Source organism: Gracilinanus agilis, chromosome 2 (assembly GCF_016433145.1).
Source record: "Gracilinanus agilis isolate LMUSP501 chromosome 2, AgileGrace, whole genome shotgun sequence".
In the NCBI taxonomy this organism is placed as follows: domain Eukaryota; kingdom Metazoa; phylum Chordata; class Mammalia; order Didelphimorphia; family Didelphidae; genus Gracilinanus; species Gracilinanus agilis.
The window spans coordinates 622,513,208-622,650,594 of NC_058131.1; the positions used below are offsets into that span (position 1 = coordinate 622,513,208).

Genomic DNA, 137,387 nt, shown 5'->3' on the forward strand with positions numbered 1-137,387 from the left:
ATACAATGAGTAGGATACAATACAATGAAACTTCAAAAAGATTTGCCTTAAAAACAGACTGACAGATGAGCATTTCCTTTCCTTTGGCCCCCTGTTTGCCCATCGCTGATTTAGACTATTTTTATATGATTATTGATGGCTTCTTTATCTGAAAATTGCTTGTTCATACCCTTTGACCATTTGTCAATTGGGGAATGCCTTGAATTCTTGTATATTTGACTTGATTCTCTATAAATTTGAGAAATTAGACCTTTATCAGAGACATTTGTTAGAAAAATGTATCCTAGTTTGTTGTTTCCCTGCTAATCTTTGGTTACATTAGTCTTGTTTGTACAAAACCTTTTTAATTACATGTAATCAAAATTATTCATTTTTATCTCATAATATTCTCTATCTCTTCCAACATATATTTATTAAGTACCTACAGTTTGCAAGGATAGTTCTAGGTGTTGTGGATGCAAAGAAAATTAAAAAGATTCTCTGGCCTCATGAATTTATATTCAACTTGGGTAGATGTAAACAGAGTAAATACATACAGGTTTCCCTTCCACATTATTACTACTTTCTCCATTGTGGTTTGGATTTATTGTGAGGCAGCATAAGAAATTAAATGGGAATTTTGGAGGAGTTTTGCATAGGCTGCAGATGACACACAAAGGCCAGCAGATGACACACAAAGCCTAGAAATGTAAAGATACAATTTTAGTAACTCAACAAATTCATGAAATATACGTACTTATGTATAATTTTATAATATATAATTATATGCATTATATTAGTATGTAAATACAGGTATCCCTTTGACATCTCAGGTTAAAAGGTGTGATGTCTCTGTGATTTGGAAAGTTCACATAAAATTTTTCAGTCTTCTCTTCATACCAGACAGAAGTTTGATTTTTAATGGAGTTTTTATGATACCTTTTATGCATTTTGAAGTTACTAAAACTTTTAAAGGTATCTCTACATTTTTTACTTGTGTATGACATCTGCTAGATTTCATGTTCTTTTCACAATCCTTAATGTTTTACTTATTTTAGCTTTTAAAAATTATGTATATTTATTGTAGTAAAAGATAGAATATATTGATATTTCACAAAATTATATGTACACAAAAATTATAAATTTTTTAGTTTCTAACTTTTTATGTGTCATCTATTGGCCTTCTCAAGTAGTCTGCAGCTTCTGTAAAATGCCCCCCAAATTCCTATTTTCCTATGCCAAACTGTAATATATGGAAACTGCAATTGGTAAAGTTGCAATGTGGAAAGAATACCTGTACATACTTTACTATGTAAATATAATTCATTATTATTATTTAAACCCTGACCTTTTAAACCCTTTTTGAAGCTGTATTAGTATCATTTCTAAGACAGAAGGCTAGGCAATCAATGTTAAGTGACTTGCCCAGGGTCAACCTTGCCCAGGTTAGAAGTGTCTGAGGTTAGATATCCACTATGCTAAAATCTAGCTGCGCCTAATTTCATTTATTTTTAATCAATGGAGGAAAATGCCTGGAATTCATTGCCCAATCTATCTCTCAAACCTTATATCCTACCACTCCTTCACATAAAATTCTGTATCCCCAAAACAGTGGACTGGGACATCCTAAAGGCTAGGCTAGTGAAGCACAAGTTCTGCTTAGTCTATCAAATTGAAAATACTTTAAATAGGAACCTGGAAACAATGCAGTGTTTATAATAAAAGAATTAGACTGACAAATTCACAGAATCTCAACTCTAGATTGTATAAGACTTAATGAATTCTTCAGCTACTGCATCTTTCAAGGACTTCCGATCAAATCATAGATGTATTGTGACATTCCCTTATAGAAGAACTACCCACATCAATAAAATAACAAGTCACTGTAATAATTAGAATACTCCTTTGTGTGTGTGTATGTATGTGTTTGTGTGTGTGTTAAATCTGAAGTGACTTCAACAAAAATTCCATTTCTTTCTCGAAAAGCTCCTCTCAACACAATAATAAAATTTTGAATCATATCTGAAAGTTCATAAATCATAATCACAGGGATTTTTTCCCATAGTTAATATTCTCCCTTTCAGTTATCACCAATCCTTTTACAGAACTGAATCTTTATTGTCCAATTTAAAAACAAATCTGGCAATAATATATTATGGATTTTGAATTCCAGATTTAAACAAAGACCTTGTAAATATCAGTGGATCAAAAGCTTAAAGGGTCTTATTTTCTTTGACCATGTGATGTGAGTAAGTAAATAATTAATAGGCCCGCTTAGGCTTTCTACACATTCACTGCTACATCACCTATCTTCTATCCTAAATTACCTTTTAACTATTTCCAAAAATGAGTGATCTAAACCAATCAGAATCAGGACTACCTATTTGTCTGATATACTGTTAGATGTTTGATTATGTGGATGGGAAAAGAAAAATAATTTCCTTTGGAATAAAGGTTCAAAAAATAGCTCTTACTTTTATACCATATATAGCAATACATAAACTTCCCACTGAATGATTCCCCTTTTGTTCTTCCCTGCTATTTCTTTCAGGAAAAACAACCACCACCACAGCAACACCAATAGGGAAGGGATAATATAATTTTCCCAATGTCGATCAAGTGTGCTCCAGGTGATTTTTAAGAAATTGTGATATTGGTGTTATCTCAAATAGAAGTCAGGATTTCCATTGAATTGATTATGAAAAAAAAGTCCTAATAATATGAAGTGTAATATGTTGGATATTCTTCAGTGGTGCTAGAAGGAACCATAAAAATTAATCTATTCCCAGAATTTGAGTTAGAAGGGATAACAGTGACCATCTACAGCCTTTTCTTTAACCCATTAATTACTATTCAGTCCAGTTATTCAATATGTTTCAAATCCACCTACCTATACAATTGTTTAACTGACATCTTTCCATCTTGTCCACCAGATTGCATGAAAATACCAAATACTTTGCTAAAATTGAGAAATTGGGGAGCAAATTATAACAATATAGCATGGCCTGCTCTCCATGTAGTCCTATTGCTTTTTGTGGTCATCACTTCTTCCTGAGGGTTCACAAAACACTTCTTTGACTCATATACTTAAGCCTTTTTCACATTAAAGTTTCACTAGTCTTTGGACTATTTTTAATGAAAATCATGAATTTTTCTCATGAATGTTCTCTTTTTTTCTGGTCTTATAAGTATCAAAGACAGTGGCCAACAATATTTCTCTTTTTTTAATTTAATTTAATTTTTTATTTTATTTTATTTCTCTCTTTTTTTTAGTACTTTGGTATATCGTTCATCTGTATCTGATAACTCAAACTCACTGAAAATAGCTAATTGCTTTCTTTTTACTTATTTTGGTGTTTAACTCCTCTTACCTATTTTTGTCCTGTCATTCAGAATCTAAATATCATTCTTTTTGGAAAGAGAAAAAATAATCAAGAAAAAAGTGTCATTGTTCCATGAGAAAAAAATGTCATTTTCATCATCCTTTCCATATCAAACATTAGATTCATCCCAAATTTAATTCTCTTTTCCATTAAATGCTAAAAATGTTCTTTTTTTCCCTTTATAATTCATCTTCTTTTTTGGCTCATTCTGAGTCAAGACCATACTACTCTTTCTTTTTAATACATGACCTTACCTTCCTCCTATTTTCTCTACGTGTTATTTGAAAAATCTTAGTTAGTGGAGGAGTAATGTGTATATCAATATTAATCTCCTTGGATAGCTTCTCATTTTCTTCCTCATTGGAATAATTTTTGTTTCTTCAGAATTTCATTTCTTAAAAGTTCCAATCTTGCTTGAACTGACTTCACCTATTAAATATTCATCCATGGAATAATACTCATCCTGTGTCTGCTTTTCTCAAATCTAAATCATCAATCTTTGTTCAGATTTCTACTCTTTTTGATGGATTCATAAAGAAAGTGGTAATTTCTGCTCATTTCCCTTGATCCTTAAAACAATTTTTCCTTGTTGGCCATTTCAAGTCCAGATTAGCAACTCCCCCACCCCTACCCCCAGAAGAAAAATGAAATTATTAAGCCAAGCCAAGAATTTTTAACTTACTCTTTTTTGGACAAAGAAAAAGCAATCTAACAGAAGTCCAAATAGTTGAAGTTCCCATCACTACTATTGTTCATTCATTTTTGAAAAGGACCAGTGACATCAAGAGGATGATATATTGTGTTGCACAAGTTGGATTTAAGTGAAGCAGAGTTGTTCAGAGTCATTAAAGTCCAGGAGCATAACAAAACTCAAGATGGCTGGCAATGGCTTAGGATGCAGTGCATGATCCTGGCATCTTCAATACCTGATAAGGCTCTAGGTGCTTGATAGAATTGGCTTTATCTACCTTCATGGCCACTGGAAAAATGTTCTCATCTGCCTATTCTATCCAGAGAAGTCTTTACATGCTTGGAGTAGACATCCCACTAATTCACTAATAAGCTTAAGGCCTGCCAATTACTTTCAACCTGGTTTAGCCCATCTGCCAAAATCCTTTACTGGAGTGTGGCTGCTATGCATGCTATGGCTTTTTGGAACCACAGATAAATGTTAGATGAGAAGTAGACAGCAAAGGTGGATGAGAAGCCCTGAAAAATGATCTTCCTAAAGTGCTAAACCTCCCTGAACACCCCATCCAACCTTTATACAATGTGTACTTTGTTTCCTGAAGTATTCATCTTTTTCTTTCTTCTCTCTGCATGTTTTATGGCAGATTTCCACTACAGTTTATAGTTTTTCTTCCACTAATGAGGAAAGAATTAGAGTGGTGATGGGGAACTTTTAGAGATGGAGTGCTGGGCCTTGCCCCTATCTTCACCCCACCTCCCAGACTGAGTGCTGTGCCTTCCCCCTCCCCACCAGAGACTGAGTGCCATGCCCTACTCCTCACTTACCCACTTTGGCTTCCCAGCCCCCCTCTTACCCAGACATGGGAGGGAGGAAGCACTCCCATTGAGTTGCTGGGCAGAGGGGTGGGTGATTAGAGGCACCTATGGAGAGTGGGGGAGGAGATTGACCCCAGTGCTCTACTCCTCTCCAGCTCTGCTCCCCTCCAGCTAGGTGTCACATTGTAAGCTATTCTCTCCTCAAACCTAGGTCCTCTCCAACCTCACCTTAGGAATCACCTTCACCACAGACTCAACAAGCTACCGTATGTGCCATATCCCCCTGCCCAAAACACCTTACCCTAGAGAGAGGAGGGAGGAAGCACTCCCATTGGTTTGCTGGGCAGAGGTTCAGGTGAAGTGAGGAATATCTTCAGGCACCTGGAGAGGAAGAGGGGAATAGTTCCTCCTCAAGTCCCTCTGCTTTTCTATTAATGAACTCTGGCTGGCAACTTCAAGCATGCCCTCAGAGAGGGATCTGTGTGCCATCTTTGGTACATGTGCCATAGATTAGCCATCACTGTCTTACAGGATTGGAGGGATATTCACTAATGATCATGCCAATATGATAGGAAAAATAGCACTTTAATTTATAGATTTAGTGTTATACCAATCAAACTAAAAAGATTATTTTTTGGAGCTGACAAAATGCTAAGAAAATTCATTTAGAGGAACAAAAAATTTGGGGGAATTTCTAGGGAATTATTAAAAAAGTAGAAATAAATCAATCATAATGATAGTAGCAAAGTGACCTCAAATTATATTACAAAGTTATTTTTTATTAAGCCAGACATTAGAAAGGTTTGCAGAAAATGTAAAACTGTGATTCTTTTCACTCTTTTTCTGTTTTGAAAAATATAGTAATTTTTATCAAAATATTATTTTGTTAACATGTCATTATTTGTCATTGCTATTTATATTTTAAAATCAATTAACTATTTTTAAATTATAAGTTTAATTGCTAAAATAGTAAATGCCAACATATATAATGCACATAAACAAAACCTCTTTGGAATCATGAATAATTCTAAGCATTTAAAGGAGTTAGGGGTCCATAGGTAGCACAATGGAAAGAGTATCACCCCAGGAGTGGAAAGGTGTGAGTTCAAATCTGACCTCAAGACACTTCCAGGCTGTGTGACCCCAGGAAAATCACTTAACCCAAATTCCCTAGTCTTTACCACTCTTCTATGTTAGAGTTGATATTAAGATATAAGGCAAAGGTTCTTATTTGTAAAGATGTGTATACCCCTTCATACAGCTGCCTTACCTATATCCATGAATGATTAACACATGATCCTTGTAAAGCTCCTCTGATCCTGCTTAGTGACTATGCATTTATGGGAGAATGAGTTAATTGTTTGAGGGGCTTGGGGATGTTAAATTATTACTTTATTTATGTTGCTATTTAATTAAATTGCCTTTGATATAAATCTAGTGTGGTATATACCTGATAAAAATTTAAGCTTATTTATGGGAGCTTGTGAGATGTGGTTTTGAGAGGATTCTAACTCTTAAAATCCTAAAAATTTGTAGTAACTAACTGGGGGGTCCAGAGCAGGGAAGGTGATGAACTACACAAGGCTGATGTATTACTGATTTTCTCATTCTTTTTAGCAATCAGTGCCTGGGGCTGGGTCACTGGCAATTGAAGCTTGCAGTGTTGTTGATTTACTTAGTTTCCTCAGTGAGGGTCTGGTATGGATCAGGATCCTAATGACAAGAAGCCTAGTGTATGAGTTCTGATTGATAGAACTTAAGCTTTTCTAATTTTTTCCCTTTCTCACACACAAGGGCAGCTTGGCACTAATACCTTTCTGTGGCAAGTAATTAAAGAATGAATTTGGGTTTAAAAAGAAATTTAATTCATCTGACTTACTTCATGTGTCTTCAGTAATCTGGCCCAGAGACAGAACTTCTTATAATTCTTTAAAACAACACATCCCTAAAAGTCCCTTTAAATGGGGCCCAGAAGACCCTACTCTTCCAAGGTGAAATCCATAGAGTCCCATCACTGACTGTCACTAATTCCTATCATTTAGGTGTTGGGTTACCAGAAGAAGTCATTAATTTATCCTCAATACACTCCTCTTAAGATCCCCTATAGGGAAATATAAAGTATTCCAAAGGCAGAGCATACAGAGTTACACTTTTCTAATCCTGACTAAAGGTAGAATACAGTTGCTGACCACCCTAGAAAGAGGGATATCTTTTGAGTCATGAATCTCTCACAAGAGAATTTCTACTAAAACTCTTTCTTCCCTCACAATGAGATTTAGAGAAGAAGGGTGTGCTTTCTCTCCATCTCTTGAGAGCCTGGGGCATTGCTCATAAAGGAACAGGATTCCAGATTCTTAAATCCTAAAAGGATAAGAACTAGGACAGAACTAGGAAGAAGGGAGCAAATGGTTGAATCCTATCAAGAGATCAAGGAAGTATATTTTAAGCCTAGGGGCCATGTGGAGGGATTTGGTTTAATTTTATTTGAATGAAATAGAAATGTCACAAAACCCATTTCCTTTATTGTATCCATTCATTTTGTTGTTGTTCATTAATTTCAGTCATGTTTGACTCTTTGTGACACCATGTGGTGTTTTTTTGGGCAAAGATATTAAAGTGGTTTGCTATTTCCTTCTTGAGCTCATTTTACAGCTGAGGAACTGAAGGAAACAGGGTTAACTGACTTTCTCAGAGTCATACAGCTAGTAATTGTCTGAAGACAGATTTGAACTCAGGAAGATCAGTCTTCCTGACTGTAGGTCTGGCAGTTATTGCACTACCTAGCTGCCTCATCCATTCATTTAGCCAGTGAATATTTCTTAGACACCTACATATGTATCTTTCACTGTGGAAAATTAAAAAATGGACAAAGATGGTTACAATTAAAATTCTTTGGAGACTGTATATTTATAATTATTTATTAGATAGTAAAGGTTTCAGTGAAAGAGAAAGGTATAGTCACATAATCTCCTGGCTATGCCTAACTAATCTGAGTTTGTCACATTTGTCCCTGTTCACTAGTCAAAAGCCTTTGTGCCAGGAAAAGTTTCCAGACTCCAAAGCCAAGAACCAAAAATCTCAAAAAAGCTTCCTCAGTCCCCTCTCTTATAAAGCCATTGACATGACTCCTTCTGGATCTCTCTGGGTAGATAGATTTGATCTCAGTTTAGGTCAGAGGCTAGTCCTCTGGATTCCCCAAGTCACAGAGACAAAACACAAGCCTCTTCTGAAATGCCAGGGAACCACAAGGCCTTTGGCTTCCTTCCATGGTATTATCAATCAAAGGGTGGGGTTGATACCAAAATAAGTTTTCAAAGGGAAAAGGGGTCCAATTTATATTAAATTCACAAAAGAAAAACTTTGCTATAAAAGAACTTAAGAGTCTGGTAGGGAAAACAGGCTATGTAAACAAAGAGCTGACATATAAGTATTATATCAGAAGTTTAAAATATGTTATGAGAGTTTAGAGGGAAGAGAAAGTAGACCAAATTGGAAATATCAGAAAGGATTCACAGAGGAAGTGGGGCTTGAGCTAGGCCTTTGCAGATGAAGTGTGTCAAGAAATGGTGATTAGGGAAGGGAGGATATTTAAGATATATAGAATAATATGGAAAAAAACACAGGAGCTGGAAAGTATCGGATATATAGGGATAAATTTTTAGTTCTTTCAGTTAATCAATGAATATCGGTTGATAAATGATTTAATACACAAGGCCCTGTGCTAGGTTCTACATAGATACAATAAGAGCAAGATATTGCCTTTGTCCTCGATCTTCAAATATTCAATTAAAATAAAGCAAAGGACTATAGTATGTCAGGTGAATTCAGTACCCTCCACACAAGCAAATAAGATCTTCCTAGAAAACATGATAAATCAAACTATCAAGCAAGCAAAAGACAAATTTTGTTTTGTCTGAAGGATTTAGAGGGTAGTCTCAAATTTGTAGGAGGATAAATTCAAAGCTATACTTTAGAAAGCATCTGCTAACACTCTTTTTTTAAATGAGGAAATTGAGGCCTAGAGAAATTGTTGACCCAAGAATCCATAGGGTATTTTGCCTTAGTTGTTTGAGCATAATATTCTCACGACTCCCCCTAACACCAACAAAAAAAAAGCTAAAGAGTCAAAGTAAAAGGACTTTGAAGTCATCTATTATTTCTACTATTTGGCTAAAAGTCCAAATTCTTTCCAGGCTATTTTCACAAGCAAGGGATGAACACTGCCTAGAGGCTGATCCATACAAATGGTTAGAATGTCTGATTCTTTGGGGATTAAATCTTCCAGTTTTCATTGTGGAAATATTTAGTCAGCTAATGACTTCCTTTTCTTGATCATTAACATTGGCAGGGGCTACACTCATCCTTTCTCAAGAAACATGGAGAGTTTTCCAGGCATCATTAGGGAAAGGGAAAATGCACATTTATCTGAAGTTCAGATTGGGAATGAGGATGAGCACATGCAATGCTGTGGTGTAATTTCAAAGGCCTACTATATGATACTCTCCCAGTAAGACCAAAAGCCTAGAAAACTCACAGAGAACCAAGATGGAAATCCACACTCTGAATTCATGGAATTGAAGCAAATCATGCATTGGGTCCCCAAAAGACTAGTTGGGAATCTTTTAAAATGTATTCCATAATTAGTCATCTCTGGCACCTTTTAAATGAATTCCCACTTGGGGTCAGTATTAAGAAGAAAAAAAAAAGAGCAGGCATTCGTTCGTGGAATATGAGTTCTGGTGACCCAAATTATCTCCATTCCACACATCATCTTTTAAGGTATCTGGGATTCTCCTGTTATAGATGCTTTCCTTTGACTTTTAAAGGGTTTTCAGCATTTAAGAGTCTGGTATTAAAATACTTGAATCGCTGGGAGCTATAGCACATATAGTTGTCACCAATTAGGGGTGGCTAATTTTTTTTCTTACTATATCATTTAATTTGTATCTTTGTAGTCAGAGTTGATTTCCTTCATGCCTAAGAGATTGAGATTGTTACTCTTAAATTCTAAGTAATTAAATGTTAGAGAAGTCTCTTAGATTCATGAATCAGATGAATAGCTCCCATGAGTATGTCATGAAAAGTAAGAGTGCTTTTCTTACAATAACATGAGCAATGACTAGGGCAAGTATTTTTCAGTTTGACTCAAACTTTGATTAAGCACTTACTGTGTGAAAGGATACTATGCTGAGGTACTGGGGATATAAAGATTAAAAATAATAATCATTTCCCTTCAAGGAATTTATAATCTACTTGGAGAAATAACATGAAAAAAACAGTCTAAGGCAGAGCTCCATAGGGGCCAAAAGAGGGTTCTAGGAAAATTTGAAAAGGGAGAATATCCCTTTCAGCTGAGAAGAGCACAGAAAGTTCCACAAAGGTTGTGCTGAGCTTTGAAGGGAGGGAAGAATGATGAAAGACAAAGAGAACATTAGGGACCTGAAGCTGGAAGCCATCTAAATGAATGCCTAAAGGGCAGAGGGTAGAATATTGGGTTCAGGAAACAATTAGGAATCTAGGTTGGCTGGAACAGAGAGTGAGTTGCCTGAAGGAGAGGAATGTAAAACAAGACTGGAAAGATAAATTCTTTCCAGATTACAGAGACCTTTAAATGCCAAGTTTAGGAGTTTATAATTTATCTGAAAGGTAATTGGAAGCCCCCAAATACTTCTAAGCAGTGGAGTGATATGGGTTTAAGAAGATTGTTTTCATAGCTGTGTAATGGCTGAAGTGTACATGGAAAAGAATGGAGGTAGAGATAGGTGTTAGGAAGTTGTTAAAATAAGCAAGGCAATGAGAGTGTAACTAGGCAGCATTTTCCCTTTTAAGAGATGTGATTCTTCTTTTGCAGGTGATAATGCTGCGGTTTATAGAGGTTAAATGACTTGTCCAAGGGCACACAGTTAGAATATAGCAGAGTTGAATCTTGAACCCAGAAATGGGTGGTAGTTTTACTCTCCTTCATACATACAGCCTAGAGGCAATGATGGCACAGTGATATGAGCTGTGGGTTTGGAGACAAGAAGACATGAGTTCAGGTTTGCTCTCAGAAACATACTATTTGTGTGACCTGGGCAAGTCATTTCTTCTTTAATTTCCTTGACTATAAAATGAGATAATAATTAAACCTTCTTCCCAGGATTTTTACAAAAATAAAATATGATGAAATTTATAAAGCTTTTAGCATATTGCCTGTCGTATATGAGGCACTCAATAACTATTTGTTTCCTTCCTTATTTGAGGTATTTAGATCAAGTCTGGATAACCAATTGTTGGGGAAGTTATGCAGGGACTTCTTCATTGGACTGGTTGGACTATGAAGTCCCTTCAAACTTTGATTTTCTGTCATTTTCTGATCCTCAATTCCAATGTTCTTGTCACTCTGTGAAATTAGCACTTTAAAGGAATAGAGGTCATTTATTCGAATAATTTTATTTTATAGTTAAAGAAACTGATAATATACACAAGGGAATTTACACAAGATCAACCAGCTAATTAAATGTCCATTACCTAGAATGTAGGCCTTCTTATTCCCAGTGTTATGGTCTTGTATCTCAGCCACATCCACAAGAATAAATAAAATTTAAAAATGTAAGAACCACTAGCTAAATTCAAACAGAAGCAAAGGTACTCTTGCCAATAAAATGAAGAAACACTATATTTTCCCAGAAAGAAACACATTATGATTGGAATAAAACAAAACAGCAACTTCATATCAATGTTTGTTTCTTGAAAAACACAGTAAGAGTTTTGTCAAGAAACTGTTTCCAAATTCTAAAAATCATCCCTGAATTGAAATTGCCTATTTTCAATTCCAAGCTGTCATTTGCTAGACCAGAGTTTCCATTATCCACATTAAGGAAGAACATCCATCTTCATAGTGGGAAGAATCCGGGATCTGACTCCTCATATTTCCAGGAAGTGATCTGAGACCATGGAAATGCCAGAAGCATAATTAGTACTACAAAAGACCCTTGGCATCAACAAGAATAAATAAGCATAGAATTCAGAATCAGGCTGGCATAGAGCTTTCCCTTTTGTCCTGAAAATTTCAATTTTGCTAAGATGAGTTTGACATGGATGAAGACTGAAGTCTTTAGAATGTTACATTAACAGTATCACAGGACAGAAAAACAAATAATTGACTTGAAGCAAAGTACAACAGATTAGAACATCCCTTGCTCTGATAATAAATAGCATAAATCTTTGTGAGTGCATCTTTGCGCATTGATAGATTTTCTCTCTGGCACTTTGAAAGTGCACATAAAGACATGCAATCATATTATTTATGAGCTAAAATGAACTTCTAGTCTCATCTAGTCTAAATCCCTTATTTTGCAAATAAGGAAATTGAATCGCAGAGAGGAAATAACTTGTTCAGGATCACGCAAGAAAATGAGTGATAGATTCGAGACCACGACCCAGATCTTCTGACTCACAGTCTTGGCTTGTATCATGAAAGCGTTTTGTAGGGAAATCTCAAAACACTGTCAAAACAAGAGGTATAATAGAAAGGACAGTGAGACTGACAAATTCCTGGCCAAATTCTACCATGTATTATTAAGGAGATAAGTGAACATCTTAAAAAAGCAGTGATCAGAACCAGCTTGACTTCTTTAAGAATAAGTCATACATTTTGACACTGTGACTAAACGGATTTGTTGTAAATCTTGGAACAATGCTGTGGATACAACTTATCTATATTTGAACAACGCTTTCAACAAGGCAGCTAATACTTCTGTGGAGCCTATGGAGAAATGTTGGCTAGATAATACTTTAACTAGATAGATTCAGAATTGAATGAATAGCCATTGAAAATATTGTAATTAATAGTTTGATGTCAACTTGGAAGGAGGTGTCCAGAGGATTTCTACTTGGGCCTGTGTTGTTTAATACTTTTATTAATGACATCAATAAATATAAATTTGCATATGACACAAAACTAGAAAGGAGCTAACACACTGGAAGAACAATTTGAATCCAAAAAAGTCTTGATAGGCTAGAGAATTGTACTGAACCTAGTAAAATAAAATTTAGCAGAGAAAGATATAAAACATTGCTTTTGAGCTCAAAGAAGTGACATTCTCATGGAGGAAATGAAATGAAGAATGGTATGCTTCAATCTGCATTCAAACTCCATCAGTTCCTTCTGTGGTGACAACTTTTTTTTTAAAATCATGAGTCCTTTGGAGTTATCTTCTATGTATTTCTTAGCTCTTTCTCTGGAGGTGGACATACACAAGTTGTTTTTCAAAGAACATTTCTGTTGCTGCATATAATGTTCTCTTGGTTCTGCTCCCTTTTCTATGGTCACCTTAGAAAATAAACCTAGTAGTGGTATTGCTGGGCCAAATATATATATATATATATATTCATATATTCATAACTATATATATATGTGTGTGTGTATATATATATATATATAGTGTTTTATAACTCTTTGAATATATTTCCAAATTGCTCTCTAAAATGGTTGTCACTTTGTCCTTTTATCTTTTTAGCCCAACTTGGTAAGTGTGAGATGATATCACAGAGTTGTTTTGACATTCATTTCTCTAATCCATAATGTGTTTGGAGAAAAATTTTAATACCATTACATATAGCTTTGATTTCTTAATCAAAAAAAATCTGATCATATTTTTGACCATTTATTAATTGAAAAATGGATTACGTTCTTATATATTTGGCAAAATTATCAAAATATTTTAGATTACCTTTATCCAAGAAACTGTCTATAAATTCTCCTTCCCCCAGCATATGGCTTTCCTTCTAATCTTGGCTACATTAGTTTTATTTGTAAAAAAAACAAAAACTTTTCAATTTAATGTATTCAAAATTATCCATTTTACAATGCATAATGCTTTCTATCTCTTATTTACTAATATATTCTTCCCTTATTCATAAATCTGATAGGTAAAATGTTCTTTGCTTTTTCTAAATTACTTATAATATCTCCTTATATAGCCAGATCATGCATCCATTTAGATCTTATCTTAGATGTACATGGTATAAGATATTGGTCTATATCTAGTTTCTGCAAAACTGCTTTTTAGTTTTTCCAAGTCTTTTTACTAAAAAAGTGAATTCCTATTCCAAAAACTTAGATCTTTACTTTTTCCCAACCCAAAGTTATTTTAGTCTTTTGTAATTGTTGTTTTATATCTATTGTATTCCATTGATCTACTTTTATACTTTTAGTAGCACCAGATAGTGTTAATAATTACTACTTTATAATATAGTTTGAAATCTGGTATTGCTAGAACTCTTCCTTAATATATTTTTTCACTGTTTCCTTTGGTATCCATGATCTTTTGTTTTTCCAAATAAATTTTGTTATAATTTTTTCTCTTTCAATGTTTTTTTTTTGTGATTTAATTGGATGGCATTGAATAAATAGATTAGTTTAGGTAGGATTGTCATTTTAGTTGTAGTGGCCTTATCTACTCATGAACAATAAATAATTTCCCAATTATTTCATCTGACTATTTGTAGAAAAAGTGTTTTTGTGATTACTTTCATATAATTTTTGAATTTTGTGGGGAAGATATATTCCTAAGGCATTTTATTCTATCTATGATTAATTTAAATGGGTTATCTCTTGCTATTTCCTATTAATGGGCATTATTAGTGATATATGGAAATGCTAATGATGACTTATTTGGATTGATTTTATATCCTACTACTTTGCTAAAATTATTGATAATTTTTATTATTTTTGTAGAATCTCTAAGAGTTTCTAGCTAGATCATCATATTGTCCAGTTTTATTACCTCTTTCACCTTTCTGATTACTTCAATTTTTTCTTCTCTTATTGCTATTGCTTGCATTCCTAGTATAATATTAAATAACATTTGTGATAATCATCATCCTTGTTTCACTTGATCTTAGAGGAAAGGTTTCTAATATATCCCCAATAAGAAATAATGTTTGCTGATGGTTTTAAATTTATATACTTCTTATTGATCTAAGGAAAAATTCATTTATCTCTATGTTTTCAAGTGTTTTTTAATAGGAATGAGTATTGTATTCTGTTGAAAGCTTTTTTCTGTATCTATTAATATCCTATGATTTTTATTACTTTTTATTGATAGTTTTCTTTATATTAAAGAATTATAAAATATTTCCTGGCATAAATCCTCTTTGATCATAATGTATACTTTTTGGGATACATTATTTTAGTCTTCAGGATAACATTTTATTTATAATTTTTGTATCTATATATTTGTTAATGAAATTGGCCTATAGATTTCTTTCTCTGTTTTTGCTCTTCCTGGTTTAGGTATCAGCACAAAATTTGTTTCATAAAAGCTGTTTGGCAAGAAGTTCATTCATAGTCTATTCAATTTCTTCTTCTGAAACGGGTTTATTTAAATATTATGTTTCTTCTTCCATTAGACTAGGCAACTTATATTTTTATAAGTATTCATCCATTTCACTTGTTATTAAATTTGTTGGCATATGATTGGGTGAAATAACTTCTAATAATTACTTTGATTTCATCATTTTTTGATTTCATTTATTTATTTATGGCAATTGAAGTATATAACTTAAAAGTATATATCACAAATTAAGCAGAAAACCCCCACAAAAAACAACAGTTAAATGATGATTTTAGAATAGAACATTTTGAAGGCATTGTAGTGAAAAGCTGCCTCTTTTAGCAATTCATTCTTTTTACTTTTGATTCTGGTGATATGTTTTTTTTTCTTCTTTTTTAAAAAATCATGTTAACTAATGGTTTATTTTTTCATAAAAGCAACTTCATTTTATTTATTAATTCAATAGTTTTATTACTTTCAATTTTGTTAATCTCACCTTTAATTTTTATGATTTCCAACTTACTATTTAATTCAGATTTTGTGTTTGGTCTTCTAATTTTTAATTGTATTCCAAATTCATTGATCTGTTCTTTCTCTATTTTATTGAGATACCGATTTTCCTCCAATTACTGCTTTTGCTATATCTCATAAGTTTCAGTATGTTGCCTCATTACATTTCTTTTTAAAGTCCAAGTTGGTTTGTGAATTCCATGTTAGGCTATGTCATTCTCTTAAAAAAATTCTATTTTAAAATTTTCATTGAATTTTTTGCTCCTTTTTGTCTTCAGAATTTCATTCTTGAACATTTATTTTTCTTCCTGGTTATATTTCCCTTAATCATTTTAGTCCATGGAATCCCATCTATCTTTTCTCTGAACCTTTTGAAATCTTCTTTTCTGATATCTAGGGCACATGTCTGACCTTCCCAAAATTCCATCCCCTCTATCATTAGTGATAGGATGGAATGGTTACTCCCTGTATCCCCCTCCTATACACACAAAAAGTTCTTATAATTTCTATTCCTATAACCAGTTTCTTCCTTTTAATGAGAATTGCCTCTTGATGATTCCAATGCCTTATAAGTATTACTGAACCTTTGTGGGAAGATAACCATGTACAAATAAAATTTCAATTATTGTATTAAGATATCAATTTCCAGTTGCTTGTTTCCTAAGATTATTGTGTACTGAAGTGGCATAATTAAACTTGTGTTTTAAGAATATTTCTCTTGGCAATAGATTACTCAATTATAGATGTATAGATCTCCAATAAAATGGAGAGGGGAGGGATATGGATAAAGGAGACCAATGAGAGGGCTAACCATAGTAATGGTGTAAGTGAAAAGTGATAAGGAACTAAGGCACTGGCCATGATAGTGTTTTCTTTCACAATATGGCTAATATGGAAATATGTTTTACATGACTGTACATGGTTTAACCTTTATCAGATTGCTTGATTTCTCAATGAGGTAGGAGGGGAAAGAAGAAGGAATCAAATCTGGAATTAAATATTTTTTTTATCTAAAGATATTTTATTTTCCCAATTACATGGAATAATAATTATCAAATTACATTTTCTGGAATTATAAGATCCATATTGTCTTCCTCCATCTACCCCTCATCCCAGAGATGGTAAGCAATTTGATCTAGGTTATACATGTATAAAACAATCCTCCAATTTGGTTACTGTTGTAAGAGAGTACATATATAAAACCCTAACCCAAAATAAAATTATAAATAAACTAATGTGAAGGATAGTATACTTTAATCTGCATCTGACTCCAGTAGTTTTTTTCTCTGATGAGGTGGATAGCATTGTTTGTCGTTCAGAATTGACCCAGATCATTGCATTGCCCAAAGAAGCTAAGTCTTTCACAGCTGATCATCGTACAACATTGCTGTTACTCTGTACAATGTTATTTGCAGCTACATATCAGTTCATGTAGATCTTTCCAGCTTTTTCAGAAATAATCCTGCTTATCATTTCTTATAGCACAATAGTATTCTATCACAATATACACCACAATTTGTTCAGCCATTACCCAACTGATGGGCATCCCTTGGTTTTCTTTTGCTTTTGCTTCCACAAAAAGAGCTGCTATAAATGTTTTTGTACAAGTAGGTCCTTTCCCTATTTTTAATTATCTTGTTGCTATTGCAGACCCAGTAGTGGTATTACCAGCTCCAAGAGTATGCACAGTTTTTTTTAATCTTTTGGGCAAAGTTGCAAATTGACCTCCAGAATGGTGTGATCATGGAACTAAAAAAAATTTTTTTAAGTTTAAATTTTCTTACTTGAAATTGGAAAACATATTTATTTTAAAAGAATAATGGATGTATAAAAGAACTTAAATTTTATTGCATGTTTATGTCATTTCTTGTCATTTCATAGAGGAAGAAATTGAGACCTAATAATGCGGCTTGTCTAGCATTACCTAACTAATTACTAGTAAAGTCAGGACTAGAACCCAGGGGTCCCAAGTCCCAGTTCAGTAAGTTTCCCCTTATACTGTATTGATTTGATAGGTCATAGCATCATAGTTTGAGACATGGAAGAAATCTTACAGGTCATCTAATCTTCCCATTGCAACCTATTTAACAAATGAGGAAAATGCGGCCCAAGGTCTCATAGATAATTAGTGACAGAGTTAGAATTTGAACAAACAGCTCTTTCCAAAGTTACCAATGAACTCTAAATTGACAAATATAATTGCCTTTTCTCAATCCTCATTCTTCTTGGCTTCTCTTCAACCTCCGACTCCTTAATTCTCTCATCTCTTTAGATTTCTGTGATATTGCTGTATTTGGATCCTCCTTCTGCTTGGTCAGACCACTCCCCAGTTTCCTTAGTTGTAGCTTTTCCAGATCACACCCACTAATGGTGAATGTCTCCTAAGGCTCTATCTTGGGTCATCTTTTCTTTTCCCTCTCTACTATGTCACTTGGTAATCTCAACAGCTATTATGGCTTCAATTTTCATTGCTAAAATGATGATTCTTAGTTCTACTCATCCAACCCTAACCTCTCTCCTAACCTTTAGACTCTCATTTCCAAATGCTTATTAAAAATCCCCAAATTGATGTCTCATAGACATTTTAAACTCATCATGGACGAAACTGAATTCATTATCTTTTCCCCGACCCTTTGCCCCTTCTTCCTGTCTGTCTTATTATTATGGAAAGCACTACCACTCTCCAAATTACCAAGGTTCATAACTTAGGCATCTTTCTCAATTTCTCACTTTCTATCACCTCCCTCCTATGTCTAATTTGTTGCCAAGTCCTCTAGATTCTACATTTGCAAAAGTTCTTTCATATGTCTCCTCACTTCATGCCTAGACTATTGAAATAGTGTGCTGATGGAACTTCCTATCTTGAGTCTCTCCTTACTCTGATCCATTCCTTACTCAGCTGTGAAACTGAGATCTAAAACTGATCCACCTACAGTGCAGGTCTGTATCACCTGCATATTAAACTCTAGGGGCTTCATATAGTTTCCAAGATCAAATATGATATTTTCTGTGTGACACTCAAAGTACTTTATAGCCTATCCCACTTTTAATCTTTCTTGTCTTCATATAGCTTAGTCATGCTTTGTATTCTGTGTCCAAGTGACAACTAGCCTAATACAAAATACTCTATCTCTAAAATCTAGGCATTTTCACTGATTGTACCCCATGTCCCCCATGTCTTTAGCTCTCAGGTATTCTCTATTTCCAGCTAAAATTCTACCTTCTGCAAAACAAAACAAAACTATATATATATATATATATATATATATATATGTACATATATATATGCATATATATAATCCCTTTAATGTTGACAACTTTCCTTTATTATCTCCAATTTATCTATCATATATATATATATATATACATACATACATACATACATACTTACTTACTTGAATGCTATCTCCTTTGTTAGACTCTGATCCCTTTGAAAGTAAGAACTCTATTTTGCAAATCTTTAAGTCTCCAGTGCTCAGCACAGTGCCTCATATGTGCTTAATCAATGTTTCTTGACTTAATGTGACTTGAACCCAGGTATTTAAAATCCAAGTCCAGTATTCTTACTGCACAACTTTTGAGTCATCTTGCTTTCTTCATCACCTCAGATAAACCAGTTTGGGGTTTGCAGAGAAATCATGATAGAAGCAGCCATTAAGGGTTAACATTTAAAATCTATGAGGATAGTCTGAAATACCAACTATGACTCTCAGGGGGAAAAACTGTCACAGAATATTCATCATGTAAAGGATCATAAAGATCTTTGCCCTTTATTTTGGTTCAACATCAAAAATTTTAAAGTTATAAAATATAGGATGCTGGAAGAAGCAAGTCATTTACATAGTTTGAGGAGGAGAGCTAAAAGCAAAAAAAAAGGATCCCTTATAAAAAAAAAACAGTGCTTTCATAATACTGGAAAGTAACACCAGAGTCAGTTTGTGAAAGGTAAGGATAGTTCACTATTGAAGGAAAACTAAACATGTTAATTAATAAACAAAAAGATAGATGTAAAACAAAGACAGACATTGAACTTTCACTTAAAACAATACTTCAGAAGCTAGCTGGGTTTAAAACACAAAATAGCTGAGCTCTAACATAAAAAGGGTTATATATATATATATATATATATATATATATATATATATAATGGTGGATAGAGTGGTGGGCCTGGAGTCAAGAAGATCTGAGTTCAAATATGGTTCCTTTGTTGAATCCTCTTACAGATTACTCCTACCATAGGAGTCCCTGACTGCTTTGTCTTGCGCCCTCTTATCTTTTCCCTTATACTACTTCACTTTGTGATCTCATCAGCTATCTATATTTAGTTACCATCTATCTGTTTTAGCTGATGATTCTCAAATCTACTTTTTCTGCTCCAATCTCTCTGCCATCTCCTATATCAAATAAATTGCCTTTCAGACATCTCAAACAGAATGAATATTCCAAGCCATAACTCATTGCTTTTCCCCCTAAACCTTCTTTCTCCTCTTACCTTCTGTTTTACTGTATAGAACACAGATTATCCCAGTCCCTCAGGGCCGATACCAAGGAGTCATCCTGGATTCCTTACTATCACTCTCATATCCAAACTGTTGCCAAGGCTTCTCAATTTCAACTTTTTAACATCTCTCAAATATGTGCCTTTCTTTCCTATGAAATTGTCACCTGTACTTTAGTGTTGGTCCTCTATCACCTTGATTATTGCAATAACCTGTTAGTAGGTCTGCCTGCCTCAAGTCCCTTGCTACTCCAATCCATCCTGAATTCAGCTCCTAAGATTTTCCCAAAATGCAAGTTTGATCATGTCACCTCCCTACTCAACAAACTTCAGTAGCTCCCTATAAACCTTAGGATTAAATATAAGATGTTTTATTTGGCATTCAAAGCCCTTCATAACCTAGCCCCTTCCTACCTTTCTAGTCTTCTTCCTCTTTACTTCCTGATATACTTATTGACCCAGTAACACTGACATACAAGCTATTCCAACTCAACTAAAAGCATTTTCTATGATTGTTTCCCATGCCTGGAATGCTCTCTCTTTCTCCATTCTGACCACTAACATCCCTGGTTTCAAGTCTGATCTAAAATCCCATCTTTTATAGGAAGCTTTCCTCAACCCTTCTTAATTTTAGTAGAATCTGTCTTTTAATTATTTCCTATTTACTCCTATTTATTATATGTAGCTTGCTTTTTATATTTTTTGGTTGCGTGTTGCCTCTCCCATTAGACTGTAAACTCCTTGAAGGCAAGGATTATCTTTTGCCTCTTTTTGTATCTTCAGCATTTAGTATGATGTCTAGCACTTAGTAGGTACTTAATAATTGACTAATTGACTGTAACAAGTCATAACCTCTCTCTGCCTCAGGTTCCTCACCTGTAAAATGGAGATAATAATTATACCTCCCTCCCTTGGTTGTTGTGAAGTAAAATGAGATAATATTTTAAAGCATCTTGGAAAAATGTAAGTACTCTAAAAATACTAACAATGATTGTCATCATGGAAATCATCATCCTCATGATTTCAGGAAAAGACTTCCACTGTTGCTGTAAAACATCATACTATGCAAAACACTTAAATGATCTTGGAAGGCATGTAAACATATTGGGATAAGAGGTGAGAATGGAGGAAAATCACCACTGACCCTTTCATTAGGCAAGGGGGAAAGATCAATCATAGTGGAAAGAAAAGTCAGTGAAAATGTTACCTACAAGGGTGGACCAGTACATTTTCTCTATAAGCCTAAGTTACAAGGTAACAAGGAAGGCTATTCGTCCTCCTTTTTGATTTATGACAGGGTAGTAACAGTATTGGAATATTTTGAAGGGTGACTAGTTGAGTGAATTTGACAGGATTGCTAAAGTAAGGTTTGTCTCAGGGAGATCAGGTCCTCTAGCTATATAAAATTGCTACCTCTGTATATTTACCCGTTTCATTTTCTGAGTCAATATGATGCAAAATTCTGGATTCTCAACCAACTGCTTTTCCATTGGAATGATTTTTTTCTTTTATATGCAAAAGGGCTTAATGACAATTTAGTCCAATTTCCCCATTGAAAGAGGAAGAAATAGGCCCAGAGAAAGGAAATGACTTGCCCAAGTCTCTAGAGTAAATTGGTGGTATAGCATCTGGCCAGAACCCAAGCCTCCTGATTTGTTCTCTTTTCGATAACTGACCAAATTCTTAAGCATGTTATTTCTGCCCCCAATCACCTCATGAAAAATAGCATCTTCTTCTTTGTCCACACTTGCTACCCATGCATGTGTGAAAGTAGGTTGTCCTTCCACCTGGAGAAAAATGCAACTTCTATTATAATAGAAAGACAAGACCTTATTTTTGGCAAGGACTCATTTAATCATAAACAAAAAAAAAAGTCTTAATCACAAACACCTCTCCAAAAAGTCAGTCCCTTAGTAATGTGTAATTAGAATGTTCTCCACAGGACTCCAATTCCCAGCATCCCACCTTCCTTCTCATGTTGCATCCTTATGTTTCAGAGATAAAGTTTGTGTGTAACCCTGCCTCTCTCTCTTTTCTCACAAACGTGGCTGGGATTACTTCTCTTTACTCAGTTTTTACTTTTTATCTTTTATTTCCTCTACTTCAAGTGACTATTAATAAATCTTATAAAATATAATATTTGGAGTTATTGGATATTAATTTTAATCTTACATTGTTGGCGAGCCAAGTAGGAGAATTTACTCATGTGGTCTTATTTTTTGTTAGATAATTAGGTTTTTATTCCTTCATCTTCAAATGATTATTAATAAACTTTATAAATATAGTACTTGGAGTTATTAATATTAATTTAAATCTTACTGTACCTAGGATAGAAAACCTCTCAAAGGCTTCCTTATAACCAAAGATATTTGGGCAAATACTTTAGATTCTATATTAACTATATATTTTTCTAGTTGTTCTAGTCTCCATCCTTTTTTTTCCAGAAAGCAAAGTAGGAGAACTGTGTTATTTCATCTTACCCTACTCTCCATCCAGCTCTCACTCTTTCTCTCCCAATAAATATCTTTATGGAGTTATACTAATGTCAAGCCCTCAGCCTTTAAAGAAGTTAATACAGTAGTTGTCCATTGCAACTGCATTCACATCTCTCTTGCAAATCCATTGTTGAAGACATAGGCCCCTGTGTCAGCTATTATCCTTCATAAAAAATCCACATAATAAATTTTTCCTTCAGTTTAGTTCCAGAAAAATTAGACCATTTCTGCAAACTCATGTAGGTTTTCTTCAGTCAGACAATGAAAACTCTGTAGAGCAATACATTTTTCCTTTTGCCTTAGAAACTCAGAGCCAAGCTCAGTGTCCAACTGAGAAGGTTCACTCTTCTCTTGTGCCTAACAATATGCATCCCCCTCTGCTCTTCTTTGATGGTCTTGGTTGTGTATTGATCATAAGTTGCCCTTTCTAACATTATGTTAATTTTGCAAGCTGCCTCATATCCTTTGGGAAGCAGGTCAGAAAGTGTGAGTCCTAAATAAATGAATTAAGAGGACATATCTCCTTTTTGTTCCTTCCTACATTAAGAATCAATCCTATGAAGGTCCCATAGTGGGACAATATCTCCTTGAGAGTCCATGCAAATGCTGCTTGGCATTCATTGGGAAAATCTGTGTTTCACTTTCTTGGAGATGCAGCAAATGAGAACACTTGCCAAAACATCAATAACAATTAGAGCTTAATTATAAATATGTGCTCTGTGCTGCATTCTGTTCCAAAACAAATTGGTCTGGGTAATCCTGGCACTGTGAGCACTCTGTCATTTGCATCAGAGTTACTATGGGGCTTCAAGGTGTAAAGGAGGTAGGGGTATGCAGTCAGAATTTGTGATATAAATGGCTTACATGATAATTTTTGAAGGTTCCTTGCATTTGATTAGGATCAAAACTCCAAAACAGGAAAATGTCAGCTGTTTTGAAAGCTCACAAAGGAGAAAGATAGGAGCTGAGCTTCTAATTGCAATAAATTTTCCTTAAATCCAATTGTAATGGAATGCCTTTGTAAACAGGGTTTTGGGAGGCACAGCTAACAATCACTTATAGGCTAACAACATTACAGTGTCCTTTTATCACATACAATGGAGGTCAGAATGTGACTCATGATAAAGGGGCCATATATGAATCTGGTACTAATAAGCAATGCATGAGTAATGGAATTTTCCTGTAAATATAAATGAACATAGTGTGGCCATGGAAATAAAAGTATTGGCCTATAGGCCCAGGGTTAGAAGAAACACTGCTAATGGAAATAGAGAAATTGGCCTAAATGAGCTTCGGTAATTTAGAAAAATGTAGCCAACTTTTCCTGGGGAATCTGTTTTGTAGGATGGTAAAAGGAAGTTGTATAATAGAAATATACAATCCAGAATGAAGAAGGTAGTTGATATCTAAGGTATTACATTTAGTTCTGATTACCATAATCTGGAGCTTGTAGAGAAGATGAATGGGATGAGAAGTGGGCAAGCCAGAGGCCATGCTATTGTTGTGTGCAGATGCAAAGCATGGAATCCCTGCAAAGGTACAACCGCTATGTAAATAGTTTTGCAAGAAGCCATCTTTGGCTAGAACAGTTGTCAGTTGCTAGTTTGAATTGTAGAATCCAGGAGTTTGCATGACCTGACATGAGACCAAGGAGACTGTTAAGAGCACCCTATAAATAGGAGCTGGATCCTAATCTCAGGGTCTGAATTATGAGAATTTGGTGGGTGGATAGACTCTTCAGAATTGTCTCATAGCTATTTCTCAAGCTAGGTTAACTTATACCTGTTAGGGATAGTTACCTAGGGTCATTCCAGTGACATCTACATCCATTGCCAAATATCATCACCAATCTACAAGCTTCTCAATATCAACAAGAAGACATTCATAGAATAACAATCTTATTAAGAGTAGCAAACTTGATTTGAGCTAAACCATCTAGCAGCTTGACTAGGCCCAGTGGCCTGGCTGAGGCTTATTAGTCTGATAGGGTCAGTGTATTAACATCATCTGATATCTCCTGAAATATTATCAGTTTTATTAGTTAAACAAGGTTTTAAGATTTGTTACCAATCCCTCTTCCCTTTTCACCTTAACCCATCTTTTACCCATCCTTGTGTTACTTTTATTAACTAAGTTTAAAAGAGAAATTTGTACTGCTGTCAAGATTCTTAAGTGATAAGGGGTCAGCTGAAGCTTAGCTTCTTCTACTTAAAGGTTTATCCAAGTGATCCATTAATCTATTACCATCAAGATTAAAATAATCCAATCACTGTCAGATTACAATTGTCTTCAATAATTTAATCCAGTGGTTTCCAAACTTTTTTGGCCTACTGTCCCCTTTCCAGAAAAAAATATTACTTAGGCCCCTGGAAATTAATTTTTAAAAATTTTAATAGCAACTGATAGGAAAGATAAATGCATCTGTGGCCATCACTGCCCTCCCCAATCGCTACAGCATCCACCAGGGGGCAGTAGCACCCACTTTGGGAATCACTGATTTAATCTAGAAAATACTTGTAACATCCAAGAGTACTGGCAGTTGAGTAAGATTATCTACTTCATCTTTGGTCAGCTGTGGAAGGTAGACCAATCAAGTGTTGAGTTCCATCAACTGGTTCATTACTGACTTTATTCAGCAATAGGGTTTCTCAATCCTGTATTCAACAACAACACTTGATTGGGTTATTCTATTTGGGAAATAAGTCCTTAAACCATCCTTCTTTTTACAGAGAGAGAGAGAGAGAGAGAGAGAGAGAGAGAGGAGAGAGAGAGAGAATGAAAGAAATAATGGTATTTATATAATACCTGATATGTGCCAGGTCCTCTGCTAAGTGCTTTTTATAAATATCATCTCTTTTGATTTTTATACCAACCTTGCAAACTGGTGCTATTATATTCCCATTTTACAGTTGAGGAAAAAGAGGCAAATGGAAGTTAAGTAGGTTACTCAGGGTCACATACCTAGATGTGTCTGGGGCAGGATGTGAAATAAGGTCTTTCTTACACTATGTCTACTTTCTCACTCTACAGTCTATTTACTGTTCCACCAGCTGATTCTATATGTATATGTGTAAAGATAGATAGATAGATAGATAGATAGATAGATAGATAGATAGATAGATAGATAGATAGATAGATAGATAGATAGATAGATGATAGATAGATAGACAGACCAACCATTTATTTAGCACTTTTGCATCAAATACCCAAACTGAACACCAGGGATTCAAATGTAAGCAAAGCAAGACTAAGTGGAGTGGCTAGGTGGTACAGTAGGTACTGTGCTGGACCTGGAATTGGGAAGATTCATCTTCATGAGCTTAAATCTGTTCTCAGACACTTAGTAGCAATGTGATCTTGAACAAGTCACTTAATCCTGTTTGCTTCAGTTTCTTCATCTGTAAAATCACCTGGAAAAGGAAATGGCAGACCACTCCAGTATCCTGCAAAGAAAACCCTAAGTTAGGGTCAAGAAGAATTTGACATTATAGAAGTGACTGAAAAAATTATGGCTATTTCTTTACCAAAGTATGGGCAAGTATATCTTTATTTGAATTGAGAGGGGTGATACTATTGGTCAAAAAATAATTGGTCAAACTTGTGAGAGCCCATTAAAAGTTAAAGCTTATTCATACTTACGTGAGCCAAAGCAGGACTTGGGAGTTGAAGAATCTAGTGACTAAGCAGGAATCATTTATTCTATCTTTGAATTGAAGAATAGATTTTTCTTAACTAAATCCATAAGCCATGACACCTAGCAACAGATACATTAGACAAATAGAAAACACTCTATCTAGTAGTTCAATAATTTGTTGGTTCAAGAGAGTTTGAGGCACAATTAAGTAAGCCTAGATAAACTCTCCAGTTAGACATGAAAACAGAAAAACAATCATGCAGTGGAGGAAGAAGTTTCAAAAATTGTGATTCTTAGCAGCAGAAAAAGAGCTTAGAATGTATTTTAGGTTAAAATATTCCAAGCAATTGAGAGATGAGATATGTGAAGAAGTAAATCATGCTAGCCTATCAGATGAATCCAGCAGCAGAGATGCTGCTCGTTGATGGTTATTATGTGAAGGTTTAGGGGTGAAGGCTTAAGAGCTATTGTTTTAAAAAAGAAGACTCATTAAGAATCACAAAACTTGGGCAGGAATAGTAACTACTGGGACGTAAGCCACAAGTACAAGTTAGGGAAGGATTCCAAAGGAGATCCTACACATAGCTATTTCATAGAAAATTTCAGGCTTATTTGTTGATTATACACAATATTCTTTTCTTTTGAAAAAGCATATGTGCTAGTATTCTAATGAAAAAAAGAATAGTAATCATTTTTAAAATTTAGAAATGATTTTTCTTAAATTGCATAAGGAGTTAGGATAAGAAAAATAGTGTTATTTCACAGCTCAGAATGGTTAATGGTTATATGCATAATGATACCACATAAGGTATAAGACTGAACTAAAATTTAAACATACAAATCATAGAACAAAATGACTCAAACTGGCTTTTAACTTAAAGCTGATTTCAGAATTGCAGAATCTCAAAGTTGGAAGGACTTCAGAAACAATTTATTCTAACTTTACAATGCAAAACATGGTCATTCAGATTTTGCTTAAAGACTTTGAGGAGGAAGAATTCACCATGTCCAAAAGACAACTATTCTACTTTTGGATAACTCCGTTTTTTAGTTGGGGCAGCTATATGGTACAATAGAAAGAGTTCTAGGCTTAGAGTCAGGAAGAGACAATGAATTAATGTCTATACTCAATATATATGTGCCAAGTGGAATAATATACAAATTTTTAAAGGAGAAGTTAAATCAATTACTGGAGGAAACAGAAAGTAAAACTATGCTAGGTGGGGGCAGTTGGGTAGCTCAGTGGATTGAGAGTGAAGCCTAGAGACGGGAGGTCCAAGATTCAAATCTGGCCTCAAAAACTTCTCAGCTGTATTTCCCTGGGCAAGTCACTTCACCCCTATTGCCCACCCTTACCACTCTTCCACCTATGAGCCAATACACAGAAGTTAAGGGTTAAAAAAAACTATGCTAAGGTGTGATCTCAATATCCTCTCAGAACTAGATAAATATAACCAAAAATAAGCAAGAAAGAAGTTACAGAGATGAATAGAATTTTTAAAAAGTTAGGTATGATAGATCTTTTGAGAAAGTTAAATGGGAATAGAAAAGAATATACCTTTTTTTATAAGTGCATGGCATCTTCACAAAAATTGACTATATATTAAGGAATAAAAATCTCACAGTCAAATGTGGGAAAACAGAAGTATTAAACACATCATCTTCATATGATAATGGACTAAAATTATATTCAGTAAAGGTCCAAGGAAAGAGAAATAAAGAACTAACTGAAACTCAATAATCAACTCCTCAAGAATAATTGAGTCAAAAAATGAATCATAGAAACAATCATTTTACTCAAGAAAATAACAACAATGAGAAAGCATACTAAAGTTCATGAGATATAGCTAAGGCAATGCTTAGAGGAAAATTTATATCTCTATTTGCTTACATTAATCAAGCAGAAAAAGAACAGAAAAAATGAATTGGGCATATAACTAAATAAAAGAAATAGAAAAAGAACAAGTTAAAAATTCCCAATTAAAAACCAAATTGGAAATGTTGAATATCAAAGATGAAATTGACAAAACTGAAAGTAAGGAAACATTTAATTATTAAAACTAGGATCTTTTTTTATTAAAAAGCAATAAAATAACTTCCCGGCCTCAGCCACTTCCCAGCTGTGTGACCCTGGGCAAGTCACTTGACCCCCATTGCCCACCCTTACCAATCTTCCACCTATGAGACAATACACCAAAGTACAAGGGTTTAAAAAAAAAGCAATAAAATAAATGAAGTATTGGTCAATTTGATTAAAAAAGGAAATAAACCAAACTACTGGCATAAAAAAGAAAAGGGCAAATATACCAAGAGTGAAGAGAAAATTAAAGTAATTGAAAGGAGCTATTTTATATAATTATATGAGAACAAATCTGATCATCTAAGTGAGACGTATGAATATTTACAAAAGTATAAATTGCCTCAATTAACAGAAAAGGAAATAGAAAATTTAAACAATCTCATCTCAGAAAAAGAAATTGAAGAAACCATCAATGAACTCTCTAAAAAAACATTGCCAGGGCCCGATGGATTCATGAATGAATTCTACTAAACATTTGAAGAAGAATTAATCTCAATAATACAAACCTTTTGGAAAAATAGCTGAAGAAAGCATCTTACCAAACTCTTCAATAACACAAATATGACACTGAGGTCAAGAAGAACAAAAAAAGAAAGAAAACCAACCTCGCTAATGAATATTGATGCAAAACTTTTAAACAAAATAATAGCAAGGAGATTACAACAATATATTACAAAGAGCTTCCACTATGATCAGGTGGGATTTATGCCAAGAATGCAGGGCTGATTCAATATTAGGAAAATCATCAGCATAATTGACTACATCAATAACTAAACCAACAGAACTCTTAAGATTATTTTGATAGAAACAGAAAAAACCTTTGACAAGATACATCAATTCCTATTAAAAACATCAGAAAGCATAAGAATTAATGGAGTTTTCTTTAAAATTATAAATAGTATGTATCTAAAACCATCAGCAAGCATTATCTGTAATGGAAATAAACTAAATACCTTGCCAATAATATGAGGGGTGAGGCAAAGATGCCTATTAGAGCCACTATTATTGAACATTGAACTAGAAATGCTAGCTAGAGCAATAAAAGAAGAAAAGGGAATTAAAGAAATTACAATAGGCAATAAAGAAACACAATTATCAATGTTTGCAGATGACATAATGATATACTTACAGAATCCTAAAGATTCTATTAAAAACTAATTTGAATAATTAATAGCTTTAACAAAGATGTAGGACATAAAATAAATCCATTTAAAATATCAGTATTTCTTTATATGACCAATAAATCCCTACAACAAGAGATAGAAAAAGAAATTCCATTTAAGTATAGATAATATAAAATACTTGGCAGTCTACCTTCTAAGATAAACCAAGGAATTATACAAATACAATTACAAAACACTTTGTGTAAAAATAAAGTCATATCTAAACAATTAGAAAAATATTAATTGCTCATGGGTTGGCTAAGTCAATAAAATAAAAATAAATTAATCTACTTATTCAGTGTCATACCAATCAAATTGCCCAAAAATATTTTGCAGAACTAAAAATTATAATAAAATTCATTTGGAAAAACAAATGATCAAAAATATCAAGGGAATCGAAAAAAAATGTGAAAGAAGTTGGTCTAGGATTACTAGATTGCAAACTGTACTGCAAAGCTGTGGTCATTAAAACAATCTGGTACTGGCTAAGAAATAGAGCATAGGTCAGTGAAATAGATTAGCCTCACAATACATAGTAGCAAATGACTACAATTTTTACTCTTTGATAAACCCAAAGATCCAAGCTTTTGGGACAAGAAGTCACTATGTGACTAAGACAGTACGGCAGAGACTGGGTATTGTTGAACATCTTCTATCCTATATCAATATATGGTCTGATTTACATATAAAAGGTGCTACTATTAGCAAATTGGGGAAGCCTCAAATACTTTATCTGCTATATCTATGGATAAGGAAAGAATAATCCCACAAGAGATAGCAAGCATTATAGGATATAAAATATATAAATTTAATTACATTAAACTAAAAAAGTTTTGCAGAAACAAAATCAATGCAACAAAGACTAAAATTAAAAGAGAAAGCTAGGGAAAAATTTTATAACAAGTATCTCTGATAAAGGCCTTTTTTTCTCAAATATATAGACAGCTGAATAAAATTTATAAGAATATAAATCATTCCCCAAATGATAAATGATCAAAGGATATGAATGTACAGTTTTCATAAAAAGAAATCAAGCCTACATATAATTACATGAAAAATACTCTAAATCGCTCTTGATTAGAGAAATGCAAATTAAGTGACTCTGTAGCACTATAACATAACCTTTTGGGTTGGTTAATATGACAGAAAAGGAAAGTAATAAATGCTTGAGGGTATTTTTTGGAAAATTGGTATGATAATATAATGCTAGTGGATCCGTGAACTGATTTATCCTTTCTAGAGAATGATTATGCCCAAAGGGCCTTAAAACTGTGCTTATCCTCTGATCCACTAATAAATCTATTGGATCAGTATTGAAAAAGATTTTTTGAAAGGGAGAAAGGACCTGTTTATACAAAAAAAAATATGGCAGCTTTTCCGTGGTGGCAAAGAATTGGAAACTATGGGCATGTTCATCAATTGGGTAATGACTAAGTTAAATATGGTTTATGACTAAAATGGAATACTACTGTGCCATAAGAAATTATGAGAAGCATGATTTAAGAAAAAACTAGAAAGACCTTCGCAAACTGACGCAAAGTGACGTGAGCAGAACTGGAGCATTATACATAGTCACAGCAATATTTATGATGAAGATTTATGAATGATTTAGCTATTATTAGAAATACATTAATCCAAAAGAATCCTCATGAGCTCATAATGAAGAGCACCATCAGAGAAAGAACTAATGGAGTCTGAATGCAGCTCAAGACATACTATATTTCACTTTATTTCTTCCCATTTCTTTTGTTTCTTTGTGCTATTTTTACAAAATGACTAATATGAAAAGATATTTTACACAATTATACATAAAAAAATCTCTATCAAATGACTTGTCGTCACAGGAAATGGAGAGAGTATGGAGGGAAGACCCTTAAAATTTGGCTTAAACTTAAAAATAAATGAAGGTTAAAATGGTTTTTCATGTAATTGAGGAAAAAATAAAATATTACTACAGGAAAAAAAAGAAATGTTGAGAATAGCTAAAGTCCATTATTATAGATAAATGAAAAAATGATGAAACCATTAAAAATCAAAACTAAAAAATTAAAATTAAAGATCAATTTTTAAGATCACACATCCAAATGGGTGTGTGACTTTATAATAATATGCTCTTAACATAAACATGGCCAGAGTGGGAAAATAAAAATAAAATACTCTGTCCACATTAATAGTATTTGGTGGCTTAGTAGCACAAAAATTCAAGGAAGAAAAGAGTTCCTAAAAGAAAAAAAAAGAATTGATCCTACTAGAAAAAAAAGGAAAAAAAAAATAATGAAGAAAACAGTTCCATGAATAGTAGAATGGGCGAAATTGAAAAGTAGGATCAAAAGGTCATGGAATAAAATCATTATTTAAAAATTGGAATTGAGCAAATAGAAGCTAATGACTTCATGAAACATAAAGTAACAATAAAATGAAATTTAAAAAATTGAAAAATAGAAAACTAGAAGAAAATATTAACTATCTCAGTTGAAAAGCAGCTGACCTGGAAAATAGACCCAGGAGAGGGATAATTTAAAAATTATTGGAATATCTGAAAGTCATGATAAAAAAGGCTAGATATCATATTACAATAAATTATCAAAGAAAACTCTCCTGATACCCTTGAAAAAGAGGATAGAGAAGAAATTCGAAGATCCACAGATTACCTCTTGCAATAAATCCCCAGATGAAAACTCCCAGGAATGTTATAGCCAAGTTCAAGAGCTTCCAGGCTGAGGAGAAAATACTGCAAACAAGCCAGCAAGCAAAAATTCAAATACCATGGAGTGTCATCCAGCATAACATTGGATCTGGCAGTTCCACATTGAAGAATCACAAGGCTTGGAATATGATATTCTTTTGGAAGGCAGAGGAACTAGGTTTACACCAAGAACCACCTACCTATCAAACTGAATATATTCTTTAAGGGGAAAATATAATCACTTAATAAAATAGAAGATTTCCAAGTATTTCTGAAGAAAATGCCAGACTTAAGAAGAAAATTGGATGTCTAACTGAAAAAATATAATATTTGCAAATCTTAATTTTTTTATCATAATCATAGTGTTTAGAAGAAATATTCATTGACAGGCTTTGATAGAAAACTATTTAGGATTATTTGGGGAAAAATCAAGAGTTTAAAGAGAGGATTGCACTTACAGAAATGGGAAGAGAGAAGTAAAATGGGGCAAATTATATCACATAAATGGGTGGAGGGGTGAAACACTATAACACTTGAGGAGAGGATGAGGGTGGTGAATGGATAATATTTTAACCTTACTCTCATTGGAATTGGCTCACAGAGGGAATAACAGCCAGATTCATTGGGGTACAAAATCCTATCTTAAGCTATGAGGAAATATGAGAGGAATAAAAAATAGGGTAGAGGGCAGGGATCCTGTATAAGAGAAAAGGAAGCTATGGGGGGAATGATTAAAAGACTGGATAGAGTGTGGACATACACAGGTTTAAGGTCAAGGGCTGGAGCAAAATCTTTTGGCCTTCAACTGAGAAAAAGAAGGCCCTGAGGGGAGATCATGATTTCTAACAAAGCCAAAGTAAAAATAGATATGATTAAAAGAGACAGGGAAGATAATTACATCCTGATAAAAGGTAGTATAGACAATGAGGAAATAACAGTACTCAACATGTATGCATCAAATGGTACAGCATTCAAATTCGTAAAGGAGAAACTGGCAGAGCTCAAGAACAAAACAAATAGTAAAAGTGTACTAGTGGGAGATCTAAATATTCCTCTTTCAGATCTAGATAAATCAAACCAAAAAATAAATAACAAAGATAAGAGAGGTGAATGAAATCCTAGAAAAATTAGATTTAATAGTTATGTGGAGAAAAATAAATAGGGACAAAAAGGAATACACCTTTTTAGCTGCACATGGTACATTCAAAAAGATTGACCATGTAATGGGGCATAGATACATTGCAAACAAATGCAAAAGAGCAGAAATAATAAACTTAACCTTTTCAAATCATAATGCAATAAAAATAATAATTAATAAGGGTACATTGACAGTCAAATCAAAAACAAATTGGAAATTAAATAATATGATTCTCCAAAACCAGTTAATTAAAGAAGAAATCATAGAAATGATCAATAACTTCATTGAAGAGAATGACAATGATGAGACATCCTACCAAACTTTGTGGGATGCAGCTAAAGCAGTACTCAGGGGGAAATTTATATCCTTAAGGGCATATATTTACCAATTAGAGAGTGCAAAGATCAATGAACTGGGCATGCAAATTAAAAAACTAGAAAGGGAACAAATTAAAAATCCCCAGCTAAAGACCAAATTAGAGTTTATAAAAATTAAAGGAGAAATCAATAAAATTGAAAGTAAAAGAACTTTTGAATTAATAAATAAGACTAGAAGCTGGTACTTTGAAAAAACAAACAAAATAGACCAAGTACTGGTCAATCTAATTTAAAAAAGGAAAGAAGAAAACCAAGTCATCAGTATCAAAGATGAAAAGGGAGACCTCACCTCTAATGAAAAGGAAATAAAGGCAATCATTAAAAACTATTTTGCCCAATTATATGGCAATAAATATAGCAACTTGGGTGAGATGGATGAATATTTACAAATATATAAATTGCCTAGATTAACAGTAGAAGAAATAGAATATTTAAACAATCCCGTCTCAGAAAAAAACAAGCCATCAAAGAACTCCCTAAGAAAAAAATGTCCAGGACCAGAAGGATTAACAAGTGAATTCTATCAAACCTTCAAAGAAGAACTAATTCCAATATTATACAAACTATTTGACATTATAAGCAAAGAAGGAGTTCTACCAAACTCCTTTTATGATACAAATATGGTACTGATCCCAAAGCCAGGTAGATCAAAAACAGAGAAAGAAAACTACAGACCAATTTCTTTAATGAATATAGATGCAAAAATTTTAAATGGAATACTAGCAAAAGACTCCAGCAAGTGATCATGAGGGTTATTCATAATGATCAGGTGGGATTTATACCAGGAATGCAAGGATGGTTCAAAATAAGGAAAACCATTCACATAATTGACCATATCAACAACAAACCAAAAATAACCACATGATTATCTCAACAGATGCTGAAAAAGCCTTTGACAAAATATAACATCCACTCCTATTGAAGACCCTAGAAAGTATAGGAATAGAAGGACCTTTCCTAAAAGTAATAAACAGTATATATCTAAAATGATCAACAAGCATCTTATGCAATGGGGATAAATTAGAAGCCTTCTTAATAAGATCAGGCATGAAACAAGGATGCCCATTATCATCTCTATTATTTAACATTGTACTAGAAACACTAGCAGTAGCAATTAGAGAAGAAAAATAAATTGAAGGTATTGAAATAGATAATGAAGAGACTAAGCTATCACTTTTTGCAAATGATAAGATGGTCTACCTAAAAAATCCTAGAGAATCAACTAAAAAGCTAGTAGAAATAATCAACAACTTTAGCAAAGTTGCAGGATACAAAATAAATGCACATAAATCATCAGCATTTCTATATATTTCCAACACATCACAGCAGCAAGAGGTAGAAAGAGAAACACCATTTAAAAGCACCATAGACAATATAAAATACTTAGGAATCTATTTATCAAAATACACAGGAATTATATGAACACAACTACAAAAAACTCTCCAAACGATTAAAACTAGATCTTAGCAATTGGAAAAACATTGAGTGCTCATGGGTAGGACAAGCTAACATAATAAAAATGACTATCCTACCCAAATTAATTTACTTATTTAGTGCCATACCTATCAAACTACCAAAAAACTTTTTTTTATTGAATTAGAAAAAACTATAACAAAGTTCATTTCAAAAAAAAAAAAAAAGATCAAGAATATCAAGAGAAATAATGAAAAAAATGTGAAGGAAGGTGGCCTAGCATTACCAGATATTAAACTATACTATAAAGCAGTGGACATTGTAATGAACAAGTGGGTCAAGAGGGGCCTTAAGCTGGTAACCAGGCTAGCAGGAGGATAGTGCTGGTTGTTAGGATAGAGACCTCAGTTGGGCTCCTAACTTGTTTATGGAAGTACAAGGATCCAAACCCTGTGAACTGAGTGGCCAGTGAAACCTCACTGCTTTCCACCAGGCTCCTTTAAGATATCAGGCAGCTGGCCCCTCCCTGCTGAGGAAATAAGTTCCTATTGGTTAATGGCTGGCTAGCAAGAAGTGGATGTAAAACTTCCTACCCCTCAGCAATGAATCTTGTTCCAGCCCTAACTGCTCAGAATCCTTTCCTGTCTCCATTCCTCCTAGCCTTTGATGGTAGGGAATAACCACAGGATTCATTGGTTAAGGCTATGGGGTTTATTAATAACTAAGTAAGGAACAAGGCAATGGTAAGAGGGCTTGGAAATACTAATATCTGTTTGTTGAGGATTATCTGGCTAAAGCTAGTAGAGATCCTTGGAAGGTCTAGGCTGACCAAAGGCAGGTAGTCCTCAGACAGAGTGAAGCAGTCTCTGGTCAGGAAATAGAGTTCATCCTTTGGCTAATCTTGTAGGTGATCATAACAATAATATTGTGTTGCTCTAGAAGATTGGGTCTTAAAATCCTAAGCTACCCACATTCTCACTCCCACCACCTTTTTCATTCTCACCAACTTGTCACAGAGGGTAAAGAGGTAAAACAAGTGGGCAGGGTGAAGTCATGTCAGGAAAGAAGAATGCAGCCCTGGGTTTTCAGGGCTTTTTATACTGCTGGTTCAACTGGCAGTTGGTATTTGCCCAGTGGCTCATGCCTCCTACAACATTCCCTTCAGGGCAACTGACAGGTTTGCCCTAAGCCAACATGGCAATATTAAAATCCTATATTATATCATCAAAATGATATGGTACTGGCTAAGAGACAGAAGGGAGGATCAGTGGAATAGACTTGGTGTAAGTGACGTCAGCAAGACAGTGTATGATAAGCCCAAAGAGTCCAACTTTTGGGCCAAAAATCCACTATTCAACAAAAACTGTTGGGAAAATTAGAAAACAATATGGGAGAGATTACATTTAGATCAACATCTCACAGCCTACACCAAGATAAATTCAGAATGGTTGAATGATTTGAATATAAAGAAGGAAATTATAAGTAAATTAATTCAACACAGAATAGTATACATTTAAGATATATGGGAAAGGGAAAATTTTTAAACCAAGCAAGAGTTAGAAAAAAAATTATAAAATGTAAAATAAATAATTTTGATTATATTAAATTAAAAAGTTTTTGTACAAACAAAAACAATGCAAATAAAATCAGAAGAGAAACAACAAATTGGGAAAAAGCTTTATAACAAAAAAACTCTGACAGGGGTCTAATTACTCAAATATACAAGGAGTTAAATAAATTGAATAAAAAATCAAGCCATTCCCCAATTGACAAATGAGCAAGGGACATGAATAGGCAATTTTCAGATAAAGAAATCAAAACTATCAATAAACACATGAGAAAGTGTTCTAAATCTCTAATAATTAGAGAAATGCAAATCAAAACAACTCTGAGGTACCACCTAAACACCTAGCAGATTGGCTAAAATGAAAGCAGGGGAGAGTAATAAATGTTGGAGGGGATGTGGCAAAATTCGGACAGTAATACATTGCTGGTGGAGTTGTGAACTGATCCAACCATTCTGGATGGCAATTTGGAACTATGGTCAGAGTGCTAAAAGACTACCTGCCTTTCAAGCCAACCATAGCATTTCTGCTGGGTTTGTACCCCAAGGAGATCATAGAGTAAAAAAAAAACTTGTACAAAAATATTTATAGCCATGCTTTTTGTGGTGGCAAAAAAACTGGAAAACGAGGGTATGCCCTTCAGTTGGGGAATGGCTGAACACATTGTGGTATATGCTGTTGATGGAATACTACTGTGCTCAAAGGAATAACAAAGAAGAGGAATTACATGTGAACTGGAAAGGCCTCCAGGAATTGATGCAGAGTTAAAGGAGAAGAGCCAGAAGAACATTGTACACAGAGACTGATACACTGTGGTAAAATAGAATGTAATGGATTTCTGTACTAGCAGTAATGCAATGACCCAGGACAATTCTGAGGGACTTATGAAAAAGAATGCTACCCGCATTCAGAGGAAGAACTACAGAGGTGGAAACACAGAAGAAAAACAACTCCTTGAACACATGGGCTGATGAGGACATGATTGAGGAGGTAGACTTGAAACAACCACACCAATGTAACAATTAATAATATGGAAATAAGTCTTGATTGATGACACATGCCAAAACCAGTGGAAAGATGCATTGGATATGGGGGTGTGTGTGAAGGGAGAGTGAAGAGGAAAGCAAAACATGAATCATTTAACCATGGAAAATTTTTCTAAAAAAAATATTTAAATAAAAAATAAAAGACTATAGAGAGGTAGGAGAGGAATAAGAAGGGTGATGATGGGAAGGGGAGTAATGTAAGGGAGGGATAACAAAAGCAAAACACTGGTATAGAGGCAAAGAGGAAAAGGATAAAGGGCAGGATTAAAAAAGTAAAACAAGATGGGGGGAATTCACAGATGATAATCATAACTGTGAATGTAAATGATATTATCTCACCCATAATACAGAAGTGAGTATCAGAGTGGATTAAAACCCAGAATCCTAACATATATTGTTTACAATAATCATATTTGAGGCAAGTAGACACACACAGGGGGCTGGAGCAGAACATATTGGGCTGTGATAACAAAGGCAAAAAAAAACAGAGACAAAAAGAAGCAGGAGTAGCAATCATTACCTCAGACAAAGATAAAGGAAAAATAGATTTTATTAAAAGGGATAAGGAAGGTAATTACATCTTGATAAAAATTAGCATAGACAACGAAATCACATCAGTACTTAACATATATGCACCAAATAGTACAGCATACAGATTTTTAAAGGAGAAACTAAAGGAGGTTAGGAAGAAATAGACAGTAAAACTATTCTAATGGAGGACCTCAACCTTCCCTTATTAGAACTTGGTAAATTGATTCAAAAAGTAAATAAGAGAGGAGTAAAGGAAGTCAATTACATTTTTTAAATTTAGATTTAATATATATCAGGAGAAAATTGAATAGGGATAAAAAGAAATAAACCTTCTTTTCAGCAGCACAAGGTACATACACATGAACTGATATTGTACTAGGGCATAAAATGTTCACAACCAAATGAAGAAAAGCAGAAATAATAAATGTAAAGTTTTTAGATGACAATGCAATAAAAATTATAATCAATAAGAGGTCATGGAAAGGTGAATTAAAAGTTAACTGGAAACTAAATAGTATAATTCTTCAAAATGAATGGATAAAAGGAAAAATCATAGAAACAATCACTGATTTCATTAAAGAGAAGGACATGAGGAGATAACATATCAAAATTAAGGGATATAGTCAAAGCAATACCAAGGGGAAATTTTCTATTACTAAGTGCTTATGTCAATAAAATAGAGAAAAAGATTAACAAATTTATTTTTTAGAAAAATTTTTCCATGGTTACATGATTCATGTTCTTAATCTCTCTTCCCCCACCTCCACCCCCCAGTAGCCAACACACATTTCTACTGATTTCTTCTTGTGTCAGCAATCAAGACCTATTTCAATATTATTGATAGTTGTATGAGGGTGGTTGTTTAGAGTTTACTTCCCAAATCATGTCTGCATCAACCCATGTGCTCAAGTAGTTGTTTTTCTTCTGTGTTTCCACCTCTGTAGTTCTTCCTCTGAATGCGGGTAGCATTCTTTTTCATAAGTCCCTCAGAATTGTCCTGGGTCATTGCATTACTGCTAGTACAGAAGTCCATTACATTCTATTTTACCACAGTGTATCAGTCTCTGTGTACAATGTTCTTCTGGCTCTGTTCCTTTCACTCTACATCATTTCCTGGAGGCCTTTCCAGTTCACATGGAATTCCTCCAGTTTATTATTCTTTTGAGCACAATAGTATTCCATCAACAACAGATATTACAATTTGTTCAGCCATTTCCCAATTGAAGGGCATACCCTCGTTTTCCAGTTTTTTGCCACCACAAAGAGTGAGGATATAAATATTTTGGTACATGTCTTTTTCCCTATGATCTCTTTGGGGTACAAACCCAGCAATGGTATGACTGCATCAAAGGGCAGGCATTCTTTTAGAGCTCTTTGGGCATAGTTCCAAATTGCCATCCAGAATGGTCGGATCAATTCACAACTCCACCAGCAATGCATTAATGTAGCATGCAACTTAAAAAATCTAGAAAAAGATCAAATGAAAAATCTCCAATTAAAGACTAAATTGGAAATCCTAAAAACAAAAGAAAAGGAATAAAATCTAAAGCAAAATAACTACTGAATAAGACTGTGTGCTAGTTCTATGAAAAACCAAATGAAATTGATGGAGTATTAGTTAAATTCGTTTTTAAAAAAAAGAAAGAAGAGACCCAAATTACCAGTATCAAAAATTAAAAGGGTGATTTCACCTCCAATGAAGAAGACATTAAAGGAACACATTAGGAGCTGTTTTCCCCAATTCCATGGCAATAAATCTGATCATCTAGGTGAAATGGATGAACATTTCCAAATATATAAATTGCCTAGATTAACAAGAGAGGAAATAAAATATTTAAATAATCCCATATCAGAAAAGAAATTGAACAATCCATCAAGGAACACTAAGAAAAAACCCCCAGGGCCAGATAGATTCAAAAGTGAATCCTATAAAACTCTTGAAGAACAGTTAATCCCCAATCTATTTGGCTATTTGGCACAAAACTATTTGGTAAAATAAGTAAAGGAGTTCTATCAAAAATTTTTTTCATCTCATAAATATGGTACTGATACTTAAGGAGAAAGATCAAAAACAGAGAAAGGTTATAGATCAATCTCCTTAATGAATATTGATGCAAAACTCTTAAATAACCTGCTAGCAAAGAGAGCACAACTATATATAATAGGGATTATTCACTCTTTCCAGGTGAGTTTTATACCAAGAATTCAAGGATAGTTTAATATTGGGAAAATTATCAGCATAATTGACCAAATCAATAATCAAAGTTATTTCAATTGATGCAGAAAAAGACTTTGAAAAAATACAACACCCATTCCATAGGGAAAAAAGGGCCTTTCCTTAAAATAATTAGTAGTACTTATTTAAATCCATAAGCAAGAGGGAAGGTGGGTGACTCAGTGGACTGAGAGCCAGGGCTAGAGACAGAAGGTCCTAGGTTCAAATCTAACCTCAGACATTCCTAGCTGTGTGACCCTGGGCAAGTCACTTAATCCCAATTGCTTAACCCTTACCATTCTTCTGCCTTGGAACCAATACACCGAATTGATTCTAAGATGGAAAGCAAGGGTTTTAAAATCAATCAATTCATCAGCAAGCATCATTAGCAATGGGAATAAGTAAGAAACCTTCCCAATAAGATGAGGAGTGATGCAAGGATGTCCATTATCACTACTATTGTTTAATATTGTACTAGAAATGCTAGCTTTTTCAATGAGAGATGAAAAAAAATGAATGAATTAAAACAGGCATTGAGAAAATTAAACTATCATTCTTTGCAGATGATATGATGGTATGCTCAGAGAATCATACAAAATCAACTAAAAATCTTTTTAGTTTATCAATCACTTTAGCAAAGTTACAGGATAAAATAAACCCACATAAATTATCAACATTTCTAGATTTTTCCAACAAAGCCCAACAGCAAGAATGGGAAAGAAAATTTGCATTTAAAATCACTCTAGACAATATAAAATACTTGGGAATCAATTTTCCAAGACAAATACAAGAATTATATGAACACAATCACAAAGCAGTTCACACACAAATAAAGTTAGATCTAAACAATTGGAAAAACATCAATTGCTCATGGGTAGGCTGAGTTAATATATTAAAGATGATAATCTTACCTAAATCTATTAATTTATTTAAACTACCAAAAATAATTTTATAGAACTAGAAAAAATAATAACAAATCCATTTGGAAGAACAAAATATACAAGAATACAAAGGGAACTAATGAAAAGAAATGTGAAGGATATGGCCAACAGTATCACAGCTTAAACTATACTTTAAAGCAGTAATCATTAAATCAATTTGTCACTGGCTAAGAAATAGAAGGGTGGATCAATGGAATAAATTAGGGGTAAATGACCTTAGCAATCCATCTTTTGATAAACCCAAAGATCCCAGCCTTTGGGATAAGAATTCCCTGTCTATCAAAAATGCTGGAAAAAAATTGGAAAACAGTATGGAAAAAATTAGATTTAGATCAATATCTCACACCCTATAAAGAGATTAAGGTCAAAATGAGCATATAATTTAATTGTAAAGAGGGATGTTAGAAGTAAATTAGGGGAATGTGGAATAGTTTAGATCTATAGAGATCTATGTCAGATCTATGGAGAAGGGATAAATTTATCAACAAACAGAAAGAATATTATAAGCTATAAAATAATAATTTTGATTATAGTACATTAAAAAAGTTTTGTACAAACAAAATCAATGCAACCAAGATTAGAAGGGACACAACAAACTGGGGAAAATAATAACAAATTTCTCTGATAAAGTTCTCATTTCTCAAATATATAAAAAATTAAGTCAAATTTATAAGAATGCAAGTAATCCCTTAAATGATGAATGGTAAAGGATATGAATAGGCAGTTTTCAGATGAAATCAAAACTATCAATGATCATATGGATATTTTTCTCAATCACTCTTTTATTTCATATATTTATTTATTTATTTAAGGTTTGGGAAATTTTTCCATAGTTACATGATTCATTTTCTCTCCCCACCCATAACCGAAGCATATTTCCACAGGGTTTTACATGTCACTCAATCATTCTTGATTTGAGAAATGCAAATTAAAACAACTCTGAGGTATCACCTCATACCTCTTGGATTGGCCAGTATGACAGTAGATGAAAATGACAAATTTTGAGGGGATGTGGCAAAATTGGGACTCTAATGCATTTCTGGTTGAGTTGTCTACTCCTCCAACCATTCTGGAGGGAAATTTAGAATTATGTCCAAAGGGCTATAAAACACATGCCCCTTGATCCAGTAATACCCCTATTAGGTATATATCCCAAAGAGATTTTTAAAAATGTGAATGGACCTGCTTTTATAGAAATATTTATATCTGTTCTTTTTCCTCAATGGGGAAAAGGTTGAACAAAATGTGGTATATGATGGTGATGGAATTCTTTTGTGCTATAAAAAAGGATGAACAGGGTGTTTTCAGAAAGAGTTGGAAAGACTTACCTGAAATGATGCAGAATGAAATAAACAGAACCGGGAAAATATTGTATACAGTAACAGCAGTACTGGAAATGTGATAGACTTAGCTTCTATTAGCAATATATTGATCCAGAACAATTTTGAGGGACGTATGAAAAAGAATGCTATTGACCTCCAGAGAAAGAACTATTTGAGTAGAAATGCAGATGAAAACCTATACTCTATCCCTTGTTTATATGGGTATATGTTTTGGGGTTTTGGTTTTATAAGATTATTCACTTACAAAAATGAATAACATCGAAATGTGTTTTGTGTGATAATACATGTATAACCCAGATTGAATTGCTTTCCAGCTCTGGGAGTGGGGAAGGAAGAAGGGAAAGAGATAATCTGGATCATATAACTTTAGAAAACTTATGTGGAAATTTATTACATGTAATTTGTACTAAATAATTTTTTTACTTTAATAGTTTTTGGAATATCAGTACCTATGCATTTCACAATAGATGATAGAACTAGCAGTTAACAGCAAGCATTCTCCTTCTTTTTATATTATTTTAAAATGTCTCTCTTATACCATCCACATTTCTTTTTCAAACCACTATACACCTTCATTCCTTTTAGCATAAGGTGTGTGGTTTAAATGAGAAGAAAAGACTTGGCAGTGACATGATTCCTTTTACCAACTGCTTGAGGAAACAATAAAAAGTAGCTAGGGTACTTTTGTGCCAAGGCTTTCCATTATAACACTCCCCAATCATAAATATATATAAAGACTACTGGTTCCATCCTCTTTGATTTTTAGATACATAAGTAGCAAATGGATCTCTTCTCTTCTAAAGAGATATAATATTTGTTAACTGGAATCAAGCAATTAGCAGATTGCAGAGCTGGCAGTTTATCTTCTTCAACTTCTGATTTTACAGAGGGAGAAAATAGGAGGTAGAGGGGAGAAGTAGCTTGCCTAATGCCATCCATGAGTACAGCTAGAACTATAATTCAGGTCTACTGCTTTCCAGTGCAGTACTCATCTATTACATTGTACTGTCTTTTTAATAAATGTATGCATTTTTCTGATTAAGGAGATAGCTAGCTGGCATAATGGATAGAGTGTTTGTCCTGTAAGACCTTAAGGGAGGTCTAAGTCCCTTCTTAAGTTTAAATCTAACCTCAGATGCTTATTAGCTGTGTGACTCCAGGCAGGTTGCTCAATCTCTATCTATGTATAAATTCTTCTCATGTGTAAATTTGGGATAATAAAATTACCTACCTCCTAAGGTAGCTCTGAGAATCAAAGGAGATAATATCTATAAAGCACTTTGAAAATCTGATCTAGATACATTCTTGCTATTATTATCATTGTGTATGATCCAATGAGATAATAATTATACAGTGCTTAGCACACGACCTATAACAATAAGGATTATAAAAAGGTTAGCTATTATTATTATGTATAGATGATGGATCTAATGCTAAAAGATAGAAAGACCCTTTTGGCTTAACTTGATGCCCAGAAAGAAACCCTTCCGGTTTGTTTTTCTTAATTCCAAAGTATACTTTTATTCTAAACCACAATTATCTATTTGATTTCTCATTTTAAAATCAATAAATCTACTTTGGGGAAAGTATATATCTTCTTATCCCAGAAATTGGTCAAGTAAAATTTGTATAATGATCTTAGGGAGCTATAGCGTAAACAATTTTATACTTAAAATTGACAGAAATTTTAGCAGTTGAATTCAATCTTCTTGATTCTCCTCTCAATTGCCAGCTGGCCATAGGCATATTCTGCTGTCTGAAACTGCCATGATCACCTCAGATTTTGAAAAATTTAACTCCATGATTGTGAATGCCAGTCTGTGTGCATTTTCCCCCAAATTTGGCTATCATGCCATCTCTTATTGCAAGTCCTCTTGTAGATAGGTACCCCAAGTATGCCTCTGTACTAGATATTTCTGTTCAGCAGCAGCAGCAGCCCACAGTGAGAAACTCTTGTATTTATAGCTCACTTAACAGGACTTGGAACTTAATGGTATGACTTCAGTTCTCCAGGAAAGGTGGGAAATGCTAATCAGAAGCAGACCTGGATTTCTCACTCAGACCCTAGGAAGACCCTATGGCAATGTGGAACTCAGAATATATATAGACTGGTTAAGCTTGCCTTTTCTAAAAGCAGTCAGGTTTCAGATATTTCAAAACAAAGCTTTTCTGTTTATTGACCTATGCTCTTTGCCTGGCAAATAATGGACCTAAATTGTAGATGTTTACCTAAACAGGCCAATTCTAATTACCATGGCACAGAAACACTGGGACCTGATTGGTTGGAGGGTTCAGGGCTTAGAATGTACATCAGGTGGACTATATAGATAATTTCTAGTGACAAAACCTTTAAAATACTCAAGTGAAGCAAAATATAGCATGTTTCTCCACTATCTACTTGTTCAAATTCAGAAATAAGAAGGGGAAATCTCCAGCATGACTAAGGCTAAAGTCAATCTGGGGGCACAGTCTTAAAGTCAGTCAAAAACTTATCAGTGCCTTGCACATACTAGGTACTTTTAAAATACTTTTTTCCTTTTTTCTTCCTCTAATTTCTAAACATTTCTTGGCTCTTTCTCCCCCCTTTCCCTTGTTCAATCTATTCTTCTGCCCTCACCCATATTTTGGAGTTCATAGCACTTGTGATTTCTCTCACTTTGCTTATTTTTATTCAATAATTTCAGTCATGCCCAAGCCTTCATGACCTCATTTGGGGTTTTCTTGGCAAAGATACTGGAATGGTTTGCCATTTCCTTCTCCAAACCATTTTACAGTTGGTTAAGAACAGGGGTAAACAGGGTTAAATGACTATCCCAGGGCCATAAGAAGAGTAAGTATCTGAGTCCAGATTTGAACTCATCTTCAAACCTGGCACTCATAAAAACTATACCAGCTAGATGCCCTCTCATTTAACCATCTCCAAACAAGATCTTCCTCTTATTAAAAAGGACATGCTGTTGTATATGCATCCATTCCATAGGTGACTCCTTTATGATAATATAGACAATATCAGCTAGGTGACATGCTGCATAGAGCACTGGACTTAGAATCAGCAAGATCTGAGTTTGAATCTTGCTTACATGACTATGCGACATTGAATAAATATCACTTGGCAGTCTCAGTCTCTCATCTGTAAAATCCCTCAGAAGTTCATCATAATCAACTGAGATAACATATATAAAATGATCTTTAAACCTTAGAGAACCATGTAAATGTTAATTGTTATTATTATAACAATAATAACAATAGCTTACACTTATAAATTACCTTGATTTTTATAAGATATATTCCTAACAAGTGGATGGAGGAAAACCTAAAGTTTAGACATGAGGTGGTACAGTGGACAAAGTCACAAGCCTGGAGTCAGGAGGATTCATTTTCCTGAGTTCAAATCTGGCCAAAGACACTAACTAGCTGTGTGACCCTGGCCAATCACTTTACCCTATTTGCCTCAGTTTCCTCATATGTAAAATGAGTTGGGGAAAGAAATGGCAAACCACACCTTTTCCAAGAAAACCCCAAATGCTGTCATGAAAATTGGAAACCATTGAAAGTGACTGAGCAGCAATGAAGCTCAGAAAAGTTTTGTGATATTTATGTTTAGGTGTGAGAAGGACAGTAATAGAGGATGAAGGAAGCTGCTACTTCTGACTTAAAGCCTAGTGCCATCTTCTGCCTTCCAAGGAAATTAGGATTTCTACCAGATCATAGATTATCACCATGGTCTGAAAAAGTAGCTGTGGTACAGTAGAAAGTATGATGGATTTGGAGTCAGAGAATCTGATTATAAGTTTCGCTTCTGCCAGTGAGTGAAAAGTGAACCTCACTTTTCTTGTCTTCAGGTCATCATCTACAAAAGAAGGGACTTAGACGAGGTGGCATGTAAGAACCTTCCACTCCAAAATCTATGATACTTCATCACAATTGTGGAATGAATGATTTATCCTAAAAAGAGGAGGCAGAGTGATATAGGTGAAAGAATATTGGATTTGTATGCTGAAGAATTAGGCTGTATTCCTAACTCTAGAACTTTCTGGGTGGGAGGCTTTAATGAAGTTGTTGAACCTCTCTCAGGCTGTTTCCTCCTCCTCTTCAGTGGGTATAATTATTCTTTCCCAGCCTATTTCCCTGCCCACCTCATTGTGCAGACTGAAATAGATAATAGATTTATGATACAATACAAATATACATGGTAATTATTATTGTACTTACTCTGATCAAGTGATATTCTAAGACTTCACTAAAGTATGGAGGTGGGCTTTGGATTTTTGTAAGCTATGTCACAGCAGCATGAGCTCTAAAAGACTATACCAAGCAGTATGCAAGATAAAGTTTACAGAAGTTAATCACCAGATGGTTAGTTACTAAGTGATAGAATGAAGAAAGGAAAATGAGTATTTATTAAGGCCTACTATGTTCTAGGAACTGTGCTAAGAGCTTTATAAATATCTCATTTGATCTTCACAACAACCATAGGTTTTATTGTTCAGTTGTTTCAGTTCTGTCTAACTTGTTGTGAGTCAATTTGGGGTTTTCTTGGGAGAGGCTTGCCATTTTCTTTTCCATCTCATTTTATTAATGAGGAAACTGAGGCAAACTGTGCTAGGTGACTTGCCCAAGGCCACACAGATAGGAAGTGTCTGATGCCAGATATGAACTCAAGAAGATGAGTCAGTAAGACTGGCCTGGCACTCTATTCACTTTTACCACCTATCTACCAGATCAGCCATAGGAGGAAGTGATATTTTACATTTTATAGTTGAGGAAATTGAGCCTAGCAGAAGTTAAATAGCTTGTCCAAGGTCACACAGGTAATAAGTATCTGAGACTGGTTTTGAACTAAGATCTTACTGATTCCATACTCCATGCCACTTAACTTCCTCTGATGGCAATAGTATAATACTTTTAGAATTGGAAGGGAACTTCAAGATTATCAAATACAATCTCATTTTAAAGTTTAGAAAAATAAGCCCCATTCCCATATTAAGTAACCTGACCAAGGCTAAATAAATAAACAAACAAACAAACAAATAAATAAATGAATGAATGAATAATTGAATAAATAAATAAAGACCAGTACTAAATAAAAGAGCTAGGATTTGAAGCTAGGCTCCATGATTCTGGAGATAATGTATCTAGTCAATGGACATGCATACCATCTGCTAGAGACTAGAGAGGTTCCAATTTGTGTCACTGGAAGGAATAAAATAACAATCTTTGGAATATTATGGAAAGAATTATTTAAGTTATTTTATAAAGAAATTTCACATAATGAATCAGTATGGGAGTTATTTATAGAAAAGGGTCCTTCTGGGACAGAGGGAAATCACTTATATTGCCATATTTACACTCTATTAAAAAGTTGATCTTAACTATTGCTAAACCTATAATGAGGGTACAATATAAAATCATGTAAGATTTGGAAAAGATACCACCCAGTTCAACTCCCTCACCTTATAGAAAAGAGAGTGGAAATAACAGAATAAGGGAATCTGAATTGGAAGTGGACTCAAAGGCCACCTTGTTGTTGTTATTCATTTTTGTCCAAGACCTCAATGGCCCCATTTAGAGTTTTCTTGGCAAAGATACTGGAGAGGTTTCCCATTTCCTTCTTCATCTCATATTATAGATAAGGAAACTGAGGTTAACTGGGTTAAGCAGCTTGCCCAGCGTCACACAGCTACTGAGTGTCTGAGGCTAGATATGAACTCAGGTCTTCCTGACTCAAGGCCTGGTGCTGCATCCACTGCACCACCTAGCTGCCCCTCCTAAGAAGCATCTAATCTACCTCATATCTGAACAGAAGTCCCTTCTACATCAAAGTGAGCAAGGAATAGGAATTCATCCAGTTTTCCTTCATTCTTGTTTTCAGTTCTTCCTCCCAACCTCAACAAGTTTATATGCACATACTTGAATTTCTTAAGTCCAAAAGGAATTTGTTATCTTGAGAAGTCTTAGGTGCAAACAATAGATCCAGGGAGATTTTAGAACAGAGACTCAAGTACCCTAGTCTATGATGGATGAAATTCCAGGTTTCCACATGAAGAATTTAAAGTATTCCTGTGCATTCTCTTCTTTGACAGAAGAAGTCTACAAATGTTCCAATTACTACCCCTACATCAACTTCCAAATGGATCTTGAGAGTCAAATTGCCCCACTGAATATCCCCAGTGTCCATATCTCCTGACTCTTTCAGAGGAGAAGATATACCCATCAGTTGGGGGTTTCTGTACATGCTTAAAGATATATATGATTGATAGAAAAGCAGGCTAATAATTGCAAAATGACCCAATTAGTGTGAAACAACAATGGAAACTAATGTAATAATAGTCTAGGATGATGTTACCAGATTTACAGAGATTGTTGGCTATGGCCAGTGATGGCGAACCTTTTAGAGACTGCATGTTGTGCCCAGTGCTGGGCATGCCCTCTCCTTACCCCACAAAAGGGTGGGAGAAAGCACTCCCATTGTGCTGTTGGGTGGAGGAGTGGGTGAAGTGAGAAATGTGAGTGGAGGGATGTGGGGGGGAGTAGCCTGAGTGCTCTGCTCCCCTCCAGCTCTTCTACCTGTGAGCTGCCCACCCTACCCACTCTGTACTCCCATTGAGCTCCTGGGCAGAGGGGTGGATGATGTAAAAAAATGTCATCATGCATGGTAGAGAGGGGAAAGAGAGCAGCTCTGCCTAAGTCCTGCTGACTTTCTAGTAATGAACTCTGGGAGGGGTAGAGTGATGTTCATGACCACAGTGCTCTGTGTGGTACCATTGGCACCTATGCCATAGGTTCACCATAACTGCTATAGGCAAATCAGGCTTATGATCAGCAGTGATAAGGATTAGTGTCAAAAGACCAAGTTTTAGAGTTCCAGCTCAACTATTTTAATAGCTGAGTACCTTGGGCATGTTTTATGTCTCTGGACTTGTTTTCCTCAGCAATATAAAATGAAGAAGTTGAACCAGAGTAGGGGTTCTTAATCTACTTTGTGTTGTGCAGTTGGGTGACTCCTATGGATGCCTTATCAGAATTTTTTAAAAATAATTTTTATTTTTTAGAAAAGTTATCATGCTTTCATGATTCATGTTTTTTACTTTCCTGTTCACCCCCCGACCTCCTCCCCCCCCCCCATAGCCGATGAGCATTTCCCTTGGTTTTAACATGTGTCATCAATCAAGACTTATTTCCAAATTGTTGATATTTGCATTGGTGTGGTAGTTTCAAGTCTACATCCCCAATCATGTCCACCTCAACCCATGTGTTCAAGTAGTTGCTTTGCTTCTGTGTTTCCTCGCCTGTAGTTCTTCCTCTGAATGTGGGTAGGGCTCTTTTCCATAAGTCCCTCAGAACTGTCCTGGGTCATTGCATTGCTGCTAGTACAGAAGTCCATTACATTCTATTTTACCGCAGTGTATTGGTCTCTGTGTACAATGTTTTGGCTCTGCTCATTTCACTCTGCATCAATTCCTGGAGGTCTTTCCAATTCACATGGAATTCCTCCAGTTTATTATTCCTTTTAGTCCAATAATATTCCATCACCAGCATATACCATAATTTGTTAAGCCATCCCCCAATTGAAGGGCATACCCTCATTTTCCAGTTTTTTGCCACCACAAAAATCGTGGCTATAAATATTTTTGTACAAGTCTGTTTATCTATGATATCTTTTGGGTACAGACCCAATGATGGTATGGCTGGATCAAAGGGCAGGCAATCTTTTATAGCCCTTTGAATGTAGTTCCAAGTTACCATCCAAAATGGTTGGGTCAGTTCACAACTCCACCAGCAATGCATTAATGTCCCAATTTTGCCACATCCCCTCCAACATTCGTTACTCTCCCCTTCTTTCATTTTAGCCAATCTGCTATGTGTGAGGTGATACCTCAGAGTTGTTTTGATTTATGCATTTCTCTAATTATTAGAGATTTGGAGCACTTTCTCATGTGCTTATTGATAGTTTTGATTTCTTAATATGAAAATTGCCTATTAATGTCCCTTGCCCATTTATCAATTGAGGAATGGCTTGATTTTTTATACAATTGATTTAACTTCTTTTATATTTGAGTAATTAGACCCTTGTCAGAGTTTTTTGTTATAAAGATGGTTTCCCAATTTGTTGTTTCCCTTCTGATTTTTGTTGCATTGTTTTTGTTTTTACAAACGCTTTTTAATTTAGTATGATGAATCATCCCATTCACATTCAGAGTTATAATTATCAGTTGTATATTCCCCAACATTTTGGTATCCTCTCTTAGTTCTACCCCTTCTTCTTAGGCTATTTACTTTTAAACCAGTGATTTATTGTAAGCCAGTAACCCTTGTCCCCTCCCTTGATTTACTGCCCTTTATACCCCCTCCCTTGTTATTGCCCTCTTTTTATTTTTAAGGCCTAATGAATTCCCTCTCCCTTCTCCTCCCCCTCTCTTTTTTGACCTCCCCACTCTTCTGCTCCCCTTAGGTTATCCCTTCTGACTTTCTCAGTAGGGTTAGATAGAGTTTTATATCTCAATGGATATAGCTACTCTTCCCTCTCAGGGTTAATTCCACTGAGAGGAAGTTTTAAATATTACCTCTTAATGCTCTCTTCCTCTCCTTCTTATAATAGTATTCATCCCCTCCCCTTCCCATGCCCTCTTTGTGTATAATAGAATATCCTATTTTTCTTATTCATTCAAGTTTCTCTTGGTGTCCTCTACTATTCACCCCCCTCTTTCCCACCCACCCCCTTATCATCTTAAACCATTTTGTACTCCAACTTCTCCTTGTGAATAATTCTTCTAATTACTGCAATAGTGTATTCTATAATAGTGAATAGATTTCACTACAGAGAATTAGACATAACATTTCTCCATATAGGAATATGAATAATTAGGTCTTTTTGAAGGCCTTAAAGAGGCAAATTTAAAAATGTGAGTTTTCTTTCTTTCCCCTCTGTTTCTTATTTGCCTTTTCTTGTTTCTCTTTCAGATTTTGTAGTTGGATATCAAACTTTCCATTTACTCCTGGTCTTTTCTGTGCAAATACATGGAAATCTTCTATCTTGTTGAATTCCCTTACTTTCCCCTGGAAGTATATAGTCAGTTTTGATGGGCAGGTGATCCTTGGTTGTAGACCCTGTTCTCTTGCCTTTCTGAATATCATATTCTAAGCCTTGCAGTCTTTTAGTGTGGAGGCTTCCAGGTCCTGTGTGATCCTGATTGGTGCGCCTTGATATCTGAATTTTCTCTTTCTGGCTTCTTGTAACATTTTTTTTCTTTTACTTGGAAGCTCTTGAATTTGGCTATTATATTCCTGGGGGTTGTCTTTTCAGGGTCTAATGTAGAAGGCAATCTATGGATCCTTTCAATGTCTATTTTGCCCTCTTGTAGAACTTCAGGGCAGTTTTGCTGAATAATTTCCTTTAGTATGGAATCCAAATTTCTATTAATTTCTGCTTTTTCAGGAAGACCAATGATTCTCAGATTATCTCTTCTAGACCTGTTTTCTTGATCTGTCAATTTCTCAGTGAGATATTTCATGTTTCCTTCTATTTTATCAGTCTTTTGACTTTGCTTTATTTGTTCTTGTTGTCTTGAGAGATCATTGGCTTCTACTTGCCCAATTCTTGTCTTTAGAGACTGGTTTTCTGCTATATTCTGATTTTCCTTTTCGATTTGGTCTATCTTGTTTTCCAGCTGTTTGATTTTGGTCTCCAATTTGCTTATTAATTCTTTTAATTTGGGGGCATTTTTTTAATTGCCCAAGTCTAGTCTTTAGAGACTGGTTTTTGACTATAATCTTTTGGTTTTCTTTTTGAATCTGGTCTGTTTGGTTCTTCAAGTCTTCCAGCTGGTCATTTCTGGTCTTCAATTTGCTCATCAATTCATTTGATTTCTGAGCCTCACTTTTCAATTGCGAAATTCTGCCTTTTAAACTGTTATTTTCTTGCCAGTTCTCTACCATCTTTCTCATAATCTCAGATTTGAACTCTTCAATAGCTTGGGACCAGTTTTCATTTTTTGGGGGGAAGATTTAGATATGATTACTTGTTTGTTCTCCTCTGCTGTTTGCTCTGTTGTCTGGATTCTTTCTGTGTAAAAGTTGTCGAGTGTTAAAGATTTCTTCTTGATCTTTCTCTTCTGGGGTTCTTGTCTCTGGGTTGCTATTGTTAGCCCAGTGCCCTCTCAGCTTTATCCTCATGCCCAGAGTCTGTCTTAGCTCTTTGGGCCCCTGAGGTCTCAGGTCCAGTTGTTCTCAGGATCAAGTCTCTTGGTGGTCCCCTTGCTTGTTCCTCTGCCTGAAGCTCCTTTAACAGTCTCAAGGTGTTGCTTCCACAGTCGTGTACCCCTCTGCACTGGGTCCCCACACAAGGTCCATGCCTGTGCTCAGGATCGACATCTGCAGCTGCAACCGTGCTTGAGCTCAGGGTCTGTATTCAAAGTCTGCTCGTTCTTTAGCCTCTTGGGGTCTTAAGTCTTGCTGCTCTCAGGAACAGGCCCTGGTGGTCCCAGGTAGCCTTTAAGGACTTAATGGATGCCCCAAACTTGCTCTAAGTCTTTTGCACTGGCTTTGGCCCTGTAGATGGTATGGGAGGGAAGGGGTTGCTTAGCTCTCATTTTAGTAGAGCTATTTCACCCCCTTATAGCATGGAAATGCCCAGATCCCATGTACCTTCAATGCTGCACCCTGTTGTGGGATCCCTTTGTTCATCTGGATTTGTTTTTATGTCCCCTTGAGGAGTCCTATATGTTTCGGTTAGGAGAGGTCAAGCAGCTGCTTTTTACTCTACCTCCATCTTAACCTCATGGCTCTCTTATCCGTTCTCAGAATTTTTTAAAATGCATAATATAAAAGATAAGATTACAAAGGAAACAAATTATATTGAAATATTAAAATATTTTTTTAGAAAAAGGTTCACCTACCATAGATAAAGAAACCTTGGACTTGAGAGTAGACCCATTCAAGGACTATAATTTCCTAGACTATGAGTAGCCAGTGACATTAATATACAATGAAGACATACTCACATTTTCCTCTCTTTATGTTTTTATCTATCTATTATCTATTTGTCTACCTATGCAAAGGCTAAATAACAGATTGATTTCCAAAATCAGGCCTGTATATATACTAAATGGAATCTAAGTAAGAAATTTAAATATTAGACATATTTGCTCGACTCTAGAAGGAAATTTTAGGAACAACAGATACAAATTTAGGCTTTCTAATAGTGATAGTTCCCTAACGCAGAATAGACTCACTGTCTTTGGAACTAGAGGGTTCTTCCTCATTAGATTTCATTGGGGAATGGCTGGATGACCACTTGCAAAGATGGAGTACTTGTTCAATCATGAATTGTATTAAATAATTTTAGACATCTCCTTCATCTCAGAAATTCTTTGAAACTCTTCACTTTTCTATTTTCTATTCAAATAAATAGCTGCTAGCTCTCCCTGGACAATAGGACAAATTTCACATCAGAGATAGATTTTCAAGTTAATGAATACTGCTGGCAGCACCCTTTCCCCCAAATCTCTGCATATACAAGCATACCGGCCTTAGCTAATCAGAGACATAGGATAGAGATTGTGATCCTATTGAGTGGAGTGAAGTGTGTCAGAATCCATCTTGGAAAACCACTTTTAAAATCCTCATTCTCATTGGTATCCTGAACAGCTCTAGCTCACCAAGAAAGGCCATTTTTTTCTGAACTCACATTTCTGCCTTTAATATGATCTTAGTTCATTTTCCCACAAAAAGTTTCCCCTCCCTACTGAAACATTCCTGCTGACTTCAAGTTTCTCTGGAGACTCACTCAGGTGAGTTACTGTGGATGGTGGAAAAAAGCACATTTCAAAACTGGCACTTAGAGATATTACAATGGCACCAGACAACCTTTCAACTGATTTATCCAAACCCTAGAAGGCCCATTCCATTTCTAGGCAGGTGGTAAAGGCAATAATATTGAACAAAGAGTACATTTTTAGGAAGGCTCTTTTTTCCTTCCCTCTCTTTCAAAATAAAAAAAAATCAAGTCCACATAGAAGCTTTTTGTTCATTTCTATTTACTGGCCACTTAGCAAGAACCAATATAATTGTTTTGAAGAATCCATTCAAAGCTGTTTTCTTTTGCATCACATAAAAGCTCAGCTGAAATTCTCTTTTGAACTTTAAGGAAATTATGAAGAATTTTTTTTGTGGGAAATGTCAACAATGCTCTTTTGCTAAATCTTACTAATACTTAACAAAGCAGAACGGCATGATAGAACAGACAGAAGCCCCAGTGGGAGCATCAACAGCTCCTATTATACTGTACATTAAACCCTTCGCTGGTCAAAAGTGAAGAAGGACAGCTTGGCAGCCAGAGAGTACAGAGTCGACTGGGTGCCATCTGCCAGAACATTGAGTCCTGGCAAAAGACTACTACCATAGCATGCTTAAACAATGTATCATTGACTGTGACTATGAATGGTACAGAAATAAAAGCAGAGCACCTTAGAAGCTGGACAGTGTGGGCAGAGAGCTGTCTGGAGATCAAAGTTGGTCCAATTGACCTCTAGATATTCTTTAGTGGGGCTTATAACTTAAAGCCCAAGCCCACATGCAACATTTTTTTTCCTCCTGTGTAGTGACTGGGTAACTGTATCTAAAATGTTAAGCTTGGAATACTAAAGCCCTGGATTCAAATCCTATCTTTCCTACTATCTACATGAATCAGAGCAAGTTATTTAACCTGTGAGTGCTTCGAACAGTTTCCTACAATTTATAGTCTAGGTCAGTGATGGGCAAACTACGGCCTGCGGGCTAGATGGAGCCCCTGAAATGTTCTTTCCAGCCACATGACATTATTCCTAATCTGAAGAATACAATGAAGATACAAAACAATGAAACTTCAAAAGAGTTGCCTTAGAAACAGACTGACAGATGATCATTCCCTTTCCTTTGGCCCTTCTAGGTCACTGACCCTGTAAAGCCAGGGAGAGGGAGCACTTATCAATGCAATGATATCTGTGCATGTGTCTGCAACTGCTAACTTAGAGAGTATAATTAGATTTTATAGAAGGAATCTCAGCTCTCATAGAAAAAGAACATCAGAATTCCCTATAAATTAACTATATCCAAGTCACTTAACTCCCATTGCCTACCTAGCCCTTACCACTCTTCTACCTTGGAGCCAATACACAGTATTGACTCCAAGACGGAAGGTAAGGGTTAAAAAAATTAGCCATATCACAAATATCCAATATCAACTTCATGGTTCCAGCCCAATTAGAATGTCTTATTTTAGAATTCATTCTTTTATTTCAGTATGACAGTCAGAGAGAAAGATAAATGATAGGTTTTGTGAGAAAAGGAGAGTTAACTATGAAAGATTAAATTGTTTCTGTTATCTGACCTATTCTCTATCTCTTCTAGGGACCTTGGACCAGTGATTTATCCAATGCATAGCCCAGCTAGGCAATTACAGACAAGAACCAGCTATTCTCTTCCCACTTTGGGGCTTCTAGAACCTTCTCTGGCTAGGCCCTATATATGTTTTCATACTCCCTTTTGTTCCAAGTACTGTGAGGCAGGTCTCCAGGAACTTCATAAGACACAACAATGTTACCTATAATCAGGTTGGAAATGCAGGAAGGACCTTATTTTGTCTGATCATATGCTTCATCAGAGGACTTCTCACCAACCACTGACTTTCTATCTAGGTTCATCCCTTGATCAACAGAATAGTCCCACTTATATTCTCCCTAAACTAGTGATTCTGAACCTTGGCTAACAACATACAAACCCTGGCCCCTGTTCCCAATTGCCCACTACCTTTACCCCACCCACAACAACCCTACCTTCCCTATATTGCACTGCTTCTGAACTATGAGACTTTTCTCCTGTGCCTTATACAATGCATTTCCCAGAATTATCAAACTCCTTTTCATCAGAAACATCTTACTTTCTCATCCTTTGGATTTTCTGGTACTCACTGAGTCATGATTCCCTCCTTATAACCTTGATTCCTTCAACCCCTTTTTTTAGTACTGATTTCATTTTTACTTATGAACAATTCCATTCCCTTGCTTTCCTCCCCAACTCAATGCTTGAGTAAGTTAGAATAATCCTTGCTCTCTATTGCCACTTCCAGGCTCTCAATCTATTATTGTCTCTTAGCATCCTCTAGGCTCCTTTGAAGTTTATGTTATCAACCTATATTAACTAATCTAGATCCTGGTGACCATTGTCTATTAAACCTCATGACTTTCTCCTTCCCCTGTGACATTCTTACTGAATACAGTATACTCCACTAGATCCTATTTCCTCCAGCATCAATTATAAAAGCTCTGTTTAGCAATTAAATCTCTTAATGACTTTCCCCCTTCTATATTTCCCATCTTCCCATCTGCTTTCTTCTTTTCCTTCTGAGTGCTTGGTTCCATTATACTACACTGACTTATTTGCTCTCCTTCCCCCCTGATACTCTATCTCTCATCTCCTTGTTTTTATTTTGCTTTTTCTTTATGCCTGGAATACTCTTCCTTTTCACTTCTGCCTCTTTGTTTTACTGACTTTTTGTTAGACTGAGTTCAAATCCCATTTTCTGCATCAGACCATTCTCATTCATCCCAGTCGTTCCTACCATCCTATTTCAGCTTACTTTTTATATATTCTGTATATATCTTCTAAGTGCCTAGTTACATGTTGTCTCCCCATTAGAAAATAACTCTCCAGAAGTTAGGAAATATTTTTTTGTCTTTCCTTATATGCCTAGCATTTAGCACAATTCTGGACAAATAATAAACATTTAATAAATATTTGTTAATTAATAAATATTTTTTCTTCTTTTCTTCCATCTAGAAATGGAATTAAAATATTTTTAGGAACTAGGTGACATATTTACTATATACATGTGCTATATAAGTATAAATGTTACACCAGAAATGAAATATCTAGTTAATCAGAATGCCTAAGGCTTTCTGAAAATGGATTATTTTATTTCTCCTATCTTGTCACTAGCTGTTGACTTTTTATCCCTAATACTCCTGTAAGGTTCATGGATTTTGACTGACTTTGTGCCCGAGGTCATAGCTAAAAACACAAACTGTGATATAACATTCAAGACAATAGAACAGGGAGGGTGGAAAAATTAGGATCTGGGAAGATGGGGACAGGAAATATAAAAGAAGAATCCATATGGAAAAGTTTCACTAAGGAATCTTTAGCAATGTTAATATTTACATTGAATTTATCCATTCTTTTGTTGAACTTTGAAGAATTTTATAAATGTTTTTTTACTAATTCATCAGCTGATTTTTGATTGGCATTTCCCCCAAAGATATGTAATGGGAAACCTAGCTACAAGAATTTAGAGTGAGCATAAAAACATATTTAATAATACTACAGTGTCTACTAGGTATCATATATAAACCTACTTCCTCAAAGCAATCTGTTTTTAATCTAATAGCCTCAATGCTCAAACAAAATGAGACTACTCATCTAGTCAACAATCATCCATTTAAGCAAAAAGTATTCATTGAGGAATAAATGATATGCTTAGCTATGTATCATGAAGTATATAGGAAGAATGTAAGATACATATTCATGCCTGTGCTGTAATTTTGTTATTCATTTTTTAGTCAAACTGACTCTTCATGACCTCAGATGAGGTTCTCTTGGCAAAGATACTGGAGTGGTTTCCCATCTCCTTTTCCAGTTGCTACATTTTGTAGTTTGGTTATAAAGAGAGTTTCATGCAGAAAAGAGTTAAGTAACTATTCAAAGATGGAAACTATTAAGTGAATAACTACAGGCAACAAAGAGGGGACATGGAATAAATCACAGATGTGAGCTGGAAAAGGTCTTAGCTGGCATATAGATCAACACCCTAATTTGACAGATAAGGCCCAGAGAGATTAAATGCCTTGCCTGAGATCACAGGCATAGCAAGTAGCAAAATCTGTTTGGTTACTTAGTCCAAATCCAACATCCCTTTCCCTGAACCTTACTAAGGAAAGAGATCAATCAATCTGTAAACATTTTAAAGCACCTGCTATGTGTCAGATACTGTGCCAGGATTTGGGTAGAGAAATACTTAAGGGAAGCAGGCACTCTCTGCCTTCAAGAGTTTATATTCAACTGAGGGAATAGAATATCTTGCCTTTCCTCATTATAATGTGAGCTCCTTGGGAGCAGGGACTGTCTTTTCTTTCTTTGCAGCCTCAAAGGTTCATCATTAATGAATTCATTCAACTAATTGAATTTTCATAGATATATACAAAATAAAGTATTTGATGGGAGATGGTATTGACAATTATGCAATCAGGCAAGGTTTTCTATAGGTAGTCTAGGAGATGAACCAAGAAAGGAGCCAAGGTCCCAAAAGAGAGAGGTAAATAAGGAGAAAATTCCCAGCTTTGAAGGACAACCAAGGCAAAGACAGAAAAGGGGAGGATAGAAGATTGTTTATTGGGAAGAACACGTAGGTCAGGCTGAATGGAGCAAAGAGTGTATAGGTGGTGGAGTTAATGGGTAATCATCTCAGAAAGAGAAACTATTATGAAGGGCTTTAAAAGCCAAATATAAGCATTTGTATTTTGTTCTGAGGGTATTTGGGATCCTTTGTAGTTCTTTGATCAGGACAGTAAATTAGAATCATAGGACAGTATTTAGAGTTGGAAGAGACCTTAGAGGATTTCTGAGTCAAATTTCAACATTTGACAGATGAGAATACTGAGACACATTGTGGGTTGTATCACTAGTAAGTCTCTGAAGTAGGATTTGAATCCATTTCTTCCTGACTCTGTGTAGCATTCTATTCATTCTATCATCCTGCCACCCTATATAAACACTTGGCCCTGCATTATTTCATTTGATGGAGTTATTTTGATTGTACTTTGGAAGAAAGGACTCTTTCAGCATCCTCTCTCTTCTAATGAACAAAATTATAAAATGACTTTTTCAACTTAATGGCACTAATACATTGTTGGTAGAACTGTGCACAGATCCAACCATTTTGGAAAGCAATCGGATATTATGCCCAGAGTTTTAAAAGTACATGTATATCTTTTGACCCATTGAGCCACTATTAGGTTTATTTCCTAGGGCAGTGATGGGCAAACTTTTTAAAGAGGGGACCAAAGGAAAGGAAATGCCCATCTGTCAGTCTGTTTCTAAGGCAACTCTTTCAAAGTTTCATCATATTGTATCCTATTCATTGTATTCATCAGATTAAGAATAATGTCCCATGGCTGGATAGAACATTTCAGGGGGCCACATCTGGCCCACAGGTCATAGTTTGCCCATCACTGTCCAAGGGTGATCATAGAAAAAGGAAAAGAATTTATATGTTCTAAATATTTGTAGCAGATCTCTTTGTGGTGGCAAAGAAGTTCAAATTGAAGGAATGTCCATCAACTGGGAAACAGATAAGTTGTGGCATATGATTGGAATGGAATGCTACTACATTGTAAGAAATGATTATCCAGTTAATTTGTTTAAATAATAGAAAGACATCGAGGAAATCATGAATAGTGAAATGAGCAGAAACAAGAGACAATTATATACAGCAACAAAAATATTGTTTATAGAATAACTTGTGAATGTCCACCTCTAGAGAAAGAACTAATAAATAGAAATAAGCAATACATACATATGTATATGTATGTATATATATATGTATATTTTCCAAATGATACTTTCTGTAATGGAGAGAGGTGAGGGAGGGAGTTACTTGAAACTTTTAAAGAACAAACAAGTAAATAAATTTAAAACTTAAAAAAAAAAACCTTACTGGCCACATTTTATACTAAGCTCATTCAAAACCATAGCATAGAGTTTTCATTAGATTTTAATTTTTTTAAAAATATAGATATAGCAAAATTATAGCCTTTCCCACTGATTTCCAAGCATCATTTACATGTTCTAGGTTTAACATGTTATCTTCTAGACACCACATTTCATAGCTTAAAGAAATTTTGTTCTGTGCTTTCTACTTATTGGTCAAGATGGTAATAGACAGAAAAGAAAGTGACCTATTCATGTTTTCACAGTTTTTCCATACAATTAGAAATTTTCAAGTAACTGATGTGTCCATAAATTCTTCTTGCATTTCTGTGGGTAAGAGTGCTTTCAGGGAAATGAAAATGACACATCTGACTTTCAATTAGAATTGAATGTTCTCAGATTTCTCCTCCTGATATCTCTTTCACTTTTCCTCGATTATTTTAGTTTCATCTCCTTGGCTTCATGAATTTCTGGATGTTTTCCAAACTCCTGCAACTTTCTTTAATATTATTCAATATATAGTAGGTTCAAGATCATGCCATAAAAATGAGAAGGAAACATATCATTTACTTTCATATGCTCTTCACCTCTGTAGGTAGGAGATGACTTCTTCACCAAACAAGTGACAGAAGCAATTGCTAAAAAATAAACTGATCATTTTGATTACATGAAATTGAAAAAGCAACCATACAGACAAAATCAACAAAAGTAGCAAATCTAAGCATTCATCTGAGAAAAATATTTCCATGAAATATCTCTTATAAGGATTTGAAAGTCAAAATTTATGAACATCTATCAGAAATATATCAGAACAAAAAACCATTCCTTAACATAGAAGTGGTCAATAGTGAGGACAAACAGTCTCAAAAAGAAATTTTAAGCTATTTAGAACTCTATGAAAGAAATTTCCAAATTACTCATAGTAAGAGAGAAACAAATTAAAACGATTCTGTAATTTCATCTCACACTCCGAAAATTGTTGACAATAATAAAAGACAAGAATGGTCACAAAAGATAGGAATAGTCAAGCTAGACTGAATTGTGGAAAGAAATACAGAAAAATAATGCATTGTAGAAAGAGTAGCGAATTGGCCCAATCATTTTGGAAAGATATTTGGAATTATTAAAAAAAAATAAGGAATTCTGGGTTAAGACGGCTGCAGAGTAGAAGCAGGGCACTTAATATCTCCTAACTCACCTACACATGACACCTCAAAAGGACACAAAAACCAATTCCAAATAAACAAAGGGACCCCACAATAGGGTGCATAATTGAAGGTATGTTAGACTTGGGCATTTCTATGCTAAAAGGGGATGAAATAGTTCTTACTGAAATGTGAACTGATTATCTACCCCCACACACACACACTACCTACAATGCCGAAGCTAACACAGAAGAGTTAGAGCAAGCTTGGGGCATTAATTAATTTCTTGGCAGCTACCTGGGACCACCAAGGACTGGCTCCTGAGAGCACCAAGACTTAAGACCCCAAGAAGCTAAAGAACCCGGACTTTGAATGCAGACCTTGAACTCGGACCATGGATGTGGACCTTGGGCAGATACCTAGCGCAGAGGGGTGCCTGACTTTGGAAGCAGTGAGATGAAACTCTTAAAGGAGCCTTGAGCAGAGGAGCAAGCAAGGGGACCACCAGGAGGCTTGACCCTGAGAACAGCTAGACTTGAGACCCCAGGAGCCTAAAAAGTGCAGACCTTGGGTGAGAGGATAAAGCTAAGAGGGTCAACACTGCACTGTGAGTTGGGAAAAAACTTCTCCACAGCTTGATAGACAGAGAGCCTGCCTACATCACCCAGACTTCTGATTGAGAAAGAAAAACAGCACAATAATAATGGCAAGCAACACCCAAGAATTACCCAGGAGAAAGAACAAGAAAAAAGTTTTAACACTCAATTAAATTTACACAGAAAAAATCCAGACAACAGAGCAGACAGCAGAGGAGGACAAACAAGTAATCACATCCAAACCTTCCCCCCAAAATGAAAATTGGTCACAAGCTCTTGAAGAGTTCAAATATGAGATCATGAGAAAGACGGAAGATATTTGGCAGGAAAAGTGTGAAATAGCTCAAAAGGAAATTAACAGTTTAAAAGCAGAAACTCCAAATTGGAGAAAGATGCCCCAAAATCAGAAGAGTTGATAAGCAAATTGGAGACCAAAATTAAAAAGCTGGAAAACAGGATAGACCAAACTGAAAAGGAAAATCAAAAGATTATAGTGGAAAACCAGTCTCTAAAAACCAGAATTGGACAAGTAGAAGCCACTGATCTCATAAGAGAGCAAGAACTAATAAAGCAAAGTCAAAAGACTGACAAAATAGAAGGAAACATGAAATATCTCACTGAGAAATTGACAGATAAAGAAAACAGGTCTAGAAGAGACAATTTGAGAATCATTGGTCTTCCTGGAAAATCAGACATTAATAGAAATTTGGTCACCATACTACAAGAAATTATCCAAGTAAACTGCCTGGATGTTCTTCAACACGTGGGCAAAATAGACATTGAAAGGTTCCATAGATTGCCCTCTACACTAAACCCTCAAAAGACAACCCTCAGGAATATAAATGCCAAATTCAAGAGCTTCTAAGTTAAAAAAAATTACAAAAAGCCAGAAAGAGATAATTCAGATATCAAGGAACACCAGTCAGGATCACACAGGATCTGGCAGCCTCCACACTAAAAGACTACAAGGCTTGAAATATGACATTCAGAAAGGCAAGAGAACTGGGTCCACAACCAAGGATCACATACCCATCAAAACTGACTATATACTTTCAGGGGAAAGTATGGGTATTCAACAAGTTAGAAGACTTCCAAGTATTTGCACAGAAAAGACCAAGACTAAATGGAAAGTTTGATATCTAACCCCCAAACCAAGAGAAACATGAAAATGTAAATAAGAAAGAGAGAGGAAAGAAAGAAAACTCTTATTTTTAAATTTGCTTCTTTAAGGGCTTCAATAAAATCAAACTATTTGTATTCCTATGTGGAGAAATGTTATGTATAATTTTCAAAAACTATATTCACTATTATAGTAATTATAAGAATTATTCATAGGGAGAGATTGGAGTACTAAATGGTCTAAGGTGATATGGGGAAAAAAGAGGGATGGGAATAGTAGATAGCACCAAGAGAAACTTGAATAAATAATAAAAATAGCATAATCTATACCACACAAAGAGAGCATGGGAAGGGGAGGGTATGGATACTATTATAAGAAGGAGAGGAAGAAAGCATTAATAGGTAATATTTAAACCTTACTCTCAGTGGAATTAACCCTGAGAGGGAAGAGTAGCTATATCCATTGGAATATAGAATTCTATCTAACCCTACAGAGAGGGATAAACCAAGGGGTGCAGGGTGGTGGGGAGATCAAAAAAGGGAGGGGAAGAGAGGGGGAGGGAATTCATTAGGCCTTAAAAAATAAAAAGAGGGGAACAGAAAAGGAAGGGGGTCAAAAGGAAAGTAAACTAAGGGAGGGGACAAGGGGGACTGATTTAAAACAAACCACTGTTTCAAAGGGAATAGTGTAAGAAGAAGAGGCAGAACTAGGAGAGGATATCAAAATGTTGGGGAACACACAGCTACTAATTATAACTCTGGATGTGAATGTGATGAACTTGTCCATAAAACAGAAGCAAATAGCAGAGTGGATTAGAAACCAAAATGCTACCATATGTTGTCTACAAGAAACACACATGAGGCAGGTAGACATACATAGTTTTAAGGTCAAAGGCTGGAGCAAAATTTATTGGGCTTCAACTGAGAAAAAGAAGGGAGGAGTAGCCATTATGATATCTGGTAAAGCCACAGTAAAAATAGATCTGATTAAAAGAGATAGGGAAGGTAACTACATCATGATAAAAGGCAGTATAGACAATGAGGAAATAAAAGTACTCAACATGTATGCACCAAATGGTATAGCATCCACATTTCTAAAGGAGAAATTGGCAGAGCTCAAGGAGGAAACAGAAAGCAAAACTATTCTAGTGGGAAACTTGAACCTCCCCCTATTAGATCTAGATAAATCAAACCAAAAAATAAATAAGAAAGAGGTAAGAGAGGTGAATGAAATCCTAGAAAAATTAGAGTTAATACATATGTGGAGGAAAATAAATAGGGACTGAATGGAATACACCTTCTTTTCAGTTGCACATGGTACATTCACAAAGATTGATCATGTACTAGGGCATAGCAATATGGCAAACAAATGCAAAAGAGCATAAATAATAAATGTAACCTTTTCATATAATAATGCAACAAAAAATTAACCAAAATGTTCACATCCTTTGATCCAGAGATTTCTCTGATAAGCAATAAAGTAAATAGGTTATTGACAAAGAGAAGGGCTCCATATAAAGCAAAATATTTAAAGTACCACTTTTTGGTAAAAAAGTGCTAGAAACAGCCCATCAGTTAGGAGATTACTAAACAAAATGTGTTACATGAATGTCATGGAATATTTTTGTGGCTTAAGAAATAATGAATTGGATGAGTATAGAGAAAGATGAAAAGATTTACATGAAATGATACAAAGTAAAGCAAGGCTAACACCCATAATAACTTATAATGATTGATGGAAATAGAAAGCTAAAACACAGGAAATCAAATTGGTGCTGGAAATTTTAATAAGCTTTGGTCCCATATTTGTGATATGACAACATATTTTTTTAGAGATAAGGGAAAATGTGACTGGAAAATTGCTTATAACCACAGATGTTTTGGAATGTATTGATTAGTTTTGAATGTTTTTCTTAACTCCCTCTTTTTCCTTCAAAATGATCTTTGTTATCAAGTGTAGTTCTTTTGGAAGAAGAGAAGAGGATATAAAAAGAAATCTAAGTGATGTAAAAGAAAAAAGGAAAGCTCGAAAATATGTGAATTAAAAGCTAAAACCTAAGGTTTTCATATTGCCCACATATATTACCTTTTGGAGGTAACAATTTTAATACATTTGTTCTTTGGCTAAGATAGGACTATTCTTTGTTCTTAATCTTCTGGTGCAATAAATTTTCATGGATTGTGACTTCTACAAAGGCAGAATTAGTATAAATTAATAGAAGTTATAAGGAAGCTAATTTTGTTTCAGAACAAAAAAGAATTTTCTACTGATTAAAATTAGTCAAAACCAGAACAAGCTACCTTAGTAGATAGTGAGGTCCCAGTTATTGAAGGACTTCATATAGATATCAAATAATAATTTGCTGAGAATGGTATGGTGTCCATAGTGGTGGATTTGGAGTCACAAAGATATGCATTCACCTCCTATATTTGACATTTTTTAGTTTATTGACTCTTGTTACCAAACCTCTCTGACCCTGTTTCTTCATTAATAAAATGGGAATAATAATCATGATAGTACTTGCCTTACATAATTGTTTTGATACTAAATGAAATAATGTATACAAAGTGCTTTGCAAACTTTTAGGAGCTGTATGAATTGAAGTTATTTTAAAAAATCCTTAGCTTCTGTCTTAGAATCAATACTATGTATTGAATCCAAGGCAGAGGAGCAGTAAGGGCTAGGCAAAAAGGGCTAGGTGACTTTCCCAGGGTCACACAGCTAGGAAGTGTCTGAAGTCAGATTTGAACCTAGGACCTCCTGTCTCTATGCCTGGTTCTCAATCCACTGAGCCATCTACCTGCTCCCTTGAAGTTATTTTTAGAAACACTCTTTTTTTCAAGGGGTGAAACTCTATATTTTTAAAAAATGTCTTTCAAGTGAGTGGAAAAAGAGAAGGACTAATAGGTGGAACATGAGTTTTCCAATTTTGGACATTTTTCATTTAGGTCACATTGACTAGCCTTTCCCCCCCATAACCTTCAGATTTTTATACCCCTTAGCTTTCACTTCTGCCAATAGAAGAAATAAACCATTTAAAAATAGATTTTCCAACCAATCCAAATGCTATCAAATACAGTATTACCAGGTAATAGATTATTTTAGCTTCTAGGAGGGAGTTTTCTGGAACTTGGGAATTATGGTCAAGACCACTTTACTGCCTAGTTATTAGTCAGTGTCTAGGTCTTTTCTGCTGATGTGGTTTCTGAGAGCCACTGACCAATTATATTTCCCATTCATCTAATTTATAGTTAGGATCCACCACTCTCCAGGGGACACTGGAAACCCATAACCTTCTTTCCCAGCTCTAAAATAATAAATTAAACCTTATCTACAGAATGATTCCATCAACCTCCTCTTAGAGAATCAACTTAAATAAAAGCTTCCTTTGAGTAGATACCAGGAAAGCTGGGTATGGCACTGGAATGTAGGTCAGGAGACCTGATTTATACCCCAATTCTTTTTAAGGTGCTATTATGCCTTGTGCAAGTTATTTTATGAGTTTCAGTTATCTCATGTATAAAATGAAGATATTGAACTAGCAGAGTGGAAAAGGAGCAGGATTTGGGGTTAGAAGACCTGCATTCTGATTCTGGTTTTGTTTCATACTATATGTGAATCCTTTCAGGTCACTGAGCCACTATGTTCTCATCTGTAAAATAAAAGAATGGGACCAGTAGATTTCTGAATTCTCTTCCAGTTCTAATATATATATATATATATCATCTGACAAGACAATCTCTTAAATCCCTTCAAGTAGGAATTTTTGGTAATCCTGAAGTCCTACTACTGAACCTTTTTTTAAACACCTATATTAAGGTGGGGTTTTCATTCAAACTGTTCTGTGACCTTAAAGATGAACTCTATGGATTTAGCAGATACATATTCTGTCCTCCTCATTCTCTCACCCATTAACCCATCCTATGTTGGGATCCTCTCTGTTAAGGCATCCTTGAATTTAAAGACACCCTCTGGTTCCCCAAGTCTATACTGTAACACCCTTTTTTAGATCAGTTTTCCTTCAAGATTTCCCCAAAAGATGTGCATATACTTATATGCATGTATACATGCTTGTGTGCATTTATATATAAATATATACATATACACATACACACATAAGTATGTGTGTAAACAGCAGATAGATTGCAGAGCTGGAGTCAGCAAGATTGCATTTGAATCCTTCTTCAGAATTTACTATGTCCTTAGGCAAGCCTTTTAAATCCTTCTGTCTCAGTTTTCTCATCTATAAAATGAAGATAATAATAGCACCTGCCTACTTGGATTGTATTGAGAATCAAACAAGATAGCATATGTAAAGCTCTTTGTGAACTTTAAAGTACTATGTCTTCCTTTCTGTCCCTGTTTTCTTCCCATTAAGATGTCTATTCCAATAATGCTCTCAGAATTTAGCATCCAGCTAGCTGCCATAGAAACCACTGAATAAATTCATTCATTAATTCATAAATGGTAAGAATTACATTAGCCTTCCTCGTGATATTTAGATCCAACTGGATACATAACCTAATTCTCTGCAAGGTACCTAAAACTTCAGTTAGTCTAAATCTCTCATTTTAGAAAATGGATTTAGATGATCTTAAGTTTCTTTCCATTTCTAAGCAGCAATGAATCTTTGAATCTACATATAATCTATCTATCTATCTATCTATCTATCTATCTATCTATCTATCTATCTATCGCAAATCTAAAGAATGCAATGCCTTAACTGAAAGGAATGGCATAATTTCAAATGGCACAATTTCTTATACTCACATCGGGACATTAGAGAAGATCTTTTAGACCAGAAGGAAACTTTCTCAACAAGCTTCAGTTCATATCACAGAAACTACCATTCCAATAGGTACTTATGCTAAATGTTTTTCAATTATTGTTTTTATTTCTGCCTTTTGTTCTCTAGTATCCTCTAAAGTATTATATTGTCATAATCTCAGTGCCTATCAGAAATAGGGTTACTGTTCTGTCACTTCAGGCCTGATTTTTTTGCCAGTTTCTTTCCCAGCTCATTGTGCAGAAGAGAAAACTGAAACAAGCAGTATTAAGTGACTTGTCCAGGGTCATAATGCTAGTAAGGGTCTGTGACCAGATTTGAATTCAAGTGAGTCTCTGTGACTTCAAACTCTGCACTATTATCCACTGCACTTCTGAATGCAAAACAAGTTAGGGGAGAACAGAAACATTTACCTGTCAGATCTGTGAATAAAGGAAGAATTTATGTTTAAATAAGACTAATGAACATTATGAGATGAAAATAAGAAAACTTCAACTACATTAAATTAAACAGGTTTTGTACAAACCAAATAAATGCAACTAATATTAGAAGGGAAATAACAAACTGAGGGGGAAATTTATAGCAAGTATTTCTGACAGCGGCCCCCTTTCTCAAAAAGATAGAGAACTGAGTCAGGTTTATAAGAATAAAAGCATTCCCCAATTGATAGATGGTCAAAGGATATAAACAGGTATTTCTCAGAAGAAGAAATTGTGTGAAAAATTCTCCAAATCACTGTTAATCAGAGAAATTCAAATTAAAACAACTCTAAGGTACTACTTTACATGTATCAGATTGGCTAATATGGCAAAAAAGAAAATGACAAATGTTGAAGGGGTTGTGGTAAAACTGGGACACTAATACACAGTGGATAGAGCTGTGAACTGATAAGACCAACCTTTGACAGCAATACCATTACTAGGTCTTAATCCCAAAGTAATCAAAAGATGTGGGGCAAGGGAGGACCTACTTGTACAAAAATATTTATAGCAACTCTTTTGGTTGTAGCAAAGAACTGGAAACTGAAGGGATATCCATCAATTAGAAAATGGCTGAACAAGTTGTGGTATAAGATTGTAATGGAATACTATTATGTCATAAGAAGTAAAAAACAAGATGTTCACAAATCATCCTGCAAAGACTTATATGAAGTGATGTAAAATGAAATAAGCAGAACCAGGAGAACATTGTACATAGTATCAGCAATAACATATGATGATCAACTCTGAATAAATTAACTTATAAGCAATGTAAGGGTCCAGATAATTCCAAGTGACATAATGAACAAGGTTATTCACTGTCATGGAAGGAACTGATGGAGTCTAATGGTAGATTGAAGCACATGATGCTCTACTTCCTCAATGAATTTTTCTCAAGTGTAAATGGCATATATCTTCATTCGCTACATGATAGACTTGGAAATATGTATAGTATTATAACATATGTACAACTTATGTCATATTACCTGCCATCTAGGACAGGGGTAAGAGTGAGGGAGAGAACATGAATTGCAAAATGTCAGAAATGATTATTAAAAATTGTATTGAAATGCAAGAAAAAAATTTTAAGGATCTAAGAACTCAATATGCAGGGTTGAGAAACATATAAGCCACTCGTGTTGAGAGAAAAACTGTATGGTCTATGAAATAAACTGGTCAAAAGCATTGTAACAATCTAGCAGCTTTGTAAGGATATTTCTAAAGCCAGATGACCATAAGTCAATGGAGGAAAGTCTAGTACCACCTACTGGTAGAAATTAAGGCTGGCAATTAGTCTTCCTAAGATAAAATAGAGCAAAGCAAATCTAGTGGAGGCAATATGGATATGGATAACTGACTAAAAGCCTTAACAACCACAGAACATGATTTCATGTTTGAAAGTATTGGTCCAGGTTTGGGATTAAAGTTGCATCTGATTAGATAAAGAAAACCTAGTTTCAGGAAAATGGCACTAATGGCAAAGAAGAAGGATATAAATATGTTTTTTAAATATTTAAGAAACAAATAGAAGAAAACTTACACCTACCTATAATAACTTCAAAAGTGAGTGAATTTAGGAAATTAAATAAATTTTTAAAAATGAAAGAGAGCAACAGAATAATGACAAAAATGGAACACCACAATCAATTGGTTAAAATCAATGAATCTAAAAAGCATAGACCAACACAGAATAAAAGGTTAGATGGAAATTTATTATACATCAGGTAAATAAAACATCATATTTCAATCATGCTATCAGATATGACAAAAATAAAAATTCACGATGTAAATAAAAGCAAACAAAGACATGATCTTACCCTTTACAGACTTCAGACAATTAACTAATACCACTATTCAACCTTTGAGCACCAAATGGTACAATATCTCATAAAGGAAAAAAGTAAAATGAATTGCAAAAAGATATAGATAAAAATAATAATAGTATTAAACTTTAATGTCCCTCTTTCAGAGCTGGAAAAACCTAACACAAATAATAAAAAAAGTGAAAATATAAAACTGAAAAAATGGTGGTAGAATTTAAAGCTAAAAGCTTTGAATGTGAAATTAAAGAATATACAAATTTCTTGCATCACATGACACCTTTAAAAAATAGAACATGTACTAGGTAACAGAGGAGTTTTAAATAAGCATTGAGAATCAGCAGTACTAAATATATCTTTGTTAGTAAAAACATAAATCAAAAGAGGGAGAATAAACCAAGAACAGAGACCTAAATTAATATTTAATAAAACCCTGAACAATGACTGACTCATATAATACATCATAGAAAAAAATAATAATTATGTGAGGGCAAATCACAATAACAAAACATACCAAAATTTCTAAAATTTAGTCAAATCAATAAACTGAGCAATATATAAATATCTACCCTATAATACATGTTATATATGACATACAATAGAATTGATTGAATACATACAATAAATTGAACATGCAATTTAAAATTAAGAAATCCTAATGGGCAAGAGAACATTATGTACAGCAATGAAATAGTCTTTGAAGAATAAATGTTATTTATATCCACCTCCAGAGGAAAAAAAAAAACACTGATAAATAGCAATAAGATACACACACACACACACACACACACACACACACACACACACACACACCTTTTTTTTTTTTCAAATAATGCCTCTCCTAGCACAGGGGAGGTAAGGGAGTGAGGGAGATGTCAGGGAATTTTAATGTAGCAAATATATATAATTTTTATAAATAGGTACAAGAGTATTTATTATTTATCAATGTTTGAAAATAAATGTGTTTAAAATATGAATAAAATGAAATTATATGGGGATGTTTTAGAAGTAACAGAACCTTTAATATACAACAAAACTGAGAATTTTTTAAATCAAAGATTACCTCAAAAATATGATACCCAACTTAAAAAGAATACCAAATGTAGAACTTAATCATTCTAATTTCAATAAAAGAAATTTGACATGTTATAAAAGAATAATTTTTAAAAGGTACAGATATATCTAGAAGATTTATATTAAACTTTGAAAAATGTGCATAATGTATACTTTTCTATATTATGTGTATTTTATTTCTCTAGATAGATACCATTTCAAAAAGTAAGAAGGAAAATATCAAACCGTTTGATGAGATATAGTCCTGATGCCTAAACCAATGAAAGATAAAACAAAGTGAAATAAAAACCATTGTTGATAATGACATGGAAGACAAAGAAAAGTATAGTCAGTGTTAGAGAGAGAGAGAGAGAGAGAGAGAGAGAGAGAGAGAGAGAGAGAGAGAGAGAGAGAGAGAGAGAGTCTGTGGAAAACCAGAAATACTACTCCATCACTGACAGAGCTGTGAATTAGTCCAAGCATTTGGTCAAGCAATTCAGAAATATATGAAGAAAATGGCGGAAATATACCTATATAAACACAGCTTTGTGTTCCTTTTCTTCCTAACCTTTCATTCTGGAGTTATTTATCAATAAAAGCAATCCCAGAAAGGATTAGAGACTCATCAAATATTAGAGCTGGAAATAAATGAGAAATTTCTCCATTCTGACTCTTTCCTTTTAGTTATGAGGAAATTGAGAGCAAGGGAACAGTCATATATTCTCAATAATGATCGTGTAGCCGTTTAGCACCTAGAAGAGTGCTTTTCCCATGGTAGGTTGTTAATATATATTTAAATTCATGCCCAACCTATGACAATAACAAAATTTAATCCCATTCTAGTAAACAATGTACATACATTAACTCAACTCAATTCAAGGTCATAATTCAATCAGACCTCCCCAAATTTATGGAGACATTTTTATTAATTTAAAAATTACTACCTCTCCCATTTCTCATAGCAACTATTCTAAACGTTTATGATTCTTAAATGGCTAATCATCCATCTGCTTTTATTCCCATCCTTAGAAGATGGCCTTCATTATCTTTAGTTGTGAAGACCTGGGTCTCTGGTGGTGAATCTATAGCACACGAGCCAGAGGGGACACTCAGACTTCTCTCTGTGGACACACGCACCATAACCCAGCACAGAGTTCATCAGAGTACATTACTAGAAAGCTAGAGGGATATGAGGCTGAACTACTCTCCCTCCCCATATCCACATATGCCTGAGAACATTTCTCACATCACTGGTTTGCCATCACTGACCTAGGTAATCCATCATGGGTTATTTCCTGTTCTCATCTTGTCACTTCCTAGGGTACCATTATCATTGATAATATCACTTTGGTGTCCACTATTTTTCTCAGACTTGGAGAGCCAAAGGAAAGATATGACATCAATGTTGAATTCATTAGTTAGGTTATCATTGATTACATTTAAAATAGTTCTTTCATTGAGTGATTGCATAGAAAAACATTGCAAAGGATTAAGAATTGAACGGAGGATAAGAAAATTAAATTAAGGTGGACAAAGTATATTTACAGAAGTTAGATATGAAACACTAAGGAAAAATTGGACAATAACTTGAGAAGATGACTTTGGCATGTTTGTAAGCAATATAGAGGAGATTCGTAGGTGAGAATAGTGGAGATATTACTGGGAGTCATGGGGTTTATTTCTGCCCTTTACTTTTTTCCAAACTATGTCATGCTAATTACTGTAATTACTGGTACTCTCTTAAACTCTTCTGCCTAATTTAAACTTGCTACACTTTTGCTACACTTTGTGGGATAAGATATATTATATTATATTATATTAATTATATTATGTTATGTTATGTTATGTTATGTTATATTATATTATATTATATTATATTATATTATATTATATTATATTATATTATATTATATTATATTATATATACATACATATATATATATATATATATATATAACAGACATACACACAGAGGCAGGTTTTCTTTTCTTCTCTGTTATCAGGTTCATTAAAAAAACTGGAAGTTGAACTTTAACCTGATTAACTTGTCTCTTCTTTACTGTTCTAGTATCCAATGATTCTAAGCATATCAACTGCTTTGGGTCTCAGTTTCCTCAATTGTAAAATGAGGCTAATGCATTATTGGTGCATATTCTAAAGCCATTGCAAAATCAAAATCGGAATTTTAGAGATACATGGGACTTTAGAGGTGATTTAGTCCAACTCATAACTTCAAAAGAATCCCTTATAGAGCAGAACTAAAAAGTCATCTTCTAGTCTTTATGTGAAAACCTCCTAAAAGCAGAAACCCACTCTCTCCTGAAGTAGTCATTTTTGAATCACATTAATTTTTAGAACATTTCTATATCAAGCAGTTGGTGGAAGTCAGACAATAGAGGACATAAATTGCATGACTGAAGAGTCTATATTTTATTTGAGAGGTCATAGGAAACCATTGAATTTGGGGTTTTCTGGAGGAGGTGGGGAGGTCAAAGTAATATTTTAAGAATATTGTTTCTCAAGTCTTTCATTTCCTTCACAAATAAGGCATCTAGAACTATTGTTCTACAAAAATATCTATTAAAATATATCCTGTTATGTGACATTAGAAAATTAAAAATAAAGGTCAATTCAATGAAAAATCCAAATTCAAAAAATTCAATTTAAGACCTTGACAATGTCTTCTATGTGTTACAAACTCAGCTCAGCAGATTTATCTCCAAGAAATTTAGTTACCTCTTCTTTTGAAAATTTGTGAAGTATGTTAGTACTTCAATGTATAAAACAATTGGTGAATTCACTGTGGATGTTTCCTCTATCATCCATTTATACCTTCACATCCTACATGATTGCAGTCCCTGCCTTTCCATAAGTCTTCCACCGCAGATGTATCAGGTGTGCTGCATGCCTTCCTTGAGTTGTTTTAATAGTTCAAAGTATGAATACGTGGACTGTCTGTCTCTTATTCAACACTTTTAGTATCCAAATGGCCTATCTCCTTTTCTGGACTTATGTTTGCTTGAGGAGAAACCACTTGTCACAAATATGCAATTTTTGGTAATATGCTATCATCTACTTATTTCTACCATATGTCTTTCTATGCTTCTTTGGTCATCTACAATTTTAATATGCTTCAAATAAATAAATATTAATATATTTTTGGCACTTTAGAATACACAAAAGTCAGACTCACTGGTTCTTTATTAATTTCAGGAGACTAACTTGACTCCAATTTGGCTGTAAATTCTTTCACCAGAAGTTCAATTTGGATCAATGACAGAGCAAGCTGGGCTGCTGACCTTCTGTGCTTAGTGAATTTCTAAGAATTTAAGTTAGGTAATGGAGCAGAAACAACAAATAAAAAATATGACAAGAGATGGAGCATCAATGATTCTTTTCACCAGAAAAATCAGGGGAAATGTGAGAAGTAAAGGCTCTGAAGCTCTTTGTGCTCCAGTCCCATTCTGTTGAGAGAAAGAGATAGAGAGACAGCTAATTCAGGTATACATCAAATAATTTTGTTTTAGTACACTATTTTACTGTTTCACAAGCTGAGGTGAAGCTTTAGAAAGCCTTTTCAGAAGAGTTAGGCCAATATATCAATTCTTAAAGCAATTGAAACAATTGCATATTTCAGAAATATAACTATGAAATAACTAGTGATCCTTAAGGCTAGGAGCATGGATGGAGAAGCAGGAGCAACAAGGGATGGATACTAATTTATTATCTTCATTGTAAGTGGTATGGTAGCTAATATACATGAGACAAAATAGAGATAAACAAGGAAGAGATATGATGAGGCATTTAATGAAAACCTTAGGTGATTTATTCAATTTCTCCAATTGACGGGGACCCCTTTAGTTTTCAGTTCTTTGATGCCTCAAAAAGAGCTGCTTCAGTAATTTTTGTACATAAAGGATTTGTTGCCCTTTGTGGGTATAAGCTTAGTAGTAGGTACTGTTGGGGCAAAGAGTATACATATTATAGTAACTTTGGGAGCATAGATCCAAATTGCTTTTTATAATGGTTGAGTCCGTTCACAATTCTGCTGATAGTGTATCAATGTATCTCCTTCCCCACAACCCAGCCACATTTGTCATTTTTCCATTTTTGTCAGCTTTGACAATCTGAAAGATAGGCGGTGGAGCCCCAGGTTTGCTTTAATTTGAATATTTCTAATTATTAACTGAATTGGAACATTTTTGTGTATGACTATAGATAGCATAGATTTCTTCTCCTGAGAATTGCCTTTTGACCATTTATCAATTTGGTAATGACTTTTATTCTTATGAATTTGAATCAATTCCTTAAATATCTTGAAAATGGAACTTTTATCAGAGAAACGTAACTCCAAAGAGTTTAATTAACTGTACCCCTTCTAATCTTAGCTACATTAGATTTGTATATGCGAAACTTTTAAATTTTATGTATTTCCTTCTATTCCATTTTATTATGCTTTCTTCCTCCTTGTTCTCCATTCTTCCCTTACATAGACTAAGAGGGGTATGGAATAGAAATGTTCTCAGCATCAGTCCTTTATTCTTAAGGTAAACAACCTACCTCTCTCCTCTTCTTCTCATCTAGAATTCAATCACAGGATCTTGCCATTTCTATCTTTCCTTTTAAGCCTTTCTTCATAATCTCCCCTCCAATTCTAGAGTTTATTTTGCTTATGAATAATCCCTTTCCTTATTCTTCTTTTCCCCTATCATCTCCTATTTCTCTGTAGAATTGAATATATTGCTTCACAGAATTTTTATGTGTATGTACACTCCTTTGCCCAGTTCAGATGAAAATAACATTCAAGTGATGCCCAGTCTTCCACCTTTTCCGTAAAGACTCCTTTTTCCTCTCAATTATGTGAGATAATTTTTCCTATTCTTCCTCTTCCTTAGAGTATTCTTTCCTTCTCCTTTCCCTTTTATCTTTTAAAATCATCAAAGTATAACAAAAGACATTTCCAGGATCTCTATCTTATTTGACTCCCTCCTCTACCCCTCATGACATTTAAGTTCTTAGGAGATTTTTGTATCACTATTTTCATCCCCACAAGAATCCATATGTTTCATTCTGGTAAAGTATTTTTTCAATTACTCACTGTATTTACCTTTTTGTGTTTTTCCTTACTCCTACAATTGCATTTCAAAGTTTTTGTTTAGCTCTGGTCTTTCCATTTGAAATACTTGTAACTCTTCTATTTCATTGAAGATCATCTGCTCCACAGTATTAGATTCAGTTTTGTTGAGTTGTAAGTCCATACAATTTACTTTTTAGACTATTTTATTACATACTTCTGTTCATTTTTAGTAGCAATTTCAAAATCTCCAGTAATTTTGGTTTTTTTCAGTGTTTGAACTCTTCTTTCCTTACTGCTTGTAATTTCCCCCCTTTTACCCTAAAAGTTTTGGATTTTGTTTCTGGCATTCCAAAGAGTTTTCACTTTGGAGTTTCTTTCAGGAGGTAATCAGGAGATTACATTTTTACTTTGTCTGCAAGTTAGTTCTAAGAAATCTGGAGTTTTATTTCATGTTTTCTTAAAATGTATTATGTAGGTTTTTTTGTTGTTGTGGTGGTGGTGGTGGTTGGGGAAAGTATGGGGAAGGTATTTTGTGTAGTCCAAGGATTCTTAAACTATTTCTTCTTGATCTATTTTCCAATTATTTTGCTTTGAGATGTATTACATTTTCTTCTAATTTTTGAATATTTGTTTCTTTTTATTTTTCTGAATAAAAGAGTCATTAATCTTCTGTTTTGTTCATCCTGATTTTTATGGAGTCTATTACTTGAGGGAAGTGTTTTTTAAACCTCTTGTATTAAGCTGTTAATTCTTTTCCAAAGTCTCTTCTCATTGGCCTTTATTTCATTTATAATATTATAAATAACCTTTAAAAACTCTTACATAATTTCTTCTTGGAATTATAATGCCAGTCTCATTTTATTTTCAATCTTTGCTTGTATTTTGGAGTCATTTTTTTCTAGGTTTATGTTTTAGACATATGTTGCATCATGCTTATTATTTGTTTTTCCAGCAATCTCCTTTAGAAAACCCAAAGCTGCTCTCTAATCTGAAAGGTCTAGGTACTGGATATGCAATTCTTGCTTCAGTTCCAGATGAGGATTGAGTCCAACATCTTCACTGATTGACCTCATGATCCTGTTCTTTATGGGAGATGTCATAATTGCTAGTCTGAGAAGGACAAAGCTGAATCTAAGACAATATAAGAAAAAAAGTGTGAAGGAAGGTGGTCTAGAAGTACCAGATCTTAAACTGTACTATAAAGCAGTGGTCATCAAAACAATATGGTACTGGCTAAGAGATGGAAGGGAGGATCCGTGGAATAGATTTGGGGAAACTATCAGCAAGATAGTCCATGATAAACCCAAAGAACCCAGCTTTTGGGAAAAAATCCACTATTTGATAAAAACTGCTGGGAAAATTGGAAAACAGTATGGGAGAGATTGGGTCTAGATCAACATCTCACACCCTATACCAAAATAAATTCAGAATGGGAAAATGACCTGAATATAAAGAAGAAACTATAAGTAAATTAGGTGAACACAGAATAGTATACTTGTCAGATTTCTGGGAAAGGAAAGATTTTAAAACCAAACAAGAGTTAGAAGAAATTACAAAATGTAAAATAAATAATTTTGATTACATTAAATTAAAAAGGTTTTGCAGAAACAAAACAAATGTAACCAAAATTAGAAGGGAAGCAAGAAATTGGGAAAAATATTTATAACAAAAACCTCTGACAAAGGTCTAATTACTCAAATATATAAGGAGCTAAATCAATTGTACAAAAAATCAAGCCATTCCCCAATTGATAAATGGGCAAGAGACATGATTAGGCAATTTTCAGATAAAGAAATCAAAACTATCAATAAGCACATGAGAAAGTGTTCTAAATCTCTTATAATTAGAGAAATGCAAATCAAAACAATTCTGAGATACCACCTCACACCTTGTAGATCAGCTAACATTACAGCAAAGGAGAGTAATAAATGTTGGAGGGGAGTTGGCAAAATTGGGACATTAATGCACTGCTGGTGGAGTTGTGAATTAATCCAACCATTCTGGATGTCAATTTGAAACTATGCCCAAAAGGCGCTAAAAGACTGTCTGCCCCTTGGATCCAGCCATACCACTGTTGGGTTTATAGCCCAAAGAGATCATAAGGAAAAAGACATGTACAAAAATATTTATAGCTGCACTCTTTGTAGTGGCAAAAAACTGGAAAACAAGGAAACTCTTTAATTGGGGAATGGCTCAACAAATTGTGGTATCTGTTGGTGATGGAATACTCTTGTGATCAAAGGAATAATGAACTGGAGGAATTCCATGTGGACTGGAATGAACTCCAGGAATTGATGCAGAGTGAAAGTTGCAGAACCAGAAGAACATTACAATAAAATGTAATGGACTTCTCTACTACCATCAGGACAATTCTGAGGGACTTATGAGAAAGAATGCTATTCACATTCAAAGGAAGGACTATGGGACTAGAAACATGGAAGAAAAGGAACTGCTTGAACATATGGGTTGATACAGATATGATTTAGGATGTAGACTGTAAATGACCATCCCAGTGCAACTATCAATCATATGAAAATAGGTCTTGATCAATGACACATGTAAAATCCAGTGGAAATGCAAGTCGGCTAAGGGGGGAGGGTAGGATTGGGGGGTGGTAAAGGGAAGAGAAAGAACATGAATCATGTAACCATGGAAAATTTTATAAATTAAATTAAATTAAATTAATTCAAGATAAGTTCTGATAATACCCTGCTTCTGTTCTGGTTTGGACATCTGAGCACTAAGCCTCTGATTCTTATCCCTCTACAAATCCTAGTACTGTTTGTCTGAGTCTGGAGTTGGATTTGTAATCAATTCTGAGTATTTTTGCTTTGGTGACCTAGCTAGGAACTGTGAGCACTCAGTCTTTGATCCTGGTCCACTTTTGTTCTATTACTCTGGTATGGGTCACTTGTCCGTGTGGGTCAAATTCATGATTTTAAGCTAGTTAGAAGATTTAGTGCAATTTATCCATTGATTTCCCCATCAATATTCATTTTGCATGTCTCTAAGGTCATTTTTGGAGCAATTGTAAGAGGATCTGGATTGGATTCCTCCTTCCCACTCTATCTTCTCCAAATTAGTATTTCTTTTGCCTTTTCTGGCAAGTGCAACTTCCAGATAATGACTGATTAATCTACTCGGTCACTTAATTCTTACTCATGAAACTGTCCTTCTTCACATATGGGCTGGTTCAGTACTCTCTCCGTTTCCAAACACTTCAAATGCACATTTTACATTTTCTGTTTATGAGAACTACACCATATGCTATTCACATCCCAAGCTTTTTTTCGCTATTTCTTTCTACTAAAATATGTGTTTAGTTATTTAAAAATCAAGTCACATATATTATTAAGATCTAAAGCCATGCTTCCCTTGGGAGTTTTAAAAACTGACTCTTGAGGAGACAGAACTTTTCATGTTTCACATTTTTCTGACTTAATTTCCACTGAGGACATGAGAGGAAAGAAGGATGAAAGAGAGCTTTACTGATTTGACTACTTTGATAGCAAGTTAAGCAAAATGAAACAATTCATTTTCTACTCTGACTTTGGCAGCAACACCTGAATGAGATTCATGACTTTAGAAGAAACCAAGCCAGAAGCACCAGCTGAATTGATCATACTAAGAAAAGTATTTAGATATCATAAGTAAAGTATTTAGGAATCATAAGATAGAGCCACATCTCAATACACAGTGGGTTCAGTAGTAGCAAAATAATTTATAAAAGGAAAAACACAGGAGAGAAAGAACAAAGGAGCTTACCAAAATTTAATTCTCCTAGTATAGGTGCAAAATATATTATCATTATATGTCCTAAAGATCCTAGATTCTATAATAGAAGCATTCATGGTAACATGAATTTCCTATAGGTTAGAGAGAACAGCATGTCTACCTGACTTAGGGTTTAACCACCCTTATGGGATTTTCATGATAGCAAGTAAAAAAAAATGAAAGCGTTTAGTTTTGTTGTTGAATTCATTTTGCTCACATGAGAAAGAAATTCCCCACTTCTAAATCTCCCCCCAAAAGGCCCAAAGTATTTCTGGAACCCACTCCTATCCTACTCAGCTAAATCTTGAGAAGATGCCAAACCAAACAGTATGCTGTGTTTTGGTCAAACAGATTCTTTATGTCTCCAAGCCTTGAGAAAACACCAAAAGAGGAAGGAAAAAGTCTTAAAGGTGTATTCATATATATAAGTATGTATAAATAAGAACACATTTTAAATAAATAACCTCATAGGCATCTTATGAAAGAACACATTTCAAATGCACCATTTTGTAGCTCTTATGCAAAACAGCATTCCCAAATCAGCATTCAAGAAGTAACAAAGATGGTTACAATGTGAAGAAATCAAGTAAATATCTGAATAGACACAAATTTGTCATATGCTTTGCCCCGTCCTAAGCATCACTGAGGTTAAGATGTACAAGACATAGCAGCACTTACCTTCAAAAAGATTATAATCTATTTGGAGAGAATATGTTCACATGAAAAGATGTGCCCATTTAATTTAATTCAACAAATACTTATTAGGCCACTACTTTGTGCAACAGCTAAGTGCTTGGGATATAACAGTTTTCAAGACAAAATATGATGATGAATGGTTGTTTTAAGATCTAGTTACTGTCTAGAGGTAAAGGACATTATCTTTCTTCAGCTAATTTGCATGTAACTATTTTAAGACTTAGGAGACTTTTAAAAAAAGAAAGAAAGAAATCACACAATTTGGAACCTTGAGGGTAATTAAATGACTATTAATTTCTTAGATGAATTAAATATCAGGAGGCTCTGATTTAATCTACTGAAAGTAAATCAACTGCACTGGCAAAATTAAGAATAGCCAAACATATTGTGGTGTATGATTGTGATGAGATGCTATTGTGCTATGAGAAATGACAATGTGCATCATTCCAGAAACACCTGGGAAGTTTTAAGAGCTGATGCAATGTGAAGTGAGCAGAACTAGAATAACACTGTATACAGTAACAGCAAGGTTGAAAGGATGATAAGCTATATAAAAGACTTACATACTCTGATCAATACAATGATCCAAGACAATTATAAAAGAAAATTATAAAATTTTCTGATGAAAAACTGCTATTCATCTCCAAGGAGAGAATGATGGACAAGTTCAAACTGAAGCATATTTTCTTTCACTTTATTTTTCTTGCTTTTTTTTCTTTCGCAACATGGTTGCTGTAGAAATATATTTTCATGATTTCATATGTATAATAGGTATCATATTTCTTTCTCACAATGGTTGGAGAGAGGGTAGAGAGTGAAAAAGAGAATTTCAAATTGAAAATAAAAATTTAAATATAGAAATTAAGTCAACTGGCTAGTTATATGGTAAAGAGCCTGAACAGCCTTTCAGTTAAGGAAGAAACCTGGAAATGATAACCAGTTTTGTCATAGCAATTTGAAGAAAAAGCAGCAGGAACAATCAGCTGATAAGATTTTGATGACTAGATCCTAACTGGCAAAATAAAGTTGGTAGAAAGCTTCAGTTTCAGCTTCCCTTCAATGCTACCCTGAGTTTAAGAGTGACAAAGTCTCTGAAAAATGTACACTGCTTTCTAATGCCCCCTCTAATATGACATGAAGAAGCAGAGGGTGGACAGATGGTTTTGTAGTTCTTTGCTATACAACAGTGATGGCAAAGCTATGGCATGGGTGCCAAAGATGGCACGCAGAGTGCTTTCTGTGGGCACTCAACCATCCTTCCTCCCCACCCCTCACCCTCAGAGTTCATTACTAGAAAGGCAGAGGGATTTGGGTGGAACTGCTCCCTTCCCCCTTTCCATCATGCCTGATGACATTTTTTCACATCACCTGCCCCTCCACCCAGCAGCCCAATGGGAGTGTTTTGGATAAGGAGGGAGGTAGAGTGTACCCAGCATGCTGTGGGAGGGAGGGGCATGGCACACAGTCTCTGGGGGGTATGGCATTTGGTCTTTGGGGACTTGGGGGGGTACTTGGCATTCCATCTAAAAGATTTGCCGTCATTGCTATACAAGAAGAGATGATAAAGTCTATTTGTATGACACAGAATCTGGCTAAGTTAGATCGCTTTGGCGAAAGAGTTAACCTGAAATGTTTTTTGGGTGCTCTATTTGTTACAATTTGAGTGGATAATGTAGCATCCTAGAGTGAGAAATTTAGCTGGATTTGGTCAGAAAGAGCAAGCCTGTTGAATTTCCCCCCTTTTCAAATCTTTGACTTAAAAGAGAATTACTAGGCAATTCATTTATAGTATCCATTTCTCTTTCAAGGTGATTATAAATGGAATAAGCTTGCATATATTTTGTCTGAGAATAGAAAATGTTTTGTCCAGCTGGAGAAGTTGAGGATTAACAGAAAAGCAATTATGAAGCAGATTCAAAGAGTACTATTGTTCTCAAATGGACCAATAATATCAAAGCTTACTGTCCAGAGTTGTTAGTTACCTGGAACATACAGAATTTCTTTCCTCTTGTGCTTCTTCATCAAGTTTCTCCAAGAGTCAGCCTGTTCTATACTATAGATAGTGACTTCATTTATAGGAAAGTTGTCACCTAGGTTCATGTGTAAATTGTATTTGTTATTCTTGCATTTGTTTTAATATGTGAACTTGTAATGTTATTATTTCTTTTGCCTTATTGCTCATAAATGGTTATATTTAATATCTAAAAATGCCATCATTATGAATGGCTGGATTATGTAAATGAAAATGCCTTAGCCACAATCAAACATATGCTACCTCTACCATCTCTCTTCTAAGTTGCTGCATTCATATTGTTTGTTGAATGCTAATGGAGGAAGTCACACAACATTGATAATTGGGTTCAATACAAATGCATGCTAATTAATCTTAGCTAGTCCCTGATTGCTACATGGCAATGTTTTTATTTTTCCATGCTTGATTCTTGAATTCCCCACATCAGGTATTACAAACCTCTTCTTTATTGAAGCTTCTTGGACCATTTCTTCTCCAGCCCTCTTAGTAGAGAGCTTTCTATTTCACAGAAAAATTGGGAATTATATGCCAATAGTCCTTATTTGTACTTCTTCTATGGCTCCATATGATGCCTCATTTTCTTCTCTCTTACTCCTTCTTTTCTAAGACCAATGGCTTTGGAGCATTTAAATAAATATTTAATATAAACATATAGATATAGATACATTTATCTCTCTATAAATATATGTATGCAAAATATATGTATACACACATTTGTTGCAATATCTACATAATATTGGATAATAAAGCAAAGTATACTTATATGTTATTATACTATGTATATATATATGTACAGTTTTACATACATACCATATATGATATTCATATACACATATAGATTAACATCCATATGTATACACATACCTTGCTTTTACATATTTGTCTGCATATTGTCTCCCCAATTGGACTATGAGCTTCTTGGGTAGAGGAATTGTTTTTTTCCTTTCTTTGTATTCTTGACCCTTAGCACAGTAACTTATACTTAGTTATTAACTAATAAATGTCTTTTACTTGCTAAAAATAAATGATTACATTTGCATATTCACTTCACAAGGAGAGATAGTATTTGCCATGTGGATAGAATATGACCTTAGAACCAGGAGGTCGTAGGTTCTGTTTGATTTAATTTTTAAAAGAATTTATTAAGCTCTTAAGTTTGTGACAGGCACTATAGTGGAGAAACAAAATAAAAGAATTAAATGGTCCTTGGCCTCAAGGAGTTTATATTCTACTGAAGGGAGAGGCATACATACAGATGTGTAAATAAAAATATAAGCACAAGAAATTCAGGTTAATTTGGTAGGGGAAGGGAAGAAAGAGAACAAATTGAGGGAAAAGAAAAATCTCATAAGAGAAAATAATTAATGAATTGATGCTGGAAGGCAGGAAATTGGTGGTGAGGAGATAGCCCTTGAGGCATGAGCAATAGCCTCAAAGTCATGGAAGTAAGAGCTAGAATGTCATGTGTGGGGAATAAAATAGCAAGAAGGCTACATTGGCTGAAGTATAACATGGGTACAGATTCCAGTAAAATGGGGGAAAAAATTTAAATTGCATAGCCTTACAGCAAAGCGTATCACACTCTAGACTGAAGCAATATTTTCTGTCATGACAAACCACTGCACCCCTCTATCTATAATATGCTCAAGACAAAAATCAAGTACTTAGAATATTCCACAGGCTCCTTCATGCCTTTTTTTTCACATTATTTCTTCTGCTTGTAATACTCTTTCTCCAATTTGTGGCTTTCAAAATCATACCCCATGAAAGCCTGGCAAAAATAACCATCTCTTTAATGACAACTTTCTTGATTCCTCTTACCCAAGCACAAAGCATTCTCTCTCATTTAAATCCTCTTACTACTTTCCTTTGTATCATGATAGTGCTTATCACATTTGATCTGGAACTGGAGGTACTTGAGAATTTGCATCTTGATGAACTAGGTCATGAGTTCTTTGAAGGCAGGAAGCAAAGTGAGTCCATCTGTAGTTTCCCTTTCTTTTCCCCATATATCTAGGGTAATCAATTGCTTATTAAAATGAAATGGTAGGGGGCAGCTGGGTAGCTCAGTGGAGTGAGAGTCAGGCCTAGAGACAGGAGGTCCTAGGTTCAAACCCGGCCTCAGCCACTTCCCAGCTGTGTGACCCTGGGCAAGTCACTTGACCCCCATTGCCCACCCTTACCAATCTTCCACCTATGAGACAATACACCGAAGTACAAAGGTTTAAAAAAAATGAAATGGTATAACACTGTGACCTCACCAAATATAACAAATATTTTCATAATGCTTATATTATATTATATTTTATCTTATCTTATCTTATATATTATATATATTATCTACCAAAGGGATCCTTTACTTCCATGCAACCAAGATGAAAGGACAATGAGGGAAGGGGCACAAGAAAAAAAAATGCAAAAACTACAAGATAATTTGAGTGGGAATTTTATAGCACTGTATATTGAGAAGGAATATTCAAAGAAATCCAGGATCCAGAATAGGAGGAATGAAGAATATTTGGTGGTCAATGGAGGGATAAACAGAAGTGATTTTGTCATTGAAGTATATTACAGACCACTAAGAAAGAAGGGAGAAAAATGAAGAATTTGGAAACTAAATCATAAACCTGACAAGTATCATACAGTAGTTAAGGAAGACTCCAATTATATACACAACTCTTGTATTACTTTCTGTCAAAGATAGAACTTCTAATAATTTCTTGACTTGCCTTAATGACTACAGCTTCCTTTAAAAGTTAGCAGAGCTAACAAAGAGACATTCTATTCTGGATCTGATTCTCAGGAGCAGGAAAGAACTGGTGGCTGGGGAAGACATGATGGAAAACTTGAGGAACTGATTTTCCATCCTAGAGTTTGTAATAGAGTAGGAAAAGACATTTGGGCATAGTCTGACATGCATCCTATATTTTGGGGGAAGCATCTTTCAAATGGATAGTATTCTGTGGACTAAAGTACTTTAGAGAAAATCAGCCCAGGAAAGTTGGAAGATGCTCAATAATTAAATTATATAGGTAAAAAGGGAATAAATTGCAATGAAGATGGGAAAATGGGATCCCACTGAAGAAACTGATGGATGCACAAACTGGAAAAAGGAACTCAGTGGTCAACCTAGATTTTGAAAAGACAAGTAAAAAAGATGGAAGCAAAAAAAGTACCAGAGAATGAATATAGTAGTGTGGTGTGGTTCTCTACATATATTTTCAGGGATGTTAAAGGTCAAAATAGCTGAGGTAGTTAAGAGAAGCTAAGGACAACAACAACAAAAAAAGTTGGTTCTGCTTATTTAGAAAGTACTATTTGGAGAAAAAAGTCAAAGAAGGCATAGAACCTTTGCTTGTGTGACTCGGATGAAAATAATTGATAACAGAGAAAAAGCAGAGCTCCTCAGTTCTTACATTCTGATTTCGTTTTCTCCACAAAGGGGAATGAACATACAGAAATGACAAGACAAGGTAACTAACAAGGAGGTGCTATTCAAGGTAAGTAAGGAAATAATGAGAAAGCACCTGGCTGTTCTCTGTGAATTCAAGTTTGTCATTCTCAGATGAATTTATATCCTTGAAAACTAAAAACAACAATAATAAAACAAACCCTGAAAAATGTGATTGCTAAGCCATTGTCAATAGTATCCAAAAGGTCATGGAAAATGGAAGCAGAACCACAAAATTATGTTGTCCCACTTCACATAAAAAATAAGAGAACAGAATTTACAAACTGTAGGCCATTGAGTTTGATTTCCCAGGGAATGTTTATAAAGAAACTAAAACCATAAATACATGGTTGACAAACACCTAGAAAAAGTTGCAGTCCCTACAAAAATTTGGTATGTTTTCCTGAAGAGCAGTTCATACCATATTAAACCCATGTTTTTTTAAGGGATACTAAACGTGGAATTAGAGGAATGCTGTGGATGTAGTTTAACCTAGATTTTAATAAATCTTTTGGTAAATTGTGTCATTTTTTTCTGAAGAAGATGGAGAGATGTAGACTACATAATAGTCAAATGGATTCAGAATGGGCTGGATGTCTGGACATAGGAAATAACTGTTAGGAGGCAGTGAGGTAGCTCAGTAGATTAAGAGCCAGGACTAGAGATAGGAGTTTATTGATTCAAATCTGGCCACAGACACTTCCTAGCTGTGTGATCCTGGGTGAGTCACTTAACCCCCATTGCCTAGCCCTTACTACTCTTATGCATTGTAACCAATAAATAGTATTGATTCTAAGATGGAAGGTAAAAGTTAAAAAAAAAGGAAGTAGCTATTAATAGTTCAATGTTACCATGGCATTAGGACTCCAATAGAGTCCCTCAGCAATTGGTGATTGACCCTGTACTTATTTAAAATTATTATCAATGCCTCAGGGAAAGTCAATGGTAATATGCTTATCACATTTGAATATGAAACAAAACTGAAAAGGAAAGCTAATGCAATGAATGACAGAGTTAGAATCTAAAAGAATCTTGACAGGCTGAGCATTAGAAACAAATCTTTTTTTTAAAATGGTACAATAAAGTCTTATGCTTAGATCCCTTCCCCAATCCCCAGGAAATCAACTTAAAAGGCACAGTATGGAAGAGATATGGAAAGATGAGGTGTTGTTCCAAAAAAATGTGGTAGTTTTATTGCATGTGCAATATATCAGGGTAGTATGTTAGTCATAAAAAATGTTGCAATTTTTGACTGTATTAAGAAAGACACAGTTCCCAGGAATAGGAAGGTGTTAGTTCCATTTTACTCTGACCTCATCAGACTTCATTTGGAGTAATTGTGTTCAGTTTTAGGAGCCATTATTTAAGAAGGACACTGAAAAGCTGGAGAATTCCCCAAAAAGGACAGTAAGAACAGTTAAAGACCTTGAATCTGTGACATAGGAGGATCAGATGAAGGAACAAGGCAGTTTTATTTTTAAAAAAATTATTGGTTAGTGGAGTGGTGACAAAGAGGGAGAGTATAATAGCTATCTTCACATATTTGAAGGCTGTAATGTAAAGGAGAAATTAGGCTTACTGTATTTGTCTCCAGAGGGCCAAATCAGTAATAATAAGTGAAAGTAGCAAAAAAGTTAAATTTATACTTGATGTGAGAACAAACTTCTTAATTATTAGAATTGTCCAAGAGTGAATGATCTGTCTAGAGGGATAGTAAATTATCACTCTTTTGAGATTTCAAGTGGAGGCTAGATGATCCCTTATTGGATATGTTGTATTGAGAATTCTTTCAGCATATGGATTCAGCTACATGGTCTCTAAGGTTCTTTATAACTCTCAAATTTTGTAATTCTGGAATGAGGAACTTCTTCTGGTTTCAGTCCACCTACTATACTATAGAATTATGACTTCTACAGGCCTTGGAAAAATAAAGAATGAGTGGGGTTCTGGGGCACTGTTTTACAAGGGGCCTTTTCCACTAATCATTCAATGTTTAAAAAAGCAAAACAGAGCTTTTGAAACTTTCAAACACATACTGCCTCCAAACATAGTCCACTTTACTTTTAGTCAACTCTAATTGTTAAAAAAATTTTCTCCCTCAATACAAGCCTAAAATCAATTTTTCTGCAACCATATATATTAGTATTATTTCTGTCTTCTGGGGCCAAACCATCTAACTCTATTTCGTTTGGCAGCCCATCAAATACTTGAAGTGTGCTTTACTCTCCTTTTCATGGTTTTCTATCTCCAGTTTAAATAATCTCTTCATTTTATTCTCACTTGGGTCAATCATCCACCTGCTCCAACCATCTTGCCTTTTCTCTGATAGCTGCCCCTAACTCCTCCAATCTCCAGATCAGCTTCTCAGAATCTGTTTCCTTCTCTAAAGGAGGTAATGCACTCAGTTTTCAATGTTGCCCTGCAGTGGAGCTGTCTTAATTGGTGAGCTAGTGAATGCAAACTCACCTATTTAATCAACTATATTTAATAGTTCCCAGAATATGCTGTCCATCCATCCATCCAGGGTGTCTTGCTATCTATCCTGCCACCATAAAAAATGCTTTCCTTCTGCCCCTTGATTTCCGTTTCTTTCATATGTGAGGTGATCATCAATATTAAAAAAGCTTTTAGATAAGATATAGGAATCATGTCTATAGTAACCATCCTCATGATTCTCCAAACTGAAGCTCCATTCCCTGACCCCCATTTTCCTCCATCTGTGTTAAAGTAGAAAATCAGATCCTTGAGAACAGAGATTATCTTACTATAGTATTTTGTATTCCCAGGAACTAACAGAGTACCTGGCATGTGGAGGTACTTAATATATCTTTTTCATTGATTTTAGCTTGCCAATTGATTTAGGCCAAAATATGAAATAACAATATCTATCTATATGCATATAAACATATAACTTCTTAAACTGGGGATGGGAAGGTACCCACATTCACACAAACTTAAAACCCAAAGACATTTTCTACATATTTTTTTTTAACTTCAGGTCCAAAATTTAAAAAATGGATTATTTTTGGATTATCACGGACAGCTATATCTTTATAACTTTTTTGGCTCAACTCACCAATTATTTTGCCATTATTCATACATCAAACAACAATAATGTATTAAATGCCTAATATTTACTAGGTACCGTGCTATGTATTGGTGGTACAAAGCGAAACAGTCCTTGCCTTCAGGGAGGTTATAATCTAGCTTGGGAATGACTATATATACTTACATAAGTATATACAAAATAGATACAAGGCAATTTGGAGAAGACATTAATTGGGGTGGGTGTCAGGTCAAAACTCTAGCCATTTATTCATTCCCTTCATCATTTCTTATAGTACAATCATACTCTATCACATTCATATATCATAACTTTGAGCAGCCATTTCCCAGTTGTGAGGCATCCCCTCATTTCCAATTCTTTTCCACCACAAAAATAACTACTCTGAATATTTTTGTACATATGGGTGCTTTTCCTTATTTGTTGAAGTAGAAGCAGAAAATGGTGCCTGAACTGAGTCTTGAAAATTCATTTTGACACAACATGGGTTAGTTTCTGTGTGAGGGAGTCTATGTCACTAAATGCCTTAGGACTAAATAGTCTTTCTAGTTCGGGGGGGGGGGGGAATTTGTGCAAGATCAGAACTGGAGGATCTAGCTTTTCATTGCAGTTTTTATATCACCCTGGAAAGATATATGGAGGGAGGGTGAAGAGAGGAAAGGAAAGAAAGGAACCTAACAGGAAGAAATAGAATTGACCACTTGGGGAAACTACTGGAAAAATGATAAATTTGCTCCACTCTCTTTTTCACCTTTCTTTTTTATTGCTACTTGCCATAGACATTATAGTTCACTACTAAATGTTCCTATGTTATTTAAAACTCCCTCTAATCTTTATTTGCATTTTACAGATAGAGATAATTTAAATTCCATCCTGAGCTGATTCTTTTGCTAGGGCGATTGCAATGTCCCCACCCCTCTATCCCAACTCAGAAAATTTAAATGGCTGAGGTTTCACTGTCCCAGCTTGATAATAAATAGACTGACTAGAGGAACAGAATATTTTATGAATTTTTAATAATTTGTATTGTTAATATTTCTAGCTTTGAACAGAAAGAAACCACGTAGAACTGGGGCCTTTACCTTAGGCTAAATACCCTGAGAAGCTTTATCTCTTATTATCAGAGGGGACACTTTGTGCCAAAGACCTTTTCTTGACTCCCCCTTTCAGAGAAGGGAAAATAGAGTAGAGACTTTAAGAGATTATACCATAAGAGACCTCTTTTTCTCCACTTCCCCTCTCAGAAAAGAACAAAGGGAGCAGACTCTTCAAGAGAATGTCACAACTTAAGTCAGTCCTCAGCAGGTATGATTTATAAGCCTACTTCCCTTAAAAGGCACCAGTGAAAAATGTTACTCACCCAAAGTACCCTTCACAGTGATATCTTCTGGGTAACATAAAAAATCTGAGAAGGATTAAGGGGAGTGCATTCTAGGGGAGCAATTATGATAAACTATTAATAATATGATGATGATGATCCAACAAAGTTTACCCTAGGTTTGTGATACGTATTTTATCTTATTTGTTGCTCACAACAACCCTGAAGTTTGGTTCTATTCTTGTCTCCCTTTTACAACTGAAAAAACTAAGGATGATAAATGACTTGTCCAAGGTCACATAGGCAGTGTCAGAGGCAGAATTTAAACTTATCTTTCTAACCACAAATGTAATACTTTATCTTCTATACCATCTTATTAGTTTGGAGCTAGATTGCAGTTTTAAATATAAAATGTAGGAAATGATATTAAATCCTATATAATAACAGGAAGTCAATGGAGTGTTTTTAGGTAGGGGAGTGGCATGGTCAGACTTGCACTTCAGGAAAATCACTTTTGGTTACTATGTAGAAGATGGTTTGATGTAGCCCATACACCCATGTCTTACAAAGATAAGCAAATCCTACACGCAAGAGGCAGAATTATGTAGTAGATAGACTTAGCAGTTTTGGTAGAGCTTTCAGATCAGAAGTCAATTTGCAAGGGATGAGAAGTGAGTGGGTAGAGAGGAAGTGGAGGCAGCAAATGTAGCTGACTCTTTAAAGGAATTTCGTAGTACAAGGAGGAAAAAATAAGAAAGCTTGAGGGAATGAAAAGGGTAAAGTGAAGGCTTTAAGGGTTGGAGGGGGGCTAAGCTATATTTTATAGACAATAATAAAAAAAACTAGCAGTGAGCGAAATATTCAAGACAACAGAAGGGAACTAATTAAAGAGGTAAATTCCCAAAGGAGATATTAGGGATTAGGAGGGAGTTAGAGGGTACAGAATATTTCCTCTATGTCCATCCCTATTCCTAATTTCTCTATTTTTTGTTACAGACACCACTTTCCTTCCAGCCAGCTGGAGGCTGTTGGGTAATACAGTTGATGTTCTGATGGTACTAGAGTCACGAAGATGAGTTCAGATCCAGTCTCAGACAAGCTGGATAAATCACTTAGCCTTTTTGTGCTTCAGTTTTAGCTCCTACCTCAGAGTAGTTGTGAAGATCAAATAAGATAATATTTGCCAAATGCTTAACACAGTACCTGGCACACAGTAGACCCTTCCTTTCCCTTCCTACATTGCAAGTTCACAAGCTAGTTTTATTCTTGAGTGTTCAGCCTCTCTTGTCCCCCACATTAGTACATTGTTGAGTCAGTCAAATTTATCTTCACAATATATCTTGCTTTTACGCCTCCTTCTCAACTTATCCAGCCATCGCTTCAGTTAAGCCCTTCATTAGATCTTCCCTATACTACTTCAGTAATGTCCTATTTGATCTCTCTTCTTCCAGGGTCTTCTGTATCCACATAAGTTGCTAAATTGATATCTCTACAATTCAGGACTCACAATATCACTTCTCTTCTTAGGAACCTTCTGTGGCTCCTTAATATCTACAGAATAAGATAGAAATTCTTCAGTTTAGCACTTAGAGCCCTTTACAACCTAGCTCTTATCTATTTTTTCTGGAAAAATTTCACAAGCTACATTCCAGCCATAGAGGAATATCTGCTTTTACTCAAACATGACATTCAATTTCTCACCTCCATAGTTTTGCAGAGCCTCTTGTCCATGCCTGGAGTGCTCTGTCTCCTCACCTCCACTTCTTGGAGTCCATAGTTATCTTTTAAGTTCAGCTTAATTGCCAAATGTTACATGAAACCTTTCCTAATCCTTTCCATTGTTAGTACTTCCTCAATGCTGGTAAATACCTTTGTATATCTTTTCTTAGTACTTTATATTTATGTATCCATGAACATTCCATTTCTTCCTGGCAGAATATAAACTCTTCAAAGGCAAAAACTGTTTGATTTGTTCTTTGTATTTTTGGTGCATAGCTCAATGCTTAGCAAAGAAGTGCTGAATAAATCTTTGCTGTTGAATTAAATGAACCCAGGACTTCTTCACTGGAAGTCCAACACTATCCATTCTTACATTTCAACTCTCTCTCTGTGTTAAGTAAACATACCAAACAAATGAATATTTATTGAATAAGTACATTTGCTATTTTAATTTTAAAAATGGGAATGTAAGCAGGTTATTTGAAAGTTAAAGTCTTGAGAAATGTTACCCATCTACAATTTCAGATGAATCATTTCCAGGATAAATTCGTTGGTTCTGAGAAAGTCCTGAACTCTTATGAAAGACCTTTCCACATTTTTTACATAACCAATATTTCTCTGTGGTAATGAATTCTTTTGAGTGTTGTAAGTTCTTCACTTGGTTGTAAAGATTTTAGGGAATCTATTCCAGGAAGGCTATGAGAGAGGGGTGCATGTACATATATGTAATGTAGGTTGAAGAAGAAAGAATTTTAGTTTCCTCTGTATTATATAGAATCTCACCCATGGATAACTATTTTATATTTTTCATTGAATTCACTAAGTATTTGGTCTCATAGAAGGTTAATAAAAGCAGCTCACATTTGTATAGCACTTCTCAGTTTACAAAGCCCTTTCCTCCAAACAAAGTAGTCTGAAAAGCAAGGTGCCAAGTTCTCTCATTTGGACCACTCTGATTTTGACATGCTTAGTATCCAATGCCCTAATAAACTAAGCCTCCCTCAGGAAAACTTAGCCAAAAATATCTAATGAGAAATAGTATCAGGAGATTTAAGTGTCTAAGTCCAATAAAAGCCATCTAACCTTCCTGAAACAAAATTTCTGGCTTTGTATTTTTTAATATTCTTTTTTGATTGGATAATGATAGAACCATATGGAATGTTTTCTTTTAGCACATATTTTTCACTTTTTTCCACATAAAGTTTGGCAAGGGCAACCAGGTACCAGGTTGTCAAGCCCAAATGCCCAAGGAAGCCTCCATCCTTTTGTAAAGTCATTTTCTGCCATGTTCCACAGAGAAATGTGACAGAATCTATTACTTTAGAGAACAGTGGAAATTATACTTAATATAACTCTGAGTAAATCTTTCCACTGCAGCATTTCACATCTAATCAGTCTTAAATAATAGTGAAGAGAACACAGAGATGCTTATCAGCAGCATAATTTTCTCTTCTTCACACAAAGGGAAAAAAATGACTAGAATAATTTACTCCATTTACATCTCTAACCCAAACAAGAAATAGTAAACCCCACCCTCTACTTTCCTCTACAGCCACTTCTCTTCCCACTAAGCACACACACACACACACACACACACACACACACACACACACACACACACACATACATGCGCAGAGAAAAAAACAATTTACTCTTCACATGGCTTGATGATTTAGAGGAAAAGGAACAATTAATTCTCTTCCTTATAGTTTAAGAAAATAGCTAAGAATGAACAGCTGTGATATGAAAAGATAAGAAGAGCAACTCAAACAGTTGGTTTTCTAAATTGACCTTTTTGTGCCTTGGACAAAGTCTAAAACTACTTGAGCTCCTAATGAAATATAATGAGACTTTCTTTTTCAACAGAATTGTTCTATCCTGCTGGGAATAGTTTGAATTATACTCCAGCTATACTTCTTTGCTTTAAAATTTTAATTACCTTTTTTAAACAGAGAAGGATTCATGTCTCCTAGCAATTCCAAAAAGCTAATGTCGCTTATTGTATTTCACTAGGATTGTAGCATAGGTCGAATATAAATCCAAATGTCTTCTTTCAAACAAATTTTGTCTCTACGAAAACTTTGATCATGTTTCCGTTTTTCTTAGACTCCTATATGGAATAAGGGATTGTGAAATATAGTGTCAAATTCTAATTTCATTTGTTTTCCCCAAATGTTTTTCCTGCCTGTGCTTATCTGCTATTCCCACAGAGGAAATAAGAAATCCCCAATTTAAAAAATAGGTCAAATTCCATGATTCATACCTAGCCAAAGGCATTCTTTGACATAAGATCATGAAAAATAATCCAGGACCAAGGCATATTTTTGGCCATCATCTTTTCAAAAACTACAATTCCTAATTCCCAATCAATATTGCTCTTTTACTAGAGCCAACCAGAGGATACTGTTTCAGAGCAAAAATTAAACAAATAGAATGTCAAGGTAAGAACAAGTAAAATTTTCCCATACACACAGGAGCACAAGCCCCTGAAGATTCCCATATTACCAAAGTGAGAGAGAATTCCTAATGCTTCAACTTGATTAGGAACTCTCTCTGCCTCTGAAGCTTCTAGCACTAAAGTCATTCACTTGCTTGGCAATGTCACCACAGTAGTAACTTTTTTGGGGGGTCCAAGTTAGTACTGGTTCTTCACCACTGAGTTTCTGCTACATGCTGGTTATAACTGTTTTATATATATATACTCTTCCCGATAGCAAAAGAGTCATAGTTTTTTGGTATGTACTCAGTACAAAGCTCAGGGCTATTCAGGCTGTTTTGTGAGTCATAATCACAGTCTCAACCAGGCAGTCAGCTAAGACCCTTTGATTCTGTCTGCCCTTTGAACTGCTTTGCTTTCCTCTCAGTGACCATTCCTTTAGGCTTGTTCATCATTTTGGCTGGGATGACAAAATTCCATAAATCTGGTTGGTAGTGCCAAATGACATGCAAGTTTTCCTGGGGCTTCACTTATCAAGACTGGTGAAACAGGTTAGAATCAACAAATTATGCTCTGCTTTCCTGCTGGCATAAAATATACTGCCACTTATAAGAAGGTTGTTTGAAACTTGGAACACATTCTGCCACAAAAAGTGTTATCATGGTGATTATGTTCTGTTATGGGTATATTTGATCTTTTTATGAGTTATTGATAGAGATAGCTGATTGATCCTTATCAATTGGTATAGATAGGCTTGAGCTGTTAGGGTCACTTGGTTGTAGATGGTGGATGAATTGGTTGGACACAGCTTAATCCAACACTTATTTATTATTCACTATCAGGAGAAGCAGGGACAGGCTAAAGGAGGTAGAGCTAAAACAGGAAAAATACTATTCTAAAACTAATATTCTAGATAGAAACCTCCCTTTAAATCCTCACGGATTTTTTTTCTTGTTCACCAAGGGTGAACCTCCTTAAAACTATTCTATCTATCTATCTAAGACCCAAATCTATCTATCTAAACTTATTCTAATATACGAACTTCAAATATGATTAACCTTCTTAAATTATTTATTAAAAAAATTCAAAAGTTGCCTGCTCTAACTGTTTAGATGTGACAGTTAGAACTCAATGGACGCCTCTGACTCTCTCCATCAGGGAGTCAGACACACACTGTTACAATGAGAGGTGTGGAGATAAAAATTAATATGCAAAATACTAAATATTATATTTATGAATATTTTATTAATAAAAAAATGAAGAGATCTAACTAAAAGGTTAATAACCTGCAGCTCCCAGGAACAAAAAAAAAAGGGGGGGAGGAGTTACATTCACTTGAGCCTTTTTAGAATGAGGAAATATTTATGAAGACAAGAATGTTTTTAGAAACTATGGGAATTGGCATTGATATTACCTACAGATGAACTCTTTCTTTTAGGTAGATAATCAATCCTCTTAATACACCTCTAGTCTTCCCCTACCTTAGTTTTTGACATTTTCTGCTCTGGAAAACTTTCTTCCTTGCTGATTATCAAAAGACTTTTCTAACCTTTAAGACTCAGCTTAGTTACCTTCTGAAGTCCTGTTAACCACTATAGCCAAAACATTTCTCCTTCTGAATTTGATTCATTTGTTCTCTCTGCTCTTCATTTCACTCAATTTTATAGTATCTTGTATTGTTAATATTGTTAATATAACTTAGCTCCCCTATGACATTTGAAAAGAAAGGCTATGTGAGTCTTCCCTGAGCCTAGCACAGGGCCTTTCATATACTATGTACACAGTAGACATCTATTAGATTAAATAAATTATTCTCAGAAACCAGAAATCGCTATAAATTTTGTCCATAATTACATCTCTTAAATTTGATCTTGAAGAGAACCTAATGCCAAAATTGGCTGTCATAGCCAGGTTATCTCAAAATTAACCTGAAGGCTTCAGGTTCTTTCCTTTCCAAAGTCAGTTGGAAACAATCTGTTTGCCTGGGATCAATATGGAACTTGTAGCAGAGGGTTCCAAATGAGCTTAGCGTGAGTAGCTTAGCATTTAGAGCTCACCCCACTGTGCTTATGCCTCAATCCATCCCCTCAGGACTGACATCCAGGGAAACCAGATTGCATTTTATTCATACTTAAATTCACATTTAATTTCCATCAAATTGTCATTTTTCCCCTTAAATGGTTATACATTCATTTTTTGGCTCATTATTTATTATCATTTCATTTACATGGAAATGGAAATGACAAGCAGTTTGATTAAGAGATTAAAATTCTGAACTTTTCTGAGATAAAAAAATCAACCAGTCTAGGTATGTACTGCATTAGATTTCAAAATGTTTAGGGTTTGATAAAAATCCCCAACCATAATTTTTACCAAATGCTTTTTTTCTTTTATTTCAAACACATGTATATCTTGAGGGGAATACAATCCTCATATTTCTCTTTCGTGGCAAAAGATTGGTGAGCATTAGAAAATAGCTTTTTTCCTCTCAAAAAGTACAGGAAAGCTGCCAATAAGAAACTCACAGAAACACAGAGTATCAGAAACCCAAGAGGAATATGTGGACCTCAAGGGCTCTCTGTTCAACCAATACCTAACTGAGAATTGCCATTAAAACAGGCCCGGCAAGTGGTCATCCATTTTGAAGATCTCCAACGGGGGGGAGGGGGGAGAACCATTGCCGTCTAAGTCAGCAAATTCAACTTTAGATAACTGTAATTTTCAGAAAGATTTCCTTTTAATAAATAGTAAACCTGTATCTCTTCAATTACAAATTCATTGTTCCATATCCTGGCCACTGGGACCATGCATAATAAGATTGATTCCTTTTTTTTTTTAATTTACCATTAATTTATTGAAATGAGCTTGTGAAATCCCCTTTTATTCCAAAAATGATTATTATTTAATGATAATAATGAAATGTCTAAGAACTTAAACATTCATAGAATTAGAGTATAACACATTTTTACATATGATATTGAACCATACAAATTTAGTTTTAATTTCAACTGTTTTGAATGAATAAATCCCCAAATATAAAGACCTAACAGAAAAAAAAATCAAAACCACATGGAAAGAGAGCAGTGCCTGATATCCCTATCATCTTATTTGCTACTGGATTTTTCTTGAATGTACTTGAGAGGATGTTATATATATATATCATGAAACTGCATACTGACACATTTATTAGATTTTTTTAAAAAAAAATACAGTTTTGGGGAAGCTAGGTGGTTTACTGGAGAGAGCCAGGACAGGTCGTGGATTTTAAAATGATTTTAGATACTTCCTAACTTTGTGACCCTGGGCAAGTCATTTAACCCCAACTGCCTAGCCCTTACCACTCTTCTGCCTTAGAACCAATACTTAGTAGGGATTCCAAGCAAGAAGGAAAGGTATTTTATTATATTTTTAATGCTGTGTCAGATTGTGAAATGATTTTTCAAATGTTAAATATAAAACAAACAGGGCGACTCATCCTAAGACCTTTTCTATAATTAAATCGAGTTAACATAAAGATGATTAGAATGCATTTGATATGTTGGTTATTATACCATACTATTGATTCATATTGAATTTGTCACTCATTAAAATTTCTATATCTTTTTCAGTTGAAGTTCTACCTATTCCTCTTCTCTTGTGTACTTATAAATTTGATTTTTGGAAACCAAGTATAGAAATATGAATTTATTTGTATTAAAATTCATCTCATTGGATTTACCTCAGTATTTTGAGTAAGCTTTAACTTGCTTTTGTTTCTGATTTTGTCATTCAATTTCATAACTACTTCTCTTAGTTTTTTGTCATATACAAATTTTAAAAGCATGTCATTTATGCCTTTATCCAAATCACTAATTTTAAATTTTTTTAATTAAAAAAATTAAATAGCACAGAGACAAGGATAAATTCTTATGGCACTACACTAGAAATTACCCTTTAGATTGGCAACAAATAATTAAAAATTACATTTGGAGAACAGCTATTCAACCAGTATCAAATCTACCCAACTACTATGCTGTGCTCTAAGAGCCCATATTTCTTAATCTGGTTCATAAGTTTATTACAGACTTTGCCAAATATTTTTGAAATTTGTTGAAATGTGTTAAAATTTACAAATACCATATCTACTACATTCCCTTAACTTATGAATATGGGTTATCTATCTATCTATCTATCTATCTATCTATCTATCTATCTGTCTGTCTATATATCTATTTATCTATCTTTTTTTCTGTAAGTCTAATAAAATGAGATTATATTTCTAAAATGCTTAGCACAGTTCCTGGAACATAGTAGATACTATATAAATGTTTATTTCCTTCCTTTCCCCTATCTGTCTGTCAAGCTATAATTTTTTTAGTCTAGACCTGTAATTTCATCAATATGGAGAATCCACCATATGAAAACTACCTGCATTGACACATATTGGCAATTCATCTGAAATTTGTTGTCTTCAGAATGTCTAATACCTAAGAGTTTAATTTATTTTTCTCATGGTCGCACAGCTAGTATATGTTAAAGAAAAAAATTTACCCCAGGTTTTCCTCCCTCCAGGATACAGTTTGATATTTACTAAAATTATCTCTCAATAGAGTACCAACTTTCAAAATAGGACTCAAGCTCATGTAGGCATAACGTAGCCTGGAAAAAAGCTATGTATCTCTTTGTAATCATCCTCTCTTTTCTAAACGTTCACTTAGCCTTCCTATTTAAAATATATTCTAGAATATTTTTCCCAAGGAATTAAAGTCAAGTTAATTAAATTTTACAGACTTACCTCTTCCCTTTTTAGAAAAAAAACAGGATAACAGTTTCTCTTCTCACATTCTCCATATTCTTTCAAGGTCTCCATCTCCTTGTTTTTCTTAAGTATCAGCTTCTTAAGAATCTCTCATGATTTCTTTTGATTAGTCAAAAACATTTATTAAGTGCCTACTGTGTGTAAGGCACTGTGTAGAGCTCTGGGGATAAAATTAGAGGCAAAAGACATCCTTACTCTCAAAGATCTCATAATCTAATGGGAAAGTCAACAGGCAACAAATATGTACAAGAAAGCTACATACAAGACAAATCGGCAGGAATTTAAAGAGGAAAGCCATTAGATTTAAGAGGAATTTGGACAGGCTGCTTGTAGAAGATGGGTTTTTAGATGAGGTTTAAAGGATGCCTGGGAAGGCAGTAGGTAGGAATTGGGAGGAAGATATTTTCAGGCATGGGGGAATGGCTAGAGAAAAAGCCCAGAGCTAAGAGATGGAGCATCTTGTTTGTGAAATAGCAAGGAGACTTGTGTTGCTGGATCAAAGAGTATATATGGGGAAGATCCAGTATAAGAAAGATAGAAAAGTAGAAGGAGGATATGTTATAAGGGCCTCTGAACTCTTTGAATGTCTAACAGAGGATTTTATTCTTGACCTTGGAGGTGATAAGGAGTCAATCTACTTCAGTGATTGGAAGTTGGTGGTGTTGGGAGCATTGGTGACATGGTCAGAACTGAATTAGAGGGAAATCACTTTAGTGGCTAAATGGAGGATGGATTGGAGTGGAGAGGTACTTGAACCAAGTAGACTAACCAAGTCTACTTAAGTAGTTCGGACAATGAATGCCTGTATCAGAGCCATTTTGGTATCAGTGGAGTAGAAAGGGCAATATTTGAGAGGCCTTGCCAACAGACTTATTATGAGGAATAAGAGAGTGAGGCACCAAGGATTACACCTAGGTTGTGAAACTCATGGACTGTAAGGGAGGTCGTACCCTTTATAGTAACAGGAAGTTAGAAGGAGAGGAAGGTTTAGGGGAGAAAGATAATGAGTTCCATTTTTGATATTGAGTTTAAGATGTCTACTGGATATCCATTTTCATATTTCTAAAAGGTACTTTTAGATATTAAATTGGAGGTCAGCAGAAGAATTAGGACAGGATGGATAGATATGAGAGATGTCAACATAGAGAAAGCAATTCTCTATTCAATACTCAGGAGTTGTCTTTAATCCTCTTTTTTTCTACAACTTCGCCAAAGAAATATAATTACATGGGAGATGATGAGATCAGCAAGTGAAGTAGCAAAAAGAAAAAGAAGAGGACCCAGGACAGAAGCCTTTGGGATGCCTACCATTAGTCAATATGATTGAGATGGAGATATGGCAAAGGAGGCTGAAGAGTGGTCTCATAGGTTCAGAAGAGAATTAGGAAAGAATAGTGCCCCAAAACCTGGAAAGAGGACTATTACTGTCCATTAATGTCAAAGGCTTCAAAAAGGTATGTTTCTTCCAATTCAGAACATTCTTCTTAATAAAAAAAATGAAAGCAGCAGTAAAATGAGAATGAGAAACTGCACCTTCTTTCTTTTCCCATACATACTCAGGAATTGTCTTTAATCCTCTTTTTTTTCTACAACTTCGCCAAAGAAACATATTGGCATTTTTATTGACTCAGACCTCACCAACCTCATCTCTTTCTAAGCTTTAGTACCCCTGACACTTTTCTTACAGGACTTTATCTCTCTTTCATATTCATCTTTAATTATGAGCCTTGCTTCCATTTTCTATACATTTCTTTAGAAAATTTAATTTGGTCAAAGTATTCTTTATGCATCCATATTGGTCTCCTTAGCCAATTCTTTTTATTTAGCATGGCATTTTATTTTTTACATTTCAGTTTTGAGGCTTTCATATCCCTCCTAGGCTAACTTGTCCTCTCTAATTAGCTTCCACAGTATCCTACCTATAATTTGTCTAAACCCTTTAAAATTTTATCTTAAGTTATAAGCAGAGGTAAGAATATAATTGTTTTTCTCTCCTACTCTATCAGAAATGCTACGATAAGTTGGTCCTTTTATCCTGTTTTGTGTGTTTAGTAGAGGTATTCATTTACTCTAAGATACTGTAGGTTCTTCAGTCTCAAATTCCCATTATTCGAAATTATAATCTGTGAGAGCCAAAAGAGACTTTAAGGATCAGTTAGTTCAACCATTTTATATATTAAGAAACTGACGTTTAGAGAACATAATAAAATGTGACTACTAAGTAAATTCACTCAAATACCTTAATATTTTGCCAGAAAGTAAAAATCTTCATCAACTCCCCATGAGGAACCTCTGATATGCTTAAGGCAAATGAGTTAGGGAGATAATTTAGGATAAATACCCCTGAAATGCAACAATCAGTCATATTTCTAGAAAAAAGTACCATGTCATTGTCAACCAGTCAACAAGCTATTAACCACTTTCTATATGCCAGACACTTTGCTTAGCACTAAGGATGCAAAGAAAAGGGGAAAAACAGTTTCTGTTTAAAAAAAGAACTCACAGTCTAAGGGGGAGACAACATGCAAATGTTTATATGAAAATAAAACATATATGGTATGAATTAGAGATAATCAAGAGAGGAAAGACATCGGCATTAAGCAGGACCAGGAAAGGCCTCTTGCAAAAGATGATATTTTAGTTGAGATTTAAAGGAAGCCAGAGAAGATAGTGGGTAGAGATGAGGAAGAACAGAATTCCAGGCATGGAGGACATGTAGAGTCCAGGGAAGTTAGGTGGCTCCACTGATGGAGATCCAGGCCTGGAGTAAGGAGAACTTTCGTCTAAATCTAACTTCAGGTACTTCCCAGATCAATGACCCTGCATAAGTCATTCAACCCCCATTTGGCTAACCCTTACTGTTCTTCTGTAATGGAACCAATTCTCTAATACTTATTGATCCTAACATAGAAGGTAGGGGTTTGAAAAAAAAGAAAATGAGTAGAGCCAAAGATGATATATTTTGCATTAAGAATAGCAAGGAGACTGATGTCAGATTATGTGGAGGAGATTATGATATAATAAGATTGAAAAGGTAGCAAGGAATCAGATTATTCAGGGCTTTGAATTCCAGATAGAGAATTTTATATTGATCATATGAATGATATGGAGCCAGTGGAATTTATTGAATAGCCTACATAACAAGGAAGCTGAGGAAAAGTTGCTAACCATATCTGTGAATCTAATGCCTACACTATTGATATTATATTTACATGTGAGTATACTTGTACATGTTAAACAGGACCTCCAAAGTATTTTTCAGATGATGTTTCCTGTCTATATAGGCATCTAGAGTTATATAATGACTTTTAGAAAGTAGTTTCTTAAGAATACAATTGTTTGTAATTTTCTAAATATTTTGGTGGCAGCTTTCATCCATCAAAATAGATTACTATCCCTCTACACTCACTCTCTATACTTACTCTACACTTACTCATTACTTACACTGACTCATTACTTACACTTAGGTATGACTCTCATCCATATCTCTCCATAAATTCTTCATTGAGTATCCACCTAGCATGATAAAGGCTTTCCTCTTATTCCTATAATATCTTTGGATGACTATTAAAGTACTTGGGCTATATGTTTATTTTCTCTTATTCTTACACAACTAGTTCATATTTCTTTTGGTCATAACCATTCTTGAAAGTCTCTTGCACATTTCTTCTTTGTGTGACTCAATATTTGTAATATGATGTAGATTTATGTTCCCTCTGCATCTTCCAAATAGCTTGAGGGAACTAAGTAAACAGTAGATCAACTATAGTGAATGGATTTCAGTACCTCCAAAACCTCAATCCCCAGACAATATACATTTCCTTTACCATAGCAAACAAGAATTTTAAATATTGAAATAATTTAAAGGAGAAAAAAAAACAAAGTTAAAGAGCAAGTTCATCTTCAGAGAAACAATTGAAATAGATCAAGCAAATGAAATGTCCTACCTGATCTTCCTCCTGGTAATGCAGTTGAATTAAAAATCCACTTCAATTAAATTGCTATCTGAGTCATTTGAAAAGCCTACAGAGAGATGTCATACCCATTTGAATCCCTGAAGACAGAGATGAAGAAACTAAAAATTTCATATTCAAACCTCAATAAAAACCAACTATTTATTTTATCATAGTATTGGGGTAATTTGGGGTTTTCAAAAGCTATGTTAAGCAAAGTCCAGGCTCAGAAATATGGACAATAATTGAAACATGGGCTCAGTGATGAAATGTATACTGGTTTTCCAAAAGTACCAACCTAACTAAATAGATTGGTCTATTTGCTTTTCCTCACATGCAGCTCTCCACCTCAATCTATGTACCTTTGCACTGGTTAACCCTTATGCCTACCATTGCCTTTTAGTTTCTTTGGTTTCCTTCAGGACTCAATTCAAATCTACCTTTTGCAGAAAGACTTTCCCCTCCCCTCCCAGGGAAATAGCACTATCATTTCTCCTCTGGGATTATTTTCCATCTGTTTTGTTAATATCTTATATGTGCCTACATATGTACAATTTGCCTTACTATTAGAATATGAGCTCAATGAGGGCAGAGACTATTTTTATTATTTTTTTGTTAATGTTTCTTTACATTCTTGCCATTTAATACAGTGCCTGGCACATGATAAGCATAGAGTACCTGCTTGTTAACTCATTGATTGTGTAAGAAAGACTTGTCGCCAGATAGCTATAGAGTGATGAATTTTGTTGCCAGTTACCAGATCATCTACTATGTTTGTAGAGGGTTGTGATTGCAGTCAGTGAAGGGAGTAAGTATTCCATGCTTACTGGTTTTTCAAATACAGGCTGTGCTTCATGCCTGGACAACACTTCCTCTTTACTTCTAACTCCCTCTCAGAGGCTTTTGTGATCTACCTTTGTATTTACTTATTTCCATGTTTTATATTGTTTATTAATTTACATACGGTTTATTAATTTATGATGTTATGAATGTACCTAAGCTCATAAGATCATAGATTTAGAACTTGAACAGGTTTTGGAGATCAACTAAATCAATCCCCTCATTTTTATTTTTATAAATGAAGAAACTGAAGCTCAAAGAGTTCAAGTGGCTTTCCTAAAGTCATATAGGAAAATATGGAAAGTAGAATATAAGCTCCTTTGAGCAGGAATTATTTTCTTTGTAACTGCTATATACTATGCTGTGCCTTGAAAATAATATGTGCCTAGTTGTTATTCATCCTTGACTTGCCCATGAATGGGATTTAAGTGAGGCAGAGTTGCAGAAAGTCATCAGCCTCAGTGTTTTCTAGTCCTGTGACAAGACAAAAGTCAGAATAACTAGTGATGGTCTGGCAGTGAATGAATTTGGTGTCTTTGATGTCTGACCAATCTCTAAGCATTCCATAGAGGCTGCTTGAGCATCCTTTGTGTCTCCCGGAATAAATGCTACCCAGCTCTCATCCATGGCTCCAAGAAATTGTAGCATGTATAATAGCCACACCCAGGTGTATATCGACAGATGGGCTAAATCAGATTGAGAATAACCAATAGGTCTCAAATCCATTTGTGAGTTAAGGGGATGTTTAGCCCAAGTATGTGAAGATTTCCCTGGTGGAATAGGTGGAGGAAAATAATATGCTTAGTAAATGTTTGTGGAATTGAATTGAAGTCTCATGTGCCAAACATTCCAGCAAAAATGTGATACTCTGCCATAGAATTCATAAAAAGTTCCTAAACCTTCAAAAGCAATAAAACAATGTAGATTAGCTTATAGATTCTTGCCAAAATCCTTTTGCAAGACTTAGCCATTAGCTCTTTTTTCCTAGATGTAGAAACTGAAGTTTAAAGAAGAAAATTGACTACTTGGTCATTTATTTCCCAAGATAACCTTTGGTGAGACACAACCTCATTGAACCTTATTTCCTTCAGGTACAAATAAAGTACCTTCTATTTTTTATGTTGTGATCCTGAGTCTCTCTGAAAGTCACCTGGTTACTCAGGAGTAGAACTAGAACCAGTCCCACATCTATTTTTCTAATTCACTCTTCTTCTCACAAGAGTCTGGGACTAATACAAGGTGTCATCTTAAAGAGCTTTAATAGTTCATTTGTTTTACAATGGACAACTTCCTATAAATTTGTATTATTGGGATTTGGCTTTTAAATAGTACTCTAGCAGATATGGCCTTTGGGGTATTCCTTTCATAGGAGCCAACCATTTTCTCATTTAAGACATAACCAATAGATGGCAGTATCTCAATAACCATTCCTTTCATGGGGGTGATTTCTGTGGGGAAATTCAGACAATTAAAACAGTGAGAAAGGTGGAATTAAAATTGTTCTACAGCTCAGAATCCCAAGGCAATCAAATCACAACACCATGTTTTCTGGGTAGAATTGAGTGTGTTTTGGATCAAGCCTGAAGCTAATGGTACCCCATTAACAGAGAGTATGACAGAACCAAATCTGTGATTGAAAATAGTAGCTTCTTTATGTCATAGGAATGCTTGATATCAGGAAGGTTGGAGTACAACAAACATTTCAAGCAATTCCATTTTCTAAGCAAGTTAGTAGTCTATCATAGGCTCATGGAGACTTGTGGGAGCATGATGAAATATTAATTTGTTACAGTTATAGATTTATATATGTATGCCAATGTATAGATATATAAATATATTATTATAGGTACATGTAGTCTCTCTGATAGAATGTAAGCTCTTTGAAGGCAGGGAATCTTTGTATTCTAGCACCTAACATAGTGCTAGACACATAGTAGGTATTTTCAAATGGCATTTGATTGAAAAGAAGCAGTAATAAAGTATAGTGGAAATAATGTTAGATTTACTATCAGATTGGCTAGTGTAGGAAGGATCCTTTTGCTGCTACTTAAAAGCTACATAACTTTAGAGAAATCACTTAGCTTTACTAGTTCGGTTTCTTAATCCAGAAATGAGAATATTATAATACTGGTCGTACCCACCTTGTTACTTGTAAAGATCAAAGTTGATAAAGGTATGTTCCTCAGAAAATGTATTATCCACAAAATAGTTAATAAAAACTAGAAAACAAGCCAGTTATTATTCATTCTTTAATTTATTACAAAGTATATAGCATAGTAGAGCAGAATGAAGCTTGGATTTATAGACATAGGTATTGGGTTCAATTTGTGGATCCGATACTACCTGTGTAACCATGATTCTCTGTAAAATGAGGAGGCTGTACTAGATTGACTCAGAGATTGATTCCTATTTGAGGTCAGTTCCCAATGACATCTCTCTTCTTTATGAGGATTGAATAAAGTGACAAAAGGCTTGAGAAAAAAAAGTAAAAATAGGTGAAAAGGGTAAGAGGAAAAAATAGAAGTATATGGAATTGCATGAGACATTTTAGTGTTATGGCCTCCCACTTCAACCTTCCTTGTTCCAAGTTCTGGTTGAAAAAATCACATATCATTTTCTTCCTTCCTTCCTTCCTTCCTTCCTTCCTTCCCTTCTTTCAACTCTTACCTTCCATCTTAGAATCAATATTGTATATTGATTCTAAGGCAAAAGAGCAGTAAGATCTAGGCAGTGGGGGTTAAGTGACTTGCCCAGGGTCACACAATTAGGAAGTATCTGAAGCCAAATCTGAACCTAGGATCTCTGTATCTAGGCGTGGCTCTCAATCCACTGAGCCAACTAGCTGCCCCCTTGAGTATACGTTTCTGAAAATATAAGTAGCTCAAATGAATGAACAAGTTAAGATTAGGAATGAGGGACTGAAATGTCATCACAAATATAAAATATTAGCATGACTAAGGATAATGAGAGGACAAAAACCTGCCATTTGATCACCCAATACAACTCAGATTAGCGATAGTCTCAGGAATGGAAAAGGACATTTGAATTTCTATTATTTCTATAAGGAAACTTTCATTTGGATCACTCATTCATACATAAATCTCATATCTACTAAGAACCTGCTATAAGTCAAGGAACTTATACTTTTCTTCCTGAAGGTAGGTTTCTATTTAAGAGACAATGACTGAGGCCTCATCATTATCTTTTATCTAGCAAATTTTGCCCAAAGAATCTCATTTGGGCAGACCTTCATTCCATGTATAATCGTGCAATTCATTACTTTGAAATACATGTCAAAACTGGAAGAGAACTTAGATCAGAAAATACACACACACACACACCTATCTGAAATTTTTTTTCTGGAAGAAGGTCAATGAAAGGAAATAGTGTGCCTAGGATCTCACAGTGACCTAGTGGCAAACTAGAATGATATGGAATCTCAGATTCCAATATAGTTCACTTTCTACTTCATCAAGCTCCCAGACTTTATCTTGACTTTTGGCCAAGAAATAGAATTTTGGTCTTACCCTTATACTCCATTATATATATATATATAATGGAGTATAAGGGTAANCATCCCAAGACACTCTATGCCTTACAGCCTAGAAGATGACCAGAGCAGAGGACATCATTTTAGGTCCCAGTTCTACCAAAGTGTCCCATCCATTAATTTACTGCAAAGCTCAGAGATAGATGAAAGTCAGGCATGAGATTCAATAGAATGTACATGGCTATATTTCATCTCCTTGAATTATTTCCATTTGGGGCTGCTAAAGTTTCCCTACCTCTTGCAACTAACATTCACAAAATCTGTACAATATACAGAGTATCCCAAAAATTTTAGTGAATTTTAAGCTTAAATTATCTAAAATTCATCTCCTTAATAAATGTGGCATACATACATATTTAATATGTATGTATGGACATATATTTGTGTATGTGTGTATAATATATATGACACACACACATATATCATATATATATATATATATAAATTGGAATTTTGGATTTGGGGGATGTCATATATGTGCCACAATAATTGAGGAGATGAAATTTACTTAGACTATCTCATTATAATCATCATAAAAAATTTAAATGTGACCTTGGACTGACAAATCACTTCATAATTCTTGTCTCTGTTTCCCTATATGTAAAATGAGGAAATTGGACTGTATGAATTCTAATAAATATGACAATGATCATTCAAAATTGGTTTCTGTGATATAATGTTGTTGGATAAGAAAATGCTAGCCTGGAAAGTTTCAGACTTTCAGACTTTATACTAAGAGGTAGAAGATCAAAATTCTGATAGTAAATCTCTTGCTGATTAGTTGTGGGAATTTGTTCTAATAGCCTCTCTGGATTTCACTTTCTTCATCTATAATTCTGGACTAGATCACCTCTAAGGGTCCTTTCATCTCTGATATTCTGTGAGGTCCACGTTCACATCCCTAGGCAAAGCCCCACTTTCTGTGTCTCTCTAGCTCCCAAGATAATGCCTCCATGTGCCCTATGGTACAGCTGAACTAGCCATCTTCCAGTTTATACATGACTTTCCCTTTCTTATGCCTTTGTGCCAGCCATTACCTCTATCTGTGAGAATCCCCCCTTTCTCAAAACTCAGCTCAAGTATCACCTGCTACATGAAACTCATTCTGATCCCCTCTTTGATATGCCTGATATTTACTACGTCCATACACATATTGTTTCCCCTGATAGATTCTCAGTTTTGTCTTTCTATCCCCCTTTCCCTAGCATTAGTGACTAGCACATATTAGGTTCTTAATAAAAGCTTTTTAATTGTTTCATTGACAGATTGATAGAATCATTTCTGTCTCTAAGGTTCTATAAATTATTGCTTTCTTCACAAGAGTGAAGGGGGAAAATAAGATAATGAATGCTAATGCTGCTCCTGCTTCCTTAATTTTTCTGTCAAAAGGGAAAAAGCTACCAACACACCCTATATGTCATTAGGAGTGAGGGAGAAAGCATTAGGTCTTTTTTTTTAAACCCAACTTGTTAGTAATTTGACTTCTGAACCTAGAAGATTCAATTATCATCTCTTTGCTGATGATTCTCAAATCTACTTATCCAGCCCTAACCTCTGCTGACCTTCAGTCTCACATCTCCAACTGAATACTGGGTATCTTGAACTAAATGTACCATAAACATCTTAAACTCATTATCTTTCCCTGAAAACTCTCCCTTCCTCCTGATGTCCCTATTACTGTCAATCATCCCAATCCCCTAGGCTGGCAACATTCTTGACTCTTCGCTCTTTCACTCCACATATCCAATCTATTGCCAGGGTCTGTGGATTTTATTTTTGTAATTCTTCTCATATATAGCCCCTTCTCTCTTCTGATACTGCAACAGGCTGGTAAAAGCCCTTATCACCTTATTGCAATATCCTATGTCATAGGATACTCTATATTATCCTATAGTATTGCAATAACCTGCTGGTTGGTCTCTCTGCCTCTCCACTATATCCATTGTCCATTTAACTGTCAGAGTGATCTTCCTAAAGCACAGGTGTCACCTCCTCTTTCAAAAACCCAGTCCCTATTTATGACCTCCAGGATGAAATAGAGAGGTCTCTGTTTATCTTTCAGTCCTTCATAACCTGTCCTCCTCCTACCTTTCTAGGCATCTTACTCCATACCCCACCCCACATTTCTTCCATGATCCAGTGACATTGGCTTCTTCTTTGATCCAGTGACAGTTAATATTCTTCCAATAATATACCGTCTCATGATTCTGGGAATTTTCTTCTTAAAAATCCCAAATCTTTACCTTCTGTCTCAGTATCAGTTCTAAAACAGAAGAACAGGAAGTGTCAGATAATGGAAATTAAGTGACTTGCCCAGGGTCACACAGCTACCAAGTGTCTGAAGCCAGATTGATTCTGGGAATTTTCACTGGTTATCTCCCATGCCTAAAATGTTCTCCCCTCTAATCTTTACCTAATAGCTTCCCTGTATTTCTTTAAGATTCAGTTAATTGGGCAAGTAGGTTGCATAGTAGATAAAGCTCCAGGTCTGGAATTGGGAAGAAATGGGTTCAAATCTGGCCTCCGACACTTTCTAGCTGTGTAACCCTGCAATACACTTAACCCCAATTTCCTAGTCATTACCACTCTTCTGCCTTATTATTAATTCTAAGACAGAAGGTAAAGGTTTAAAAAAAGACAGCTAAAATCCTACTTTCTATATGAAGTCTTTCTAAATCTCTCTTAATTTTAGTTCCTCCACTCTGTTGATTATTTTCCCCACTTATGTAAAACTTGGTTGTACATAATTATTAGAATGTTGTCTCCCCCATTAGACCATGAGTTCCTTGAGGGCAGAAACTGTCTCTTGTCTTTCTTTGTATGTCCAGGGCTTAGCACACTGTCTGTCATTCATGTAGTAGATGCTTAATAAATGTGTAATAACTGACTAAAAGAGTTCAATTGTCCTTTCTGGAATGATGAGGAGGTAAGACTACAAAGAGAGGATGCATAACTGAAAAGGGCCTGTTCTAACTACCTTCTATTACCAAGAAAGATTCTAAGGCCATGAATAATAAAAATGATTTTCCCAAAGTTGCTCGCTAAGTGTCATAGCCAGAATAGTATATCAGGTCCTCCTATAGCAACTCCATAACTCTAAATTACCTTCCACAGAGGGTCTTGGAACTGAAGGTATCCAGAACTCACAAAATTTTTTTTTATTTCATTCATTGACCAATCTAATGGGGAATAACCAGGGAAGTAGACTTGAATATTAAACGTGGGTCCAGAAGGGTGTGAGAGAGACAGGAATGACAGATGGAGGGACCAAACAAGGTAGGGAGCCTGGGTTTTAACTGCTAAGGGGATGACTGTTGAAAGAAATGGCAGTTAGGTCCTAACAGTTACACTGCCCCACCTAGGCAAGGGCCAATGGAACCAGTAGGCAAAAGGCAAAAGTTATAACAATTTTAATTAGGGACACTATGATAAAGGATGGGAATAGGGGTTACTACATTTACAGACTAAAAAAGGCAAACCACAGGGTCAAGGGAGGACTTATCTACACTAAACTGAGACCTAAACAAGACAGGACCCAGAGAAAAGCAGGACTGAAGTGGGAATCCTCACAGCAGAGTCCAGACTCACTCCAGTGATGTTCTAGCTCCTCCAGGACCACTAGCTGTACTCTTCCAGGTGGGTAGGTTCTGGGAGCTGACCCAGCCCAACTTGACCTGCAACTCAGGTTGGGATTAATAGTATCTACCAAAATCTCCCACAAGTAGGTGACGGTCTTCCTTCAGGATCTCTGGAAATCTGAGGTCTCCCATGGTCAGTTGCAACTTTTCCCAACCACCATGGAGTCCTTCTCAGAGAGAGAGCAAGCCACTTCCTGCTTCCCCATTCCATGTGGAACTCTCCAGCCCTTCCTGTTAAGTCTCCTAAATGATAATTTAAGTAATCTTCCTCATGACACCAATCAAGTTAATTTCTCTGACTGCTAAAAATGACTTCATACTGTCTCCTTGAAAAATATTTAGAAATACTTTTCCCACCTTTGGTACTGAATTAATATATACTTTCATGAGAGAGAGGCTGAGGGACCCCAGATGTTTTTCAAAGGATTGTTTTTTTTTTAACTCTCCCTCTAGTGTGCAGATGAAGGCTAGAGCAAAGTATTCTCATTGTGGAGATAAATGAGATCACAAAAATCTTTGGTTTCATTTGCCAACAGTCAGCAATCCTTTAGGGTTCTGAATTGACTACTGAAGCCTTTGTGCTTTTGTTTATCCTCAGGATTATCTACCTTTGTCTACTCTGAAAGATCAAAATAAAATTTTGAAAAGTTTTCAGATTTCACAAGAAATCTAAATAATGCTTCTAAATAATGAACTTACTCAATTCACCTAGAGAAGAGACTTGGTTTATCTACAGTGATCTAAACACAAACATTCCTTGCTGTGGCCCTAGAAAATGGTCCCAATACCTAAATGAGGGACAAACTTGAAGAGATCCTTTGTGGATTTAGCAAGGCACCCACTTAAGAAGATATCAGGAGGGCCTTAAAAGGTTGTCAAGAAGGCTAAAGGATCATGTGACTATGAGAAAGGTCACTAAAACAAGAGTCATGGGTGTCTAGGTTTTGTCACTTATTAGCAAGTAATCCCAGTAAACCTTTCTTGCTCCCTTTAATTTTAAAATTTAAATAATTATTGTTACTAAATTAACAATGACAGGATTTATGTAGTAGTTTAATATTTACTGAGCACATTACATTATTATCTAGGTAGCTTCATGACCCAGTGGATATAGCTAGCACTGGCACTGGAATCAGGAAGATCTGAGTTCAAATCTGACCATAGACATTTATTATTAGCTGTGTGACTCTGGGCCAGTTATTTAAACTCTGTTTGCCTCAGTTTCCTGGGATAATAACAGCACATTTTCCCAGGACTGTTGTGAATATCAAATATGACAATTTTTGTAAAACACTGAACACAGTGCCTGGCACACAGTAGTGCAATAGAAATGCTTACTCAATCTCTCTCTCTCTCTCTCTCTCTCTCTCTCTCTCTCTCTCTCTCTCTCTCTCTGTCTCTGTCNATCTCTCTCTCTCTCTCTCTCTCTCTCTCTCTCTCTCTCTCTCTCTCTGTCTCTGTCTCTCTCTGTCTCTCTGTCTCTGTCTCTCTGTCTCTCTCTCTCTCTGTCTCTCTCTGTCTCTGTCTCTCTCTCTCTCTCTCTCTCTCACACACACACACACACACACACACGCACACGCACATACACACAAATCCTATGAGGAAAAGACTATAATTAGTCCTATTTTACAGATGAGGAAACTCATTCTCAAAGTGACTTGCCCAGAGTCACAAAGGTAGTAAATTTCTGAGGCAGTCTTCTAATCCAAATCTTTCCTACTAATAAGGCCAGCATACTATCTACTAAGCAATATTATCTCTTACTTAATTTTTTCCTAATTAATTAATTACTGTTTGGGGGGCAAAATTGTAGCCAAAAATTCCATTACTTTTCCAATCACCTGGTGATGAGCCTCTCTTTTCTCAACTAGTTTGGTCTTAAGACAATAAATGACAATGACAACAACAGCAATAATGTTGATGATAATTATTATTTAAAATAATGATCATGATCAATTGATGATGATGATAATAATGATAAAGATAAATAACAATAATAAACAGAATTATTGACATGATTCTTTTGTTTTCTCAGTGCTTCACAAATATGTTCTCACAGCAACCCTGGGAGATATATGCTATTATTATCATCTCTAATTTACAGGTGAGGAAATGAAGGCAAACAGAGGTAAAGTGACTTGCCCAAGGTCCTATAACTAGTCAATGTATTAGGCTAACTTTGAACTCAAGTCTTCCTGACTTCAAGCCCAGCCCTTATACTTTTATAAATTTAACAATGTTTTCTATATATTTAAGATATGAGAACTTTATCTGAAAACCTTTCCATGTTCTACTAATTTACTTATGATATCTCCTTTTATATCCAGGTTATGTATCCCTTTCAAACTTATCTTAATAAATGGAGCAGTTTTTTAAAGTATATTTGTTCTATATCTAGCTGCTCTCAGACTGCTTTCCAGTTTTCCCAACAATTATTACTAAAGAGTGAATTTTTATTCCCAAAGCTTAAATCTTGACATTTGTCAAATGCTAGGTTATTATACCCATTTAGTACTGTGTGTTGTATATCTACTCTATTCCACTGATCTACCTTTTTAATTTTTAGTCATTACAAGATAGTTTTGAAAATTATTCACTTATAATGCTGTTTCAGATCTGATACCACTAGACATCCTTCCTTTACATTTTGTCCACTAATTCCTTCCATATTCTTGTCCTTTTGCTCTTTCAGTTGGATTTTATGGTGTTTTTTACCTAACTTTAAAAAACATTTTCTAGTAATTGAATTGGTATGGCACTGAATTATAGATCAGTTTAGGTAGAACTGTCATTTTAATTATGTTGGCTCGGCCCATCCATGAACAATTAATATTCCTCCAATTAATTAAATCTGACAATTTGTGTAAAAAGTGTTTCATAATCACATTCATAGAGTTCCTGGGTATGTTTTGGCAGGTATATGCCCTAGTATTTTATATTTGGTTATATATGGTTATTTGCAATGGGATATTTCTTACTATTTCTTTTTGTAGGACTTTGTGATCTATAGAAATGCCAATGACTAATTTGGGTTAATTTTATATTGTGCTCTTTTGCCAAAATTATTGGTTCAATTAACTTTTTAGTTGAATCTTTAGGATTTTTCAAGTAAATCATATATCATGTGCAAAAAGATAGTTTTTTACCTCATTGCTCATTCTTATTCATTAAATTTATTTTTCTTCTCTTATTGCTATTGCGAATATTTCTAGTACAATATTGAATGATATTTATGATAATAGGCATTATTTTTATTCATTCCTGATATTTTAGGAAGGCTTTTTTGCATTTCCCCCATTATAGATATGCTTACTGATGATTTTAGGTAAATGTTTCTTATTATTTTAAAGGAAGATGCATTTATATGCTTAGTGTTTTTAATAGAAATAAGTGTTGTATTTTATCAAAAGCTTTTTTTCCTGAAACTATTAATATAATCATATGGATTTTGTTAGGTCTGTTATTAATATAATCAATTATGTTAATATATTAACAATTTCCCTATATTGAACCAGCCCTGCATTCCTGGTACAAATCACATTTGGTCACAATATATAATCTTTGTGTTATATTGTCTTAGTTTCCAAACTAGTGTTTTATTAGGATTTTTGCCTCAATATTAATTGGTAAAATCTCTTTCTCTATTTTTACACTGATTGCTTTGGGTATTAGCAACATATTTGTTTCATAAAAGAAGTTTGATTGAACTCTTATTTGCTTATGTGAAATAATTTGTTTGATATTGGAATTAGTTGGTCTTTAAATGTTTGATAGATTTCATTTGAAAACTTACCTGGTCATAGTACTTTTTTCTTAGGGAGTTCATTCATGCCCAATGTAATTTCTTTTTGAACAAAAGGTTTATTTAGATGTTCTAATATCTTCTTTTAATCTGGAAAGTTTATATTTTTGTAAGTATTCTTCAATTTCACTTAAATTATTAAATTTATTAACATAATCAGGCAAAGTAACTCCTAATCAATGTTTTTGTTTCATCTTTAAAGAACTATTCACCCTTTTTATTTTTATGCTAGTGATTTTTCTCCTCTCTTTTTTGAAAATATTAACCAGTGGTTTTTCTATGTAATAGTTTTTTTTTCATAAAACCAACTTCCAGTTTGATTCATTAATTCAGTGGTTTTCTTACTTTCAATTTTATTAGTCTAACCTTTAATTTTTAGGTTTCCAATTTTGTAGTTATTTGGAGATTTTAATTTTTTTCCTAGTTGTTTAAATTTCATACACAAGTCATTGATCTATTCTTTCTTTACTTTATTGGAGTAAAATTTAGAACATAAATCTTCCTACATTCTATAAAGTTAGTATGTTTTCTCTTTTTTATTATTCTCTTTAATAGATTTACTTATTGTTTCTATGACTTGTTATTTAATCCACTCATTTTAAGGCTTTTTTATTTATTCTCAAACTGATTTTTAATCTGTTTCCATAATATTTTTATCAAATATAAATGTTATTACATTGTGATCTGAAAAAGATACATTTCAATTTTTTTGCATTTACTTGTAAAATTTTTAATGCCCTAATATATGGTCAAATTTTCTGAAGGTACCATGTACCACTGGAAAAAAAGGCATATTCATTTATATTCTTATCCTGTTTTCTCCAGATATCTATCATATCTATCTTAAGATTGTATTCATCTCTTTGACTTCTTTTTTAATTTTTGTTAGATTTATTTCATTCTGAACAGAGAAGGTTGAAATCACGCACTATTATAGTTTTTCTATTTCCACTTCCAATTCATTTTGATTTTCCTTTAAAAAATTGAAACACTATCACATTTCAATTTATATGAATTTAGTATTGATGTTATTTCTTTATCTATGGTACCTTTTAACAATGTAGTTTCCTTTTTTATCTCATTTAGTTAAATATATTTTAGCTTCAACTTTGAGATCAGGATCTCTTTCTTTGTTGTTTTTTATTTTTGACTTTTCCACATCAGCTGCAGCAAAATTCTATGCTAGACCTTTATTTTAACTCTATATATGCTTCATTTTCGGATGTGTTTCTTGTAAATAACATATAGTAGGATTCTGATTTTTGTTCCATTCTTTATCCATTTCTGTTTTATGAGTGAGTTCATACTATTATCATTCAAAGTTATAATTACTAGTTATGGATTGTCCTTCATCTCACTGTTTATCTTTCTTCCCTTCCTCTCTGTCTCTCTCTGTCTTTCTGTCTCTGGCTCTATATTTGTCCCTGCATTTTTGTCTTCATCCTCCCCCATCTGTCTGTCTGTCTGTCTGTCTGTCTGTCTGTCTGTCTGTCTGTCTCTGTCTCTGCCTCTGCCTCTGCGTCTTTGTTTCTGTCTTTCTGGCTATGTTTTTGTCCCTGTGTTGTGTCTCTGTCTCTATCTCTGTCTCTCCCCTCCTCAGAAGTCTAAATTTCTTCTGACCACCATCACCTTCCTAATCCATGCACCCTATTGAGTCCTTAACCTCTTTGTCTATGACTTTTACAAAAGCATCAGTACACGTGAAATGTTTGTTTTCTTTTTATTCCTGTAATAAAAATCAAGGTTGGTGGGCAGCTGGGTAGCTCAGTGGATTGAGAGCCAGGCCTAGAGATGAGAGGTCCTAGGTTCAAATCTGACCTCAGACACTTCCCAGCTGTGTGACCCTGGTCAAGTCACTTGACTCCCATTGCCTAGCCCTTACCACTCTTCTGCCTAGGAGCCAATAAACAGTATTGACTCTAAGACGGAAGGTAAGGGTTTAAAAAAATATCAAGGTTAGATAAAGTATCAATAAAAATTAAAAGCTAGAAAGAGAGCTACCCCGTTGCACCAAAGTATTTTACATTCTTTAGATTGTACTCTAAGTTGAATCCTCTTTTATGATAAACTTTATATACTAGCTATTTCTGCCAAAGTGTCTTAATTGTTTGATTTTAATGTAACTGTACATTGAAAAAAAAAACCAAAACAATTGTTACATGTGGTAGCTAACCATGCCAGTGAGGGTGCTGGCTATTTAGATTATTAGACTTTACCCACTATTCATTAGGTGGTACCTCCTCTAAATATATCATAATAGGAAGAGGGAAATAAAATGTTCCTGGGAGGGTTGTGTGAAAACACAAAACAAAGAAAACAAACAAAAAAAGATAGCAAAGCTGTGAGATATTTCACCCAGCATGCACTTGCTTCCATCCTGTCTCTAGGTGTGACATCACCTCTTCTCTCTTAAGGGTTTCAACTTGCAAAGTTCACCATGGATGATGATATAGCTGTGCTCATTGTTGACAATGGCTCCAGAATGTGCAAAGCTGGATTTGCAGGAGACGATGCCCCTACGGCTGCCTTCCCTTCCATCATTGGGTGCCCCTGAAATACTGTCACCAACTGGGCTGACATGGAAAAGATCTGGCATCATACTTCCAAAATGAGCTCTGTGTGGCCCCTGAAGAGCACTCTGCACTGCTCACAGAAGCCCCCCTGAACCCTAAAAACAACAGAGGAAAGATGACATAGATCATGTTTGAGACCTTCAAAACCCCTGTTATATACGTTGCCATCCAGGCTGTGCTATCCTTGTATTCCTCTGGTTATACCACTGGTATCGTGATGTACTCCAGTGATGGTATGACGCTCACTGTGCCCATCTATGAAGGTTATACCCTTCCCTTTGCTTTTCTCTTTCTGCATCTGGCTGGTTGTGATCTGATGGATTACCTCATGAAGATCTTACCTGAGAGAGGGTACAGTTTCACCACCACAGCTGAGAGGGAAATCGTGCGTGACATCAAGGAAAAGCTATGTTCCATAGCCCTCAACTTTGAGCAGGACATGACCACTGCTGCATCCAGCTCTTCTCTAGAAAGGAGCTACGAGTTCCCTGATGGTCAGGCTATCACCACTGGCAATGAGAGGTTCCAGTGCCCAGAGGCTCTCTTTCAGCCATCTTTCTTAGGCATGGAGTTCTGTGGGATCCATAAAATTACCTTCAACTTAATCATGAAGTGTAATGTTTACATCCATAAGGATTTGTATGCCAATACCATATTATTTGGTGGTACCAACATGTACTCAGGCATTGCTAACAGGATATAGAAGGAGATTATAGCCTCAGTCCCCAGCACAATAAAAATCAAGATCATTGCCCAACCTGAGCACAAATATTCCCTCTCCCTCTCCACCTTTCAACAGATATGGATCAGTAAGCCGGAGTATGATGAATCTGGACCTTCCATTGTCCACTGCAAATGCTTCTAAATCGACCTTTGGTGGTTTTTTTCTGTTTTTTTTTTTTTGGTCAAAAGTTGTGACATGATAATTGCCCCTCCAAAAAAGAGATGAGATGGCATGGCTTTATTTGTTTTTTGGTTTTGGTGTTTGTCTCAGGATTTAAAAAGTGGAATAGTGGAGGTGATGAGCAGTTAAAGTATGTTGGAGGTAAACATCCCCAAAGTTCTACAGTACATCTTCAGGACTCTGCACATTTTAAAAAATAAATCATTCCAAATATTATATAATGCATTATTACAGAGAGTTACTTGCCTCTATGAAAGCTGTCTTACTCTTTCCCCACAGGAGCAGAGCTACTTAACCAGACCAGAGGGATTGAGTTGGGGGGTGGGGTAGTAGTATTGCTTTATGTGTAATTATGTAATCCTTAAAAAAAAGTTTTTTATCTTCCTCCTTAATACTTGTTCCTTTATTTTTTTTATTGTCAGCCATAATGAATGACTTCCTAAATTCTCTCTGTGCCCCCAACATAGATGCCAATGAAGACTTTAACAGTCTCCTGGTGAATTTAATGAGATTGGTGCCAGTATTTGGAGCAGGGAAAGAGCTTTACCTGTACATTGACTTAAGACCAGTTATATAAATAAAAGTGCACATATTAAAGAAAAAAAAAGATAGCAAATATCATAGTACCTGAGAGTTCAGGAGTGAAGCATATACTTGATATCTTTTTTTAAGGTTTTCTTCCTCTCTTCCTCTCTGAAATTTAACTGATCAAGAATCTCAGGACACCTACCTTTCCTTTGTGATACTACCAACTATCCCAAGAACTATCCTACTGAGGTCTTTGGAAAATTTGTTAAGAGAGTTCACAGCTTTTTCCAGAAGGGTGTTGTTCCATTGGGAAATAGGTTACTTGGACTCTCAGAGATATGTTAAAGTTCAAAAAACATTGCTTTTCCCCATTCCAGTAGAAGCTCTAGTCTAGTCTATGTCTCCCACACCTCACCCTATCCTCACTCCTCTGCTTTCCCTGAATTTAGCAGTTATATTTCCTAATTCATACCTCAATTAAATGATCTGTCTGCATAAAGCACAGAACTTTACTTAATGAGAGATCTTTATTTTTAAAATGGTAATAAAATCTGTCTCAGTCATATTTATGAATGACCCCAGCTAAGGAAATTGATTCCTTATGTACAGAAAACAAGTTTCTCTAAACAGAAAAAAAACTGCCTGGAGGGGAAGACTTGAGTGTCAAACATGAGTCATCTATTTAAGAAGAGCATGGGGCAGAGTCCTAATTCTCAACAATTGCATATTTCAATAAGTTAGTAACTCCATTCTTGGGTCATTGACTTTTGCTATATTTTGAAAAATAAGAAAAGGTGTCAACTTTCTTGTAATTCCAAAGTAGAATTGAATTGAAGAAAATGAAAAAAAAAAAGAAAATACCTGAATCTTTCAAGAATCCAAGTGGGAAATGAGGTGTGACTGTCCATTTTGGCCACTGCTATGGCACCCTCTGTTCCCTATTGTCTACATTTACCTTACTCACAAAAGGGGCATACTCACCAGATCTAGTATATGTCCTTAGATGTCCAAAACACATGTTACTTCACACCTACCTTCCTTCTGTTCAATCTCATTTTAAAATCACATGTTGTTCTGTCTTCTTTCCTTGAAAAGATGACTTCCAACTGTTTGCTGCTCTTCCTTTCCCCAATTCTTCTCATGCTATTTCACCTCAGTATCCTTGCTCAGTGTTTACCTCACTGTCATTGCTCATGACTTTTCAAAATGTGAATGCTAGGATTCTTTTCCCAAGGAGGTCAAAGTGGTGGACAACCCTTTAAACCCCACAGCATCCTATAGGAGACAAATGAAGAGAAACTCAAAATGCAAAAAGGGACAAAATTAAATAAGATATCCAAGATTGTGGTCAGTGACTGTGGAGAGACAGTACTACAGTACTACTTGGGGGAACTTAACTAGTGCCACCTACAAAAGTCCATCAAAATTTTGGCTTGTATACCATGTTAAGTTATTTTGATCCTAACCTGTTATTGTTATATTGTGATTGATCCTTCATGAACTTATTTGGACTTTTCTTAGCAAAAGTAATGAAGTGGTTTTCCATTTCCTTCTCCAGGTTATTTTACAAAGGAGGAAACTGAAGAAACGAATGGGATTAAATGACTTATCCAGGGTCACACAGCTGGTAAGTGTATGATTTGAACTAGATTTGAACTCAGAAAGATGAGTCTTCGTGATTCCAGACAGCATGCTATCCATTGCACCATCCACCTGCCCTTTATTTCAGGAAGAAGGCAGAATCTACAACTGAAAGCATGTTGGATTTTTGTGAGAGCACCTTGTTCAAATTTTGACTCTGTTACTTCTTACTTCTGTGATGCTGGGCACAACATTTCAATGCTCTGAGTTTCATTTTCCTCATCTATATAATGGAGTTAGTCAAGATGGCCTGTACATCCCAGTACCTCTAAATATACCATCCCATAATCATTTCAGTAAGACTTTTCTACCCTCATAGACTAAAAAACTGTTAGGATTATATACAACCTAAAACATTATATAATCCGGTGCTTCTCAAACAAATGTATATTTATTAGGTAAGGCATAAACAAATGTATCAGAAATGGGTTCTGCTCTTAAGGGGAGGCCAGTCCTTATAGAGAAAGAAAACACTATCTCCTGGAACTTTGCATTTCAGAGTACTTGCTGTAACTCTCCCCCAGCTAAACACTTCCAATAGATGTTGTTGTTTTTTTCCCTTTTCCACAGTCATTGGCAGTTCTAGCAGGTAGAACTGCTAGCTTCTCTTTTAGGGAAGAGATTTTCTGCCTCAAGGCTCAAAGATGCATGACAGAGGAAAGGAGGTGACACTTTGATATCTTTCCTGAGGTTTACATTAAACTTGATTCCAGATCAAATTGCCTCCACACTGAAGTATTCCCATTGCCCTGTAGTTCCTGTTGAACTCTGGTCTCACACAAATCAGGCTAAGTATTAGGCAATAGGAAGGTAGGAACACATTTGTGGTCTCCCTCTCCACCACCTCTTGGCTGGTCTTCTTCATGTGTCCCAAGCAGAGAGCTAGCTCCTCTATAGTATGATGCCATTTTCCCCAGAGAATTTGGGTGATGCGAAAAATCTTGTATTAATTCTTTCAAAATTCTTGAAGATTAACAAAAAACAAACCATAATAAATATATCTCCCCCAACAGTTCATCAAGCCCTTGAAGTCCTTGTTATATTTAGTTAGAATTATTAAAATTACCCACATCTGTTTTTTGGTGGGGAAGGGAGGAGAAGAGAAATAGCACTGGTTCTCTCAGAGTACCTTGTTCAGAAAGACCGAAGGGATGAAAACAAACCAGACAATCAATGAAAGGAATAAACATTCATATTGCCTAATATGTTCCAAGTACTGTGTTCAACAAAAATTTCAAATATTATCTCAGTCTCTTAAAATGATAATAAATAAGGGTTTAAGATTTAAGTAAATTACAATGACTCAATAATCGATTACCTAATCTGTGTATTCACTAGAACTTTGGCTTCTTTCTTCTCATTTCCTCCTCATAGCTGCCAACTGTATAAGGAAAAGAGGAACAAGAAGAGTTTGGGAAAAAAAGAGAAGAATCATTTCTTTTCAGATCAGTCACAGAATTTCAGTAAGTTATCCAAGCACATCAATATTTCAAGGTTAAATGTTCAATGTTCAATGGTTCAAATCCTACCTCTGATATTTATCATCTGGATAACTTTAGGCAACTAGGTGGCACAATGAATAGAGTGCTGGGCCTGGAGTCAGGAAGACTCATCTTCCTGAGTTCATATTTGATCTCATATACTGAATAATTGTGTGACCCTGACCAAGACACTTAACCCTATTTGCCTCAATTTCCTCATCTGTAAAATGAGCTGGAGAAGGAAATGGCAAACCACTCTTGTATCTTTGCCAAGAGAACCCCAAAGAGTTAGACCAGTCTGAAAAAAAACCTTGAAATTTGGTCAGGTTACTTCACCATTCTAAGCCTCAGTCCAGACTGTTAACAGAGAGAATTGGACTAGATAATGATAATGATAATGATGATAAGAATAACATTAGCAGCAATAACAACACTCTAATAAAAACTAACAGTTATGCCATACTTTAAGGTTTTCAAAATCCTTTACAAATATTATCTCTTTTGATCTTTAAACAATGGGGAAGTGGGCCCTTTCATTATCTTCATTTTACAAATGAAGAAACTGAGGCACAGAAAGTTACTTGCTCAGGGTCACACAGTTATTAATTGTCTGATACAGAATTTGACTTTTAGTCTTCCTAACACTGTCAATTGTTCTATGTATTGCACCACCTAGTTATCTCTCTAGCTGGTTTTGGAGGTCTTTTCTTATTCTAGTTCTGTGATCCTAGGCAGACACCTCACCTACTACATGAAGCACTGATCCCAAGAATTCCTTAACGTGAAAGGGTAAACTCTCTAATTTCTTTGCTACCTTCTTCCTACATTCCCCTGGCCTTTTGTGCAGTAAAGATGGTATGTAACAGAAGCCAATTGCTGAACCATAATAGAGAAGGAACTAGCTGGTCATTTCTCCATAAGGTGGCCAAATGTGTGGAATTCAAAAGAAAGTAGATGGATATTCCTGTCAAGGACTGGAAAATCTTTTTAAACTGAGGCCCAGATATGTTCTAGGTACCATACTAATTTTCAAATATCATCTAATTTGATCCTCACAAAAGCCCTGAAAGGGTTTGCTCTCATTATCACCATTTTACAGTTGAGGAAACTGAGACAAAAAGAGGTTTAAGGGACTTGCCTATGGTTTTATATTTAGTAAGTATCTGAAGGCAGATTTGAACCAAGGTCTTTTTACATTCTCAGTCTTCTGCAAGCCTCTATGCCTCTCAAACTCTCCCTAGAAAAAAATTTGGACTTGGAGGAAGAAGTAAAATAAGCCCCTACCCCACATCCTCTATCCTATTAAAAACAACCATCATCTAGGAGAGGAGTCTCTTGTGATGAAAAACAAGGAAGGCAATAAAACCTATATTAATTGCTTAATGAAAATCAATACAATCTTACTCAGAACCCTGTGTAAAAGGTCGTTGTAATCACATTTAAATGAAATTACTTTCCAGGTATAACTGCAATATGATACATTGTGGTCCCCTGTGAGAAGAATGGAGAAATCTCTCAATCACTAAAGCAGATTAAATCCAGCTCCTTTATTCATGGCTGTCTCTGACCTTTTTGATTTGAATTAATGCTATTCTGTATTCCTCTTTTCCAAAGGAAGAGAATCATAGAATCTCAAAGTGGGAAGGAATCTGGAAAAACATCTAATCCAGTGGTGTCAAAGAAATGTTTAAATAAAAATGGGACCACTAATCCATTCATTCATAAGTATCCCTTTGGGCCACACGATGGCAGTTTTAAAATGTGATGAAATCTATGTTTTATTGTATTTTTTATCTATTTTATTATTTTTCTCTATATTTCCCAATTATATTTTAAGCTGGTTGGCAGCACTTTGGAAGTGGCATGACACCTGTGATCTAGTTCAACCTCTTGCCCCATGCTTTGTATTTAACTTAAATCTGATCTCTCTATCAAAGTACATAATCATTTTTGCCACATAGTAAGTTTCTGATCTGCTTGATGTTATCCTTGCTTGTAGAGAAGGAAATGGCAAACCATCCCATTATCCTTGACAAGAAAACCTTATGGATAGATATGGTGCATGGACCCTCATGAAGGGTCAGACACAACTGAATGATTGAATAACAACAACAACACCCCTGATTGACCCAGTGATGACTACATGATTGTCTATTATAGAAATTCAATATATCTAGTCTTTCCAAACTAGACTGTTCCTTAAGGGGAAGAATTCATCTTTTATTTTTGTACGCCAATAGACTGACAGATAGTCGTTCCACAAGTCAGTAAATCTGTGATCATAGCATCTATGAGGGTACTTCATGCAAATATTTAGACCACAGACTTTATATGCGCTCTTCTTTGTGTGATCCTTTCTATGTCTTGCCATGACCACCAGAGGTGATTCAAAACCCTTCTCCTAATTCTTTTGGCATTCATTATGCATATAATTCAAGGCTCAAGACTATTTACATAAGACTCTCTTCACTCATGGGAAGATTATTACTCAAGACTCTTCATGAAGGATGGAATTAGTATGAGCTTGGAAGACTTGAAAGATCTTTGCTATTCTGGCTTTTAGCTATGAGAAAGAAGATATGTGGCCCTATGTTCTCTTCAATGAATGATCCCTGGAAGAAGGGAAAGACTCAGGGGAAAAAAACTGATCTAGGGAGTAGATATATTGATCATTTCCGTATCAACTGCTTAAAACACCAGAGACCCTGGATGAGGTCTGAGACTCTCTCTTTCTCTGTCTCTCTCTCTTTCTTTAGGTTGAGCTGAGACATTTCCCTCCCAGAGAAAGTGTTCCTTCATTTTATGTATTGCCTAGTATGGCAGTTCTCAAAATTTGGTAACAAGACTCCTTTAATTTAAAACATTTTTGATAACACAGGGAACTTTTTTTAAGTGTATTTTATCTATTACTATTACCATGTTAGATATTAAGACTAATAAATTGTAAATATTTATCAGTTCATTCAAAATACCCACAATAAACCTATTTTATAAATCACATTATATTAAAAACAACTATATTTTCTGAAACAAAGAAAATAGTGAGAAGACTCCCATTGTTTTGCATATTTTGATAAATGTCTTTAAGGTCTTTCTTAATAGAAGAAAGTTGGATTCTCATATCTACTCCTGCATTCAATTAGTTATGATTTTACTTTGGTTGAAATAGATAAAAGAATATCCTACCTCATACAAATACACACAAATGTGTATGTATATATGTATATATGGTATATTTGCATCTATACAGACACATACATATGTACTTTAAAAATACAATTTATAAAATGAGTACTTTAATAGACACATAACATCTTATCATTACTCTGATAAGAGTTTTTACCTCACTGACCTCCTGAAAGAATCTCAGGGACGTCCAGGTATCATTATACTATATTTTGAGAAGACCTATGGGATTCCATTGGTGCAGGAAAAATTCCTGATCCAATGATGAATAATATTAATAATAATAGTGGTGGTGGTAGTAGTAGTAGTAGTAGTAGTAGTAGTAGTAGTAGTAGTAGTAGTAGTAGTAGTAGTAGTAGTAGTAGCTCTAATTATGTGAGTTGAGAAAATGGATTTTTAAAACTAGCTTAAAAATCTGAAAGATCTAAGTTCAAGTCTCAACACTGACACATGCTGACTATGTGAGCCTGGTTAAGTGGCTGAATGAATTATGGGAAATAACTGCAATGGAATACTACTGAAAGAAATAACAATATAAATGTAAAGAAATGTGTATAAATTATATTTGGCAAGCAGAACTAGAAGAACAATATATACACTGACTCTATTAATGTGAACAAAAATGATATGAGAAATCAGTTGATCATATGCAATGACCAGACAGTCTCTAAGAGCAGTTGAAAGACATTTTCTTCCTCTCTGTAGAGAGGTTTGATTGGGAGATTGTCTATGGTTGTGGAGCATTATATATGCACTCTGTTGCTATCTGTGTGGTGCTGTTTTCTTTCATGGTTTTTCTTTATTACAAGTATGAGTTCAGTGGGGGATAAAAGAGGGTATATTGGAAAATTATTCAGGTACAGAAACAAAAATCATCAATAAAGCTTAAAACAAAAGGCATCTAATGGGACAGTTTACAGGAAATGTTTGTCAACTTCCCCTTGCTCACACTCCCTTTCATTATTAACATTTAATTCAAAGTTTTCAATGCATCAAGCCTGGAAAGTTCATCATATAAATTAAAGGCCAAAGAAATACTGAAAACTCTGCTCAGTGCCCCAGTGAATGTGTTAGGGAGAAATGTGATTAGAAAAGTGATAGAGTTAAACAGGGCATTATGCAGACTCTTCATGTGTTATTGATTTTGATTGAGTAGGGGGTAAGGAGTTGTGCTATCTTGAATGATAATGATTCTGAAATCACATGCGACTTAAGACTTTTTTTTTAACTTACATTGTCTCTGATGTGGATATTACTTTCAAAGGTATTTTGCCTTTTATTACCTAAACTTTCTAGGAGAAATCAATGTAGTTGTTTTGAAGGTGACAAGTGGCATATGAATAAAGCCAATGATTGTAAGTGCAGGAAAACAAATCCTGGGAAGAACCAATTAGAAGTTGTTCCTGATAAATTCTTAGAATTCTTAGGAAGAATATAGACTTGAGGTAAGACTTTCCCACCAGTGTTAACCTTTCTTTCAGTGCTTCTTAAGATGGATCATAACTCTTCATATTTATGTTATTTGCTTATGATCATGGAGAGCCCTTAAAGATCTCCAAGTTCTACACCTTTTATTCGATAGAAAGAGAGGACAAAGAAGTCCAGTGAGGAGAAGTGAATTATCCAAAGTCAGTTAGTGGCAGAATCTGGATCTCTTGATTTTGAGCATAGGGAGCTTGGGAAGTGGAAGAATGAGGATTTTATTTAAATCCTGGCCAAAAGTCCAGATTGGACAAAGAGCGAAGGTATGGATCTAGGTACCTGAACCTCTGTGTGTTTGTGAATGCAACTTCAAATTTATCTGTCTGTATTCTTCAATTGATTATAAAAAAACATAGGATTATCCAAAATGTGCAGAATCTCCCAAAGTTCTTCTTCCCTTTCTAGTAATTCTATAAGTAATAAAAAGATGGATATCAGAGTTACAAATCCTGAACATAATAACTATAGTAGGAAGCCTATATAAATTGAGACATGTAAAAGTCATGAAGTGTTCAGAACATCTATATCTGAAGGCTGCTTTCAAAAAGATTGGTATTGGATGCTCCCCTAAGTTGAGAGTGTGATTTCCCCTGAATAGCATTTGCCTTCTGAACACTATAACTTGAGCAATATATAACCTGTCTCAGGTGATCCTTAGAGGATTAAAAGTTAACCCATGCTTGATTACTGCGTGATCTTTGTAAAAATCAGGCTATCACTAGACACTGAACTGTCTCCATTTTGAAGACATAATCCTAAATTTTTAAAATCCTTCTTTCTGGAAAATAAAGGAAAAATCATTTGGGTTGCAGGTGGGAAGGAATTAGCAGAGATGACTGATGCATCTTTAAAAAATCAAATCCAAGCTTTGTGCCCAGAGCTAAAGGAAGGATTTGAAAAGATATACAGCTTCATACCCACGCAGAATGGTTTCAAATCACAGTGCTCATCAGCATCTTCTTAACGACTTGAGTTGATCTATAAATAATAAGCAAATAAAACTCTGAATTGTTATTCACTTTCTCCCTAAGGATATGCCAGCTCAACATATTAGTGTGCCAATGTTTCATGGAAGCACTTTTTCTTACAAATGAAGATATAATAAAAATTTAGTCCCACAAATGGTCAACTGATAAGTGAAATCTTTTCATCAGCCAGCTGGAATGAGGCATTTTTTGAGGGAATAGCACACAGCCCCATCCTGAGGACAGTCAAGATAAGTCGAAAGTGTTTATGAAGAAGTCATTTCTCATTTTCAATTGGATGTAATTGATAGTTTGGAATTTCATTGATTCAGTTGACACTAATTTTGAAGTCATGGTAATGGGGCTACAATACTTGGAATGTTTATGATATAATCAAAGATGGAGTCTTTTCCATCACACATACTCTAGCCCTTCAAACTCCTGAATGTTTTCCACTTGTTTTTAAAGACCAGTAACTTAGAATAGCATATGATTCTGTTTTGCTTGAGATAAATGAAACAGCAATGGGCAATAATCTAGAGTCAGGACCAGGGAGACCAGCCCAAGCCCATTTGTACATTTTCTATCTACAAAGGTTTATCATGCATGCTGCAAGACTGGCCTAAGTGATCTCTTAGTCTTTTCCAATTCTACAATGCAGTGATAGATAGAACTATTACATTTCTATCTCAAATGCTCAGCTATCAATACCATACAAATCAAGACTGGCACTCCAGAAGAAAAAAAAACAGATTTCTTTCATTTGCAGGTCACAAAGGCAAGGGTAGCAGCAAAGAACTCTACTATAAGCCTCTTTACAGAAGCAAAGGTATTAATAAAGGGGAAAATATCCTGGCTGATTGTGGGGAAATCCACACTCCTTATTCAATGACATCTATCACAAGCAACCTATCAAAATAAGACCACAGGAGTTCAGGGATGCTCAATTCCTTACATACAAAATCGAGACTTTCAAGATTGAACCAAAGGAAGACTGAATATGTAGGTCATCATTTATTTTTTTCAAACATGTCACACTCTTTGTGGTCCTCTTTGGGGTTTTCTTGGCAAAGATACTGGAGTGGTTTGCCATTTCCTTCTATAGTTCATTTTATGAATAAGGAAACTGAGGCCAATAGGGTTAAATGACTTGGTCAGGGTCACTAGAAAGAGACTGAGGTCAAATTTAAATTAATTAGGATGAGTCTTACTAACGTCAGGCCTGGTGTTCATTGTACCACTTGGCTACCCACATATATAGGTACTAATAGGGGAAAGGAGTCACTAGCACTACACAGTTGAGACACAATTTATCCGAGACTGCTTTCACTCTTTATGGTGCCAGGAAACCGTTGAATTCTAGCAATAGAAAAAATTTTATTGCTAATGAATCTAATCTTGTCTTCATGGTAGAAAGAAATTAGGGTAGGAAATCATAAGCATGGATAGTGTAAAGATGAAAATGTTCCAAAAGGTTTCCTTCTACTATGCTACAACTATAAGATCAACCAAGAGAATCCTGGCATATTTTCTGAGCTTGTGTAGTTAGGATATTTAAAAGGGAGAAGAAAAAAATGAATGCAACTAGTATATATTGAATAAAGTAGCCATTCATGTTCTAAAAGTTCACAGAAAAATTGTGGTTATTTAGGAACTAGAAGGGCTTAGATGCCCCATAAAGAGAATAGTAAAATTCTTTAAAATGCAGCAGAAGGAAGAATAATGTAGAAAAACAAGGAGAAATGGTTACAAAATCTTCATTTCAATTCAGGATGTCAGAGCATAGAAAAACCATGATCTGGGAGTATAGAACATGCTAGCAACCTGGACCCAGTGCAGGAGGCAAAGCTATACCAGTATCTAGCTCAGGTTGCAAGCAGCCCTTGCCAGAGGCAGAGCTGGAGAGAGGGCTGGGCTTACGTCCAGGAAGCCTGCACCTGAGCTACTGTTAGAGTTAGGCCAGCTTTCAGAGAGTTTACTGGCCAGGCAGTCCTGCCTGAGCCAGAAGAGAAGACAGATCAGACCAGCACTTAGGGCAGGGCCCAGGTAGCCCAAGAGACAGCAGGATACAGAGCCAAACAATTACCTAGACAGGAAAGGACAGGAAGCTCCCTTCCCATCCAGAGAAAGAGCCAAAACAATGAGAAAGCAGAGGCCAGGCAATGGGGATTAAATTGAGGGGAAGAAGGGCCAGATGGATCCCAGAACCTAGGAAGTTAATGAGCACAGTAGTAGAAAGAACCAAGGAAGCACCTGGGGAGCAAAGGATCTAGATTTTTGTAGACTTGTTAAAAGTATAATTGAAACCATATATCAGGAGAGCAGAGGGAAGCCCATGTGTTTTCTTTTTTCAACATGGCTAATATGGGAATATTTTTGCATGACTTCACATATATAATTGACATTATAGTTCTTGCCTTCTTAAGGAGGAGAGTAAGGCATGAGGGAAGGAGAGAACTCAGAACTTGAATTTTTTTTAAAAATGAATGTTAAAATAATTTTATATGTAATTGGGAAATATTTGAGAAAATAAAACATATATTGAAACATAAAAATAAATGTTTGTTTAATTTTCCTACAAAATGTAATGTTATATAAAAGAGGGAAGGTGAAAATACAGGAGGAAACAATGAGATTAGCTTCAGAAAGATGATGGGGAAAGTTATCTAAAAATTGGATTCCTTCAGTTAAAATAAAATAAAAATATTGGCAGAATAAAACCAGAAAAAAAGGAAAATATCTAAAAATATTAACATTGAAATATAGTTCAAAGAGAGAGAATCTATAGGTCATTAGTTTACCTCACCCTTCTCACTGCCACCAAATGCCAGGATATCATATTTCAAGAATCATCAATGAAAACTTCCCGGAACTTTTAGAACCAGAGGAATGATACTATATCTGGCTATAGTCAGGTTCAGACTTTGTGACCATAAATGTAACTCTTCCTTGCTCTTGATGTGACTAGGGTTGCCTGCATATGCATTTAACACTAATATTGAAACTAAGTCATTATCTGAGGTGCCCTTGCAGTTTTGCACAGCTAGTTGTCCTTAGTTTCAAATATTTATATTTTGCCTTTTGAAATTATATATTTCAAGATCTCCTTTTCCTTTAAATTAGTTACTACCAAGTCATGTAGGATCCAAGTCATAATTCATTGGTTCTTTGACTCTTAATGTATACCAGATTACAATATTTTTTAAGCTGAATACTCTGGATTTTGGCAACTACATTTATGTTGTTTCTTTCTGAAGGTTGTATTGCACAACTATATAATCCCATAGGGAGAAAACAGACCTTTAATAAAATAATGAAGGGGGCAGCTGGATAGCTTAGTGGGTTGAGAGCCAGACCTAGAGACGGGAGGTCCTAGGTTCAAATCTGACCTCAGACACTTCCCAGCTGTGTGACCCTGGGCAAGTCAATTGACCCCCATTGCCTACCCTTACCACTCTTCTGCCTTGGAGTCAATACAAAGTATTGACTCCAAGAAAGAAGGTAAGGGTTTTCAAAAATAAAATTAAAAAAAAATGGACTTCAACATTTTCTTAATGAAAAGACCAGAGCTAAGCATAAGCTTTGAAATGCAAACAAAAGGATCAAGAGAAAACTAGAAATGTTAGCACCTTCGCAAATTTGGAAGGAACTATATAGTGATGAAGTGCTTATATTCTAATAGAAAGAAGAAAAAAGTAGTCCCTGATCAAGAGATGAACAGAGAAAATATTTTATTCTTGAATACTGCATAGATAATGAATCAATATCATTACTTTGTATTTATGCAATGAGTGGAACAAAGAACACTAAAATAAAAATGATTGAATCATAGGGAAAATAATAAAACTATATCATCTAGGCCTCAATATACTCTTATTAGACCTAAACATATCTAAAAAAAGGAAGAACCTCATTAGGGATTTAAAGTAGTAAAATATGATAGGTAGATTTCTGTTAATTATTAATGGAAGTAGATAAGAATATATTAATTTCTCAGCTATGTATGGCATCATTAAAAAAACTGACCAGGTATTATGGCAGAAAGATGTCACCAATAAATGAAAAAAATCAGGATAAAACTCATCCTTTGCTAACCAAAATGAAATGGATATATAATAAAAAGGTATTTTTAAAAGAATAAATATTAAATAGAAAATAAATAACTGAACACTAAAGATTTGGTTGATCAAAGAACAAAGAAAGAAAGGAAATTTCATCAGAGAAATAATAGCAATGAGACAAGAGAAACTTCTGGTTATGTAGGCATAGAATTTCTTATGAGAAAAAGCCTCTCTTTAAACACTTGGATAAAAAAAATAAGGAGAAATAAATCAATGAATTTGACAATGCAACCAAAAAAAGGAAATGATTAAGGAAATTAGGAGCTTCCTATTTAAAAAATAACAAATAGACAAATAGCTAGTCTGATTAAAAACCAAGAGCAAGGAAAATCAACTTGTTAATATAAAAATACAAAAAAAATTCACAAAACTGAAGTGATAGTTAAAGGAATTTATTAGAAAATATTTTGCATAACTCATTTCTTTCCCATTTTCCTCTACCACTCATTTCAATTTTAAAAACATTTTTCTAGTAAAAATTCTTTCTTTAACTACTCTAAGAATTCTTAATAGGCTTATAATTTTATACTTTTTTCTTTGAGGCTTTGCTTGTACATATTTTCAAATCATTGTCTTCTGTGTTTATGTCTTGAGGTTCTCTTTCACCAAAGTAGTTTTATGGTTAGGTTCTTTTTCATTTACTCATTATGAGGAAAAATACCTGAAAGATCTTAAGAACTCTGTTAAATTCAATGATGAGTTCCAGTTGCAAGGGTTCTATGATAAAATATAGTAGCTTCTTCACTATCTCCTGAAAAAGAAGAGATCAATTCAAACGGCAGAATAAAATATACTTTGAGACATTATATATGTGGCACTTTGTTTTACTTAACAACAGTAGCAACAACAACATTAAAAATAGTTAAAATTGAAATAGTTACTACTACTATGTGTCTACTGTGCTAAGTATTTTACAAATATTACCCCATTTCACTACCCCATTCCTCACTAAAGACACTCCTGGAGGCATTATTTTATTTTACAGTTGAGAAAATTGAGGCAAAAAGAGAGTAAGTGATTCACCCAAGGTCATACAGTGTGTATCTTAGGCTAGGTGTGAACTTAGATCTTCCTGAATCCAGGCCCAGAGCTCTATCCATCTTACCACCTAGATACTTGACTATGCATATTTGTTTCAAGGGTTTTGTTTTCCTTTTCAAAATTTTATTTGGAAGTGGGAAGGACAAGGGAAGTAAAATTACTTGCTGTTAAAGAAAAAGAAAGGGAAAGGGAAATTAAACATTTTTAGTTATACAGACCAGAAGGTAGGCCAGAAGAGAAAATCAGAACAGCTTTTAAAGTTATGTATTAAATTTATTTTATATACATGTATATAAAAGAAAATTATACATAATAGATTATATTTAGAGCACACTTATGGTTTTTCTCTTCTACTTTGTACACTAAAATATTTGTTTTATTTTGTGTTTGTTAAGTTGAGGTTGAGCAAGTGGCAGAATCAAGAACGTAAAGGCAAGGACTCACCTGAGCTCTCCCAAATTCCCATCCAAACAACTTTATAACAAAGATTCTACAGAACCAAGAAGACAACAGAGTGAAAGAATTTTATAATACGACTCAGAAGGTTGGCAGGTAATGTCTGTCTCATTGGAATGAAAGTGGAATGCAGTGTAGTCCTACACCCTGGCAAGCCAAAAGCAGACCTTGGGCATGACTGAATCTACTGCTGTACCCTCAAGAGCTCTCAGTCCACAGAGAGTAAAGAGGTTGAACAACTGGAAAGAAGGAGGTTATGAGGGCCTCTTTGTGGGGTACTGGGTGTGGTATTTTGTTGCAATGCCCATACATAGTTCTGAGTTGCAGTCTCAAGGGAATGAGGAACACTAGTAGAAGCAGGGTTCTTGATCACAGTTTCAGTGTAGAAAAGAGTGCTTGTGGTCATTCTCACAACACAGACCAAGAAAGCAGCAACCACATCCTTCCTTATATCAGGGAAAAACTAAAAACTTCTATCTCTCTACCTTTGAAAACAGCAGCACAAAATAATCTAAAGCTTGGCACAATGACCCTTCCATCCTGGGAGAAGAATTCAACTTTAACATAAAGATAAAATTTAAGAAATAAGCTGGAAAAAAATAAACAAATAACAATAGCAAAAAAGAACCTTATATAAAGTTAATACAGTGAAAGGGAAGATCAAAACACAAACTCAGAAGAAGACAATGACACCAAACAGCTACATGCAAAGCCTCAAAGAAAAATATAAATTAGTCTTAATACCCAAAAGAATACTAAGAGAAGCTCAAAAAATAATTTAAAAATCAAATAAGAATGGTAGAGGAAACGTTTCAAAATGACATGAAAGTGATTCAAGAAAATAGTTAAAAAGAGTCAGCAATTTGAAGAAAATAATGCTTTAAAAAGTAGAATATATCAAATGGCAATAGAAGCACAACATTGAAGAAAACAATTTCTTAAAAATTAGATTTGGGCAAAAAGAAGCTAATGACTCCATGAGACATCAAGGAATAATAAAATTAAATTAAAAGTATAAAAAAAGCGAGAAAATGATGGAACATCACCAGAAAAACAATTGATCTGGAAACTAGATTGAGGAGAGAATATTTAAAATTATTCAACTATATGAAAGCCATGATTTTTAAAAAACCATCCCTAGACACCTTATTTCAAAAAATCATCTAACATACTAGAAGCAGAGAATAAAATGGAAATTGAAAGAATAAACTGATCATCTTCTGTAATTAATCTCCAAATGAAAACTTCCAGGAATATTATAACCAAATTTCAGAGTTTCCAGGTCTAGAAGAAAATACTTCAAGCAGTCAGAAAAAAATAATTCAAAAAATCATGTAACTACAGCCACAATAACAAAAGATTTAGCAGCTTCTACATTAAAAGATCAGAAGGATTGGACTATGATATTCTGGAGGACAAAACAGTTAGGAATATAACACAAACTAACTTAACCAGGAATAGAAAACTTTGGGATAAAATGGATATTGAATTAAGTTGAAGACTTAAAAGTATTTATGATGAAAATACCAGAACTGAATAGAAATTTTGACTTTCAAATTCAAGACTCAGTAGGGAGATGAAAAGGCAAAGTGGCAAGAGAAACCATAAGGGATTCAATAAGTTTAAACTGTTTGCATTCTTAAATGAGATGACAATATTTGTAATTCCCAAGAATTTTATATTATTAAGGCAGTTCAAAGAAGTATAGCTAGACAGAAAGCATTTCTGTGAGTTGACTGTAATGGAATGAGAGCAAAAATAAAATTATAGGATAAGAAAGGGTGATATACTGGAAAAATTAGATGGAGAGATGTAGAACTGGGTAAAAGATTCCACATTAAAAGAGTTATAAAAGAGGTTTTGAAAGCAGAGGGGGGGGAATGGAAAATGGAGGAGTTGGCAGACAATTTTAACTTTACTCTCATTGTTTGTAATTGTTTCAAAGAAGGAATAATATAACACATTCTGTTGGGTATAGAAATCTTATTCTACTGGGAAGTAGGAGGGGAAAGGAAAGATAGAATGGGGACAGTGCTTATAGAAGGTAGGGTGGATTGGTGTAGGTTATGGTAAGAAGTAAAACCCTTTTTTTCATTTTTTTTTATTTCTAGATTACATGTCAATATAATTTTTGCTATTTTTCTAACATTTTAAAATCCATATGTTCTCCCAACCCCTAACTCCTAATTTCTCCCTAAGAAGTCGGTTTAAATAATGTAGGTACATATGCCATATAATATACATTTTTCTTTTCATCATGTTGTGAAATAAGGCATTTGTTGCTTACGGTAGAAAAATTTTATGGAGGAAATAAAGTGAAGGATGGTATGTTTCAAATTGCAATTAGTCTTATTCCTTCTATGGCACTGTATATTCTTTTTCATCATGAATCCCTTAAAGTTGTCCTGGATCCTTGCCTTGTTAATAATAGTTGTCATTCACAGTCGATCATCATATATTAATGCTATTACTATGTACAGTCCTGGTTTGGTTCTGCTCCCATCACTTTTCATCACTTCCATCACTCCATATAAATATTTCCATGATTTTTTTGATCATCTTATTTGTCATTTTTTATGGTACAATATTATTCCATTAGAATCATAAACCACAACCTGTTTAGCCATTCAGTTTCCAGTTCTTTGCCACCACAAAAAAGAGTTGCTATAAACCTTTTAGAACATATTGTTTCTTTTATGTTTTCCTTCATTTAAAAAAATTATTAAATTTTCCCCAGTTGCGTAGAAGAACAATTTTTAACGTTTGTTTTCTGATATTTTGAAATCCAATATAACTGAATATACTCTTTGACCTAGCAATAATACTACTAGATCTTATCACAAAGAGATTTTTTAAGGTAAAGGATCTATGTGAACAACAATATTTATAACAGTAGCTTTTTTTGGGGTAGCAAAGAATTAGAAATTGAGGGTATTCTCATCAATTGAAGAAGGATCGAAAAGTTGTAGCATATGATTGCCGTGGAATACTATTATACTATAAGAAACAACAAAAAGTATGCTTTCAGAAAAATCTAAGTAGACATCTATTAATTGATGTACAATGAAGTAAGCACCACCAGGAGTATATGGTGCACAGTAACAGCAATAGACAACCAAAATCAACTATGAATGACTTAGCTATTTTCAGTAACAAAATGATCCAAGACAATTTTGAGGAACTTATGATGAAAAAATGCTACCCACTTCCAGAGAAAAAGGGAGGAATGGAAGGAAGGAAGGAAGGAAGGAAGGAAGGAAGGAAGGAAGGAAGGAAGGAAGGAAGGAAGGAAGGAAGGAA

General features: G+C 34.8%; 1 pseudogene; it reads left to right on the plus strand.

Annotated features, from left to right (window-relative positions):
* Positions 1–44,671: 44,671 nt before the first annotated feature.
* LOC123234256 lies at positions 44,672–119,201 on the plus strand (annotated as a pseudogene).
* Positions 119,202–137,387: the final 18,186 nt, after the last annotated feature.